The sequence below is a fragment of the Nuphar pumila genome, chromosome 5 (assembly GCF_984573655.1).
Source record: "Nuphar pumila chromosome 5, dmNupPumi1.hap1.1, whole genome shotgun sequence".
Taxonomy (NCBI): Eukaryota; Viridiplantae; Streptophyta; class Magnoliopsida; order Nymphaeales; family Nymphaeaceae; genus Nuphar; species Nuphar pumila.
In genome coordinates this window covers 137,914,192-138,058,370 of record NC_143253.1, presented here as the reverse complement: position 1 = coordinate 138,058,370, position 144,179 = coordinate 137,914,192, and the positions used below count along the sequence as shown (strand labels likewise).

The following is a 144,179-nucleotide window of genomic DNA, read 5'->3' as shown; positions in this document are numbered from 1 at the left end:
TCTTTGGAATTTCTTTGGAAATAATGAGTGTCCTAGTGGTTTCCATGATATGTCTATGCTTTCTTTCGGCTAAGCCGTTTTGTTGAGGAGTCCTAGGACACGATCTTTGATGACAAATCCCATTTACTTCTAAATAGTTTTGAAATTCATTTGATAAATATTCTCCACCCGAATCGGATCTAAGAGTAGAGATATTACTTGAAAATTGATTTTTAACTATCATATGAAATTTTTTAAAAAACTCAAAGACTTCGGATTTTAGATTGAGAAAGTAGATCCATACATACCTAGTATAGTCATCGATGAAAGTGACATAATAGGAGTACCCTCCTTTAGACATGACGGGGGAAGGACCCCAAACGTCCGAATGGACTAACTCAAAAGGTCTTTTGGATACAAAAGTCCGGTTTGGAAAAGGAGTAGATTTCATTTTGCCAAAAATACAATTCTTGCAAACAAAATGTTTCTCATTACAAAATTTCTTTTCAAATGGAAAGGAGTACATTTTTGAGAAACTTGGATGTCCAAGTCTTTGATGCCAAATATCAATATTTTTATCTTGGACATGGTTACAAAAAGAGTTAATGGGGAGTTTCAAGTTGCTCATGTAATAGAGATCTCCCCTTCTATGGCCTTGCCCAATCAGCTTCCCGGACCGAAGATCCTGTATAGAGCAATCCTTAGTTGAGAAGGAGATTTTACATCCATGATCGCATATTTGAGCAACAGAGAGGAGATTTAAATTAAGTTGAGGTACAACTCTCACGTTTGGCACAAAGAAGTCTTTTGAAAAGTTTAAGGTTCCAAGACTTTTAACTTGTAAAGATGTACCATCGGCAGTTGAAACATAGGAGTTTTTAAAATTATTACATAAATCGGAAAGCTCATTTTCAAGGGGGGTCATATGAAAGGAAGCTCCAGAGTCAAGGATCCAAGACGACATACCTGGAGGAGAGGAGGAAGCTACGGCGGCACCTGAAGTTGATGGAATCTTGAGTAGAGTTTGTAGTGCCTCCGATAGTTGAGCAAGAGAAAAAGAGTCCGTTCCTTTGATTGCTTCCTCTTTCTTTTGAGTAGCTTCTTCAACGGAAGCAACTTTATTTTTTGGTGCTTCATTCAACTTAGGGCAATTAGGTCTTATATGACCCGGTTCTTGACAATGATGGCAAATGGCTTTTCTATAGTTGCCATTATAGTTATTTTGTCTTCCAAAATGTGGAGGTTTGTAGGTTTTCATATGGTTGCCGGGTTTGGATACGGCCAAGACATCATTTCCTCCTTTAATCATGCCAAGACGGGTTTCTTCTTGGCATATTTCGGCTATGGCATCTTCCAAGGGAAGAGGCTTTGATCTATGTAGGAGGGAGGATCTAACTTGTTCATATTCGGGCCTAAGCCCATGTAAAAATTGGAAAAAGTGTTCTTTTTTCATTTGTTCTCTCCTTAATTCCACATCTATACTAGAAACCCATTTCGGTTCTAGTAAGGATAGCTCATCCCATAGAGGGCCAAGAGTGCTAAAGTAATCCCTAACACTCATTTCACCTTGCTTGATAGTCCGGATTTTTTCTTGAAGAAAGAATTGACGAGCAAGGTCTTTTTGTGTAAACATACCTTTCATGAAGAACCATGCTTCATTTGCCATCCTAAATTTGGCAATGTTGGCGCAAATCTTGAGCTCCACATTATTCATGAACCAAGCAAGAATCTTGGCATGCTTACTCTCCCAATCTTCTATTTTAGATTGGTGATCTTCAATGGCCTTTAAGCGGGCATCTCCTTCAAGAGCTTTTTCTTGATCGCCTTCCATCTTAGTTAGTTGGAGTTGTGGTTCCGGAATGGTGCCCATAACGTATCCCCAAAGCTTTTTCCCTTTGAGGTTGTTTTCCATGGCGGCGGCCCACATCATGTAGTTGGAACCATTGAGCTTGAAGGAGAGATCAATCTTTTGTTCTCCTTGCATAACAACCACTTACAAGAGAATATCAAGGAGAGAGAAACAAAAAAACAAATATAGCTACACCACTAGCTATATTAAAAAGAAGAGCATACACAAGGCTTTGATACCATGTAATGAAATATGCGGAAAAGCAAAGAGTGCACTAAGCACTTACAACATCTACTAATGAACAAACAAAGAGGGGCTAATACCCAAACCCACAAGAGGCAACACAACATAAAAATATAAATGCCTCTTATTGAAAGAGAGAGAGCTCTCAAGAGTAAAAAATACAAGAGGGGAACACCCCTATTTATACACAAGAGAAGGAGAGGGAGAGGGCCAAGAGGCCTTAAAAGGAGAGCCACCTAGGGGGCTCCCCATGTAGTCGTTGGGAGCCCCCAACGGTCACTAATGTGACCGTTGGAGGCCCCATCGACTACATGGTGGGGCCCCTTTTGAGTGAGCAAAAAAACAAAAAATAAAAAATACATTTTACAAAAAATAAAGGGAAAAATAAACTAAGAAAAACAAGTACCCCTATCGGGTACTTGTGAAATGACAGAAATACCCCTATCGGGTATTATATATATATATAAATATATATATATATATGAATTACATATATTTTAACACAACCCTCCTCCTTTATCCGGGCTTGGGACCGACAGTGTATAACTAAACAGTTATACACAGGCGGAGTTATTATTTGGAATTCAAAGTAGATTATATTTTTCATGTAAATTTTAATTGTATAATTAGTTTGTTTTATTTTTAAAAAAAAATTGACAAATTATTTATTTTTTTATATATTTCTGAGATTTTAACGATAAAAACTCCAGAAAAATAACAAAAATGAAAATCTCTCTAGAAAATGTAGCTTTGAACTTTTGTCACTACGGTCACTATTTGGTCTGAAGTTGCTTTCATTCATTCTAAAGCACTCGAAGATTGCCCAACCCTCCCCATATGTGGCTCGTTCTTTTGTTTTTTCTCCTGAATTCCCGAACAAAGTTTGAGACCCCGAAATTTTTGTGTCCAAGCGAGGAGAGAAATAAAAATTCATCCACAATCTAGGGTGCCCCCTTTGGTGGCCTCCTTGTATTAATAGGGGTCCCCCTCTAGAACCCACTATTACATCTCACAGTACCCTTGCTTTCTCCTCCTCTACTCGCCCAACAGACCTTCTGATGCAGGGCAGGCGGTACCAGTACCATGTGACCCTGGCACGGCCAGGGGACCCGACCCACCAGTTGGAATGGACGATCGGACCCAGCAGCAGGGTCCGACCCCAGGTGAGTTGACTCGATGCATGAAGATAACGCGCACCTACTCCAGAAAAGGGAAGACCCGGCTCAGCACCGATCCAGTCCCGAATGGAAGCCTTCTCGGGTCCGGGTCTAGGTCCGGACCCGGATCCAGTGACCATCTTTAAAAAGCACGACTTAGGGTTGCGTGAGGCAGTCTTTGGAGAATCACTACAGTTTATTCTTTCTTTTCTCAGCATCCTTGTTTTCCTTTTCCCTTTCATTCGTTCTTTTTCCATTACAGTTCGTTGTTTACATTCTTTATTCAACTTGTTTATCAACAATCTGCCAGAGACATTGAGTATTTAATAAAATCAGTTTCGACTCACCATTTGGGTGAGATTTATTGCTTTTTAAGCCTGTTCAGCATCCGATTATACACAGTCGTGCCTACCCAGCCTTCATCAAGGTTACGCGGGAACTGGAGTGCGCATCGGCAAGCCGTGTCTTCACTGCTCTTATCACAGCCCTTTGAAGGCTGCATCAACGTGGTATCAGAGCCCAGACATCCTCCATCGACAGCCGCATGGCTCAAGAGGCGAGGAACGATCTGGCACACGGCAAGGAACGGGAAGAGGTAAGTACCGAGGACCCTATGATGCGCATGATGGAAATGATGACAAAAATGCAAGAGAATATGCTGCGCATGAACAAAGAAATGGCCGGGATCACCAAGAGGATGGATGGTATGGAGTGTCGACTCGTTGCCATGGAATCGACAGTAGGGTCGACCTCAGCAACAGCACAACCCATGGGTACCACCGTGGGTGATGGTGCAGTGAGCATCGGCACGGCTGCCATGATCGCACCCAACCGAGAAGTGCTACAGCCTGCGATACTGCTGGGGGGCATTGGGGAAGGTTTGTGTGGGACCACCAACCGAGAAGTGCTCCAGCAAGGTACGCCAACAATGAACCCTGGTACGACCGTAGCGCCTCCGACCCTGGAGCCCATTGGAGAGCCTCCCATCAGTGTCGTGCATACGCAGGGTAGGCACCGACCCCCACCACAGGGGCTGCGGGCCAGACCCGACCTGCGTGGCCCAAGTTTGCTGCTGGATCCTCTTGCGGGCACGCCAACGTCAGTTCGGACTGGGATGGGTCTGTCGACCCTCCCAGCGCCTGCGCCCGGGAACATGATTGCAGCCCATTCACGGGCTAAGGGGATTGATCCCCTGTGGATGAATTCGGATCCCTCAGGGTCCAGTCAAGAACCAATGTTAAGTGGATCCAGACCCGATTACCGAGGACCACCCTTTGGGTTCTCAGGAGCGGGTCCAGGTCTGGCAGCCCCATACCCAGCCTACCCAGTTGTGTTTGGTTCGCAGTTCGCTCCGAATCCGACCCAACCCATGAATTTTGAATCCCAAAATGGATCCCATACCGACCCGAATCTGTATCGGACCCGGACGGAACTCCAGCTTGATCTTGAGTTGGGTCAAAACAAGACCCATATTCATATGGACCGTGGATCGAGTTCAAACAAAACCTTTTATCCCCACAACTCGATCCCCGATCCGACCTATCCAAATCTGGGTCCGACGAGTAGTTTACGATTAGGCCCGATCCATATCCAGTCGGGCGAACCATCCCAGTCCTACCCCAACCCAACTAGATACCCAAACCCTAGCCAACCCAATAACCCCTTCCCGATCCAAAACCCAGTACCTCGCCCGACCCTACACCATTATCATAACCCAAACCCTTACTACCCCTTTCCTACCCACTTAGAGCCAAAGACCCAACACAACCCCCCACCTTTAGTAGGACCCCCTTACATACCAGTGCAACAACGACAACCACAGACGGCCCCCACCCGCGGGCAAACCAGGCCGCGACAGTGTCAGCAGGGAGCGGCGCGACCTGAGCGTCGCCCACCCCTCGGTGGAGTTCGTCAGCACCAGCATCCAGGCGAGCAGTACCGCGTAGAGGACAATGAAGCAGCGTGGGACGATGACGCGTTCTGGAACGAGTATCCTGCAGGAATGGTGGAGGCTTGTCAACCGAGAGCAGTGGAGCATCCCTCCACTTATGGGGTGAAACTGGACCTTTCGAAGTTTGCAGGGCGGTTCGACGCGGAGCAGTTCTTCGATTGGTCTTATGCCGTGCAGTTTTTCTTTGACTACCACACCGTAGCCGAGTACCGTCGTGTCTTTCTAGCGTCTACTCGGTTGAGAGGATTAGCACAGACATGGTGGGTGGAGCTGCAGCGATCGAGGGAGCGGTAGGGGCTAGAGCGTGTACAGTCGTGGGAGGAGATGCAGAGATTGATGCAATCAAAATTCGTGCCTTCAGATCACGCTGAGAGAGCCTATAAGGAGTATCTAGCTCTGCGTCAAGGCACTCGTACTGTGGCGGAGTACACTGCCGAGTTCCATCGTCTTTCTCTACGGGTGCAAATCGAGGAAACTGCCCGCCAACAACGAGGTACATTTCTGGTCTCCGTCCTGTTATTTCTGACGACTTTAGTTGTATCACGGTTGAGACATTAGATCAGGCCAGCAGTTATGCCATGAACGTCGAGGAAAAGTTGAAACGAAGGCAGGAATATAGGGCCTCCCGTAGTGAACAGTCCAGTCGACCCAAGTCGAGTTTTCCAACCAGGGGAGCGAGCTCCCCTAGGAAGGAGGATTCGAAGTCTACCCCTAGAGCAGAATTTAGCAAACCTGATCCGTCCGGACCCGCATTCAATACCCGATCTAAAACCAAACCTAGTGAGTCTACCATCCGTTGTTTTAGGTGTCAGGAGCTAGGGCATGTCGCGTCTAGGTGCCCCACTGTGGGCAAGAGCACCCATCTCGTCGAAGGTATTGTGGAGTCAGCATCCGAGAGTGAGAGTGAGTCTTTGGTCGAGGATGAGCGGGAAGTCGTAGAGTTCGACGGCAATGTCGACAATCTATTATCCATCTGTCATGTCTTGACTGCACCCCGTGAGTCGACCCCTGCCGAATGGCTACGGAACAACATCTTTAGAACCCGATGCAACTGTGAGGGTCACGCATGTGATGTTATTATCGACACTGGTGCTTGTGAGAACATGGTGTCCGAGAGTGTTGTGTCTACCCTGAATGTGAGAACCGAGAAATTGTCTCACCCCTACAAGATGACATGGTTCAAGAAAGGAAACGAGGTTCCCATCACCCAGCGTTGTTTAGTCTGATTCTCCATGGGGGAGCACTACCACGACGAGGTGTGGTGTGATTTAGCCCCTATGAGTGCTTGTCACATCCTGTTGGGGCGTCCTTGGCAGTTTGATCGCAAGACCATTCATGATGGCCGTAGGAACACGTATTCGTTCATATTTAAGGGTCATATGATAATCCTTCTCCCCATCAAGGAGACGGGGTTTCCCACGGTAGATAAGCCTGAGCGAGTCCCCCGGCTGGCTGGACTATCCTACCGGTCTTTCTTGAACCAATGTCAGGAGGATGGTTATTGTTATACTGTGGTGGCTAAACCGTCAGTGAGTACGTCGTTACCAGTTCCTACGGACATCAAACCCCTTATTGAAGAGTTTAGTGACATTATGCCAGATGACCTTCCAGATGGTCTTCCTTCCATGCGTGTCGTGCAACATGCTGTTGATTTTGTGCCAGGGTCGAGTCTCCCCAATCTCCCCGCGTATCGTATGAACCCCTCCGAGCATGCGGAGTTGTTGAGGCAAGTCCAGGAGTTACTGCAAAAGGGTTTTATTCGTGAAAGTGTGAGCCCTTGCGCGGTACCCGCCTTGCTCACTCCTAAGAAAGATGGGTCCATGCGCATGTGTGTGGATAGTCGAGCCATAAACCGCATCATTGTCAAATACCGTTTTCCCATCCCTCGTTTGGATGATATGTTTGATATGTTGGCTGGTGCTTCCATTTTCTCCAAAATCGATTTAAAAAGCGGGTATCACCAGATTCGTATCTGAGAGGGGGATGAGTGGAAGACGACATTCAAGACACGTGATGGGTTGTATGAGTGGTTAGTCATGCCATTTTGGCTATCCAATGCCCCAAGTACTTTCATGAATATGATGACCCAAGTGCTACGCCCTTGTATAGGGAAGTTTGTCGTGGTATATTTTGATGATATTTTGATTTATAGTCCATCTTTGTCTGACCATTTGAGTCACCTGCGTCAGGTCTTAAAAATTTTAAGGAGAGAAAAATTGTATGTCAATGCGAAGAAGTGTGAGTTTATGACGTCCAGTGTCATATTCCTAGGCTTTATTGTGTCATCTGATGGAGTTAAGGCAGACCCCGCGAAAGTTCGTGCGATTGTCGATTGGCCTATCTCAAAGACTATTAGAGAGATCTGTAGTTTTCACGGATTAGCCACTTTTTACCGACGTTTCGTGAGAAACTTCAGCACCCTCATGGCCCCCATCACGGAGTGCCTCAAGGGTACTAGTTTTAAATGGACGCCTGCTGCGGGAAAAGCCTTTACTATCATCAAAGAGAAAATGACCAGTGCCCCTGTCTTAGCCCTTCCTGATTTTAGTGCAGTCTTTGAGGTTGAGTGCGATGCCTCCAAGGTGGGAATTGGCGCAGTCTTGAGTCAGAATCGCAGACCTGTTGCCTTCTTTAGTGAGAAGCTGACGCATGCCAGGTGTCAGTATTCCACTTATGATGTTGAGTTTTATGCCGTTGTACAAGCCCTTCGTTATTGGAGACATTATCTCATTTATAAGGAATTTGTCTTGTACACGGACCATGAGGCATTGGAGTATCTGAATAGTCAAAAGAAGTTGAGTGCTCGTCATGCTAAGTGGGTCAGCTTCTTGCAAGAGTACACCTTTTTAATTCGCCATCAATCTGGTACCCCTGAACAAGGTGGCTGACGCTCTTAGCAGGAAGAACAGCCTCCTGATGACCATGTCAGTGCAGGTTGTTGGGTTCGAACAGTGCAAAGAATTATATCCCACGGACCCAGATTTTCAACAAGTCTGGGAGGGGTGCATCTCTTCAGATCGCACCCTCGACCCCCGTTTTAGTATTCATAATGGTTACCTCTTCCGTGGGAACAAATTATGTGTGCCTGATTTCTCCCTTAGGTTTCAGTTGATTTCTGAATTACATGAAGGAGGGTTAGCAGGGCATTTCGGGCATGATAAGACGTTCGCTCTGTTAGATGAACGATACTTTTGGCCCAAAATGCGCAAAGATGTTGTCAAGTTCATCCAAGGGTGTCATGTGTGTCAAGTGTCCAAGGGTCATCGTCAGAACAGTGGTCTGTATACTCCGTTACCCATTCCTGAACGGCCGTGGGAGCACGTATCCATGGATTTTATCATGGGCCTCCCAAGAACGCCACATCGTTTTGATTCAATTTTAGTCGTTGTTGATCGGTTCTCCAAAATGGCTATTTTTGTCCCGTGTAAGCGAACCACCGATGCCTCTTTAGTAGCGTCCTATTATTTCAAGGACGTCGCTCGCTTTCATGGTCTACCCCACATGATCACTTCTGATCGTGACACGCGCTTTATGAGCCACTTTTGGAAATCGTTATGGGCTTTATTGAAGACCAAGCTTCAGTTCATTAGTGCGTACCACCCCCAAACTGATGGCCAAACCGAAGTTGTGAACCGCACCTTAGGAAAATGTTAAAACCTGGGATATAGTCTTGCCTCAAGCCGAGTTTGCGTATAATAGTTCCATCAATAGGCAAGTCTCCTTTTCAAGTGGTTTATGGTCGGTCGCCCACTCATGTCGTCGATCTAGCTCCAGTGTTCAGTCTCACTGACCCCGCCCCAGACGCCTTTGATGCCGTTGAATACATGTGTGATATACATAGGCAAGTCCGGGCCAAACTCATTGAGAGTTACGAAGCGTACAAAGCCTTCGTTGACCAAGGTCGTCGCGACATTCAGTTTCAAGTCGGTTAGCTTGTTTGGGTCTACTTGCGTCCTGAGCGTTTTCCCGTGGGCACTTATAATAAACTGAGTCCTAAGAAATATGGTCCCTTCCAGGTCCTTCGACGTTTAGGTTTGAATGCCTACCTAATAGAACTGCCTCCCGATTGGAACATTTCCCCGATTTTCAATGTGTCTGATCTATATGCTTACTGTGGAGACAACAAGTCGTCGGAGCCGACTTCTTCCCAACCAGGGGAGAATGATGCAGAGCAGGCGGTACCAGTACCATGTGACCCTGGCACGGCCAGGGGACCCGACCCACCAGTTGGAATGGACGATCGGACCCAGCAGCAGGGTCCGACCCCAGGTGAGTTGACTCGATGCAGGAAGATAACATGCACCTACTCCAGAAAAGGGAAGACCCGGCTCAACACCGATCCAGTCCCGAATGGAAGCCTTCTCGGGTCCGGGTCTGGACCCGGATCCAGTGACCATCTTTAAAAAGCACGATTTAGGGCTGCGTGAGGCAGTCTTTGGAGAATCACTACAGTTTATTCTTTCTTTTCTCAGCATCCTTGTTTTCCTTTTCCCTTTCATTCGTTCTTTTTCCATTACAGTTCGTTGTTTACATTCTTTATTCAACTTGTTTATCAGCAATCTGAAAATCAGTTTCGACTCACCATTTGGGTGAGATTTATTGCTTTTTAAGCCTGTTCAGCATCCGATTATACACAGTCGTGCCTGCCCAGCCTTCATCAAGGTTACGTGGGAATTGGAGTGCGCATCGACAAGCCGTGTCTTCACTGCTCTTATCACAGCCCTTTGAAGGCTGCATCACCTTCTATACATCATCCGTAATTACACATTTGGTTTTTCATTCTGTTTTTGTCTTCTTTTATCTTAATCTTGATTGCTGCAATCTTTTTAATTTCATTGATCGCCCGTTATAATGGTCTCCCCTTTGCAAGGCAAGGGTAGTTCGATCTTTTAGGGTCCATGGACAGCGATTCTCTCTCTCTCTACTGAATTTTGGGAGCATGACTTATGTATGCTTGCATTAACTTTTAGCTGGGAGAAATGAATTGGTTGCACAAGCATTTCAATAAGTTCTGTTTCAGGAATAGAGAAATAGTGAAAGTTTGTTTTCTCCTGTTATAATGACTGGGTTTACGCGATTAACACATGTTAATGGGTCTTGAAATCCCTTGAATGCATCACTTGTTATGTCAAGTTTTGTTCATATATTGCATGGTCTATTTATGCACAAGTTATTCAAAGTTCAAAAGAAGAGTTCGCCCTGATAACTGAAGGGTCTTTATTTATCATGTCATGGTATTATCCAAGTGAGAAACTCGGTGTGTCTTCTTTGAAGATGTGCATGTAGTTCATTTACCGAATTCTTCATATACCTACTCATGCAAAGCTGAACTTTTCTACTTTGAATTATTATGCAGTTAAGCCTTTTTATCTTTTTCCTAATCTTGGATGCATCATGTGGCACTATGCTAATTATGTTTTTCTGCTTTTCTTCACATTTTCTAGGAACAAGGACTTGCAAGATATAGTTTCCATACATTTAACACCACCTTTCTCGGTGAGTGGTGCACCCAGCTCGTGATTAAGACTCCATTCTTATTTGTATAACAATCTCAATGTTTCTTGAAATCACATTTGTTCTGAGATTTTTTTCCCTTTTTTTAAAATCTAGCATAAAACTCATGAGTCATACTATGAAACTTTGGGAGAGGGTGATTGAGTCTAGGTTGAGGAAGGTTGTCATGATATCGGAGAATCAATTTGGTTTTATGCCTGGAAGATCAACTATGGAAGCTATACATCTTCTTAGACAACTTATTGAAAGATATAGAGAGAGGAACAAAGATTTGCATATGGTTTTTATTGATTTAGAGAAGGCATACGATAGAGTACCTAGGGACGTTCTCTGGTGGACAATGATGAAGAAAGGTGTTTCTCTCAAGTACATTAGTATAATTAAAGATATGTATGAAGGAGTAGTAACCAATGTCCGCACTTGTGGAGGGGTGACAACCAATTTTCCGATAACGGTTGGGTTACATCAAGGATCTGCTTTAAGCCCTTTCCTATTTGCGATAGTGATGGATGAGCTTACGAGATCAATTCAAGAAAATGTACCGTGGTGTATGTTGTTTGCTGATGATATTGTTTTGATTGATGAGTCTAGAGCTGGGGTTAATGCTAAGTTAGAATTATGGAGACAGACATTGAAAGCTAGAGGTTTTAAGTTGAGTAAGAGTAAGACTGAATATATGGAATGTCGGTTTAGTAAGCAACGAAGTAGTGATGGGAGTGTAGTGAAGCTTGGTGAGCAAGATATACCGGTGAATGATTATTTCAAATATTTGGGATCCATCATTCAAAAGTATGGAGAAATTGATGGAGATGTAAATCATAGGATAAAGGTTGGGTGGATGAAATGGAAAAGTGCTACTGGAGTGCTGTGCGATCGTAGAATGCCATTGCGGTTGAAGGGAAAGTTTTATAGGACGACTATTAGACCCGCTTTACTATATGGTACGGAATGTTGGGCTGCCAAGAGACATCATATTCAAAAAATGAGTGTAGCTGAGATGCGGATGCTTAGATGGATGTGTGGAAATACAATAAAAGATAAGATTCGGAACGAAGAGATACGTAAGAAGGTAGGTGTTGCACCCATTGAGAATAAGATGCGAGAGAATCGTTTACGGTGGTTTGGACATATTCGGCGAAGGCCTAATGATGCTCCAGTTAGAAGGTTGGAGAAATGGGAAAATATATTAGTTAAAAGAGGTAGGGGTAGGCCTAGGAAGACTTGGATGGAGATGATAGGAAAGGATATGAATGCTTTGAACCTCACCGAGGACATGGCGTTGGATAGAAATGATTGGAGGAAAAGGATTCATGTGGAAGACCCAAAATGAATTTCTTTTTTGGTTCATATCGCTGACCCCAATTGTTTTGGGATGAAGGCGTAGTTGTTGTTGTTGTTGTTGTTAAAATCTAGCATATGCAACTGTGTCCATGTTCAGCCAATACCATTGCTCTATGATGTATATGTTGCTCAACATGTTACTTTCATTGAGAACCTATTTTGGAAGGGAACATGAGAGGCATAAAGGAGAAATTAGAAAGAGGTTGAAACTTGACATGGCAGAGAAGCAGATTAACAACATATCGTGGTACCTAGCCTTAACACTATGTATGACGACCCAATGCTATCAGTTATTGCCTTGATGCTTATATTTGATGCCAAATTCATAAAGAACTGAAGAAAATAATTTTTTATCAAAATTATACTGTAGTGCTTAAAAGAGGAGTTATATGACATTTGCAGGAAATATGTTGTCTCTATTCAAACCTTTTTTTGGCATTTTCTCATTTTGCATTGGTGATATCCCATTTTAGGAGTAATCTTCATTGATACTAATTCTTGTCATTTGATTTTCTCAGTCAGATGTCAGATTACATTTTGTTTCTGGTGATGATGTTAGGAAAATGCAACTTAAAGATATCATCAGTGGATTTTTAAGCTGATCATTTCTTCTGATGCATTTCATATTTTTCAGGAGTATTGAAGGAATCAAAGAAATTTCCTGTAAAAAATTGGAGTGATCTAAGTATAAGAGAATGGAAGGTAATTTCTGTTCTTGTATTGAACCCTTCTATTTTTAAAATATTTGGTTATCTACTCAAAACTTGTGGGTGTAGATGCCAGTCAAACCAAGCAAGTCCTTGTGGAGGCTGATGTGGACAAAGCATTGAGAGCAGTTGGTTAGCCCTCTATTCTTTTTACCTTGTTTGTAATTTTAGGGCACATTTTATTTTATTTTGGTTGCTAATGCCGGTGCTCTTACTCTGAACATATTAGTAACTTTGACATTTTGGGTTTCATTCATTTCTATAACCCTTTGTGTTTTGAACAGAACATGTGGTTTTCTTTATATTCATCCACATCTCTTTTGTTCCCACAGGTTCTGGTGGACAGGAACCTGACCTCCTGTTCATATTTGGACCCGCTAGGTGCTATTTAGGGTTTCCTTCCGGGAGAATGAGATATACAGAGATTAAAGTCCAATTTAGCTGAGTTTTGTGCTGGAGTGTTACTACAAGGGAATAAATCAATATCTGTGTTCCTCTTTGTTGTTATCTTTTCTGCAGATGGGCTAGCTATTTATTGATTTTCTAAAAAAGTAGGATATTGCTTGATTTTTCATGACACCTTTTATGATAGAGCATTTCTAAACAAGAGAGCCATTTGATCGCCAATTTATGTCTTGAGCAAGGTCCATCTAGCAACCTGTAAGGATACCACAGGATTCAGCTTTCAAGGCAGAGATTTTGAGCTAATTTGCAAGCAAGCTGCAAGTGCATGGGCTTGGTTATCTCATAGTAACCTGTCCAAGTAGCTCTTTTTACTAGTGATCATTCCTTAACCTAGTTGGGTAATTGGCTTCATGTTGAAAACTGAAGTTTGAGTCTTCAGGGATCTGGTCGTTCAACTGATATCTGAATATTATTTTCATCAAAATTTGGTGTCTTTTTTTAAATACAAGGTCTTTGTGCCATTCCATGACAATTCAGGTTGGCAATTTGTCTCGACACTGATTCTTGAGTCTCTTCTTCAGCTGGAAAACGCTATGGTACCACTTGTCAGGGCTTACTTTTTCAATAAGCCAGTGCGGTGCGATGATCTTCCTTTACCGTCGCAAGCTTTTCGATCGCTCGCTTGTCGCTACGGAAGGTTGGATAACAGAGAATGTAAGAGAGCGAAAGAATAGAAAGAAAGAGAAATTGCAATCACTCGAAAGTAATCACAATGAGGGTGAACAAAAGAAAGCTTTTTATATTTGCATTCATTCACAATTTTTTGCCCGCTGAAATTCATTATAGTTCGGATTTACAGGCCAATTCTCTAAGGTATTCATCAACCTGAACCAAATTTCAAAGGTGTCTCGAAGAAAGTTACAAGTGACCATTTTACATCAAAACTCAACCAAATCAAAACAGATTTTAGATACACAGAAGAGCAGGCTTTTTCCTTCAAATCATGCATATTGAAGAAGTGTGACAACTAGTGGGTCTGCAAAAATCATGAATCCCTTTAGCGACTAACGCTTATAGCGGTGCATTTTGAATGGCATATTGTGTATAAGGTTCACGATCTTGTCTTGCATGAATGGGTTCTCTAAGCAGGGGAGGTCCCAGTTTGCGTGCCATCACAAGCACGTCTAGTGCAGCGTCCTATTTCTTGTACATGCGCGTTGATGCTGCCAACTTTATTTGTTCCATCCATGCATCGAGTGTTGAGAAACTCGGTTTTGATGTCACATAATATGATACACTGTCTTATTTAATTTTGTATGATATGATAATATGTTCTCTTGAAATAATGTTATATTATGACTAAATATGTTTTGCCTTAAATCTAACGAGTATTTGATGCAAGGATATCTCACCCAATAAGGATGGAGACTTCCTGTTCAAGTACAACTATGGTGCAATCATACTCCTTGAAGAAAAAGCTTGATGAGCCATGCTTTCCTAAAGTTCAAATGAAGAAATCGGCTACCTCAAGTTGAAGATTTTTTTCTTCTTTAGAGTCATATGTAACAGAACCTTCAGGAACTTGCATTTTGCATATTACATACTCATTCATACATACTATATCATAAAAGTATACGATAGTTTCAAAAAGCTTTTTTTTTGAAAACCAACAAGTGTACCTTCTTACAACCTTTTATGAAAAAGATATTTTGTCATATAATAATTGTACCTTCTTACAACCTTTTATGAAAAAGATATTTTGTCATATAATAATTGTACCTTCTTACAACCTTTTATGAAAAAGATATTTTGTCATATAATAATTGTACCTTCTTACAACCTTTTATGAAAAAGACATTTTGTCATTATACCTTACACTATATACAAGACAACATAAAATCGGCTACATAAGAAAAACAAATAAAATATGTTTTTGAAAAGACTTAAGTTATCTTCTTTAATGAAATGTTTCTTAATACAAGAAGAAGACAAAAACATAAATCGGCTACACAAAAGAAAAACAAATAAAATATGTTTTTAAAGGACTCTAGTTACTTTTTCTCATAACCATAGAATGTCGACTTACTTGAAGTCATCATTCTCTTTACAAAGCATTAAATGTCTTCTGTAACAAATCCTTTCTAAATATCCTTCCCAAAGAATGTCGACCTTCTTTTTGGGTCCTCATTCTCTCTGGAGACTTTAAAATACACTACATAAAGAACACACTTGACATGACTATGTACAAATAAATATCTCAAAGCACTCATAGTACTTACACTCATTTAAAGTAAAGAAGTACTAATGTACCTCAAATCATTAATTAGAATAAAGACAAAACTACAACCCAACGTTCAAATGTACTATTGTAAATAGACTTTCTTACATAAAAAATGTATTACCTAAAACACTACAACGACTAGTGTACCCTCTATCTTACTCTTCTGGAAAAAGGCATTCTCGATCTTCTCTAAAAGATATTTTTGAAAAGACATAACATTTCATATTTCAAAAAGTTACAATTCCAAAATGTAACGACTACTTTTTATAAGCTATATAAACACGCACACATAAACTATTCAAACAAGAGGAATGAAATAGACGTGTGAGCTTACAAAGAGAAAAATATTCTATTCGTGATTTGAAAAGAGAGCCTTGAAAAAGAAAGAGAAAAAGAAAAAGAAAGAAAAGAGAAAAAGTCAAGTCCAGCTCTTTGACAAAGAGTATCCTCTGAGTGACAAACAGAACATTCTTAGAATCCTTCATTCGTGCATTCATATCATTCTGAAGGTTCTATAGGAAGTATTGTAACTCTGTTTATTCACTGTATTCCTTCTCTGTTGAGAGAAGAAGACCTCTTGGGAAATGGGTGTTGCCCTTCTCTGTTGAGAGAAGAAGACCTCTTGGGAAGAGGGTGTTGCCCTTCTCTATTGAGAGAAGAAGACCTCTTGGGAAGAGGGTGTGCCCCTTCTCTGTTGAGAGAAGAAGACCTCTTGGGAAGAGGGTGTTGTACTATTTATCCGGTAACTCGGATGTTATAGTGGAATCTCAAGTGGTTTGCTTGGGGACTGGATGTAGGTCTGGATATTGACCGAACCAGTATAACTTCTGTGTTTTATGTGTTGTGCCTTATTGCTTAATTATTTTATTTTATCGATCATAATCATATTTCACTATTCACCCCCCCTCTAGTGGAATTTCATCGAGCACTTCTCAAGATTGCGGTTGCTCCAAGTAACCAGCACTAGATGGATGGTCACTATTGCGCAGCAAATCTACAGGCCAAAACTTTGTTTTTTTTGCGGCTGTGCGTCGTAGAAAATGCTTAAGGACAAGGAGTAGATGGGACAGGTTGTGAACAGTTCGAAGTTTGGATTCTTTTATTGGGCCCAACCCACTCACGCATCCGTTGCAGCATTTGATGGATTTTGCCAAAGTCGCCTCTTTATTATTGGCCCAATGTCCACCCGAAATGTTGACGGTCATGATCATTTTATGATGTGCAACATCATATGTCATAGGATACGATCTTGTTCCAGGAGTCGGTGCTTGGAACGCGTCCAGTATAATGAATGGTTTAATGGCAAGTGCGTATCAGGTCAGAGCAACTTCTGATGTTAGAGGTCAACAAGATGCCGTTCATCCATGCGATGAACAGCATCCGATATACATGGTTGGGCTCTGCATCTTTTATATGGATCCCACTTTGTTTTCAGAGCCATTGATGCCTTGAACGGCATCTAGTGTTTGCAAAATGAATGACTGAAAACTTGAAAAGAGTTCAACCATGGTATTTGGGATGCGATTCATTTCTTATAACTGTTTGGATTGATGGCAAACAAGTTCCCCAAAAGTCGGAACTCACTCACCCTGCTGTTTGGACATCCTGTGAACAATTTCTGTGGTGCGTTGGAACTCTCCGCCGAATTGGATATTAGGTGCCCGTCGGCCACCGCACCCACATTAACCAAGTTCTGCAACTGTCAATCTCAATTCGGCACTGTCTACTCCACAAATTCTACCAAAGAGAAGAGAGAGAAAGATTATTTGTTGAAAAAAGGACTATTTGTGGGTTTATGGCTTTTCACCAAACAACTGTGTTAACTGTAATCAAGGCCTTGAGAGAAGATCTAGGTTCGAATCCCACCAGGTGTGAGGGTGCCTTTAGCTGGTGGGTTCGTTCCATAAAGGCTTGTGTCGGTGACCCAAAAAACAAAGAAAGAAAAAGAAAATACCCTCGGATAAGATGCAAAAATGCTGCCCATCCTCTCATTTATCGCCAAAAGCGGTTTCTCTTTTGTGCAGCCTGCTACTGCTACCGCCACCGCCACCGCCACCGTGGATTATCATGGCCATGCCAGTAGCGCAACTGCTGTGGCTGCCTTCTTCCAAGACCCTCTTCTCAAGTAGGCAATTTGGGGAAGTTCCGGCCCCTCGAAAGATCAAAAGGAGGCCATCTGTGGGGATCAAGATCGAGAGCAAGGTGGGCACCAAGGACAAAGAAAGCAGCAGCAGCAGCGAGGTGGGGGCCGTAGGAATCGTAGCGATTGCTTCTGGTCTGATCTCCAATCCTGTAATCGGGTGGTCTTTATACACGCTCAAGACTACTGGATGCGGCCTGCCGCCTGGGCCGGGTGGCTCGATTGGCGCCTTGGAAGGAATCAGTTATCTGGTCGTTATAGGCATCGTTTCTTGGTCCGTTTATAGCAAGGTGAAAACCGGAACAGGCCTGCCTAATGGCCCTTACGGCTTACTTGGGGCTGTTGAAGGTCTTTCCTACCTCGCCTTGTTGGCCATACTTGTTGTTTTCGGACTGCAGTTTGTTGACAAGGGGTTTATACCCGGCCCTCTGCCTGGCGACCAGTGCTACGGCTGATGGCCAAACTTTAGTTGCCTATTCAATTTCTCTGTAAGAGGTAAATCATGTGTAACTTCAAGCAAAAAAAAAAAAAACTCTAATTGAGAATTGAGATGTCGGGTACTGATATATATATATATATATATATATATATATATATATATATATATATATATATATATATATATATATATATATATATATCGTTTTATGGCCCTTGAATTATTGGAACACGTATGCGTCGTGGCTGTAGCCCGGATAGCCACAGCATTGCCATTTTCTCTATTCTCTATTCTCAGTCACGGTTGGCTTTTTTGGATAAGAACATCAAAACATTTCAGGGACTTTTTCGGTGATGCTCTGCAAAGAAAAAGTATATGGTAGGTGTCTGTCATCCACAGGATGATTCACCTGGTTCATAAATTGGGAGCTGTTAACCGGGACCTACTGAGTAAGTCTCAGTTGTCCCAATCTCGACTCAGTCAACCGTAGATGCATACGAGTGACTGGTACTTTTCTCGAGATGCAATTGAAGGGCTCAGCAGTTAACGAGGAAATACAAGGTTTATGTGTTAATCCTCTTCTTATGAGGCGGACGCTGCTAGCATTTATAGGGAGCACAGTGCGGCACCTGGTAGTCCCAACCACGTCAGCCTGACGAATTAAGAAAACTAATACAAATAATCACAGCAAAGAAGGCAAGGTTGCAACTGGATGAGCGGGTGCCATCTCACAAGCACGCACGACCATGATCATATAAACAACAAGAATGCAAGAAAGCATGAACTTTTTATAGAACTACATAGAGAAAGAAGAGGAGAAAGTGACCCGTTACCATAGTATATAGGATTCTTAGGCCAAATGTCATTTAAAAGTACTGAAGAGTGTCAAAGAGGTATCTACATCAAAAGCAAAAAAATGAAAACATGACGGTATGAAAGACACTCCCCGCCTAAATTGGCACCATCCTCGATGCTATCTACTGGTGGTACTCTTCAACCTGCTGCTGAAATTGACAAAGCTGAGTATCTCAACTGGCATCACTGACAATACCTTCCACTTTATAAGATACTTCATCACTTCTCCAAGGTAGCTGCTAACATGGTTCATGATAAACTCAACTTTTTTGGATGTTGAGGCTGATGATGGAGCTCATTATGGGATGAGCGCTCGTTGAGGTAAACTCTAGATGTGATTTTCTTCATATTTATTAAAGGGCTTCAAATTGCACACATGAAAAACTAGGTAAACTTGAAAGCTAGCAGGAAGATCTACCTTGTGCACCAAGTTGTCTATCCTTTGAATGATGATGACATCATACATTGGAATGAGCCCTCAATAGTGTCAATGAAATATTGCTATTCTTTCAGAGTATAGCTTGACTAACACCTTATCTCTGACTCAAAATTCAGCTGATCAGTGGTTTTGATCTGCCCACTTCTTCATTCGCTTGACAGATTTATGTAGAAACATCTTCTTCAACTTAGTTTGATCATGTCAGTTCTTGACAAAATGGTATGCGAAGGGTGCTTTGCCTCAACCTTGAGCCGTTATGTAGTGTGGCGTTTGTGGTTATTGCCTTGTCCCAATCTCAAAGGGGCTATGACTCAAGGATTCACTTTTCTGAAGATTGTAGCAAAACTAAAGAATGTCCATCGACTCTACCCAATTCTTCTGGTTTGCATTAGCAAAGTATCATAGATACTCTTCTAGCATCCCATTGATGTGCTCAGTCTGGCCATCCGTCTACGGATGGAAGTTAGTAAAGAAATGCCTTTCAGATCCCAGTAGACAAAAGACTTTTCTCCAAAACTTACCCGTGAAGCGAGCATTACGATCGCTAATTATGCTTTTTGGGATGCCCCAATACTTGACTACATGCTTCACAAATAGTCAGACAGTGTCTTCAGTTGAACAATTGGTGAGAGCTGGAGCGAAGGTCGCATATTTAGAGAACTGATCAACCACAACGAATATGATGGTATATCTCTCGATCTTCGATAAACTCAAGATAAATTCCACTAATATACTCTCCCAAGATTGGCTCAGAACGGGGAGAGACTCTAGTACTCCTGCGGGTTTCTAATTTATGGTTTTATCCTGCTAGCAGATCAAGCAAGTGTGCACATAGTCATTTACGATATCGTGCATTTGCGACCAATAATAAACTTGCTCTATCAACACAAAATGTTCTCTCTTGTCCTGGATGTCCTGCCCATGCTGAGTCGTGACACTCCTTTAATATCTCTCATCACAAAGATCCTCATTGAGGTACGTATACTCGACTTCCTTTTGTCATCAACAACTCATCTTGTTCCCAAAATCATCTCGTCTTCTTCTCCTTCACTAGGGAAAGGAGATGTTGTGCCATCGGGTCTTCCCATAGACCCTCTCAAATTCTGTCAAGGAGGTTGCTCTGAGGTCTCGCGACCACCGTCTCCTCTTCAACCAAGGTCCCCAACTCAGCCTTCTCACTCAGGGCATCTGCCACTACATTAGTTCTGTTAGGCTTGTACTATAGAATTATATTGAATTCGGCCAAAAACTCTTGCCAACGAGTTTGCTTAAGATTGAGCTTTTCTGTGCTTGGAAGTAGCTTGTGACCACATTATCTGTATAGATGATGAATGATGAACCCAATAGATAGTGTCTCCAAGTGCATAAGTAATAGACAATAGCAGTCATTTCTCTCTCATGCACCATATATCTTCACTCAGCACTATTCAACTTTCAACTTTTATAAGAGATAGGATGTCCATCTTACATCAGCATATCTCCAATGGCAAAATTAAAGGCATCAATGTATACTTTGAATGACTTCTCATGGTTCGACAGTTGCAATACTGACTCTTTAGCCATGGCTTCTTTTAATGCTTCAAACACCTTCTAGTACTCTTCTCGTCATTCTCACTTCTTATCCTTCTCAACAGTTCAGTCAATGGTGTTGCAATAGCAGAATATCCAACTATGAATCGATAGTAATAGTTCGCTAGCCTAAAAAAGGAGAGAAGTTCAAGAGCCTTTGTTGGTATCTCTCAATCCTGAATGGCCTTCACCTTCTAGTGATCCATCCTTACCTGGTCATCTCCAGCTATATGGCCTAAGAAACTGACATCTTTCTGGCTAAAGAGATACTTTTCTCTCTTGACATATAAATCATTGTTCCTCAGGATCTGAAACACTGTACGCAAATATTGTATATGCTCTTACAAATAGTCGCTATAAACAACAATATCATCCAAATACACGATGACAAGTCGAACTAGGAACAAATAGAATATTTGGTTCATTAAAGTAGAGAAAGTTGTTGGCGTGTTTGTCAAGCCAAAGGGCATCACCAAAAACTCAAAGGCATTGTATCGTGTGACATGCGTGGTTTTGGCCTCGTCTTCTTCTGCAATCCTGACTTTCCAATACCCTTATCGCAAGTCCAATTTTGAGAAAACTCAAGTTGCTCCCAACTGATCGAACAAATCAGCAATTAAGGGCAAGGGGTACTTGTTCTTGATAGTCAGCTTGTTGAGGGCCCTATAATCCACACACATCCGCTTGGACCCGTCATGTTTGGTCTGAAACAATATTGGGGCACCAAAGGGTGCCTTTGATGGACGAATGATCCCAGTGTCTAGCATTTTGTCCAATTGCCTCATAAGTTCTTCCAACTCTGGTGGGGTCATTCTATATGGAGCCATGGTAGGAGGCCTTGCCCCGACACCAATTCTATCTTATGATCGACTTCTCTACGAGGTGGCAATCTTCTTGGTAACTCGGGTGGCATCACCTCCCGAAACTTATCTAACACAACAGCTACATGTGGCAGAATATCCTCAAGGGAGCTCCTATCTTCCTCTTCTTGTACTGCTACTAGGAATGTTTGGTCGCCTCATTGGAGGTCGTTCTTGATTTATAAAGTGAAAACCATACGAGTGTTCGATGACAACGACATCGAAGTAGGGATCATGCACGGGAACTCATCGCCCATAAAACTGACAACATCTAGGTGTGGCATTGGTGTCATTTTGCTTGCCCGTAAAAACTCCATGCTTAGGATTACATTAAAATCATCTAGGGAAGCAATCACAAAATTGGTCTTGCCATTCCACTTCTCGATCCTGACTGCTACGCCTTTGGATACTCCCAAGATGAGTTTGAATTCACTGCTTTCATGCGGCTCACTTTTTTGTCCCGCTGCAAGCCTAGCCTTCCTACTTCCTCCTGAGCGATGAAGTTGTGTGTGGCCCCTGTATTGATCATCGCCTTGGCAACTCTTCTGTTGATGGTCACCTCCAAGTACATCAATTCTTTATTCATTGGAGACACTGCACAGGTAGATCCTTCCAATGCATTCACCCTCTACAAGGCCCCCATCTTGATTTATTCTCCTAGGGGTTCCTCTTCACCCTTGATAGCATTAACGACCTTGTTCCTCGTATTTCCTTGGTTTGGATTAGAGCATTGTCATTCAAAGTGATTTCCATTGTAATACCAGCACTAAACATTTTGATGGTACCTCTGATTCTGATTTTGTGGGGTTGGTCTATTTCTCAGGATTCCATCTGTTCGTGCTTGAGTCTTGTCCCTTTGATCCTGAGGGGGTGATCGATACTGATTTCCTCCCTGTCTGGCAGTTGCATTCACTCTATCATCCCTGCGAAATGACTTTGTTTGAGATCCACTATGCGGGGGCATTTCGACAATCTATTCCGCTGCGACCAAAACGCTACTTAGATTAGTCAGCCTTAACTGAGTTAACTCTTGTTGAGCCCAAGGCTTTAGTCCCTTTTTGAAGAAGTAAACATGATCCTTCTCGGCCATATCTTCGATATCAAGTATCGTTGATGAGTAAGCAACCACGTATTCCTGAATGGTCCTTGTATGTCTTAATGCCATCAGCTTGTCACAATCCCTTTCTTTAGCATTGTGTGGGAGAAAATATTCATGCATCTCTTTCTTAAAGTCATCCCACTACTCAATCATCAATTTTTCTTGTTCTATGTTACAGTATTATGTTCACCATACAGCAACAACATCAACCAAGTATCTAGTCGTAGTGTGTATCTGATCAACATCTTCTTCGATATGAGCTTGGTTGAAGAACTGCTCCACATCCCATATCCAATTCTCAAAGATCCTCGCTTCTCTTTTCTCTTTAAACTTTGGCGGCTCGACCGACTTTAGTTTGGGCCTTTCGTGTCGAACCACCACCATGTTCTCCCTTTTTTCAATATTTCCTAAATTTTTGGTGTTACCCACGCCACCAAAAACAATCCTCAATAACCTTTATAAGACTCCATATCTCTCCCAAAGTTCACTCATTTCAGTCTCCTGAGTACTTAACTGATTTGTCATCTCTTGGATTGTGGTCATCAATTCTTTGACCTCGGCCCTTATGCCACCATCTAATTTTTTTGAATTCATCTTGTGCCCTGCCAACCGCATTGGAACATGCTCAGACATTTGTGGTTAACTTTGTCATCCTTTTCTCAACTTTGATCACCTGCTTCTCTACAAGGCTAACCATTTCTTTCAGGTAGGACATTTCCACTTCCTTTATAACAGCTTTTTCCTTTTTTATCCTTTTTCCTTTGTGGGACTTTCCATTTAGTTCACTTAGTTCTGAATTCATACTGAATCGAAACAATGGCCAAGGGTTTCAATAGTTACACCTCTTTCCCTTTTCTAGTTCTCGAATAGGCTTGGGTATCAATTGTCATAGGCTTATAGGGAGCACCTGGCGAATTAAGAAAACTAATACAAATACTCACAGCAAAGAGTGCAAGGTTGCAACAGGATGCGCGGGTTCCATCTCACAAGCACACACGAGCACAATCATATAAGCAGAGAAAATGCAAGAAAGCATGAACTTCTTATAGAAAGCTTAAGAATATATAAAGCGAAAAAAGGAGGAAGGGGCCTGTTGCCATAGTATATGTTGGATTTGGGTTCCCTCCATGTGGAGGACCCGGTCCAAGGAAGGTGAAGAGACACTTCACCATGCGTGTTTTTTTTAAGGCTTGAAAAATGAGGAAAATAGCAAGAAATGAGGGACTAAAATTGAAAAAGAAAGAAAAAGGTGAAAAAAGGGCACAATGGTATGCTTGGGGAGTCCCTTTGGGTTTTTGCTCTTTGAAGAAAAGAGAGAAAGAAATAGAGGGAAAAAGGTTTCTTCCTTTTGTTTTGTGTGGGGCTTCTACAAGATTGTGAGAAAGAGAGTGGGAGAGAATGAGAAAGTAAGAAGAAAAGTTTTGGTTGGTGTTTTTATCTTCTTTTTATTTTCTTCTTGTTTTGTAAAGATTAGGGCAAGAGAAAGAGGGCTTTTGTTGTGGGAAGGTCATCACTATTGATTATGTGATATTTTTTCACTTTCACCTTTTTATTTGCTTTGATGTTTCTCTATTGTGGTGATTTGTGGACTTATTGTGGGTAGGCATTATGTATGCCCCTTTGTAGACATTCTTTATATCACATAGTGGAGTTGTTATTGGGTTGCTCTCAACCCCGTGGTTTTTACCTCTCATTTTGAGAGGGTTTTTCACGTTAAAATTAGTGTGTGTCTATCTCTTATTGTGTTCTTTATTTTCTTTATTATCTCTTTCTCTTGTGAATCAAAATATATATATTTTTATGATATCCCTTGGATGATAAGGGTTTTATTTTGGACCTTGGGTGGAAGGAGTTATTCTATGTGTTATGTGCAAGACATAGAAGTGTTCTTCTTTTAGGTACTTTGTTGTCATCGCCTCCATTTGGAAAGTAATTGCATTCAGTTTGCACTTCTTTTTTCCAACATCAGTGGTATTAGAGCCTTAGGTTCAAGAATGGATATAAGCACAAGTTGAATGATTAGTTTAAATGACATAAATTATAATTTATGGAAGAACAAGATGAAAGATCTTTTGTTTGTTAAGGCTATGCATCTTCCTGTGTTTGCTATTCAAAAACTCGAATCTAAAAGTGATGAAGAATGAGAATTTGAGCATGAGCAAGTGTGTGGTTTTATTCGGCAATTCGTTGATGAGAATGTCTACAATCATATTCAACATGAGAATCATGCAAGGATATTGTGGACAAAGCTTGAAAATTTGTATGCTTCGAAGACCGGCAACAACAAATTGTATTTGCTTAGACGGATGATGCAACTCAAGCATAAAGAAGGGAGCTCTATAGTCGACCACTTGAATGAGTTTTAACGACTTATTAATCAGTTGTCTGGCATAGGTATTAAATTTGAAGATAAAGTTGTAGGGTTTTGGATGCTTGCTACTCTACCGGATTCATGAGAGACATTTAGGGTCTCACTCACCAACTCCGCTCCTAATGATGTTGTTTCTATGGAGCTTGTTAAATTCAGTGTCCTCAATGAAGAGATGAGAAGAAAATCTCAAGGCTATTATCCACAGTCAGAGGCATTTGTCACTGAGAATAGGGGAAGAAGTAAATTTAAGAGTGAGAAGGGTAGAGATAAAAGCCTAAGCAAATCAAGATACAAGAATATAGAGTGTCATCATTGCGGAAAAAAAGGGCACATTAAGAAATATTGTTTTTAGTTGAAGAGAGAGAACAAGAATTGTGAAAAGCAAGAAAAGAAGAAGAATGAGAATGATGATCGTGTCACCGCGACTACTTCGACTGAGTTAGTTGTTGTCTATGATGATGATGTGGTAAACTTGACTAGTCATGATACTAGTTGGGTGATAGACAGAGGCGCCTCTCTCCATGTTACTTCAAATAGAGAGTTCTTTGCTACTTATACTCCAGGTGACTTTGGAGTGTTGAGAATGGGCAATGATAGTTTGTCTAAAGTTGTTGGTGTTGGTGATGTAAATTTGCAAACCACCAATGAAACTATGTTAATACTTAAAGATGTTAGGCATGTGTCAGATGTTCGCTTGAATTTAATTTCAGCCGAAAAGCTTGATGATAAAGGATTTTGTAGTACATTCAATGATGGATAGTGGAAGCTCACTAGAGGCTCATTGGTTATGGCTCATGGAAAGAAGTGCAACAGTTTGTATGTTTTGCAGGCATTGATTTCAAAGAATGTCGTGAATGTGACTGAAAATGAGAAGTTAGTTGAATTGTGGCACAAGAGGTTGAGTCATATGAGCGAAAAGAGCATTGAATGTTTGATAAAGAAGAATCTACTTCTTGAAGTGAAGAAAGAGAAGTTGAAAAGATGTACTCATTGCTTGGTTGGGAAACAAAGGAGAGTAGCTTTCAAGAGTCATCCTCCATCAAGAAAAAAGAAAATTTTAGAATTGGTTCACTCAGATGTATGTGGTCCTTTGAAAGAGAGTTCGCTTGGAGGTGAACTTTATTTTGTAACTTTCATTGATGATCGTTCAAGAAAGTTGTCGGTATATGCTTTGAAGAGAAAAGACCAAGTGTTTGATGCATTCAAGCAATTTCATGCTCTTGTTGTGAGACAGATAGAGAAGAAGTTGAAGTGCATTTAAACTGACAATGGAGGTGAATATTTGGGACCATTTGATGAGTATTGTCAGATACATGGTATAAGGCATCAAAAGACTCCTCCTAAGACCCCTCAGTTGATTGGTGTAGTTGAGAGAATGAATAGAACTATTATTGAAAGAGTTAGATGTTTGTTGTTAGAGGCAAAGTTGTCAAGATCTTTTTGGGGTGAAGCATTATGCACAGTGGATCATGTTGTTAACTTGTCTCCTTATGTTCTTTTAGATGATCATGTTCCTGACAGAGTTTGGTTTAGAAAAAATGTTTCTTATGACCATTTGCGTGTTTTTGGGTGCAAAGCTTTTGTGCATGTTCTTAAAGATGAAAGGACAAAGTTGGAACCAAAGACACGACAGTGTATATTATTGGGATATGGTCAGGATGAGTTTGGGTACAGGTTGTATGATCCTATTGAAAAGAAGTTTGTCAGAAGCAGAGATGTTGTCTTTGTTGAAGACCAAACCATTGAAGACATTGAAAAAGTGGTGAAGAAAAAATCTCAGAGCAGTGACAGCTTGATTGATATGGATCATGTTCCTTTGTCATCTTTTTCAAATTCAGTTGAAGATGACACACATGAGGATGTTGAAGATTCACAACAGAATATTCACAGGTCAGATATGTCTGATGGTGATGATGGTGAGCAGCATGAGACAGGTTCCTCTTCAGTTGCAGAGCCACTTCGCATATCTACTAGAGAGAGACAACTATCCACTAGATATCCTGCACATGAGTATGTCTTGTTGACTGATGGTGGAGAACCTGAGAGCTATGATGAAGCTATGCAGAAAGAGAAGTAGATTGAAGCAATGAAAGATGAGATGCAATCTCTTTATGTTAACCATACTTTTGAGCTTGTACGGTTGCCTAAAGGTAAAAGGGCTTTGAAGAATCGTTGGGTTTTTAGAGTGAAGCGAGATGAGAACTCATCACACTCACAATATAAAGCTAGGTTAGTTGTAAAAGGTTTTAGTCAGAAGAAAGGTGTTAACTTTGAAGAGATCTTATCGCTAGTTGCTAAAATGTCTTCTATCAGAGTTGCTTTGAGCTTGGTAGTAAGTCTTGATTTGGAAGTTAAGCAGATGAATGTGAAGACAACATTTCTCCATGGTGATCTTGAGGAAGAGATATACATGGTGCAACCTGAAGAGTTTGAGAAAAAAGGAAAGGAAGACTATGTCTGCAGATTGAGAAAGAGCTTGTATGGTTTGAAACAAGCTCCTAGACAGTAGTATAAAAAGTTTGAGTCTTTTATGGGGGAGCATGGCTACAAGAAGACTACTTCAAACCATTGTGTTTTTGTGAAGAAATTTTCAAATGATGATTTTGTCATTTTTTTGCTCTATGTTGATGACATGCTCATTGTGGGCAATCATTGTGGGCAAGAACACTTCAAGAATTGCTAACTTAAAGAAAGAGTTGGGTAAATCATTTGCCATGAAGGACTTGGGAGCCACAAGTCAGATTTTGGGCATAAAGATTGTTCGTGATAGAAAGGTAAATAAGTTATAGCTATTACAAGAGAAGTACATTGAGAAAGTACTTCAAAGATTCAACATGAACAAGGCAAAGGCAATGAACACCCCACTTAGAGTATAGTTCAAGCTGAGTGTGAAGCAGAGTCCTTCTACATATAAAGAGAAAGAGGATATGCAAAAGATTCCCTATGCTTCAACAGTTGGCGGTTTAATTTATGCAATGGTGTGTACGAGGCCAGATATAGCTCATGCAGTTTGGGTTGTTAGCAGATTTCTCTCAAATATTGGTAGAGAGCATTGGAATGCTGTGAAATGGATTTTGAGATATCTTTGAGACACAAGCAATTTGTGTCTTTGTTTTGGTGAGCAGAAACCTACTTTAATAGGTTATACAAATTCTGATATGGCAGGTGGTGCTGATTCTAGAAAGACTATATCTGGATATTTGATTACTTCAGCAGGTGGTGCAGTGTCTTGGCAGTCGAGACTTCAGAAATGTGTGGCACTATCGACTACAGAGGCAGAGTTCATTGCAGTGACAGAGGCCAGTAAAGAGTTATTATGGATGAAGAAATTTATGCAAGAACTTGGTTTTACTCAAGAGAAGTATGTTTTGTATTGTGACAGTCAGAGTGTGATTCATCTTGGCAAGAATTCTATTTTTCATGCAAGGTCGAAGCACATTGATGTGAGGTATCATTGGATACGTGATGTATTAGATGCAAAGCTACTTGAGCTTGAGAAGATTCATACAGATGATAATGGTGCAGATATGATGACCAAGGAGTTGCCTCGTGGTAAGCTTGAAGTATGTTGCTCTATCGCTGGTTTGGCGAAGTCCTCCACATAGTCGATGAGGGGGAGATATGTTGGATTTGGGTTCCCTCCATGTGGAGGACCCGGTCCAAGGAAGGTGAAGAGACACTTCACCATGCATGTTTTTTTTAAGGCTTGAAAAAGGAGAAAAATAGCAAGAAGTGAGGGACTAAAATTGAAAAAGTGGAAAAGAAAGAAAAAGGTGAAAAGAGGGCACGATGGTATGCTTGGGGAGTCCCTATGGGTTTTTGCTCTTTGAAGAAAAGAGAGAAAGAAAGAGAGGAAAGAGAGTTTCTTCCTTTTGTTTTGTGTGGGGCTTCCACAAGATTGTGAGAAAGAGAGTCAAAGGGAAGGAGAAAGTAAGAAGAAAAGTTTTGGTTGGTCTTATCTTCTTTTTATTCCCTTCTTCTTTTATAAAGATTAGGGCAAGAGAAAGAGGGTTTTTATTGTGGGAAGGTCATCACTATTGATTAGGTGATATTATTTCACTTTTACCTCTTTATTTGCTTTGATGTTTCTCTATTGTGGTGATTTGTGGGCTTATTGTGGATAGGCATCGTGTATGCTCTTTTGTGACCATTCTTTGTATCACATAGTGGAGTTGTTGGGTTGCTCTCAACCCCATGGTTTTTACCTCTCATTTTGAGAGGGTTTTTCATGTTAAAATTGGTGTGTGTGTCTCTTTTATTGTGTTCTTTATTTTCTTTATTATCTCTTGCTCTTGTGAATCAAAATATATATATTTGTGGTATCTCTTGGATGATAAGAGTTTTATTTTGGAGCTTGGGTGGAAGGAGTTATTTTATGTGTTATGTGCAAGACATAGAAGTGTTTTTCTTTTAGGTACTTTGTTGTCATTACCTTCGTTTGGAAAGTGGTTGCATTTGGTTTGCGCTTCTTTTTTTTCAACAGTATAAAAGGTTCTTAGGCCAAAGGTCACCATCTAATTCAGAAGTAAAAAGGTGAAAATATGACGGGAATAATAACAATGACACGTCAATTTTATCCTAGCTCTGCTAATTTGTATGAAAAAATCTCACCAATCGCCTGCAAGACTTTCATTAATCTGGTAGGGATGACTTGTGGTAGCCACACAGTCTATGGGACGACTTGTATATGTCTCCAAGTTGACAAGAGGTCACGAGTGAGTTAGAACTCCAGACGAGGCGTGCCTTTACCATAAGGTCAAAGCTGAGCGTACTCCCCAATAAGCATGAGAAACCTGGAGGGGTTTTGCCAGTCAGAGATGTACAGTCACTGACGGACAATTTTCCCTCAGCCCATACCCCCACCCCACCCCCCAAAAAAAAAACACCAATTATTGAAAGAAAAGCCCTTGTACTTGAAATATCAGAGTGCCACAATAACCTTGCATCTGTAATCGCCAATCTGAAGGCCAATAACTTGCATATCAAAAAGTGGGGGTCATCATCCCATCTATCCATAACAACTATTGCTGCAAAGATTTGATCCTGTTTGAGGTGCTACTTAATCAAACCTAACCTGAGATGGAGTGTGAGAACGCCGGTGAGAGCGCCGCTGAGCCATCTGAAGGGAAGCAGGTGGAGGAATGGCCTCCACCTCCGGATAGGGGAAAGACAGATGATCCCTGTATCCATGGCGCAGTGGAGCCTGTGCCATGCCAGGGCCGAAGGAATTAGGCCCGTTCATGGGCCCATGTGGTCACTGCAGGCCAACAGCAGTATATGCAATCGGTAGTAGAGGTGGAGAGGGCCGACCAGAGCTCCCCTCGACCACGAGTTTGAATTCCGGCATTGCGCTACGTGCAGCTACTTGAGCCCATGGGTCTCACAGTTATACCAGAAGCTTAACAGACAAACATATGAACTACTGCTTCATGATCGAAGCTCTTAAGGGGCAATGGATGGAGATGAGAGGGATTATCTTTTCGACATTCTGCGATGGTTGGTTCCTCATCACGGCGAGCTCTGCGAAACTTACGCATCATAACACGAAAGGGGGCGTTGAGAGTTGCCGAACGCACCTTGCTAACAAACATGTGGAAACCGGGAGCACCAATGAAGCTGGAGATCCATTTTACGGTTCCAACGTGGGTTAGGCTGCTAGAGCTTTCGGTCGAGCTGTGGTCCCTGGACATCTTCGACGAAAGCGTTGGGAGGCAAGCTTGTGGAGACCGACTTCTTCACCCACAAGAACGGCTGCAATATGCAGGATTGAAAATCGAGGCCCCACTGGGTTTCCGTCCAGCTCCGATCGTAGAAATCACCATACAGAACAGACCCACGACCCAGCAGGAGGTCCTGTACGAATCCAGTATCAGACATTATAGTTTGTGTGGTGCAATTTCGCACTTGTCGGATCGCCGTCATCTCTTGCCAATGACCGAAGAGAATACCCCCACAAGCGTGGACGAAGGTTGGCACCAGGTGAAAATAACCCAAAGAACAACCAACAAGAGGAGGAGGGTCTGAAGGGTTCCCCGAATGCAAACAACATCCGGAAAATCAGAGAACCAGCCGGAACCCGGCGAGTCTTCCCTGGCAGGGAACGTTGCGTGACCAACGAGTGGGTAAACAGGGCACCTTGTGTGAAGCAGGGTCAGGGAAGCAATGTTGCAAGGAGGCTTTGAGGGAAAGAGGGCACATGGTGGAAAAGGATTCGAGCACTCACTTCCAACCTCGAGAGGAAGTAGATTTGAAGGCCCGGTCAGCGCCTAAAGAAGGGCTCAGTGAATTGGAATGTTAGGGGAATGGGGCTATGGGCCCGCAGACTAATTGTGGGGGTTATTAAAGACCATGATGTTGATGTGTTTTTTTTGTTGGAGACCGAAGTAACAGAAGACGCAATTCCTGGTATCGAGAAAGAATTTCTAGGATGGAAAATAGTAGGGAATTTTGAAGCCATAGTACACAGTAGAATTTTGTGTATATGAAACCCGAAGAATGTAACTGTGGAGGTGCTTTTAATCACATATCAACTCATCACTATTCTAGCAGAACAAGGCAAAAATGTGCTTATGGCCACAATAAAGCTTACCAGAGGAAGCATTTGTGGACAGTCTAGAGCAGCATCCGTAGGAAGAGACATGGGTGGTTATAGGTGATTGGAATACTACTAGAGATATTGGTAAACGGGAAAGATCCCAACTGGGGCACTAGGACTCGCAACAATTCAAAGATATGATTAGCCAGTAGGCCTCACAGAAGCTGAACACTCGGGCCCTCGCTTCACATGGCAGAATGGGCAACAAGGGATGTGCTTTCGTGCGGGTTGGTTGGATAGAACCTTGGTAAATGAATGATGGAAAGACACCTTCACTAATAGCATGTTTTGTATCTTGCCTCATACGATCTCAGACCACAACAATCTTCTTGAGCAACCAAGCCAAACACCAAGTGCAATCCTCCTTTAAATTTTTCAAATTCTGGTTCCTCTAAGAAGGGTGTGAAGAAATTGTGAAAACTTGCTGGAAAAAAAGAGTATGTGGATATCCAATGTACAGATTGGTATCAAAGCTAGAAGTAGTTAAAATAGAACTCAAAAAATAAAATAAGAAGAATATAGGCCACATTCCATCAAGAATTAAAACTATTGGGAAAGAATTAGAGAACTGACAAAAGGAATTGGAAGAGGGTTACAAGAGAAAAATCCAACAGAAATTGCTTCTTCAAGATGAGCTCTTAACCTTGTCAAATGGAAGAGGATTTGTGGAAGAAAAATCTAAATGCAGATGACTCAAGGAAGGGGACCGGCATTATTTTCATGCAATGGTCAATAAAAATATCATGAGGAATAACATCCCCTTGATTCTTAGGGAGGATGGGACAGAGACCAGAAACTAAGAAGATATCAAAAGATAGGCCGTCAATTATTTCAGTGTAATCTTCTCTAGGGAGGATATACAAGGAGTGGAACTTAAGGGTTACTCAGAACCAAGAGTGACTAGAGAGGAAATGAACACATGATGGTAAAGATAAGGATGGAGGAGATTCACCAGGCAATGTTTGAATTAGACCCTGACAGTGCTCCAAGGCCATATGGGTTGGGTTTTTTCTTTAAAAAATATTGGAACATTGTGCGAGGGGACCTAAGTAAGTCAATGGTGGATTTTGTCAAAAAAAGGCAAATGCTCGGAAGAATCAACATCACAAATATTGTTATATGATTTCAAAAGTGGAGGGGGCCAACAAGTTTAGTCCGTTTAAGCCCATGAGCTTATGCCATTTTGTTTACAAGGTGATAATGAAAATCATTGTTAATAGGATGGGAGGAGTGATAGAATCATCACCGCAAATCAGACGGCCTTCTTGAAGGGCAGATCCATCCAAGACAACATCCCCCTGGAACATGAATTGGTGGACATTATGGCTTCAAGAAAAAAGAAGTGCTTCATGTTTAAAACTGATTCGGTAAAGGTAAAGGCATATGATCAAATAGGATGGAAATTTCTAGAGAACACCCTCAAGGTGTTTGGCTTTGATGATAGATGGACAGAAGCCATAGTGTTAAGAGTAAGAACCCCCAAGTTTGGGGGTCATAATCAATGGGAAAACCAATGATCTCTTTCCAAGTAGGAGGGGCATAAGACAATGAGATCTCATGTCACCACACCTATTCTTACTAGTAATAGAGAGATTGACCTGATAAATGAATTATGTGAAAAAAGACTTTACAATCATGATCAAAAATTTGAGAAACCAAAAAAATGTTTTAAGTGTTGAAAAAAAACTAATTTTGAAAACACAAAATTATTTAATTTGCTCAAAACTTTATCTAAGTTTCCAACGCCTTTGACATCTAATAATGTACAATTGGCTGTAGAAACAAAAGATTTGAAAGAGTTGATGCTTTGTTCAGATAGAAAGAAGGCATTTGAAGTCATGTGAAACAAAGCACCCGAGTCAAGAATCCAAGAAGACATACTAAGAGGTGACGAGCCTACCGCACCGAAAGTGGATGAGGTAGATGAGTTATTCTTCATGAATTGTTGGAGAGATTATGTTAATTAAGTAATGAATTTTTTAAGGTCTCCATCTCTCTTTGACTCTTTATTGGCTTTGGACAATTTTTCTCCAACGAAAGTTATCTTTCTTTTAAGCTTGGAATAATCAGGTTTGACATGTCCTGGCTCATTACAAAAATGACACAATTTTTCTTGCCCCTCCATTGTTAGGCCTTCCAAAATGAGAAGGCTTATTTGTCTTCAAGTTATTTCCCATCTTGAAATGGTATGAACTTCATCAACCTCCTTGCTCATGGACAAACAATTCTCTTCTTGGCATAGTTCGGCAAAGCTTCATTTAGAGGAGATGGGGATGTCTTATATGAAGTAGAGATGTCCGAACTTGCTTGAATTTCAAATGAAGACCATGAAGGAAGAAAATGTCAGATATTAAGTTGATAGAGAAATTTAGAGCTAAGCTGGAATAATGGAATGCAAGCTATTAGCAATAGCAACAAGAATTGTGCTAATTAAGTCTGTGTTAAGCTCACTCTCTATATATTGGATGAGTTACTTTCGTCTCCCTCAAACAATCATCAATAAAATGGAGAGAATAATATGCAACTTCTTTTGAAACGATGGTGAGAATCTTAGACACACTCATCTCATGAGTTGGAACAAGTATGTAAGCCTAAAATGAAAGGGGGTTTTGAGATGAAAAAATCTAGAAGAGACCAATAGAGTCACACTGTCCAAATTAGCGTGGAAAATGTCACAATGAAGCCGCTCCATGGACCTCCATAGTGAATATTAAATACATGCAAAGGAATTCTTGTGAGTTCCTAAGAAAGTCTAAGCAGTGTGTCATGGAGGTATGAGAGTTGGAAGTGGATCAATGATTTTGCTGGAAGGGGTTTGATGGGTTGTTGGGGAAGGAAGACAAACAGAATTCCGGTTCGACCCTTGGATGAAGGACGGTCCCTCATTCAACAATTACCGACCAACTCCCAACACATCTTATATAACAACCTCTGTGGGATCCATATAAATGAAGCCGTTGACACAAACAACTCCTCGAGCATGAAAATTTGTGATCTCAGGGTTTAACTACCTCCGCCGATTGCGAGCAAGGTTGAAAAGCAAACTTGGCAACCAGGGGTTAGAGACGAGATCCTATGAAAATCGGTGGATGAGTTCTCTATGAGGAATGCTTGGGACCAAAGAGGGCAGAGAAAAAGTATCTTAAAGAAGGTCTGGCACAAAAAGGCTCGCACCAAAGCGGCCATTACTCTCTGACTAGCCATTGAAGGTAAGTTAACTTAAAACCAGCTAAAAAGGTTCGGCTTCCATATGCCAAGCAGATGCGCATTTTGCAAGAGACAAGGGAGATGAGGTCCACTTGTCCTGATGATGCCCGTGGGTAACTCGTGTGTGGAAATGGGTGGCCAATATATTCGGAAAGTATTGGAGACCAGGGACAAGTGTGAAGGGAGATTTAATAAGGTGGTCGGGAGAAGGTTCAAACAACAACAACAACAACAACAACAACAACTACGCCTTCATCCCAAAACAATTGGGGTCAGCGATATGAACCAAAAAAGAAATTCATTTTGGGTCTTCCACAAGAATCCTTTTCCTCCAATCATTTCTATCCAACGCCATGTCCTCGGGAGAAGGTTCAAAGAAAAAAAAAAAAAAAACTCAATCTAGCTGGGGAATCACCTTCCATGTCATGATGGAATGATTTGGGGAAAACGAAATGAGCTCATTTTCGAGCCCCCAAACAAAACTCGGATGCAGGCAATGCAAGATATCATTCACGTGGTAGGGGAGCATATAATGGCCATTCTCAAAACTGTCCTTGGTGGCTTCTAGATGGAGGAATTTTGCGGGCATGGGACCCACCTCTGACAGGATGGACAAAAATCAACATTAACAACATATATGGAGTATCGGGTTCACGGCCCGCAGTCGTGATGGGAGTATCATGAGAGCAGGGTGTTTCAAAAAGGAAAGATGGAAGACCATGAATGGAGGGATTGGATGGATGTCATTAGAGCGTCGGGCATTGTGGGGAAGATAATTATTTAGTCAGGTAGAGCGGACAAGGACAGTGAAGTTATGAGTTGTTTGGAAGGGAGGGGACCCACCAAGAATGTCCTTACCTCCCTTATTGATAAACTGTATAATTATGACAGATTACAGATAATTATGAACTGGTAGGGGTCGGACTAACCCCAGCTTGACTTGACTTATGTTATTTCTCGTCACTACAAGTTCCACGTACGTGGGAACATGACACCATAGTTAACAATAAACAAAATGGACATGAGGCGATGCGTGAAGCAGTAGTAGCAAGCCCGTGTTAAAAAGTAGCATGAAGCGATGGCGGGATACGGTTACGAAGAGATTATACAAGTGCATGAAAAAATGAAAAGGAAACACATAAAGCACTATGAAGCATGGGTAAAAGAAAATAAAAAATCACACGAACATAAATATAAAACACTATAAAAACAACATGCAAACTTGTTATAAAAAAAAAGTATAATTTTCTAATGAAAAGTGTAGGAAGTGAGTTGAAAGTGACAATAAATAAGAGGAAAACTTTACGCGAAAGCCGGTAACTATGTGACATACTGCTGGCATCACGTCCGTCCTAGCATCACTAGATCAAGTTAGTAGTTATACAGACACCACTAGCTCAAGCAAATAGCTTCCAGACCCACCTAGAAGCATTGCGACTAGCCACTTATAAGCGTTCCAATAAGACGGATATAGACAATTTGAATTCTTATAAGCAACATTGATCGGAAACTCACAAATTTTCCCCAAAATCGCTTGAACAAATAACTCAATGCTGCATTAATGTTTTCACTCTATAGAGAACAAAACGACCACCTAAAAAAAAGGAAAAACAAAGAGACATGTAGAAATGGTTCAGAAAATGTATTTACACTAATCCTGAACCCCCTAATCTTCGACAATCTGAATATCTCCCATCATGATACGATTGCTAACCACGTTGAAACCTAAAATGGAAGGACTCATAATTTTCTTACATTTCTTCGCCTTCTTCTTCCCTCCCTTCACAGATCCATCCAACCCAGGGCTTGGATCTGCATCACCTGCCAAACTCACCATACTGTTAGTATTTACATCTTCAAAGAAGGATCCAGCTTCCTTGTGGTCATTCCGGTTCCTAAATGCAATATCAATAACTTGAGGGGATAGCAGCTCCTTATAGTTGATGAACTTATCAATGAACACATGGTATGGATCAAGAGAACCAAGGTTTGCAATCAGAAGGGACCGAGCCTCTGAAGTAGACTGCTTCAAGCAAAATTCCAGAAAACTAGTATCTATTTATGGCATAAGTTAAAAGGGAAAAACAGACAAATAAAAACCATAGAAACTCACATCAATATTTGAACATATGATACTGTATATAACACCACAAATATGGAGTAGATACGTAGCGCTGTAGATATGGCACACACACACATACCTTATTCTGATATGCTATGTTGTTCTCATGTTTATATTTTTAAACAACAGAGCACATCTAATACCCTCACCCCCCACTGTCACCCGGGGAAAAAAACAATTAAATGACTTGAGGTTTTACTTTTGTAGCTTTAGGGTGTGTTTGATACGTGGGACACACCCGTGCAGGGACCAACCGGTCCCTGCCCGAGCACTGTCCGTTTGGTACACAGGGCACACGGCATTCAGAACAGGACAAAGTGTGTCCTGTGCAGACACTTTATAAAGCGTTGCACAGGACGCAGCAGTCGCACCCCCAGGGGTGTGATTGGCAAGTCCAGTACAAACGCCATGTGTTCTGCCCATGTGATGTTTGTCCTGCGATGCAAACACAGCCTTAATTTCTATCATTCAAGAATATACATCACCAGTTTTCCAGTTCTGTCTTTGTAGTAACACCTTTTTATCACAATCAAATTCACAAAACTATTTCTTTATTGTAAACCCATCTGCATATACATAAATATAGTTTTTGAAGTTTTTTCTTGCATTTTTAAACAAAAGCATCTTAACAAAGAAATCCCTTGGACTGCACAGGAGAGCTGCATGGGTTAATAGATCCTACTAAATATTGAAGTAGAAAAGCGATGAATGAGCAGGTCCCTTTTCAATGGAAGCAGGAACATAAGAGAGAGAGAGAGAAGTGCATTCAAGGTCATAAAAAATGTCATGTAGGAATTATAGAAAGAACTCATAACTAGGGACCCCAGAAAGAAAAGGAAATAGAAAAAGGGATTATTGAGTAAAAGGATACCCTTTGTACCAGTAAGCCTGAGTGATTCATTTTCACACCACTCCCTGAAGCCCATGGCCTCTGCAGAAACAGAGATAGAAAAGAAAAATGAAAAGAAAATAAGCAATATCAGATTTATTTTTGGCCCAGATAAATATGACTTTCTCTGTATGCATAGTCATTGACTCTTTCTTGCCTTTCAAAATTGACTGAGCAGAACCAGAAGTAGGTGATGACTGTAATGTGCTGCTGGAGGATTTCTGGCGATTCAATGACCCTGCAGGAGCTCCTTTGCTTTTTGATCCCCAGCTACTGGCAAGGACTGGAAACTCTGACCTGAAAATTCAAACAAGCATATCATCTATAATGCAAGTTTGATGTGATAGGGGCATAACATAAGGCAAACCATATATATATATATATGAGAACTGAACATATTAGGCCCACTTTTCTCGTTCTGCCCCATTAGGCCATATAGTTTAAGTGTTTTATGATAGATCTGAACCGTTAGATGTGTTTAGCACTATGTCACATGGGTGCGGGTGCGACACGGGTGCGGCGCAATTTTAAAAATTTTGGACACGGGGACTCGGCTATATATATATATATATATATATATATATATATCCTGTGTGCATATATGTGGATATTGTCCTCTAAAGTTTGGCACCAGCATGAGTGTTTTTATAAACTTTGCAAATTGTACTTTTGCCCTTGCAGAAAGGGGGGTCTGGGGCTTATGTTTAAGACTCATGCTATGTATATATTTTAAAAAAATATATATAAAAAAATCAATTTTTTTGTTTTTTATCATAAAAATAGACAAAATTAGACTCAATCAACGTTGACCGAGTCCAAAACAAGGACAGACTCAGCCTCGACTCGTTGACCAAGTCCGACTCGGCGTTGACCGAGTCCGGGCCGTGTCCGAAGCCGCACCCGTGTTGGGGCGTGTCGACTCGGGTGCGGCGCCTCCCTAGCCGAGTCTGTGTGACATAGGTTTAGCATGCTCGATTTAGTGGGAATCGACCCTCGGATCATGTTTTTTTGACGAAAAAATGTGATTTTATGAGCTAGGAAAAACTGATGCATTCATAGCCATTGATTTTGGATCACCGAAAAATCCTGTATACAGGTCGGATTCCGGTGATCCAAAAGCCGGTTCCCACTAAACAAAACCTATAGATCACTTCTATGGTGTTAGATGTGAGAAAAATCACAAACGCATACGATTTTTGAAGGGGCCTAATGGGTCAGAACGAGAAAAAGGGCAGCACCAGCGCATTATTATATATATAAGGCTTCTCTTTGATACTATGGTAGTACCATACTGTCCAGCTATCTAGAAGCCACATTGAATGTTTTATGGATCTTTCTGATCGCTGTAGATTTTTTTAATAAACATTGTGCCATATTAAAAGATTTTGATCTTTAGGTTTATAGAGGAACCTAAAAAGTAATGGCCTACAATTCACCAAAATTTCACCCCAAAAAGAAAACCATAACTATTACAACTAAAGCATGGTTTACGATAAACAAACCATGACAAACACACCTACAAGGCTGACTGAGTAAACATTACCTGCAACTTTGACTTAATACTGGATAACGGTACCATCAATAATACCAAAGATGATCCACGCACATGGTCAGCACATTAACATGTACTATCTAGTAGATCTCACCAGATTTAACATTTTTTTATATGCTTTGTGGACAAGCCATACAGATATATGTTTTAGATTGTGTTTCCCAGAAGTTTCAAAAGTCAACAGCCCACGATGCACCAAAATTTCATGATAAAAAGAAACAGACTTTTACATCAAAACTTGATCCAATATACAGCTATGGAGTCAGACTGGGAAAATATAGCTTGCACCTATGATTCTCCACTATATACATGGTAGAAATGGCTTGACCACTTTTATATGATTAGAAGCAGAAATTTTAATTCTGTGAACATACATCCATCAAACCAGTAAGTATGCATGTTTATGAGTGCAATTTACACATAAGTTAGAAGTCCAAAACTAGGTTTTGACTTGAAGCCATTGGAACAAAGAAAAATTGAATATTTGCATTTTATTACTTTTGAAGTCAATTTATGTTGTTGATGCATGTAAAATCATGGAGTTTACATTTTAAATAAAAGCTTGTGATATCCCAAAAGAAATACAAGGCTTTATGGTGGCTATTCATGTCCCAGGAATATAAAATAGTACCCCTTAGTAGAAGGGGATTGCTTTCAAAGATACAGTATGTGATCTCATGAAATAAGATGATAATGATTTCCAGTTGTTGATGATAAAAAATTATATAAATGCATGACAGAAAGATATCTGACACAAATAAAGCAGACTCAATACCAACTGAAATGCAAAATGGTTCTGTAAGAAAAAGAAAGATAACACAACGTGATAGATTAATAGAACAATAAAAATAAAGACATCCAAGCTGGAGAGATTACGCTTTTAACATGGAAATTCCCTAAGAGAAAAGAAAAGAAGAATTACATGAACTTCAACATCCTCATACACAGCAATGAGACTGAGGTTCCAAATAATAGAATTTTCAAATGACTCAAAACTTCCAACATGTTGAATTGGCTAACGATCCTTTTCAGCAACTGTCGCAATTACATTAAATGATGAAAACTGTGCCTGATATGAGAGGGGGGGGGGGGGGGGGGGGGAGCAAGACAAAAACGGCATCCAATTTCTGGATACACTTGAGGACATGCAAAGCCGCATGCTTTCCCATGAGAACGAAGGATCCATTGTCCTCAACGATATTCAGCATTTCAGGAATGTCAACAATGGATATGATACAAAATTTCTTATAGCAAGAATAACGGAATAACCTAGAGGACAAACACCATTAAAGTACAACCAAGATGTCTGATATCTTTCAGAAGAAAGCCAAAAGAATATCGAAATTGATTAGCAGGCCCCGAGTCCTCTTACACTTCCACTTCCAAATGGAATTAAAGTGAATTTTGAGAAGGCCATTTTTGTCACGGGCCAATTTCCTTCAATAGGCCAGTGCGGCACGACGGTCCTTCCTTACCGCCGCAAGCCTAACTTGTCAGCTCGCTTGCCAATCGTGGAAGCTTGTAATCAAAGTACAAGAGAGAATAGAGAGAGAAGAATTGCAATCACAAGAAGCAATCACGAGGGTGAACAAAAGAAAGCTCAACGCATTTAATTCATTCACAATTTTGCCCGCAAGCTATTTCAGTTCAAGTATACGGGCTGCCCCTTCGGGGTATTGATTCACCAGAACCGGGCAGCTTACATCAAACTCAACAAAAGCAAAACAGACTCTAAGCACAACTTTACAATGTAAGTCGCAAGGGAACATGTTCCCCTTTTCAAATCATGCATCGTCCTCGACACCATCGGTTTCATGATAAACCCTAACTTCAGCCGGGTAGCGGCTGTTCATTTGGAATGCAGGCTCTCACGTTGGTTCCGTTGGTTCCGTTGTTTCCTCCCACTACACTAGGTATTTTTTCACTTCGCCCAAGTAGTTGACCTTGTGACGAAGGATCTTACTGAGGTACTTCTCGGCCCGTTGTGCTGCCGAGGCCCTCTGCATGATGAGAGCACGTTGTGGCAGGCTGCATTCCAGATCTCCATCGTCTGAATGAAACTGTTTGAGGTTGCACACGTGGAACACCGGATGCACCTTGAAGTCTGGGGGCAACTTCAACTTGTACGCCAGCTTGCCCACCTTCTTTGTGGTGGTGAAGGGTCCTTCATACTTTCTGAGCAGTTCGTGGTGCCGCCCGCGGAAGATGCTTGTGCGACCTGGATATAACTTCACCAACACTTGGTCCCCAACTTGGAACCCAACGGGCCGACGATGCTTATCCACCCACTTCTTCATTCTCTTTACCGTCTTGTGTAAGAATGCCTTCGTCAACTCATTCTCCTTGTGTCAGTCGCGAACAAACTGATAGGCAAAGGATGGCCTTCCCTTTTCTTGTGTGGTAAGAGTGTGTGAGGTCAGTGGTTGTTGCCCCGTGGCTATCTCAAACGGGTCGTGGCCTGAAGACTCGCTCTTTTGCATATTATAACAAAATTGTGCCACGTCAAAGAGTTTCACCCAATTTTTTTTATTGGTACTAACAAAGTACCTAAGGTACTCCCCAAGTATCTCATTGATACGCTCTGTCTGCCCATCTGTCTGCGGATGGAAGCTTGTTAAAAATAGCAAATCAGAGCCAAGTAGCTGAAATACTTCACGCAAGAACTTGCTCGTGAAACGAGCATCGTGATCACTCACAATTATCTTTGGTATGCCCCAATGCTTCACCACATGCTTTACAAACAACTTTGCAGGGCACTCCTTAGAAACTGAGGTGAAGGTGACATACTTTGAGAAACAATCCACAACAACCAAAATAGAACTGAGGCCCTCTACCTTTGGCAGACTAACAATGAAATCTATGGAGATGCTATCCCAAGGACGTTCTGAAATTGGTAGAGGCTCAAAGAGACCGACAACCTTCGGGTTTGTCCCCTTATCTTGCTGGCAGATGGGGCATGTCTGCACATACCCCTCAATGTTGTCCCTCATCTTCGGCCAATAGTAGCCGCGCTCAAGGAGTGCTAAGGTCCGCTCCTGACCAGGATGGTCGGCCCATAGTATATCATGGCACTGCTTAAGCAATTCTCGACGGAGACTTCCCCACCGCGGCATGAAGACGCGTCCCCCTTTTGTCACGAGGAGGTCATCCTGTAGCCAAAATCGCTGAGTCTTTCCTACCTGCGCCAGAGAGACAAGGTGTTGCGTTGTCGGATCTTGTTGCGTACCTTCACGGATGCAGCTCAGCAATACGCCCTCTAAATGCACTTCAAAAGGCTCCGTGCGCGCAGCTGCAAGTTCAGTCCTGCGGCTCAGGGCATCCGCAACATCGTTGGTCTTTCCAACCTTGTACTCCAAGACAAAGTCGAACTCAGCCAAAAACATCTATCATTGAACTTGTTTAGGCGTCACCTTCTTTTGTGTCTGAAAATAGCTTGTGGTCACATTGTCCGTCTTGACGACGAACTCGGCACCCAAGAGGTAGTGCCGCCGGGTCATGAGGCAATACACGATGGCGGTCATCTTACGTTCATGCATCATGTAATGCCTCTCTGCATCTTTCAGCTTACGACTCTCATATGTAATCAGATGACCCTCCTGCATAATAACTCCGCCAATGGCAATGTCTGAGGCGTCTATGTGGACCTCAAAGGGTTTTGAGTGATCAGGCAGTCGCAACACTGGCTCCCTCACTAAGGTTTTCTTCAAGCCATTAAAGGCATTTTGGCACGCTTCTGTCCAGAGCCATACCCGATTCTTCTTTAACAAATCTGTGAGGGGCGCAGCAATGAGGGAATAGCCTTCGATGAAACGCTGATAGTAGTTTGCCAAACAAAGAAATAACCACAACTCTAGCACTTTGCTTGGTGGAACCCATTCCTGGATGACCTTTATCTTCTGCCCATCCATACGTAGCACACCACGCCCTACAACGTGGCCAAGGAAGCTGATTTCCTCCTGCCCGAAGAGACACTTCTCTCATTTGACACAGAGGTCATTCTCCTTCAGCACCTGAAACACTGTTCGCAAGTGCCCGGCATGTTCCTCCATGTTGTTGTTGTAGATCATGATATCATCCAGGAAGACTACCACGAACTTGTCTAAGTAAGGGTAGAAGATTTGGTTCATTAAAGTCGTGAACGTGGTTGAAGCATTTGTCAACCCGAATGGTATTACTAAGAATTCGTAAGCACCATAACGGGTGACGCAAGTTGTCTTTGGCTCATCACCTTCAGCAATCCTCACCTGCCAGTAACCCGATCGCAGATCTAGTTTGGAAAAGATACGAGCACTGTCTATTTGATCGAATAAGTCCGCTATCAGTGGCAATGGGTACTTGTTATTCACTGTGACCTTGTTCAAAGCACGGTAATTCACACATAACCGTTTGGAGCCATCATGTTTCATCTGAAATAGGACCGGGATGCCAAATGAGGCTTTCGATGGACGAACGATGCCTGCGTCCAACATCTCGTCTAGCTACCTGCGCAGCTCTTTCAGTTCAGTTGGCCCCATATGGTATGAAACCATTGCGAGAGGCTTCGCTCCCAAGGTCAACTCAATCTTATGGTCGACCTCACGTCTTGGCGGAAGACGCTTCGACAATTTCGGAGGCATCACCCCCCGAAACTCCTCCAACAGTGGGGCTAGGGCCGGTGGCACTGCTGCTTGCACCTTCCCTTCTTCTGCGCACACAACAACTAAGAATGTCTGCTCCCCATGCTTGACACCCTTCTTCAACTGTATCGTCGATAACATTGAAGACTTGCCTTTCTGCGTAAGGCACTACACTATGTGGGACAGGTTTGGCCCCATAATCGTCAACGTGTTAAACTTTGGCAGCATCATAACATTCTGGCTTCGCAGAAACTCCATACCGAAAATCATCTTAAAATCGTCCAGGGGCACCACAGAAAAGTTGGTTCTACCAGCCCAACTCCCCACTTGGATAGCCACATCTCTTTCTTCACCAAGGATGGGCTTGGCCTCAGAGTTCACTGTTTTGATGGTCCTCTGCTTTGGCCCGGGCTTCAAGCCCAACCGCTCTGCCTCTTTCTGCGAGACAAATTTGTGTGCGGCCCCGGAGTCTATCATAGCTAAAGTGTACTTTCTATTCGTAATGACTTCGAGATACATTAGTTCTTTGCTAACATGCATGTTCTCAACTGCGCAACTTCTAGCTGCATTGATCGACCGCATGGCTCCCATCCGCGGTTGCATAGTCTCAGTATCGCTGCATTTTGCCTGCACAGCATTGGCATGCCTGTCATCCTTCACGAGGCGCTTTGGGCACTGCCTAGCGATATGCCTATCTTCACAGAACCAGCATGTCACAACCACACCCTTATTGTTGTTGTTATACTTTGGGTAGTTTTGTTTCTTGCCGGATTGATGGCGTGTCGACGCCTCACTTTTGTTGTCGTGTCACTCGTCCTTCTTGCTTTTGTGGTTAGGCTTCTTTCCGACTTTGGTTGATGGAGTGAAAGGTTGGCGCTGAGTGTCAACTAAGCGCTCGACCGCCACATATGCATCTTCCAAAATACGAGGGTTGTTCATTTTCACTTTAGAATGTGCCCATGGCTGAAGTCCCACAATGAACCAATTGAGCTTGTCTTCTAGCATGTTAGGCACCTCCAGCATAAGCTTCTGAAACGTTCTGACAGTCTTGCAACGAACCAGTATGTTTAAGCTCACCAACCATCTGGTACGCCTGTCTCTGCGCATTCTTCGACATGAAGTAGTTGTGCAACTCTATTTTGAAGTCGTCAAAGGTGTCTATCACACATTGACCCCTCTTCATATCACTGCGCTTCCGCCTCCACCAAGCGATAGCATCTCCATCGAGTAGAGTTGTTGCAGCTTTAATCCTAAGATCTTCAACGATCACATTCTGAATATCCAAGTAGTCTTCTACTTGGAACAAGAAATTTTCAATGGCTTTGCTGTCACGAGAACCGTTGAATTTTGTGGGTCTTGGCACATCAATCCTTAATGGCCTCTCACAATTTCCGCCATTCAGGGTCACCGTCCATTGTAATGTGTGGTTCTTCAACTGAAACTCCCCTACTTCAGTCTGCAAGTCGATCACTGTTGTCGTCAACGAAGTGACCTATTCCACCAATAAGATCACTTGCTCTTACAGGCTCACCACCACATCATTCAGTCCACCGAATGATTCAACTGCACGGAAAATCGCTTCTTCATGCGAAGTCACATATTCCACCAACCTGTTGACAGTTGCAGACATCTCCTCTTGGCCCCGAGGTAAACTCATCTCCTCAGCTTCGGCAACTGCATTGCCTTTGGTGTTGTGCAAGTTTTGATAAGGCGCCACGATGTCTTGCTCACAAATCGCAGTCTGTCGGCGTGTCTGTCGACACCGACTCCGGAGTCCCTTCCCCAGCACGAGAACGGGCTCTGATACCACTTGTCACGGGCCTATTTTCTTCAATAGGCCAGCGCGACGCGACGATCCTTCCTTACCGTCGCAAGCTTACTTGTCAGCTCGCTTGCCAGTCGCGAAAGCTTGTAATCAGAGTGCAAGAGCAAGAGAATAGAGAGAGAAGAATTGCAATCACAAGAAGCAATCACAACGAGGGTGAACAAAAGAAAGCTCAACGCATTTAATTCATTCACAATTTTGCCTGCAGGCTATTATAATTCAAGTATACGGGCTGCCCCTTCGGGGTATTGATTCACCTGAACCAGGCAGCCTACGTCAGACTCAACAAAAGCAAAACAGACTCTAAGCGCAACTTTACAATATAAGTCGCAAGGGAACAAAAATTCATTCAGCATGCATACTAATACAACTATAATTTGTAACTTCAACTGAGAGCAAAGTTCCGTGATTGCAGTAACACTTTTAAGTTATGCAGCTATGATCACTGCAATTGAATTGCAACAGCTTTCAGTGATATCCCACCACATGCTTATTAATTGTCTTTATAAAGTGCTTATCTGTGTCAGGCATTAAGCACAAACTTTCTGTAAGAAAGAGAGGATTTATTGCACAAAAACTTACCAAAGTGAAACTTGTACATGATCAGTTGGATGCTACTAGACGTGGGATTAGAAATGGGAACAAGCCAATATTCTGAAAAAGGAATGATATGCAACCACCTATGGCTTGCCCCTTCCTGTTATGACACAAATCTCTCTATCTAAAATATAAAGCAAAAGCACATGCTAGTTCAAAGTTTGATGCAGATATATTGTTTTCAAAGAAGCCATGAAAGTATAGAAGCTAGAGTGGAAGGTCGGATTTGAAAAAAAAAAGGAAATTTTCAAAAAAGCACCTAAGTTAAGACTTATGAGTGATAATAAAAAAAGCACCTATATTTTTGAGATTTTTAAAATCACACCTAAAGATTTTGTTGGTTAATTAAAAAAGTCTAGTGTCTTCAACCGTTCAACCTATGGTTGAATACATAGTTGGCAAACCCATGACTCGGGTCGCCCGACCCTTGACTCGCGGGTCGACTCAGTAACTCAGACTGGTTAGGACCAATTTTTTGTTTAGTATTTTTTTAAATAATACTTTAAATATTGTCGCGAGCCTTGCAGAGAGAGAGAGAGAGAGAGAGAGCATTGGCTCGCCTCTCAATGCTGAATCAGACAATTCAAGTTAGTTTCAAGCCAGCCGGTTCTGACCTGATTCACCGGGACGAACTGGTAGCGTATTGGTTCTTTACAAGATGAACCGACATGTCTACCGGTTTGTTCCGCAATGAACCGGATTTAATCTCCTCTGAGAGGCTCTCTCTCTCTCTCTCTCTCTCTCTCTCTCTCTCTCTCTCTCTCTCTCTCTCTCTCTCTCTCTCTCTCTGCGAGGCTCGCCTCTAACAAAGAGCATCGGATCACCTCTCAGAGGAGATTAATGACTTATTTTTTATGTTTTTGTATTCTTTGTGTATGCCCATTAGTGCCTCTTGTGTTTAGTCCCTTTATGGACTTGTGTTTGTGAACATTTAGGCTTCTTATAGCCATTGTATGCAGTTGAATACTTGTATATTGCCTTTGGCATTTGCATTGTCCCTAGTAGAACTTGTTCATGCGTTTGTGTTCATTATGATTTGCTTTTCACTATATTTCGGTACATGGTATCAGAGCCAAGGAAATTTTCTTGGTATTTTATCTTTTTGGGCTCGTCGAGTTGACCCAATGACTCAGTTGACTCGGCCTACATTGCCCAGTCACCGGGTCAAAAAACATGTTGAACTCGTTTTTTACAAAACCCGGCCGAGTCATGGGCTGACTCGGCCGAGTCATGGGCAAGTCATGCATATATATATATATATATATATTGGTAAAATACTACAAAATATATAGTATATACATATATTTACATATTTTATATAAAATATAAAGTTAAAATGACCTGATCGAGTCACCGAGTTAACCCGGCTGAGTCACAAGTCATTCAAGGACGAGTCGAGTGATGAGTCACCGGGTTTTAAAACATTGTCTTTGGGTTTTGGGACGCTTTGGTTCAAATTCGTTCTTCGTGAAGAAATTATGATCGATGTATGGCTTGGATTTAAGAGAGATCTTGACTCGATATGTATTTGAAACATTTAAATATATACGGTTATTTTTACTTGAGTTGTTTATCTCATGCATTATGCATGAGAAAACACTCATTTTTTTATCTTTGAAAAACTATGTTATTTTTTAAAAGGCTCTTTTTAAAATTTTCTTGTTTGATGAATATTAACTAGCAAATGATTGAGTTTTTTGAATTCTCTTGCGGGATATGGAGATATTTGTTAAAAACTTTAAAATGTTTTTCAAATTTATTGTTGGATTTAATTGCATTCATATTTGTGCTAATTTAAAAAAAAATAGTAAATATTTTCACAAGGCTTATATTATTTTGTGAAATAATATTTATGCATCCGTGTTCTTCTATGAGATCTAGTTTGAATCTTAGATGCTCTATTTGAACACTTTGTGGTTATAAATGTCAAAACATGTCCTTATGTATGACTTCAAATTCATGTCTTTTTGTTTTGAGGGTTGTGAGTAGGGGTGGCAATCGGGTCGGGTTGGCGAGTCAGCATACCTCAACACGAACCCGACCCATTTATTAAACGGGTCGGTTGTGGCAAACACAAACCCGACCCGACACGATTAACCTGTTTAATAAACGGGTCGGGTAAACGGGTTGGCGGGTCGGGTTCGGGTAAACGGGTTGACCCCCCCCCCCCCCCCCCCCCGCCTAACCCGTTTATTAAACGGGTTGGCGGGTTGGCATACCCCTAACACGAACCCGACCCGTTTAATAAACGGGTTAGGCGGGTCGACCCGTTTACGACACGAACCCGTTTAAGCCAAACCCGAACCCGGCTAAGAAGCGGGTTAGCGGGTCGTGTCAGATTTTGCCACCCCTAGTTGTGAGCTTTTGTTGAGGCTAATCCTTGAGAGCATGGCTTAGAATCTTGTGGAATTTCTATGGATGCATATTGCATACTTTTAAATTATCTTTTGTGTAAAGTTCTTAGTAGCCTTATTTGATAATATATATTATTATAAGTTTTTTTTGTATATGCATGAGAATATTTTCATGCGTGAGCACTTCATAAGATTTCGATATGCTCTCTTTCATATTGTTACCTTGGTTAGATTTGTCATACATGCTCCTGTATTGTATCTTGATATGCATTAGATCTATAGGATCATATTGTTTTTTGGATATTATAATGTTTTTCTTTATACATGTTTTGTTCGCTTGGCCCTTTAATGGCCTTTGTAATTGTACCCATTTGTGGCTTGTGTTCTTGTCTCTTGGAAAGTATTTATTATGAGTGCACTTATTGCACTTGAATGAATTGTGTCCTAGGTGCTTAGTGTATAATAATCATTAATAAAGATATTTATTAAAAAAGTTTTTTTTGTGAGGGCTCTCTTTGTAGACCTTAATGTGATTGGTGTCTTGTGATTGTATTATTTCTTGGACTTGTGGCTCTTTAGTGAACATTATCTTACAAGTTTTTTACATTGTGTTACCTCACATGGAATTTAAGTATTATGCTTTTTGCATAGTTGGTATTAATAAAATATTAATTTATGAATTATGAGAGCCTTATTTGTGTATGCCCTTTGTGGGTGTTGTAAGTGTTCCCTTTGTGGTTCACTTTTATACTTGTCTATTTTGTATCTATTAGTAGACATGCTTGTTCGAAATTGAAGACTCTCATTGGCAGACATTTTATCTTGTCATATGATTGCATGTAGTGCATGTTTTTACTAAAACTTGTTTGAGGATTCAAACTCCTGTTACTTCTCTTGATTTGAAACTATTGTCAAATCGATTATTGTTTCCTTGGAATGTGTCTTTCAAGGTTTTCCTATAGTCCATCACTTTTCTATTCGATACATGCATTATTATTATTTGGCCTTTTCGAGGTGAGTTATGTGCACTTTGGTATTGTGGAACCAAAGATGATTGTTTGGGTGAGTTATGTGTGCACCCCTATTTTTCTGTGAGTTTATGAGTGTTGTGTTGGTGTTTGTTTTGGCTCTGAGAGACGTTTTGCTCGTATCAATCGTTATTAGTGATGACCCTATTGTTATTTGTTGGTGACCATATTGGTCCTTATTGATTAAATCTCATATTATTGCAAAATTTATTGCTTTGATTTGAATATTTTTTCAAATCTTATTGCTTATCGACATCAATTTGTCTTTATTACAGTATTTTTGTCTATCTTGTTTTCTTCACTCTTTCCTCTTATTTGAGTAATTTTTCTTTGGATAAAAGATTTTGTTTTATTTGTGTGGTGTGTTATGTGCACCCAATAAAACTGATATTATTGTTTGCAATTTTACAACCATTTATGGGAGGGATGTGCACCTCTTGTGGTTGTAGCTGGCAGTTATTGTCAGTTTAGATAGTTGGTATTGTTGGTGCATGGTGTAACGCCTCGGATTTCCAAAATAAAACTTTGACCAAAATTTTATGAAATTCTTTTTTTTTATTCTTTGCATCGAAATTTAGAAAAGGTTTTAGCAGCGAAAATATATGATAGTTAGTCGTCGGTTTTAGAAGATATAGAGCAAGTCACAGGTACATGGTCAATCACTCATTGTCCACCAAAATATTTCATCTAAGCAAACCAAAACGAGTTATTTATTACAAACAATACTACTTGGTAAGGCAGTACTAGATAAAACTGGGTTTGTAAACGAAATGTCCAACACAGTCTAGAGAAACTCTGAATCTTGATGTTGCCCTGCTCCGTATCGCCCATAAAACAGGGTCAGAACCATTTCTGGTCTGGTAGAAAAATATTTCAATTCTAACAAGTACAATATTTTGAAGACATGAAAAGTCACCTCAGGATCGCAGTTGAAAACATTGTAACTCAAGTCTCCACGACTTAACGTATCGTTATTCCATGAATCAAAGCAGAAGCTCATCGAGCTTAGCTTAGCCATGCAAATACAATTTGGGTCCCTTACCTGGTCGGTCCAACAGTGTAACAATATGAATACCTTACACAAGGTGATACATAAGTAACACTAATGCATATTCATTCATTCATTGTTGCACCTATAGCTAATGTATTGTTTCGATATTATCCGTTCACCCCCTGGTAAGCGAAAGAAGCTTAACTTCGGCATCAAACGAAGCTATCTAGGTGTTTATTATGCTATCTATTTTTGTATGTCCAGAGGCCTGAGTGACTCTATCCATGGTGGGGCGACAATTTTCATACCGGGATAAGCCTCATTAGGTCATTTCGGATGCATCCTTCTATTGCAGTAGAAGGATTAAATCCCTAGATCTTAAGGATAACCCGGTCTCCTAACCTTCGAGTGACCAGGAGACCAACTAAACTTTTTGGTTCATAATATAATGTGTCACTCGAGGTGGTATCATTGTCTGCCTCAATGAGCATAAAATCCTAAAGGGGTTCGACGGCAAAATCTTTCTTATTAGGACGTTGAGTGCCACATAGGCAATCACGAAGAAAATATGAACCCAACCCCAATCAGTTTTTTGAAGCACGGGCTGGTTCCTGTGTGGTCAAGGACTACCTTTATGTTTTGTTTATATGCATGCAAACATCGCTCTTGGCATATACGACTTTCATGAGCGCTTAACTCCTTGCGGGTGGATAACCAAGTCTAGCACAATGGCACTCACGAGTGTTATTGTTGTTGTTAAAATGTAAAACTGTACATATATGTATATATAATAATATTATATTATTATATATATATAAATACATTTTTAATTTCTTTCTTTTCTGTATTTTTTTTCCTTTATTTTTATTTTTTGTCTTTATGTCATCTAGTTCAGTTTGAACTAGAATGACTGTTGCTAGTCAAGTCCTGTCCAGACTTGACTAGCAATAGAGCTGTTGGACTGACACATTCCAACAGCTCTAAATAGAGCTGTTGGACTGTGCCCAACAGCTCTATTGAGTCCTCTTTCAGCTGTGTATATAAAGGGGTGCAGCCCCTCTTGTATTTTACCCCAATGCTTCTTAAGCAATTGGTTTTTCATATCAATAAAGAATACATTTTTATTTTTATTTTGTTTTCAGTTATACCCTTTTTAAGGGTTATGCTTTAGTGTCATTCTTGACACTTGCTCTTGTTAATCAAAGCACGTGTTTCGAAGATCCCCATTTCATTTCATGGTATCAAAGCCGCGGAAGTACTAAATCTTGAGGAAAAGCTGCCTCGGTTTCCGTGCCCGTTTGCAAAAGTGTTCGCCACTTGAAGAGAAGTGTTTTATCACTTCATTGGAGAAGATTTCACATCTTGTTGTATTGTTTTTTTTTTTTCTTTCTCATTTTCCTTCTTGTTTCTCTTCTATCCCTATTCTTTCTCTCCTTGTAATCGATGGATGACAATGATAAAGTCACCATCATGCCTATGAAACTAAGCGATACGAACTATGTAACATGGGCTTCAATCATGAAGCACCATATATGGGGAAAAGGCTTATGGGGGATTGTGGATGGTTCCGATTCGGAACCTAAGCTATCTCTTACTAAAAAGGAGGGAGATAAAGAGGTCCCTCTATCGGAAGAAGAGAAAATCAAGGCTATTGCCTCATACGAGAAGAAATGGAAAGAATGGAGAATATCTCATGCGAAGATAATGTCATGGCTTATCAATAGCGTTGACATTAAAAAATGCTCAAGTCTTGCCAAATTTGATCATGCCGATAAGGCATAGAAATACCTTAAGAATATGTATTCCCTTAAAGATATTGCACACGTGTGCAACCTCCAAGAAAAAGTTCGAATGATGACACAAGGAGACAAAACTATTCGTGAATATTACAATGGGTTGTCCGAACTTTGGGAAGAACTTTCCCTTTTAGAACCAAAGTGGCATTGTGCCGAAGACATCGAGCTTCGTCAGAAACAACTCGATGCTGAACATTTTTACCAGTTTATCACTAGATTAAGGCCGGAATTTGAAACTACTAAATCGGCCCTACTTCATCGGGGAAAAATTCCTTCTATTGTTGAAACTATTGAAGAGTTAACAATGGAAGAAAATCGTCTCCGGAAAGGTTCTTTAAAAATTGAAGATGATTCCGTTTTAGCCGTGTCTAGACCAGGGAATCATGTTCAATCATATAGGCCTCCTCACTTTAACCGACAAAATGGTGACTATGATAAGAAGAAAGTTATTTGTCATCACTGTCATGAACCGGGACACTACAGGCCACAATGTCCCAAACTTAAGGAGCTGAGAGAAAAAAGAGCTGCAATTGCTGGATCGGAGCCTAAAGATCAGGATGCACCAGTTTCCCTGGCCCAACTAATGGAGATTCTTCAGCCTCTCATCAAAGGTGCCTCTTCCTCATCTGAAGCTTCAACCGGCGCAGCAGCCTCATCTTTTTCTGATTTAGGTAAAATTTCTTGGCTTCTTGACTCTGGTGCATCTTTTCATATGACCCCAAATAATCAAAGTCTATCCAAATGTGTTAAAAATAAAACAAGTGTGTCAAAGGTCTTTACTGCTGATGGGACTTCTCTTGAAATAGAAGGAATAGGAAATTTTGAAAAAATTTATAAAACAAAAAATTTTTTTATTCCAGAAATTAGACATGTTCCCAAATTAAATTTAAATCTTTTATCTGTATCTCAAATTTCTGATTATGGGTGTAATATTTCTTTTTCTTCTCATGGTTGTTGGGTACAGGATCGCCAGTCAGGCAAGCTGATTGGGGAAGGCCATAGAGAAGGAGGACTCTATTACATGGATTTTTTGGAAATGCCGAAGAAAGTTTTTTGTTATAATATTCAAAAAATAGAGTTGGAACTGTGGCATAAGAGACTTGGTCACCCACATATAGCCAAAATCCAACATTTTCCAAATCTAGGAAAATTTTGTAACTCTGAATCATTTGATTGTAAAGATTGTATTCTCGGCAAAATGAAAAGATTACCATTTCAGAACAGAACCTTTTTCTCTTCAAGACCACTTGAATTAATACACTCGGATGTTTGGGGTCCTGCACCAGTAATTTCTAAAGGAGGATTTGTTTACTATGTTATTTTTGTCGATGATTTCTCCCGACATACGTGGATGTACTTTCTCAAACATAAGTCTGAAGTATTTTCATACTTTCAAACTTTTCATAATATGGTTAAAAACAAATTTCAAAATGATATTACTATTTTTCGCACAGATTCAGGGGGAGAGTTTTTATCCACAGATTTTCAAAATTATCTTAAATTGCATGACATCACACATCAAAGATCTTGTCCTTATACACCTCAACAAAATGGACTGGCAGAACGAAAACATCGCCATATTATAGAAACCACTAGAACTTTATTAATAGCAAATCAAGTCCCTAAAGACTTTTGGGCAGAAGCTGCCTTAACTGCCACCTATCTCATTAATAGGATGCCATCTTCTTCGTTACAAAATATCACTCCCATTGAAAAACTTATGAACATTTCTCCAGACTACTCTAGATTAAGAATATTTGGGTGCAAATGTTTCATATTTACTAACAAAAATGATAAACTTTCCCCTCGTGCGATTCCCTGTGCCTTTTTAGGATATGCTGAAAACCAGAAAGGTTATAGATGTTTTGACTTCAAAAATAATAAACTATATGTGTCTAGAAATGTTTTCTTTCTTGAAAAGGAGAGCTTCTTTGATTTTAGAAAATTAAAAGACGTCACTGAGTACTCCTTTTTGCTAGATCTAACATCAACATCTGATGAATATGACCTTGATTGTAACTTTGATGATGATCAAAGAATTATTGATCTTAATGTTGAAAATGAAGAAGTTCATAGAGATACTAGTATTCAATATTCCAGGCGACAAGAGTCTAATACTCCATGTGCACTTGAGAAATATTCTAACATTCCAACTAGACAATCATCCCGAATCTCGAGGCCTCCAGAAAAGTTTGTATCATACGAGTCTTTCTCACCCACATATAAGGCAGTTATTGCATTAATTCACTCATATGAAGAACCATCCACATATTTTCAAGCAAAAAATGATATCAAATGGATAGAAGCCATGAAAGCTGAATTAGATGCACTTGAAAAGGCTTCTACATGGAATATTCAAGATCTTCCTCCAGGGAAGAAAACTATAGGATGTCGATGGGTTTATAAAATTAAAACCAAGAGTGATGGTACTCTTGAAAGATATAAAGCCCGTTTAGTAGCCAAAGGTTATGCCCAAGAATATGGGATTGATTATGAAGAAACCTTTGCTCCGGTGGCTCGTATGACTACTGTCCGAACCTTAATTGCCTTAGCTTCTATCAAAAAATGGTCTATTTTTCAAATGGATGTCAAAAATGCTTTTTTAAATGGAAAGCTAGTTGAAGAAGTATATATGAAACCCCCTCCTGGTCTAAGTATTCCTAAGGGTAAAGTCCTTCGCTTAGAAAAAGCTCTTTATGGACTTAAACAAGCACCAAAAGCTTGGTATGATAGGTTTAGTCGTGTTATGATTGATATTGGTTTTCAATTCTGTTTAACTGACACTGCTTTGTTTATTAAGAATTCTGATGCAGGGATCATTGTGTTTCTTCTCTATGTGGATGATATGATCATCACCGGAAGCGATAAACAGGGAGTTGAAACAATCAAAACACTTCTTAAATCTCATTTTGAAATGACTGATTTGGGCTTGTTGAGATATTTTTTAGGCATTGAAGTTGCTTATTCTCCTAGAGGATATTTATTATCTCAGACTAAATTTGCTTTTGATATTGTTTTCAGGTCTGGTATTACTGATGATAAGAAAGTTGACACTCCAGAAGTTGTTAATGTTAAAATGAAGATTGATGATGGAGAACTTCTTGCAGACCCTACTCCTTACAGACAGCTTGTCGGGGCACTTTCCTATCTATCCATTACCAGACCAGATATAGCACATGTTGTTCATACAGCAAGTCAATTTCAACATGCTCCTACTTCTGTTCATATGGGAGCAGTCATGCGTATTATCAGATACATCAAGTCCTCTCTTTCACGAGGACTTTTCTTATCTTCCTCCTCTTCTCTTGATTTAATTGCATATACTGATGCTGATTGGGGAGGTGATCCCAATAACAGACACTCAACCACTGGCTTTTGTGTCTTTTTAGGGGAATCATTAATCTCGTGGAGGTGTAAAAAGCAGCAGAAGGTATCTCTCTCATCCACCGAAGCTGAATACAGAGCCATGGCAACCACGACCATGGAAGTAGTTTGGCTCCGACGACTGCTTGCTGACATGGGAGTTGAAGCAACAAAGGCTTCACAAATGTGTTGTGACAACAAAAGTGCGATCTACATTGCCAGTAACAAAACATTCCACGAACGCACCAAACACATCGAAATGGATTGTCACTACGTCAGAGAGGAATATCTACACGGGATAATTGATCTGCCATATGTCACTTCAGAATATCAGTTAGCAGACTTCTTTACAAAGCCTCTCGCTGCTCCCCGATTTCACTTTCTCTTAGACAAACTTTCGCTCATTGTACCGTAAGTTTGAGGGGAGTGTTAAAATGTAAAACTGTACATATATGTATATATAATAATATTATATTATTATATATATATAAATACATTTTTAATTTCTTTCTTTTCTGTATTTTTTTTCCTTTATTTTTATTTTTTGTCTTTATGTCATCTAGTTCAGTTTGAACTAGAATGACTGTTGCTAGTCAAGTCCTGTCCAGACTTGACTAGCAATAGAGCTGTTGGACTGACACAGTCCAACAGCTCTTAATAGAGCTGTTGGACTGACACATTCCAACAGCTCTAAATAGAGCTGTTGGACTGTGCCCAACAGCTCTATTGAGTCCTCTTTCAGCTGTGTATATAAAGGGGTGCAGCCCCTCTTGTATTTTACCCCAATGCTTCTTAAGCAATTGGTTTTTCATATCAATAAAGAATACATTTTTATTTTTTTTTTGTTTCCAGTTATACCCTTTTTAAGGGTTATGCTTTAGTGTCATTCTTGACACTTGCTCTTGTTAATCAAAGCACGTGTTTCGAAGATCCCCATTTCATTTCAGTTGTACTGGGTTTTACAGAGACATGCATAAACAAGGATCACTTTAGATTGATTGATCAACGTATTTAGTTGCATTGGCCTAAAACAAGGCGTAACAGCTAATCTTGTGTAGCGTCCCTTACGAGTATGGTGCTCTTGAAAACGAAAATGGAACAAGCCATCCAAGAAGGGTTCCAACAACAAGGGCATTATTATGTCATTCATACTAGCTTAGGTGAGTATCTTGTCAGAAATTTCAGCAACATCTCCCCTATTTAATGAAAAAATCGCTATGTTCGTTTTTAGATAGATGTGCACCGTTGTGCGTACTTTGTAACTTTCATGGTTTATTAGAAACCTAAGCCTTAGTTGGGTCTTACACTTAGATGATTACGTAAATACGATTTTACACAAATCTGAAACTTTTCCAATAAGGGTTTTTCGCCAAACAATATTTTTAACGAGGCAAAGCATTTGGAATCGCTTTGGACGATAGGGATCGGTCACCATTTGTATGCTTATTATAGCGCAACTATATTTAGTAAAAACAAGAGCTTGTGCACATAACAATGCGATGACAAAGTAAAGTGTGTAAAACAAGACCCGGTGAATGAAACCACGCATTGAGATAAGTAAAGTGTGTGAGCAAGGTCCGGTAAATAAAATCACGCATCAGACTAAGTAAATTTCGTAAAGCAAGAGCCCATGTGCACATAACAGCTTGACGACAAAGGCCCGGTGAATGAAACCACGCATCGGAACTAAGTAAATTGCATAAAACAATGTATATGTATGTTTTTACATATATATAGTAAATAGAGTAGTTGCAAGGATATGCGCGTAGACACTGAAGCAAGCTTGTAGTGCCCTAGAAGGCGTAAACCAAGGACTAAGACCTCATGGCACTTAGTTCACCATAAATATCGAGCGATAGTCACAAAGGTACAAGCGTAAACACCGAAGCAAACTTGTGGTGTGGTGCCCTAAAGGGCGTAAACCAAGAATTAGGACCAGACATTATTTTAGAAAGGTGTACGATAAGGAAAATCCCACCGTACACGAAAGTTAATCCACCAAATAACTTGAAAGAGAGAGGATGGCGTGCAAACATACCAAAATTTGGCAGTGGTGGCTTAGTGCAATGTTAGAGGTGCTCCTAGGTCGTGGCCAGCACGTCCTTATATATGGTACGGTCACAACCAAAAGTGTATTGTGCGAAACTTGTCGACGCGGTGAAACAACGAGGTATAGGCCAAAAATGGATTGAACTTAGTTGAGGTCCAACTAGGTTCGAACCTACCTCAAGTAAGCTAGACTAGGTCATATGGTTTGAACTTAGTTAAGGAAAAGATAGAGGAGGTCAAGCTGTCAGGGCCAAGGGATCTTGACTTAACTAGGTTCAGTCTAGGTCAGGTGGGTCCAAGCTCACCTCAAGTGGGCTCAGTCTAGGTCAAGTGGGTTTGACCTAGGTTAAATCCAAAAACAAAGGAAGAGAGAGAAATGCTAACATGCTAAGTCAAGTGGACTTGACCCAGGTGGACTTAGGCTAGGCTAGACAGGTCAACGCTCATCTCAAGTGGGCTTGGTCTAGGCTAGAACCAAGAGAAAGAAAGAGGAGAGAGGGAAGAGAGAGGATATAGAGAGAAAGTACAAAGAGGGGAGGATGATTTTTCTAAAGGGAGTCTCCTATTTATAGGCAAAACTTTGGATTTTGGATGTGTATAGGTTGGATCAGATTCATCTAGCCCATCTGATCCAAATTCAAACTTAAGGCTAAAGTAACATAATGGCATCCATATCCCTCAGGGACTCACTTGATATTTTCATGAGATATTTATGTGAGCCCTGCTAAACAAGGAGTCTTCACGATGAGCTGTGCAGGAAGAGAAGAAACAAAATAATGAAAGAGGCGTCTCCAGGAAGAAAAGACGTCAGAGAACAGTTGCGTCTATCAATGCATTAATAATATATTGATTACACAATTTTAGGGTATAAAAATACCCTTTACTATCGTAAATTACATTACATACTAACTGGATCTTGACCCGGTTCAGTACATGGATCGGGTCGGGTCCTGTACATACATAAATTAAGTCCAAGACCCAATGACAACTTCTTTTCAGCCTCCCTCAAGTTGTGCATGGTCCTGGACCATGAACAACTTGCCTTTTAGAAACCAAAATTTGTCCTTTGTCAGCCCTTTGGTGAAGATATCAGCAACTTGCTTTTCAGTTCGCATAAACATGGGCTCAATCTCCTTTTCTTCAACTTTTTGCCTAACAAAATGTTAATCTATCTCAATATGCTTTGCTCGACTATGATGAATGGGATTGAAAGACATATTGATGGCACTTTGATTGTCACACAGTAGCAGTGACCGAACAATTGGTTTTCCCATTTCCGTTAGGAGATGCCTTATCCATGTGGCTTCAGCAGTGGCAGCCATCGATCTGTATCCAGCCTCAGTACTTGACCTAGCAACCGCCTTTTGTTTTCTACTGCTCCAAGATACCATGTTCGATCCAATGATGCTGCAATAACCAGATACTGATCGTCGTTCATCTGGATCACTCGCCCAATCAGCATCAGCATAAATGATGATCTCATGGCCGCCGCCTGGATCTAATCTACTTTTCTTGTATACCAGCCCATCACCAATTGTACCCTTCAGATAACGAAGTATTCGTTTGACTGCCTCCATATGTGACCTATGAGGTTCATGCATAAATTGAGACACCTGATTAACCGAATACACTATATCGGGTCTAGTAAAAGTCAGGTATTGTAGCATGTCAACTATGCTACGATACTTAGTGGGGTCTCCATATATATCCCCTTCTTTAGAACTCAGTTTCTGATGAATGGCACTTGGAGTTGCTAATGGCTTACAATCTGTCATGCCTGCCCTATTGAGAATGCCCAGCGTGTATTTGTGCTTAGTAAGGGTGAGTGTATCACGTCTTTTATCAACTTCCACCCCAAGAAAATACCGCAGCTCCCCCCCAGATCTTTCATTTTGAATCTCTGACTTAATAACTTCTTTATCTCCTCAATGTGACTTTTGCAGTTCCCTGTGATGATGATATCATCTACATATATCAATAGTAGAGTAGTGACATCTCGTTCATTGTAAATGAATAACGAGTGATCCAGAAAGGACCGAGAAAAGCCATGCCTTGGTATCTCTAGTGAAAAACTCTCGAACCAAGAACGAGAAGCTTGTTTTAATCCATAGAGTGCCCTTTTTAGTTTGCATACATACTGCTTGGCGTCTCGTTCTGCATACCCAGTGGGTTGTTCCATGTAGACTTCCTCTTTTAAAACCCCGTGCAAAAAAGCATTTTTTACATCTAACTGGCTCAATGTCCATCTATGTACAATGGCTAGACTCAACACAATACGAATGGTTCCCATCTTAACCACAGGGTTGAAAGTTTCATCGAAGTTTTGTCCTTGTTCTTGTGTGAATCCCTTGGCAACAAGTCTAGCTTTATACCTTTCGATGCTTCCATCTGGTTTATACTTTATCTTGTATACCCATTTTGATCCAATGGCATTTCTATTTAGTGGTCTAGGCACAATCTCCCATGTCCCACATTCATGCAAAGCTTCCATTTCTTCATTCATTGCTTCGACCCATCTTCTAGAACTTGCAGCTTGATAGAGCATGAGAGGCTCATTCTCTTTATTTATGGATGTCAAGAACAACTGGAAATCCAATGAAAAATTTTTATAGCTTACCCACCTGTCAAGCGGATGTCGAATCCGTGAGGATCTTCTGATATCCGTCATTTGTAGAGCAGGGTCAGAAGGACCCATATCTGTACAAGGAATGAATGAGGGCTCTTTCTCTCGCCGGGTGTATACAACACCCTTATACCTTGTTGGCTCCAAGTCTTGTGTGACAATCTCTTCTCTTTGAGTTGCATTTGTTAATTCTTCATTCTTCATATGTCTCCTTTTGACTACAGTTTGTTGGGCAATCTTCCTTAGCACTGGAGAATAGTTCTGAATTTAACCATGGGTAGCATACCTCAACACTGGGACTTGAGTTAACAACATGGAGACTTGAATGAGGCGTCTGATCATCAAAATTCATTTCATCAAAAACTATATTTCTCGATATTTTGACGCGTTTACTCAATGGGTCATAACACCTACACCCCTTGTAGTCTTCAGTGTATCCCATAAACCTGCACTTTAAGGCTTTGTCTTGAAACTTATGTCTCAATGAGCTATCAATGTGAACATAGCAAATAGACCCAAACACACGTAATTCATGGTAATCGGGTTGTATGCCAAATAGAGAAAAATATGGTGACTTATTTTCTAAAATGGGCATGGGCAGTCGGTTTATCACATGAACTGTGGAGTGAAAAGCTTCAGTCCATAGTGCTATAGGAAGATGGATCCTGTGCATCATGCTCATTGCACTCTCAACAATATGTCGATGCTTCCTCTCAGCAATCCCATTTTGTTGAGTTGTATGTGGGCAAGACACTCTCCTCTTTATCCCATTATGTTGAAGAAAACTAACAAAATCACTAGAGACGAATTCACCTCCTCCATCACATTGGAAATTGAGAATGTTGATAGAGAAATGGTTTTGAACAAAGGAATGAAATTTCTGAAACAATCCAAAAACTTCTGATTTGTGCTTCATGAAAAATATCCAAGTATAACGTGAATAACTATCAACAAAAATGAGATAATATTTACTGCCAGAAAGAGAAGCAATTGGGGCAGGACCCCAGACATTAGAACATATGACCTCAAAGGGACTTGAAGCTCTCTTATTAATGGAATTGAATGGCAAAACACGACTCTTACATAAATGACAACTAGAACACTTTATATCAATGACTTCTGAACTCAGACTGGACTTAGGAATGAGATTATTCGAGACAAGTTTTTCAATAAAATGACGACCACAATGACCCAGACGACGATGCCAAAGTCTTGGCTTATTACATTCAGAAATGGCGAACACAAATTCAGAAGGAGCGAGAAATTAATGTTGGTGAGGCTTCAAGGATGAATAGTCAGAATGAACAGAGGAAGGATCTTCTTGAAAGATGTACATGTTGCCCCATCTTTTTCCCTCAGCGAATGTCTTCCTCGTGCGAAGATCCTTAACATAAACAGAAGAGGGAGTGAATTCAACTGAAGCATTAATATCGTCAACAAGTTTTGAGACAGAAACAATGTTCTTCTGAATATTAGGAGCATGAATAACATTTGGAAGATTAAGAGAGGACTTGGACATGGGTATAATGGCATTTCCAATATGTGAGATGGAATGATGAGACCCATCTCCCGTGACTATGCTATTCTTACCAACATAAGGAGTGAGATTCAAGAGTTTACCCGCATCACCCGTGACATGAGTCGCTGCTCCAGAGTCGACATACCAAGTGTCATTATCATTTTGCTTCATATTCAAGGCTGCCAACAGCAACTCTTTTACTTCTCCATCCCTCCTAGCCTCTGCTTGTGGAGCTTTTCCTTTGTTTTGAGAATTGAACCAACAATTTGCTTTAATATGCCCTTTATTACATAGAAAACAGGTGGGAACGGGCCTTTGTCCTTGTATATTGGGCGTGGGAAGTATACCACGACCTCCAAAGTTTCTCCCTTGACTTCCCTTTCCTCGAAAGAAATTTCCTCTACCTCTACCATAAGTCATTCATGTGGCCAACACATCTTGAGTTCATGAATGTCCATGAATGTCTTCAGAAGATCCTTTCAGAGTCATTTCATATTGCAATAGTTTGGCACGAAGATCTTCAAATTTTGGAAGTTCTGGTAAACATAATAAAGCCGTCGTCATAGCATGATAATCTGGCCCCAATCCACTCAAAGTTTGTTGTACCTTATCCTTTTCACTGACGAGACACCCCACAATAGCCAGCTGATTTGTGATGCCTTTCATTTTGTTCAGGTATTCCATAATAGACATGGAAGATCTGCGAATATGTCTGAACTAGCTTGTCCCACAGTTCTTTGGCCGAACAATCATCAGGAATGGCTACAAGAACCTCTTGTGAGAGAGTTGAAGTGATGTATGCCACTAACGATTGATCCCTTTTCATCCAAGCAACATACTCTGGATTCTTGAGCAAAACAATAGATTGCACCTCTTTATCGTCCGTCTTTTCCTGCGAAGTGAACTCTGGAGGAGGTGGATCTGATCCATCCAGATGACCGGAGAGGTCCTGACTCCTTATAAACGGAACAATCTGTCTTTTCCAGGTTAAGAAGTTGGAATGATTCAGTTTTTCAGAGACTAGTTGACCAAGAAAGCTAGAGGAGAGGCCTGACTGCGGATGGGGGGAATCCATTTGAGAAGAAAGTGAGTTGTGACAGAAATCAACCCAGAGATACGAAAGAAAAAAAAATTATGACAGAGGGTAAAGGTTTGACAAGAAATGAGATGATATTCATGTTAAAATATATGTAATACCTATATTTATATATATATATATAATATAGTTCTCATTCACTACCCGATAAGGGGTAGTTTTGTAATCTCACCCAATAGGGGCATTTTAGACTTTTTCCTTTTCTTCTTTTTTCCTTTTTCTTTTTCTATTTTTTCCTTTTTCTTTTTTGTCTTTTTTTTATTTCTTTTTGTGCATTTAATGCACAGCCATTGGGGGCCCCAACAAAGAGTCGTTGGGCCCCCAACGGTCACAATTGTGACCGTTGGGAGCCCAACGACTCCTTGTTGGGACTCCCAATGGTCCCTCTCTCTTGCTTTTCTCTAACTCTCCCTCACTCCTCTCTTGCCTATAAATAAGTGGGGTCTCCCCCTTTGTAATGGGTGGCTTCTTCAAGCCCTTTTGTGCATTTATAAGATTTTATGCTTTCTAGCCATTATTGGCTTTTGTGTATGTCCTCTTTTGGACTTGTTCTTTGATTTCTATGTGTGAATGTCCATTGTAGGACATACATTTCTTTTCCGCATATTTCATTACATGGTATCAGAGCCTTGGTTGTGCTCTTGATTCATATTGCTAGTTGTCTTGTTTTATCTCTCTTTGTTTGTCCTCCATTCTTGATTATATAATGGAAGGAGAACAAAAGATTGATCTCTCCTTCAAGCTCAATGGTACTAACTACATGATGTGGGCCGCCGCCATGGAGAACAACCTCAAAAGTAAAAAGCTTTGGGGATACGTTATGGGCACCATTAGGGAACCTCAACTTCAACTTACGAAAATTGATGGTGATCAAGAAAAAGCTCTAGAAGGAAATGCTCGCATGAAAGCTATTGAAGATCACCAATCCAAGGTAGAAGATTGGGAAAGTAAGCATGCAAAAATTCTTGCATGGTTCATGAACAACGTGGAGTTAAAGATTTGCGCCAACATTGCTAAATTCCGCCTAGCAAATGAAGCATGGTTCTTTATGAAAGGTATGTATACCCAAAAAGACCTTGCTCGTCAATTCTTCATCCAAGAAAAAATTCGTACCATTAAGCAAGGTGAAATGAGTGTAAGAGATTACTATAGCACTCTTGGCCCTTTGTGGGATGAGCTATCCCTTCTTGAACCCAAATGGGTATCAAGTGAAGATGTTGAAATGAGGAGAGAACAAATGGAGAAAGAACATTTTTTCCAATTTTTACATGGGCTTAGGCCCGAATATGAACAAGTTAGGTCCTCCCTCCTTCATAGATCCAAACCACTTCCATTGGAAGATGCCATAGCCGAAATATGCCAAGAAGAAACACGTCTTGGCATGATTAAAGGAGGAGATGAAGTTCTTGCCGTGTCTAAACCCGACAATCATATGAAAGCATATAAGCCTCCACACTTTGGGAGGCAAAATAACTATAATGGCAATTATAGGAAAGCCATTTGCCATCATTGTCAAGAACCGGGTCATATAAGACCTAATTGTCCAAAGATAAATGAACCTCCAAAAGGTAAAGTTGCTATTATTGAAGAAATCCCACAAAAGAAGGAGGAGACAATGAAAGGGAAAGAGTCCTTCTCCCTTGCTCAACTATCCGAAGCACTACAAATTCTACTCAAGTCGCCATCAACTTCGGGAGCCGCCATTGCCTCTTCTTCTCCTCCAGGTACGCCTTCTTGGATCCTTGACTCTGGAGCATCTTTTCATATGACCCCTATTGAAAATGGACTATCCAATGTATGTAGCAACTCCAAAAATTCCTTTGTTTCCACCGCCGATGGTACCTCTTTACAAGTTAAAAGTTTTTGAACCTTAGATTTTTCAAAAGATTTTTTTGTGCCAAATGTAAGAGTAGTACCTCAACTTAATTTAAATCTTTTATCGGTTTCCCAAATATGTGATCATGGATGTGAAATCTCCTTCTCAACCAAGGATTGTTCTATACAGGATCTCCAGTCCGGGAAGCGGATTGGGCAAGGCCATAGGAGGGGAGATCTCTACTACATGACCCACTTGAAACTTCCTACTAACTTATTTTGTAATCATGTCCAAGATAAAAATATAGAAACATGGCATCAAAGACTTGGACATCCAAGCTTCTCAAAAATGTACTCCTTTCCCTTTGGAAAGAAATTTTGTAATGAGAAACATTTTGTTTGCAAGAGTTGTATTTTTGGAAAAATGAAATCCACCCCATTTCCAAAGAGAACATTTGTGTCAAAAAGACCCTTTGAATTAGTTCATTCGGATGTTTGGGGTCCTTCTCCGGTCATATCAAAAGGAGGATACTCATATTATGTTACTTTCATTGATGATTTCACTCGATATGTGTGGATCTATTTTCTCAATCTAAAATCCGAAGTTTTTAACTTCTTTAAAAAATTTCATATGATTGTCAAAAATCAATTTTCAACTAATATCTCCATTCTTCGATCCGACTTCGGTGGAGAATATCTATCAAATGAATTTCAAGAATATTTGGAAACCAATGGAATTTGTCATCAAAGGTCATGTCCTAGGACTCCCCAACAAAACGGTCTAGCCGAAAGAAAGCATAGACACATCTTGGAAACCACTAGGACTCTTCTTATTTCCAAAGAAATTCCAAAATGCTATTGGGCCGAAGCCGCCTTAACCTCCACTTATTTGATAAATAGAATGATATTCTCATCCCTACAAAATATATCTCCATATGAAAAACTTTTTGAAAGAACACCCGATTTTAATAGGTTAAGAATTTTTGGGTGTAAGTGCTTTGTCCTTACACATAAAAGAGATAAGTTATCTCCCAAGGCTATCGAATGTGTGTTCTTAGGATACGGAGAAAATCAAAAGGGTTTTAGGTGCTTCGATCCCAAAAGCAACAAACTATATGTATCCAAAGATGTAACATTTTTAGAAAATGAGAACGGTTTTGAGAAAAATAAAGATATTGATGAAAGCGAATATGCTTTCTTATTTGATCTTCTCTCTCAAGAAGATGTAACTCCTCACGAAGAGGATGTTCCTAATGATTTAGAGGATACTCCTCTTAGTAATGTTGAAAATGCAAGTAATGATGTTGAAAATAGGTCCATTCAAACCTATGCTAGGCGTGGTCAAGAAACTCCCATTAGCGCTTTAGAAAAATATTCTCAAAATTCCAACATAGAAGAAACCTCTTTAAGGAGATCTAGCCGGATCTCCAATCCTCCTAATAGGTTTGTTTCCTATGAGTCCCTAACACCTAAATATAGGGCATGCCTAATTGCATTACACTCTTATCATGAACCATCACACTATAATGAAGCCAAAAACATTCCTCCATGGGTTGAAGCCATGAAACTTGAACTTAGTGCCCTTGAAAAGGCTAAAACTTGGGAAATAACCTCATTACTCACTGGAAAGAAGTCTATTGGATGTAGATGGGTCTTCAAAATTAAAACTAAAAGTGATGGGTCATTAGAACGTTATAAAGCTAGGTTGGTAGCCAAAGGATATGCTCAAGAGTACGGAATAGACTATGAAGAAACCTTTGCTCCCGTAGCTAGAATGACTAGTGTTAGGACTCTTATTGCGGTTGCATCCGTTAAAAAATGGCCTATCTATCAATTGGATGTTAAGAACGCATTTCTTAATGGCGAACTAAGTGAAGAGGTCTATATGGATCCTCCACCAGGAGTATCTATTGGTGAAAACAAAATTCTTAAACTAAAAAAGGCACTATATGGGTTAAAACAAGCTCCGAAAGCTTGGCATGACAGATTTAGTACTGTAATGACTAGCTTAAATTTTCGTTCATGTTATACTGACACTGCGTTATTTGTGAAAAGTGCAGGGTCCTCTGTAGTTATTCTACTAATATATGTTGATGATATGATCATCACTGGAAGTGATGAGCAAGGAATCCATGATATTAAGAAAATTTTAAAAGAAAATTTTGACATGTCTGACCTTGGTTTCTTAAGATATTTTCTAGGTATTGAAGTTGCATATTCACCTCGAGGGTACATCCTCTCTCAGATGAAACTTGCTGCTGACATCTGTGCCAAGTCTGGAATTTCGGATGATAAGAAGACAGAAACCCCTGAGGTTATCAATGCAAAGCTGAGACTGGAAGATGGGACACTTCTTGAGAATCCTACTCCCTACCGTCAACTCGTTGGGTCTCTGACATACTTATCTATCACTCGGCCAGACATAGCTCATGCAGTTCACTCCGTCAGTCAGTTTCAACATGCACCTACAACTGTGCACATGAGTGCAGTCTTAAGAATTGTCAGATATATTAAAAACACCATAACTAAGGGAGTTTTTCTTTCCTCTTCATCATCCCTTGATTTAATTGCTTATACAGATGCTGATTGGGGAGGAAATCCCAATGATAGAGTCTCAACCACTGGTTTTTGTGTTTTCCTAGGTGACTATGATTTCTTGGAGATGCAAGAAGCAGCATAAAGTATCATTGTCCTCAACTGAAGCGGAATATCGTGCAATGGCCACTACAACCATGGAGCTTGTGTGGCTTAGAAGTCTCCTCTGTGATATGGGCATCGTCATCTCAATTCCTTCGAAGATATGTTGCGATAACAAGAGTGCTATCTATATTGCAAGAAACCACACCTTCCACGAGCGTACTAAACACATTGAGATGGATTGCCACTATGTTCGAGATGAATACCTAAAAGGAACCATAGCACTGCCCTATGTCACATCCGAGTACCAGTTGGCGGACTTTTTCACCAAAGCTCTTGCTGCTCCTCGTTTCATGTTTCTTCTCAACAAGCTTTCCGTTGTATCCCCGTAAAGCTTGAGGGAGGGTGTTAAAATATATGTAATACCTATATTTATATATATATATATAATATAGTTCTCATTCACTACCCGATAAGGGGTAGTTTTGTAATCTCGCCCAATAGGGGCATTTTAGACTTTTTCCTTTTCTTCTTTTTTCCTTTTTCTTTTTTGTCTTTTTTTTATTTCTTTTTGTGCATTTAATGCACAGCCATTGGGGGCCCCAACAAAGAGTCGTTGGGCCCCCAACGGTCACAATTGTGACCGTTGGGAGCCCAACGACTCCTTGTTGGGACTCCCAATGGTCCCTCTCTCTTGCTTTTCTCTAACTCTCCCTCACTCCTCTCTTGCCTATAAATAAGTGGGGTCTCCCCCTTTGTAATGGGTGGCTTCTTCAAGCCCTTTTGTGCATTTATAAGATTTTATGCTTTCTAGCCATTATTGGCTTTTGTGTATGTCCTCTTTTGGACTTGTTCTTTGATTTCTATGTGTGAATGTCCATTGTAGGACATACATTTCTTTTCCGCATATTTCATTACAATTCAGATAGAAACCAAAATAGAGGATCGAATATACTGTTTCAGAACTGTGTAAGACACACAGTAGATCTGAAATAATGTTCAGTTATGTGAGGCAAACAATAAAAAGCTAATGTGGATAGAGGAAACGAAAAAGAACAAATAACCAGCAGGAATAAAGAATGAAGAAATAGAAAGAGAAGCTCGGCTTAAATAATGTTCAGTTATGTGAGGCAAACAATAAAAAAAAAAGCTAATGTGGACAGGGGAAACGAAAAAGAACAAATAACCAGCACGAATAAAGAATGAAGAAATAGAAAGAGAAGCTCGGCTTTTGCGTGATACAGGAGAAAGAGAATCAGATTCACGTGCCTAAACTAATCACGTGGAGAGTTAGGAAGTAAAACACGAGGAGAAGGACCAGGTTTATGTGATTAGGCAGATCGCGTAAAAAGGGAAGACTCGACTTTGACCTTTGCGCAAAAGGGAAAATGATTAGAAACAGAATCCAGTAGGTGATAACAGTTAGCAGACTGAATATGATTCAGATCTGCGATGGAAGGGGTGGAAGAGAAATAATAACTTGACCAGAAAGATGAAAAAGATGAAAAGAAGAATAACATGTCGTCGAGAAGAGGAAGTCGACTGTTCACGTTGACAAAAATGAAGTGAGAGCAGCTCTTCACACCCAGAAGTCACGTGGCTATGATACCATGCTAAACAAGGAGTCTTCACGATGAGCTGTGCAGGAAGAGAAGAAACAAAATAATGAAAGAGGCGTCTCCAGGAAGAAAAGACGTCAGAGAGCAGCTGTGTCTATCAATGCATTAATAATATATTGATTACACAATTTTAGGGTACAAAAATACCCTTTAGTAGTATCGTAAATTACATTACATACTAACTGGATCTTGACCCGGTTCAGTACATGGATCGGGTCGGGTCCTGTATATACATAAATTAAGTCCAAGACCGAATGACAACTTCTTTTCAAGCCCCACCACATTTTTGTGAACCCCGTGCATTTTCGGGGTTTCGTTAATACTTTTCGCAAAAAAAAGTTAGTATATCATTCTCTTCATCTCGACAAGACGAAAAGAATTGGCTCTACAAAATTCTCCAATTTTGCCCAAGGAGTGAGATATGGCTCTATGACTATTTGTGTGTATATCCCTTAGGATATATACATCCTAAGTATAATTGGCTCTGCGAAATTCTTTTGTTTCGCATTCCAGGTTAATACAATAAATTTACATAAAACTACCTCTTATTTTTATTCAGAATTTTACTGAAAATTTGTGGATCTTACATATGGTCACTGGTTTGGTTATTGATGACATTTGTGTTTGATCACTTTTCCTACGCGCTGATATACTCGAATGTTGAGGATTTTGAGTTAGAGGTCAAAGAGGTGATTGTTTGTGGTGAGCAAACTAGTGTTGAGATTTACAAATATCATTTATTTTGTTATGATTTGTTGTATATGGCATATTTAAAATCTCTCCATGTGTTTTTTAATTTTTTCCACTATTCGTTTTCCCTTGTATGGAAAATGGTTATTCATTGAAAAATTTTCATGCATTTAGTGTGAATTCTCTCCTTAATAAAATTATTATTTTTTATGTGTGTCTGCTTGGTCCTTAGTGGATTTCTATGTCACACGGAATCTTTAAAAGGGTCGTCGCACCTACATCGATGCAACACGATGCAAGTGTGGGTGCGGCACCCGATGCACTCAAATACCCCTGGGTGTGATCAACCCGCACCCGAGGTTATATTTGACCAAAATAGATTTTGTCAACTTTAATTGAGTCTATTTTGGTCCAAATTTAAAAACAAAAAAATGGGTTGGGGGATTTAGGGAACAATCGTGTCACCCCCCTCCTCCTCCTCGACTCTGACTCCTCCCCCTCCTCGACTCTTGTTTCGACGATGGTGACGGCAACGACAAAGGGCCCCCCTCCCCAACTCCTCTCCTCCTCTTCCAACAATGGCAACGGCGACGAAGACGACTTAGGTATGTCTCTCTCTCTCTTTGTTCCTCCTCTTCTTCCTCCACCACTTTCTCATCTCTTTCTTCTTCTTCTCCTCCTCCTTGTCTTTCTTCTTTTTCCTTCTCCTCTATTTTTTCTTTTTCTTCTCATCCTCCCTCCGCCTCCTCCTCTCTTTTTTCTTCCTTCCCATCCTCATCTCTTTCTTATTCTTCCTACTCATCCCCTAGTTGGCGCAAGGGCTGAACCCAGGCCTATTGGGTTAGGCTCCTGGGTTCGGTTCTGCTAAACCTAAGCATGGGCCCTGGTTTAGTAGAACCTAAACCCAAACCTAGGTTCAGCAGAACCGAACACAAGCCAACAGATGGTTGTTTTTATTTTATTAGTGTTAACTTAAAACAATTACAAATTATATTTATATATACCGGCTCCGCACCCTCGCAACCAAGTTTTTTTAAAGTACTGCATCATTGCATCCGCACCCGCATCAACACCTGCACCTATGTGACATAGGTGGCTTTTATGCTTGAACCCATATTTGGGTTGTGTCAGTGACTCTTTTGCCTCTTGTGTATGAACCCTATTGGCTTATCATGCATTATTATATGCATTAAATATGCTTTAATTGCATGTTGCATATATATGTTGAAGATATTTAGATTTGTTTCATGTGGGTTATCTTGCATTTTTTGATTAATTTAATTAATTCTTCTTTTTTGTGAGCTCCTTTGAGTTCTTATATTTAATATACTTGTGTTTTGATTGATGAGTTATATCTTATTTGAAATACTCAAGCCCTTGGGACTTATTGCATAATTGTTTATATTTTATTGAAATTTTATGTCTAATCTACGTCCATTATTTATGTTTTCTTGAAAAATATACTGTTTTTATGGTTATGATTATCTAAACGAGAAATTCTTTAAAATTGTTTTGAAGTATATTCTCTGTGTCTATTTTAATGGCTATTGCACCTCGCTTGAATTATTGCTAACGTTTCTAAAATTTTTAAATCATTGCTTAAAGTGTTTATCTTACTCGCTTTCAGAATTGTTCAGTTTATAGTCCCTTTATGTTTTGTTGTTCAGTTTATAGTCCCTTTATGTTTTGTTGGCGTACTTAACCATCCTCTCTGATATATATATATATATATATATATATATATATATATATATATATATATATATATATATATATATATATATATATATATATCTTCTACTTTAATGTGTTATTCAAAATCATTGTCACTGGTATCGCCGATATATTGAAAATATCGCAACATTATCGGCTATTTCAAGGTAGCCAATAATATCGGGAATATATCACGATATTTTCTAAATATAGCAGACAAAATATCAGGATATTATTGTGTTATTTTTTGGAAAAAACTCTTTTTTATTTTAAGTTTGCATTTCCTATTTTTTATTCTTTTGTATTTCAAAACATTTAAAACATGTTTCCTTATATTTTTGAAAGAAAAATAATGTAAAACTTATTATTTTCTTAGTTTTTTTGTTGTTATTTATATTTTTCCAATTTTTTAAACTCCCGAGATTTATCCACTTTTGAAAATCTCTTTGAGAAATACCCAAGCTGAGAAATTACCTTTAATGATACAAGTGACTATGTTCAAAATATATTTGTTTTGAAGCTACATACATATAATCTATAACCATTTTTTAACTATTATGTTAAAATGTTTCCTCTTTAAACTATTTAGTTAGGATATCTTCCTGTGTAGTTGAAACCTTTGTTTTTTGTTCTCTTTGCACGTTATTAAAGATGATATGAGTTAAGAAAGAAATTTTGTTTTTGATGTATCATATCATGAAGATGGAGATAGTCGATGAAGGCATTTAGTGAAAATTATCAACGAAGACTTGGATCATCCCCGCTTTCACTTCTTGTCAAATTATCCAATCATAAGTTTGACGGGGGAGTGTTAAGTTGTAATATATATATAGATATAGATATAGATATATATATATATATAGATATATATAGATATAGATATATATATAGATATATATAATTTACATTGTACATATACATATATATTCATATATATATGTATATATATATATGTATATATATTTAGTATTTATGATGTTGTAATAGAAAATACCCATTAGGGGTATTTCAGTCTTTTTACAGTATTGTAATAGGCTGTGCCCATTAGGGGCAAAATTGTTTTTTGTATTTTTCTCTTTTATTTTTATAACTTAGCAATTATGTTTAGGGTTGAGGGCATTTAAGTAAAAGGCCCATAGATTTGTTGGGACCTCCCCCGCGGCTCTATCTCTAGATGTTGGAGAGGTCCCAATGGCTCTATATTGCTTGTGTTGTGTATAAATAGGGGTGTTCCCCCTCTTGTAAATTGATGCTTTTACTAAGCATTCTATCTCAATAAATGACTTATTTTTTATGTTTTTTGTATTCTTTGTGTATGCCCATTAGTGCCTCTTGTGTTCTTTATGTGTTTGCCATTGATTGGCTTGTTATTAGTTCCTTTATGGACTTGTGCTTGTTCACATTTAGGCTTCGTGTAGCCATTGCATGCACTTGAATGCTTGTATGTTGCCTTTGGCATTTGTATTGTCCCGTGTAGGACTTGTTCTTGTGCTTGTGCACATTATGATTTGCTTTCCTCTTTATCTCATTACAACTTCTTCTTTCATCTATATGCCACCACCACCCCCAACAGCTCATTCTTTTTCTTGCCATTGCTCATGCATATTACATTCTCTCACGTCTCCCACAACCACCCATCATTCTCCATTTTATTCTTCTTTTTACCTTCTATGATGCCCACATTTGTTTTTTCCATTCTTTTATTATATAAACATAGTAGCGATTAAGGGACTTCAATAACAGGCAGAGTGGAGAGAGACTAGGTGGCAGCCATTGCTTGCTGCAACAAGAGCACTGGGTAGAGAGAGAGAGAGAGATTTTGAATAAAACAGGGTGAAAATATAAATTTGACATCTTAACCATAGCTGAGATAATATTAACCCAAGGTAATCTACTAACCAGTCTGTTTTTTATTACTAGAAGAAAGGTTAGGATTGTTTTCAACAATCTGAAATCCTTAGGTGTGCTTTTTAATTATTACCCATTGTTTAGGTGCTATTTTAAAAATTTCCCAAAAAAATATATTGAACCATCATGTGTGCATCTAAATCCAGTTTCTAAATAAAGGTGCATTCTTTTCTAATGGTTTTTCATAAACACAGTTCTTTTCATTTATTTGCTGGGTATAGAAGTGCATATGCAAGATATACACAATCTTAAAGGCTTCAAACGCATGCACCCACTTATGTATACATGCATATAGAAATGGGAGCGATTAACTTCCACGGACTTCCATAAAGCAACAAGTTTGCCACAAATTTATACCTTAATAAATATTTAAAAAGAAAAAACTCATTGGTTTTGATGGAATAATGTCATCACCATGAGCACTTTAATGATTATATAAATGAAACACATTTTAAAAAGATTTGTGCGTCCCCAAAAGACAACTAATAGATGTGTTATTTAATTTATAAATTTACCGAAATATCCATGTTGATGACATCAAAATCACCAAATCATTTTCAAATTTGTTAAGGGTATAAGTTTTGGTGAACGACTGAACGTGCTCACATCTGACAGCACCCCGTATATGACACATGAACTGTTACACATGAAGTGTAACATATAACATCTAAAAACAAGTCTAATGTAGAATCTGAAGTTTATTGCTGACTACTATCTTGGCAACCGGACAGTAACCAATAGTTTGTGGAGCTAGGCCTCATCATCTACTTGGAAGGGTGATGGGAAGATGAACTAGACCTTGACACCAGGGAGTATGAAAAAACGGTTTGTCATTCAAAAAAATAAGAAACCTAGTAGAGATCATGAAAGAAGATTGGGTGCAGCTCACTTTCATAAACAAGTATCACACCCAGTGTACAGTTTGGTTGGTTAAACAAGCTAAAGCTTGAACCTGGCCCAGAGAGATTGTTTAAAATCCATTATCAGAATAAGCAACTATATGGTTTGTGCTCCATGTCAAACAGAAACAATGCACATTATCATTCCAAAAATTAGGGAAGTGAACTTACTGCTTAGCTTCTTGTTTTGACTGCTCCAAGGGACCCCAAAACAGATCATCTTCAACCCATGATCTTGAATGAGCAGAAGCAACTGAATTGATTGGGATAGGTGATGCTTCTTTTGATGGTGACAATCCAGATATTTGAAATGACGAACTACTATGTCGAGCATTCCTATTTGCTTGGACTTTTGGTGCGGAAATTTGAATTTGGTGCTGAGCAGAAACGGTGTTTTTCTCTTGCTCTTTCTGGATTTCTCTTAACGATGTGGGTTTGCAGATTTTTTCTGCATCATTACACCAGGCAGGAGCAGGAGCAGGAGCAGAGTTCGTCTGATCCCCCTTCCATAGAACAAAATCCCCTAATGAAGGGCCAGATGGTGGAGCAGGCAAGACTTCCTTTTCTTGTTGCATTTGGCGTGAACTTTTACCTTTGTCATTCGGAATGGATGCAATAGGTGGATCAGGAGCAACAGCAGAAGATAGTGTCTTTGTGCCTGTGCCCTTGGATTTTGTTGCCTTTTTACGATTCTTCTTGGTATCCTTTGCCTCAACAAAGTCATTGATATTGTTAGAATAAGTTACTTCTTCAAGCTGTGTTAGTGGCAAACCAGAGCCTCTTTCAACATGATTAGAAATATCTAGTTCTCTCTCAGCAGTCTTGGCCAAGACTTCTTCAGCTAACAAGTCATGTAACTGGCTTTTCTTGCTCTTAGAATGTGAAGCAGCCATAGAGTTCCCCATGGCTCCCTCTTGTTTATTGTCTCTAGTTATTTTAGCATCTGAGTTACCAAGAACACCAGCCCAGGCTGTAACTGATGAAAAACTTGAAGGATTTGCAGATGTTGCAACTTCAAGAACCTTTTCAGCTAAAGCCCTTTGTTGTTCCTCTTGCTGAATTTCTAGCAGGGACTTTGGCTTCAGGCCAGGTGCAGGTTTCCAAGAGCAATGGCTAGAATATGTCTGAATATCACCTTTCACAGGTTCCGCTTCTCTTGTAGTATCCTTAACCCCAACAGACTCCGCAGAATCTCCCCAGCCATTACCTGGGGATTGATGGATAGGAGTAGCATCTGCTTGAAGTGACCCATGTTTTGCATCTAACATCTCTTTTGAGGACATTGAAATGTTCCCCATGCTCATCCCCTCAACATCTTGCTTCAGTTGCTGGGAAGGAATTGCCTTAGATGGCCCCTTTCCTTGATCTAAAGAGGACTGCACTTTCAAATTCTTTTGCTTTCTGGATTTCTTTTCCAAAGCTTTCTTCACCTCACGCCCTTCTGCACTTTTGATTTCTTTAGCAGGAGCATCAGCACGAGATTTGTCTTTTGTCAAGTTTGACTCTTTAACAGCGTCAAGTGGTAAGGTTTCCTTCTCATTGCCTTTTTCAGAAAAAGAACCCTCACTCCTGTCGATCACGTCAGAAGTGGGAAGTGATGTAGCATCCTGTGAAGACGCAGAGTTTAGCCCAGCAATGCTTTCATCAACTTTAGACACATAATCTGATTGAAGATTTTGAGACTGTTCCACAGCAGAAAGGGATCTAGCTAAAACTTGATCATTCTTTTGAAGTAACAATTCATCTGGTAACTTTTTCATTGCCTCAAATGCCTGTGATGTGATCATAACAGGAGAGGTATCGTCCACAGCCAGTGATGGTACAGATGCAGATTTCTGGCTAGCTTGTGCAAAGGTACCTTGACCTCCCAAAAGCAAAATATCCCCACAAAGATGATGTGGTAAGGGCACAGGTGAAACATCGGAATTAACAGAGTTAACCTCCAAAGATATTTGTGATGGCAAACCTGAAAACCTGGCAATACATTCATCAAGTGAAGTACTGAAGTTCTCAGTGACACGAGTTTCTTGTGAAGCGGGTATGCTCTGAACAATAGTTTGTTGAATCTGCGAATTAACAGGAAATGGTTCCTGAAGTTGCTGGAGCATCCGATTATCTATAGAGGCATATCCTGGTGAAACAGCCGCAAAATGTTGGCCATATGACAATTCACCAAACTGCGGCTCACTTTGATGCTCTGACAGGACCTGAAGAAGTTGCTGCTGCTGCAGCAACAACTTTTGATGTTGCTCTTGCTTCTGTTGTTGAGAAAGTAATATAAGCTTATCCAAAAGCGATAAATGGTTAGGCAATGCTACCTGATGATTTATCTGAAGTTGGGAGAGCACATATTGTTGCTGCAATGTACTTAACATCTGTGGATCCTGAGAAATCCCAGAAGAAAGAAGCTTTTCCTGTGAGGCCATACTGGAAGGATGACCTACAAGTTGAGTGGCCACATGTGAAAAAGATGACAAATGCTGAGGAGGCACCGTCTGCTGCTGAAAAACATAACTGGGTTGTGAACTGAAATTCTGCATATAATGCACGTCCACCTTATCTTGAAGAACATCCAGTCCACTTGGAAGATTATTAACACCTGATCTAGTATCAGGGTAATTTAACCATGGGGCAGCCCCACTATTGACAGCAGAAGCTGAGGTTTTTTCAGCAGTCCCTTGTAGGACAGACAATATGTCCACAAACTGTGAGTTATTAGGCATCTGAACAGATCCGTCTGATACCCGAGGAAGCAGGTTTGAGTGTGAACTAGAAGAATTTCCCAAAACCTCTGTCTTCCGCATCACAGGAATTGTATCATCTCCAGACCAGTAAGGGAATCTACCTGGAAGAGGCCCCTGACGATCTGATGCCATTCTCTGAGACAATAGATAGTTCACATCAGTTCCACCTTCAGCTCCAATGGCCTGCAGAACTCCAGTGTTACTTCCAAGGTACCCTTGAGAGCCTACAAGAAAAAACAAAGCACAGCATTAAAACATTTCCATTCCATGAATATCATAAGACGCTCTTGTACATGAACCTCTGTGGCTTTAATAGATATAAGTGATCCACAGGAACAAACCTTCTGGTGGGGTGAATGTTTCTCTTGAATTTTTCATGCTTCCAGACATTAATGACTCCAAAAATCTATTCTCCGTTTCAGTTATCAACTCATATCTGTTTCTTTGCTCATTTTTCTTCCCAATTGTGGCATCAACAATCTCACTTTGTTTCTGTACACCAAATCCCGGAGGTGGCCCTACCTGCGTTCGTAGGTGTGGCATGATGTCTCCAAGTGATGAGAATGGGACATCGGCCAGAGAATTGGCCAAACGAACTTCTAGATCCAAATCAAAGTATCCTGCTTCAAACCATCCTATCAAATCACTCCCTGTAAATGGACCTTGAATCTCACCTTGAGGATCTTTATAATAAAGGGACAGATCCTCTGGAGGAATTTGCAGACGTGGTTTTTGAACAGCTGTCCTCTCTTTGAAAAGAAAAGCTTCTTCCCTACCAAGCATCATACCCGCTTCCCTTCTGTCAAAAAGGTCAGGTGTGACATTTCGGCTAATATCTGGTTGAGGATCCTCCATGGATTGAGTGTTCCACTTATGATTGTAATGTGATAATGGGACAGATGGATCATTTCCCCATTCAGAATCTTGATCCTTCCTTCGCTGTGGCCAGTCCATCTCAGATGTTTTTGGCCTACCATCATCCGTCCAATCTCTCCGTTCATTAAAAGGTCCACGTGAGTGATCTCCAGTTGAATGAGTCCTCCGTGGCATGCCTGTATTCACAAAATTATTTTCCTGCATGCTTGTATCTCCGTGGCTTACTTCATCTGGCTTCCTAGGAGCAGCACCTTCAGACCTGGAAACTGCAAGACTAAAGAAGCTTTATATGAAAAAGGAAAAGGAAACAACATTGTGTTAAGATGGATATATATATATATATAGTTTAATATAATATATATATATATATACACACATATAGTTGTATATATAAATTATAATATAGTCAACTTAGGTTGACTGTTTCTAGCGGTTGGAAAGGGTCCCACCGCTAGATTTCTAGCCGTTGGGTACTCCCCTTTTCTCTCTTCTCTACCTTCTTCTCTATAAATAAGTAAGTGTGTGCATGAGTGAATGATGGGTAGTTCTAGATATTTTTTAGTGTTCTTGAGTGCATTTTGTAGTGAGGTTTTTATGTATTTATTTTTTACGTATTTTATTGTTCATTATGAATGAATTCATTTTTGAAGAATTAAGCATGATTCTTGTTTTCTTATTAAAAATTGTAAAAATTATCATGGGATGTATTGTTGAGCATATGATTGCACTACATTCATTCTAAGATTTCATCTTCTTTATTGGATTTTTTATTTGAAACTTTGTCTTTTCAAATCGGTTCTTTTTATGAACTCACCTATTTGGAAAATGATTTCCGTGAGTATTTATTGCCTTCTTATGGCATTTGTTGTGTTCATCACAAAATTTTATATGATTCATCATTTCTCTTGGCCTTGTTATTTTTTATTTAGAGATGTTGGGGTGAGTTGTGTGCACCTAGTTTTATGTCAGTTTAGATTGTCAACTTATAGTTTAGCTCTAACTGACACTTGTTTGATCTCTGGATCCGAGTGTGTTGTATAACTCATTTGTTGTATGGTCATTGTTATTATAGATGATTGTAACTCTATTTATCGGTGATGACTATCTATTTTTTAAACCATGGTGTTTCGAAAGATGGTTAAAATTGATAATTTTACTGATAACATTAGTGTGTTTTCATTACAAGCTTTCTTACCTTTTGTGTTTTCTACTATTATGCCTCTTATCTAAGTGTCATTATATGTATACAAGATATGCTTATTCACACCTCCCTGTGTGATTTTAACCCATTGTTGTTTTTATACTCTTGATCTAGTTGTTGATGCACTTAGTATTATTATACGTAGACAAGAGATGTTTCCTCACACTTTTGTGTGTGATTTTAGCCCATTATTGGCATTATATTCTTGATCTAATCACTGATACACTTGTTTTGTACTATCATTATATGTAAACAAGAGATGTTTATTAACGCCTTCATGTGTGATTTTAGCCCATCATTGGCATTATATTCTTGTTCTAGTCGTTAATACACTTGTTTTCAAGTGTCATTATATGTAAGCAAGAGATGTTTATACACACCTTCGTGTGTGTCTTTGGCCTTTTAGTGGCATGATGATTATGCTCCTGTTCCAATCGCTGATACACTTGATGTTTGAGATTTGAAGGCTTAGGAGGTGTGGCGGTCAAACTAGTATTTTAATTTGCAAAATTCATCCATTATGATGTATTAGATTTTTAAAATCTCTTCGTAATTTTTCTAAACTCATTTGCTCTTTTATGAGAAATGGTTGTTGAAATCAGAGTTACCAGTCGAGGAAGCGAGAGCGGGAAGCGATATGGGAAGCAGGAGCGAGAAGCGAGGCACTTTCAAAATTTTAGGAAGCGGGAAGCGTGGGATGACTTAGAAGAAAATTACGAACTGTCTCGAAAGCGACCTAGGAAGCGAACCGGAAGCGAGGTGGAAGCGAAAAAAAATAAAAAAATGGAGAAGCGTGGGGGAAGCACGCTTCCCATTTTTGGGAAGCACACTTCCCAAAAAAAGTGTGTTTCCCTGCACGTTTCGGAAGCACGATGTTTTACGCTTCCGAAACGCGCTTTGGAGAAGCGTGCTTCCCCATGCGCTTAGGCGCTTCCGGTAACTCTGGTTGAAATATTTTTATGCATTTTGCATTGTATATGCTTTAGTTGCATGAGTTATTCCATGATTAATTGTTTTGCAAAATTTGCTTAAGGTTACGTTTTTCAAATATATATTCAATAAATATATATATATATATATATATTTTTTTTTTTACTTGTGTTGCCTTTTGTTGGCTCTTTGTATTATCTCATAGTGGACTTGTGCTTATGCACTTTTATATTTGTATTGTACATTCATGTCTTTGTGTTGTCCATGCTTAGACTTGTATGTGTTTTTGGACTTCGTTTTTGTAATTTTGCATATTTCATTACATGCTTTTTTAAGTATTTCATTAGTGATATCTCTTATGTGTATGCCCATAGTAGCTATTGTGTGTATTTCACACTTGGTATTATCTTTTGAAAAACTAATGTTTCTTTAACACTCATCTTTTATGTCTTTCATTGTATAAAATTGTCTTGTGATTTTAACTCTTTTGTGTGTTCTTTCTTTAGTATTAATGTCCTTTTGATGATAGATGTATATGTGCATGATTTTCAAAAAATAACTTTATCATTGTTTGCATCTCACTTAATATTATTCTACTATAGTCGAATTTGTCAATGACTGTCATGTTTGAAGTTAATGACTATTCAAAATCAATTCTTATTTTAAATGATTTTGAAAATGTTAAATTGACTTATTAAATGTTTTATACATATTTTATGTTTGTGTGCTTGGCCATCCTCTCTCCATAATATATATATATATATATATATATATAAGTTGTCACATGGGTGTGGGTGCAAGTGCGGTGATGCGGCACTTTAAAAAAACTTGGGTGCGGGAGGGTATATATATAAAATTATATATATATATATATATAACTTTTAAGTTTTAACAATTAACAACCGTAACACTAATGAAATAAAAACAATTATCATAAATTTGGTAAAAAGTAGCTGATGAAAGAGATTGAGTTGAGAGAGAGAGAGGCAGTAACAGATGAAAAAGGGGAACATAGAGAGAGAGGTAGCCGACAGATTGAGAGACGAGTGGAGAGAGAGAGTGAGAGAGAGATTGGAGGGAATGAGAGAGAGAATGTGTACCTTGGAGATGGAGAGGAGGCGTCGCCGGACGGTGGGAGATCGTAGGCGTCGAGGTTGGGAGACAGGTCGCAGACTCGCAACATCGGGGTCGGGAGACAGAGGAGAGGGCAAAAATGTTTTGCCCTAATCCTCCTCAGCCCATTTCATCAGGCTCTTTTCTTTTTTTTAAAGTACAAAATTTGGACATATATGACCTTGGGTGCATTGACCGCACACCTAGGGTCGGGTTGACCGCACTCGGTGTCGCATGGTGGGACCTTAGTTTTAGGATCCATTTTAGAAGGCAAAAGACCTTGGTCTTGGTCTCTAAAATCCTCTAGCGCGGAAGTTTGGTCTTCTAGAGCTTTCTTCTTTAGCTCCTCTTTCTTTTTCGCTCTAGTTTGAGGCGCCACTAATATAGTGTGTACTTGTGATTCTTTCACTACTTTTCACTACACTATTACAAGGCTCAAGACGGGTTTCGTTTAGCCTTAAGCTAGGTTACAAGCTTAGCTTAGGAGTTACAAGAGTTGCTCTTAATCTAGCTCACAAGATCAGGCCACAACCGGCCTTGGCTACAATCAGCCACACAGTTCACCAGTTCACGGATGTCTCACAGGACAGCTTACACAGTGTTGCACACTATAGCCGGGGGAGGTTCTCCGCCCGTATGGCAGAGACACAGCTTGGCAAGAGCCGGGTGCATAGCGCATAGGAGTGGGCAGGCTGTCGCACAGCAGAGAAGCACTACACAAGCCAGTGATGTTTTGTTGGCGCATCGGTGATTGAGGAAGGCGTGTAAGGAAACGACTTTGAATATATTAGGTTCAATAATGAACCAATACACATGCACATGAAGTGCGAATATACCCACTAAAGGAGAAAACACAAGCACATAATGTGCTAACACATAAACCCACAAAGGGGCAAAAATGCCTATAAGGCATAAGTTAATATTATTGAAGAGAGGAAGGGTGTAACACCCATAACATGGAGCAAAAGCTCCTCCAAAGGAGTTAATGAAGTAGAAGAGGGAAACCCCTATTTATAACACAAGAGAGGAGCCACATAGGGGGCTCCCAAAAGAGTCGTTGGGAGCCCCTAACGGTCACATTTGTGACCGTTGGGGGCTCCCCCAACGACTCTTTGGGGAGCCTCCCTAGGTGGCGTAAACCACAAAAAAGAATAAAAGAAAAAAATAAAAATAAAAATAAAATTACAAACACATTCCAAATGGAATATGAGTAAAAAGGAGAAATGACTAAACTACCCCTATGCCTAATAATAGAGAAATATATATTTTATATATATAATTAGGAAGATATATCTGCATATATACCATATATGTATATGTATCATCCTTTATATATATAAAATATATATAAGATTACAAAGATTGAATGATACATTTTAACACCCCCCTCAAACTTTGCGTGGGGGAACGAAAAGATTGAAGAATGCAAGAGGAAGAATCTCAAGGCTTCAAGAGCCTTCAGTCCGAATGCCATTGAAATTTGCAAATGTCTTCCTCCAAAGTCTTTAACGATGAGCATCTTTCATGATCTATCCAAGGTACTTCTTTTCCTCTGATCTTCAAGATCCTGTGGAACAAATCAAGAAGAGGTCCACGTAAAAGATATATTTGCACTTTAATCAAGTGAAATATTCCAAATAAGATGAATTAACTAAAAAAATCATATCATATAATTCATCCAAAAGTAATGGTGCAAAAAGATAAGATATGCATAATTCATCACAGGATTTGATGGAACAAGATAATTACTTATGTATGCAAAATGATTTTAGAAAACCAATTTTTCATAATCATATACCATGTTGAAGAGGAAACAAATTACATAATGGTCCAACATTGGTGACCATGTAAAATAGGGAGCGGAAACAAATTACAAGAATGCATAATGCATTCATAAAGTCCAACATTGGACAAACATAACCTCATAACGAGGAATAACATAATGGTCCACAAGGGACACCACAAGAAGCCTACGAAGAGACAGTAAGTTGCACATAATTTATTGAATGAGGGTCAAAAGGCCATAATGAGCATATGCATATAATATCATGAAATGAATCAACACCTAAAAGAGTCATTAATGATCATGCTCCAATCATACTTTAGTCAAGTAATATTATATGAACCGATAAGATAGAAAGACAAGTGTTTATTGATTTTAGCAAGTCCTTTGAAAGCGATTTCAAGAAGGAAATGCTCAAAAGAGTGTATAAAACACAAGAGTTCAAAAGGTTTTAAGTCCACTTAAGAGGCAAAATAACGAGAGTTATTTGAGTAGAGAACCTTACACATTTAGGAACATCTCACTCAAATGATTGCAATTACAAAAACTCATTCTGCATATCAAATATGAAAGGTGACCAAAAAATCAATTTGATTTTAAAATATACATATTAATGATATGATTCACTTGAATTTTTAAAAGACAAAATATGAATGAAATTTCACAAATTTCAACAATAATTTATCTATTACAAGCAACTACCTCATTAGTCCTCCAAAACCCACAAATCAAGTGTGTAAGCTACTAGATCAAGAACATAAAAATAATGTCATTAAAGGCCAAGGACACACACAACGGTATGTAAAAGAACTTCTTGTCTACATGTAATAATACTTGAAATGAGTGCATCAACGATAAAAACAAGAGAATACACGCCAACATGGACCAAAAGCATCTCTTGTCTACGTAAAAATACACTCAAGACCAAGTATGTTCAGCTACTAGAACAAGAGTATCAAGCCAACCATGGGCTTAAAACACAATACATCTCTTGTCTACATAAAATGGCACTTGAAATGAGTGAAAGAAGCCAACAATGGGCATACATCTCAGCGACTAGAACAAGGACACAAATGCCAACATGGACTAAAATCACACACAATGGTGTGAATCAACGTGCCTTGTCTACATATAATAACACTCAAGACAAGTGTGTTCAGCTACTAGACCAAGAGAACAAAGCCAACAAAGGGCTACCAACACACAATGGTGTAATAATATGTCTTGTCTACATATGATGACACTTAGATAAGAGGCATAAGAGGAGAAGACTTTTGAGGCAATAAAACTTGTAATGACAAACATATAAATAAAACCTTGGACAATATTTTGAAAATAAATATGTACACATACGCACAACAGGAACACTTGTGCACAAAAGCATGTAAAAGTATCTTTAACAAGATATTATAATTGATGGAACGATATAAATGTAAGAACATACACATACCAAGAACACTTGGAACACTTGTGCACAAAAGCACAAAACACGAAATCACAAATGTGCAAATGCACTCATAAGATTCATAAGCAATAAAAGGTTGGGCAATAATCCCCAACACCCTTGAATTAAATATACCTTAAACATTTAAGGTTCCAAGACACCATATATCCATCACATTTATATATAAATAAGAGCATCCATAAGATCAATGGCCAAAAGAAAATGAGTGACACACTCATAATTAGAGATCATATAACAAATCATTCTAGAGTCCCAAGGTGCCCATAACTCACCTCAACAACCATCTTTAATATGGTAATTGGACAATCTAAAATGACATAACACAAGGTGCCCTTAACTCACCTCAACAATCATCTCTAACATAACAATAAGGCCATATAAAAAGGATTGATGCATCATATAACTTGTGATGGATAAAAATAAATGTCATAAAAAGGCAATGAACACTTAGGGAAATCATTTTCCAAATATGTGTTTTTACAAAAAGGGTCGATTCAAAGGTCCAACATAATTAATCACAACAATATGCCTTATAATAATTTTGCATAAATACGAAATTATGTTCAATCATGATCATTATCAAAAGACTTAATAAACACAACATGAAATATTTAAGCAATGTCATGTGGGAGGACGAATTTGGAATAATCCAAGAATCAAATCAAGCCTTTATAAATTGCAATTATATGCATACCAAGATGTAGAATGGTAATAATCTTAAATGAGCAAATTTAGGACAACATGTAACAAGATATTGCAGAAGCACTTATAATGATAAAAGAAACAATCTCACAAGTCCACTAAGGGACAAAACAAGCCCTAAGGAAGGCAATATATATCATCTCTTTATTGAAAAGAGAGTACCATGTGAAAATGTCTATGAATAGACAATACGCATACAAACATGAATACTTTATAAAAGAAGTGTACGAAGACACTCTCACAACACTTGAACAAAATACGCAAAAAGCATAATAATAGCAAACATGCAATAATGCATGGATTTTATAAAATGAGCAAATGCTTGAGACTCTCAAGCTTTCACAAAGATGATAATATTTAAAAAATCTCATAAAAAACCAATATTAAAAAGAAGCTTATAACAATCATGAAATCTTCTCAAAGAGTATATACTCATAAGAAGATTCACAAGGATCAAAAGGTCTCTCAAAGAGAGAACCAACAAACAAAATTCTCAAATGAGGGTACATACGAAAGGAAGAGGGAAAACTTTATTAAAGTGAAGAAAATCCCCAAAGAGAATACTAGGATTGCGTTATGGCATAAATCTATAAACAAAAATTCATAATATTATATGACTTAATAGATTATAACCAATGGCATGAATATGTTTTAAATAAACACAACATGAAATATTTAAAACATATGTAATAAGTATGCAACATTAATGAAGACCATAAATCTTATAATAAAACATATTCTTGAAATTGAATTGAAGAATGAAAAGAGAATAACCATATTTTATGAGATCATTTTTAAAAACTTAATTCAACCGTAATTATAAAAATGTCTTCTTAATCAAACATTGCTCGTATGAAAAATAGCTCATTAGGTAGGAAAATAAAACATCATTTTTCAAAGACACATGTTATTATGAAAAAACCTCATATAGGACATTTTAGAGGGTAAACACATACCTTTAATATGAAATAATTATGATGAGAGTATGTGAGCAATGCTACATCTCTCGCAAACATTTTACTTCTAACATAACTTTCTTTAAAAAAAACTTATTTTTCAAGAAAAGACATACGAAAGAGAATAATATAAAAAGTTCAATGGAATTGTTAAGAATCCAAACTCATGATGACATGGAGAACACATATGCAAAAAAAAAAACATATCTCATTCTTTATAATGCTCAATACTTAAAGAAATATAATGCATACCAAATATTTTTGAGAAGCAAAAGAGAGAAACACATATGCAAAAACATATCTAATTCTTCATAATGCATAATACTTAAAGAAATATAATGCATACCAAATAATTTTAAGAAGCAAAAGAGAGAAACGAGAACTTCACCATTCTTCTTTAAAATTTATTGAATAGCGCGCTTCCCAATGCAACAAAGAGCAACTCGATCCCAACCTTGCTCTGATACCATGTAAGGAAACAACTTTGAATATATTAGGTTCAATAATGAACCAATACACATGCACATGAAGTGCGAATATACCCACTAAAGGAGAAAACACAAACACATAATGTGCTAACACATAAACCCACAAAGGGGCAAAAATGCCTATAAGGCATAAGTTAATATTATTGAAGAGAGGAAGGGTGTAACACCCATTACATGGAGCAAAAGCTCCTCCAATGGAGTTAATGAAGTACAAGGGGGAGACCCCTATTTATAACACAAGAGAGGAGCCACATAGGGGGCTCCCAAAGGAGTCGTTGGGAGCCCCCAACGGTCACATTTGTGACCGTTGGGGGCTCCCCAACGACTCTTTGGAGAGCCTCCCTAGGTGGCGCAAACCACAAAAAAGAATAAAACAAAAAAAGAAAAAGAAAAATAAAATTACAAACACATTCCAAATGGAATATGCGTAAAAAGGGGAAATGACTAAACTACCCCGATGCCTAATAATAGAGAAATATATATTTTATATATATAATTAGGAAGATACATATGCATATATACCATATATGTATATGTATCATCCTTTATATATATATATAAAATATATATAAGATTACAAAGATTGAATGATACATTTTAACAAGGCGCACAGTTGAAGTGAGCGTGCAGATGAGGCCGCGAAGCTGCGGTGCACGGGTAGGGAGGTAGCACATGGTGTGATGAGCGAGCGTTGCGGCCTGTGCGGCGCAATAAGCAGTGCGCGTTCGCTACGGGTGAAGGTGACGCTCTGGTGTTGCGCGGAATGCATAGCGCGTGAAGCGTATGGTGATCGGGCGCTGCTCATCGTTGGAGTGGCAAGTGATGTTGAGTGAGCGTTGCGGAGATGCGGTGAAGCGGCTAGGCTACGTGGATAAGTGTGCAACTAAGTGCGCAGCACAGATGTTCTAACGCACAGGCAGAATGCGTCAAACACAAAGGATCAACACGATCCTGGGCGTATGGAAATCCTCCATGGCTGCGGCACAAGTTGTTGAAGGCGATCAGCCTTCACAGCTCCTGGCGGTAGAAGATCTCTGACCGATAAGCCTCCCTACGCCTGGGAATGATTGAGAAAGGCCTCTTGTTGCGGCAAAAGTGTTCCTCGTGTGCGATAGCCGAAGTTGATCGTCCGGAAAGGCGTAGCACAATAAAGATAGCAAGTAGTGAACGATCGTGTTGAATCAAGCATAAACAAAGTTGTGAGAAGTCGAGCACTCACCGATTGTTCGGAATGAGAGTTGCGCTCTTGACATCTTCACTTCAACGTGGTGTAGAAGATAATCCGCAAATCGCCGAATGTGCGATGAATTAGATCTAGGCTTGAAACACTTGATCCAACTCGAATTCCAACTCAATTAGCTTGAAACTAATCAAAATTGGTCCAAGGAAATATGCTCAGCATAAGTCCCGAAAAATCCTCGATTAGGAGATCTGAATGCCTTAAGGCACCAAAGAGAGAAACTCTCTTCCCAAAGACCGAAGTCCCAAAATTCTATTCAATATTTCAAAAGATACAAATTGAATGACAATGGTGCCTATTTATAGGCCACTACAAAACCATAAACTAGCTTAAGCAAAACCACCAGTTGTTTTATCTCAACTGCCTCTAGTGGTCCAATGCGCACAAGGCTCCCATACATTGAATATGCCTTGTTGAAGTGGCACATAGGCGCCCATGCACTGAACTTGGCCGGCTAAAGTGGCGCAACTGACTTGCGCATTTGGACAGGTTGTTAGGCCCTGCTGTCAGCCTGCTGAAGTGGCAATGCGCTGATGTGCATCATGCGCTGGCCGCATGCCCTGTACAAGAAATCCCACGCTGGCAAGTGAAGCCTTCAGCTGTATGAGTTGCGCCTTGCGTGGCTGCGTTGACCGATACAACCGCATACCCATCTATTGTTATAGCAACTGAATGTTCTCATTGTGGGTTGTGGTTGGCTGAGTCCCTGTGACATAGTATATAAGTAAAGTTATTTCTTGTTAGATTGATCTTGTTTAGCTCTCTTTATAGGTTCTTCAAATATTGGCGGTATGGATTGTTCTAAAGGCATTTTGAGAATATCAAGAATTGATGATATTGAAGATCTTTTATGTAATGAAGCATATGATTGAGCACCCCTTGAAGAGGCACCAAATGGAAGAACATGATGAAGTATATGAATACATTTTTTATAATGGGTTTCTTATTTTGTAATTTCAAACTTATAGTGGGTCGCAGTAAGTTTGAGGGGGTGTTAAGATGGATGTATTTTTTTATGTATATATATATATATGTATGTATGTATGTATATAAATACGTATGTATTTATATACATACATACATACATATATATATATATATGTATGTATGTATGTATATAAATACGTATGTATTTATATACATATATATAATATATAATATATACATATAGTTGTATATATAATATATATACTATAGTCAACTTAGGTTGACTAAGTCAACTAAGGTTGACTAAGTCAACTAAGGTTGACTAAGTCAACTAAGGTTGACTGTTTCTAGCTGGTGGAAAGGGTACAACAGCTAGATTTCTAGTCGTTGGACCCTCTTCAACAGCTAAAAAAGGTGCTCCCCTTTTCTCTCTTCTCTACCTTCTTCTCTATAAACAAGTGAGTGTGTGCATGAGTAAGTTTTGAGAGAGTGACAGATAGATCTAGATATTTGTGAGTGTTCTTCAGTGCATTTTGTAGTGAGGTTTTTATGTATTTCATTGTTCATTATGAATTAAATCATTTATTCACAAAATTTGTATTAGTTTGTATCTTGTTAGTATTCAAATGCATTTCGATTTGGCATTTGGATTACGATTTGGAATGTCTTGGGTTTCGCACCATTTCGTGACATCATGTACTTTAACTTCAAAGCACATAAAAAGCAGTTTAAAATTTTGAAAAAACAATTAGCTAGAACAACATCCAAAATGCATTCAATAACTACAACACCTTCCACGCTAAATTTATTGTTCTGGAAAGAATGGCGGCTCTGAGTTGAATCAGATTTGCAGTCACCCCCATATGAATGCATGTTCCTTTCCATAATGTGGATCTCAGGGTAATTCATATGGTTTCCCTTCAAGTTGCCAGTGGTTTCCTCTCTATAATCTTCAAGGGCTGCAGGAAGATCCTCCCTGCTTCCTGCCAAAACACAAATCATAAACAACTTCAACAATCAACTAAATGGCACCTCTGCCATGTTCAAAGTATCATAAAAAAGTGAAGTACCAATTCTGGTTCTCCTAGACTGTGCATCCATAGAGTGCCTCCCAACAGAACCATCCTTCGAGACTGGAGGTACGCCACTACTTGTTATGTTTCCTTTCTCTATTCCATTTAAAATTGACTGCCAAATGAAGGAATTAAATAAATATCAGCTAGAATATGATAAACTTGGTAAAATAAACTACCTCTTCTTCAGGAGTAGGAGAAGAAAAAGCAAGAGGCTCCAGAGGTTCAAAGTGTGTGAGACCAGAAACTTCTGCCCCATCTGGTTTTTTATATGTTTTCACATCCATCATCCTGTATATATCAAGCAATCTAGTTCTTGTGTACTTCAGAGAAAAAGCATCCCCATGGACAACCTCATTCTTCTCCTGTGCAACAATGCCAGGTAAAGAGGTATTACTTGCACCCTGGTAAACCCTTCCTCGACCAGCACCAAAACTAAAAGGAACATTGTCTCCCTGGCCCCTACCAGATCCAAACATTGGAACCTGCTTGGTTGGAGTGAGTGTAGGATGATGAGAAGGTTCGCCCCTCCCTCGGTTTTGTGAAGCATGCCATGAACGTGAATACTGGTCCAAATCCTTATCAGCTTCCTTTCCATGACCACTTATGATGGGCATTCCTTTATCGCGAGAACCCTCAACATCTCTGCCACTATCTGACCACTTGTCACGCCAACTACCTGATTCCTTATCATCTGGCCCCCAACGTGTGTTCCATTTTCTCTCACGATGTTGCTCGTACATAGTGTCTCTGCTACCTGTATCACCCCAACGCTCTGATGGAAGCCTCCCCGTTTCTCTAATGTTTCTATTAGCTGAATTCTCAGCCCATCTTTCAAGCTTGCGAGGGTCACCATCCTTCCTACGATCCTTGCGAATAGTGGAGTTATTATCTCTTTGTTCATCTCGCCATCGATCAAGGCGTCCAGATTCCATGTCATTCAGAGGTGTCCGCCAGACACCCCTTCTCTTTTCAACATCATGAGGCTCTTCACCATTCCCTGGTGTTCTTTTTGGAACATCCATGCGGCCGGTGCAGCTAGGATAAATGCTCGTATTAGAGTCCTATTAAACGCCAATGCATCAATACAAAAGGAAGTGGAGAGAATCAAGAAAATGAACCAGTATCCAGGTCAGAATAGTTGGTCAGATTTGTCAGACCCCTGGTCGAGTATTAAGCATGTCACCACTAGAAGACCAACAATCTTTTAACTATGATAAGCATATGATAAAGCACCATAACCACATGATAACTGCAGATAAACCTAATTTTTCACTCACCCCCGATGCTATGCCTAACATGTTCTCCCCAGGCTTGGAGAGAAACCATTGTGGTGAAAGAGGAACGGAATTCTCAGACCCTGGATTATCTGCAAAGTTACCATATAAAACTTGAATAAGTTCTCCATGTATACTTGAATAGCTTTGCACACTGCCCTTAAAATTAAAAGCCAGTAGTAAAAAGGATTAGAAACTTGACGTTTTGCAATGTTTTCATAAACAATCCAAGTTAGCAAAAGTTTAGTTTGTTAGTTATCACAGGCAAGTAACTTACAACTAGATCATCCAATATTTTGTGTGTGTGTGTGAGAGAGAGAGAGAGAGAGCATGTCTGTATGTGTTGTTGCAACATATCCCCTCTAGTTCTTTCAGTGTGAATTTTTAATAGCTACCTGAGAAAACCCTTTCTTGTAATGTCAAATAAAAACTAGAAAACAAGATTCCGCCGTGTGTTCATTGTCCAAACATTTATAACTTTTCAATTGTCAAGAAGAAGAAATTGGAAGTGTCCAAAATGAAACAGTATCGAAGCTTGCAATTTAAACATTATAAGCAAAGAGGTAAACATGCCTAAAAGGACAGTTAACACCCATGATGATTGGTCAGAATAACCGAAAACTCCATCTAAAAGTGTTAGAAAGTATAAGAAAAAAGTAACGAAGGAAGGAAAAAAATAAATAAACAAATCCAAACCGCAATAAAGATGGAAATTTTGTCCTGAGAAGAAGAGGATGAGGGGTGTAGAAGACGAACTACCCGAAAGGTTGAAAGTAACGCCGAGAACCACTGAACAGGATTCCGAGAGAGAAAGAGCCCTCTACTCCTGTTCAAGCATCAGGAGAAGTAGGGAATCCGCTCCAAAGAAACCGAGGGGAATAAAAGAAAAAGAAAAACGAAAAGAATTGGAAGCGATAGGAGTAGGAGAAGGGAAGGGCAGCGGGAAACGTAACCCACACCGCAGAGAGAGAGAGAGAAGAGGCCACCTTTGGGCATGGGTTGCGGAGGCTGAAGGGACAGTTGCTGGCGACTTTCGGCGGCATTGCTACTGTCGGCGGCGGCCATGGCGGACAGAGAGAGGGGGGGAGGGCTCTTTTGCGCAAGGGCGACGAAAACACACCGGGGAGAGACACACACACACACAATCTCTCTCTCTCTCTGACCGCCATGGCTGGGTACGACCCTTTTTAACCGTTTCGCCTGTCACCAAGATACGGGTACGACCCGATGCATGACACACAATTCGTGACGCGAGCTCGTTGATTTTTTTTTTTTTTTTTGAGGAATAAGACAAGCAATTTTTTCAATATTTTAATCGATTAACACATATTTCTTGATATTAAAATGTATTTTATTGAAAGTTTTGATACGTGTCATCATCGTCTGATGTGTGTGTCTACCACGAACCTTGTCTCGTACCGGACTCTTGGTTCATCGCACTTGCGCACGTTGTTTGGGTTGGGGACTCACACCCTCTCGCTGTTTTGCTTTGCTTTGACCCTAAGGCATGTGCTTCTTTTCGGTTTTTGGTATTTTTGAAGGCTATAGAGACTCTGAGAGCGCGCTCTTAGAGATACGAAAGCTGGGGGGCTCCGACTTTACCTCCGCTTTTTATTGGATGACATTTTTTGTTTTAGTTTTCAGAGAGTATTGTGATAGCATTAAGGCCGTTGACTCCTTAGCCAAACAATGTTAAATATTTAGTATGCAAGATTAAAACACTGTCAACGATTTAACCCTAAACTGCCCAAATAATAATAAATCGATTTCAAAATTGGGTTCGAGTTCAGATTATGTGGGGGCCCTGAAGACATGGAATCCCAAACTCTACCAGTACAATTTTAAAAATGTATTTAGGACCATATATTCTCACATAAAAATGCATACTGAGTGTACACGTGTCGGCTAGGTCCAGTCAGATATCCAGACATATCAGATCGTTCTCTGACGGTAATCCATCAAAGCTCGCCCTAATGCCGTTCATCCAGATGAGTGGCATCACATATGAACTACTTATCAGCCGTTCATCTAGGGCATCAATGGTTCTGAAAGAAAAACGTGGGACCCATCTAGAAGATTCAGAGTCCATCCATGGTATTTGGGATACGGTTAAAGGCAACAAAGCTCTGACCTGATACACACTCCAGCAAAATATGCGGGTCAGCATTTTCATTTCACATCCAGATATTTGGGTTCGAGTAGAGGTGAGCATCTGACACAAACCTGACCGATTGACAGACAGATATTTGGGTTCGAGTAGAGCTGAGCATCCAGATACTTGATCCCCCCTTCTCTTCTACCGCTTATGATTGATTTTTAAGCAAGTCAAACCTTATTCATGGACTTGTTTTTGTGGGTTGATACAAGGGTTTAAGGTACAAAACTATTTCTGATATTTTTTTTATTTTTTTTTTGTAAATGAGACCTGCAAGGAAGGGCTTTTTTAATAAAAAAAATGAGTTTTGAATGACGTGATTGTAACATGTAAGTTTTTTGAGGACTTCAAAAATCAACAGCCCACAATGCTCTTATATTTTACAATTCAAAACATCATACTTTTAGATCAAAATCACTAAATCCAAGGTTTGATTCTTAACAAACAAACCATGCTGTTTATGCTATAAAATTAAGTCAATAAAGCTTGAACTTATGATTTCCAGCTCAATACTTTGATGCCTTCAATAGCACCAAATATCATCCATTCAAGGAACTCGCCTTGTCCAAATCTCTTGACTGTGGCAGGCTTGGCTTGAGGGAGTTTCGAAGCCACCTTTCTGATCCCTTAAATTAAAAGCCCATGCCATTTATCATGACAAACTGTATAGATCAACTTTGGTCCATCCTTCGTCCGGTGGAACCCCTCTCCTTTCATATAGCCATCTCCATTTTGTGAAATGTTGAAAGCCTTGGCAGATTCTCATGGCATGAAATCTATCTTAGTTTAACGTGTCAGCCACAATATCTGATTCCCTGCTCAACTAAGTTTCTATTTCAAACTTCCCCGCCCAGATCTTGCACACGATAATTTGGAGGGTCGCTCTTACCATACTTGGTCTATATGCATTTATCTTTGAATGAGCATGAAGCTTCATGTCCAACTGCAACCTAGGAATCTTCTCTTGGCCAAACAGGTGAATAGTTTTCCTCCAAACATTGACAATTATGTAGCAGGTGTTGAGTCATGTCTTCTGCAACTTACATAACAACTTCAATCGATCCTCTTGATGAATATTATGGCTTTGGTTCATGACCAACTCCTGCACCTTTGCTTACACTTGCACATCAACATCTGAAAACCAAGGGTTAACAAGAACACGTTAGTTTTGGATCTCATTTATTGAGCACATCTTCAACTTTACGGTTTGAAGGGTTTCAAGTTCCAAGTTTGTAAGGTTCCTTTCCAACAAGCATATGAGAGAATACCAACGGGGGCTGCGCATGGTTGGTAGGAGCTGTCAGTGAACGTCTCCTTGTTGATGGGACGTTGCAGGTTTAAAACCCGGTGGTACGTTGAATAATAACTGGTGATGGTCTGCCTAACCCCAGCTTGCCTTTCAAAAAAAAAAAGCATATGAGACAATGTTTTCCCACCCACCGGTGGAATCAAAACTCAATGGTTGTATCCCCTTATTCTATAGTACTCATACTTTGCATTATGTCATGTTCGCGTGTAGAAAACTTTACCCAAGGCTAATTGTGTCACAAGTTTACCTTTGATGCGTCTGCCCATCTCAACCCACCCGCGGACGCCATCACGCTCCCCTCGGACCAGTTGCAGCCCCTTCCTTTGTTGCAGCGTATTTGGACCCCTCGCCACTCATGAGCCGCTATCAGCCCATGTGTGCAGCAGCCTGTGTGCTGCCCATTCTGACCTCAGACAGGCGCACAGGCTGTGCGCCCTTCAGACAGCCCCCATGTTTCAGACAGCCCCGCACGCGGCCTATGTTGTTCAGACAGCAGCGTGTGTTTATTGTGTGTGCCGCCACACTAAGGCACCATGTGCTCGCTTAAAATGTGTGGCAGCAGTTGCTTCATGTGCGCCGCATGCACCTCTGCAACGCGGCATTGCCATGCCGCACGCGCCCCTGCAATGCGCATGAGCAGTTATTGCAGCATCGTTCTAGGCACAATGTGCCCCGTGCAACGCACGTGGGAACGATTGTCGCACCGCGTGTGCCATGCACGCGGGAACGGTCAGCAGTTGCAGGAGGTCTAGGGGCTTTCTTCTTTCCCCCTTCACCAAATGAGGTTTACAAAATCGGGTTGATTGTAATGTGGTTCGTGCTTTCAAAGTTCTTCTATCAACCGTGTTTGAGTGCTCCACCGTTGGTAAGCACTCTAAATGATGGAGTCTCCTTAATTGCATCTACTTGGAGAACCTCCCTCTTGTTCGGCGAACTACTATGGCATCTCTTTGCAACAGCACAAAGACAACATGTCGTGCACACATGTGATGCAGACCCGACTGAAAGTCCAACCACCGAGGCAGGCGAGACTAGTCGAAGCGCATGGCAGAGGAACCGCAGCAGAGTCGGCATTAGTGTAGGGCAGAGCAGCCACCGCACGGGCAGCGTGGGTGCACTAGGAGTGTAGTTGGCAGGGCAGTGGTGCATGTTTATAGCACATGTGTGACAGCAACCAGAATTGTTTCACGGGTGGCACGTTGTCAGACAATGGAATAGGGTCATCCGCCATGGGTTTTGAAGTGTGGGTTGCTCGAGCTTGGCGCCACTTCAAGAAGTCAACACTATAAATAGTTGAGTTTTGCAAAGTTTGAGCATCATGTAATTTGGAATTTGTGGAATGAAATTGAATTGTTTTTTGCTCCTACATTAGGAGATCGTTCTCTTGAAGAGGATTCGGCTTCTTGAGATATTTTTTAATTTCTTAAGAGGATCTCACTTTCATCTTCTATCCTTGCATCTTCACCATAGAGTTTGCATATCGGTTTCTCAAAGGACACATCGATGCCTTACTAAAGTTGTCATAGAATTGTTCTACAGCTGGTCGATCGACGTCTTGCTTCCGACAAATCTAAGAGCAACAAGCAAGCTCTAGATCGTCATTTCAATGTTGTTCTTATAACCTATGCTTTTACTTTTAATGTTGTTCATTTGCTTAGTTTTTAAAAAATAACATGTGCATATTCATACTTGTGATTCAAAATAAACTCTAACATGCATCTATTGTCATTTCTTTGAAATCCACATAACCACATTTATCTATATTAGTGTCAAATTTTTTTTCGTGGGGCTAAAAAATTCTCTAAAAATATTAGATTATGTAAAGCATTCATACAAGATCAAACTCATTTCTTAAAAGCTCATTTTTTATGAGTTTTCATCAGTGTGCATGTACAAAGACAGAAACAGATTTGGGTGTGCAAACTACACCCTCCCCTATGCTTGAATGACACTGTCCACAGTGGCACTCCCCCATGTTTGCATGAAACTATATGAATGCACATGAGAACAACATAAATTGGAGGAAAGTAGTAGAAGTCACCTAATCTACACTATGTAATCTTACCTGATGTTGCATGTATTGGATTTGCAGAGATTCCACCTGTCTCAATGTATATAACTCATAAAAAATGCACACAATACAATGCATATATGATCTAACATTCATGCTCATGAGCAAAGAAAATGACAGAAAAATAGCAAAACTACTAATATCACAACACTAATATGGGTTGCCTCCCATAGAGTGCTAAATATTACGTCTTCAATCAGACGAATCTCTGGTGACTTTTCATCATCCATGAGATCAATGGACGCGAAGTCATGCTCAATCGGGAGGTCTAAGAAAAATAATAGCATCGATGACCTTGCCCACAACATTACCTCCAACTCTATCCCTCTAGATCCTGACAACGCTGCGTGGTATATATGTTTGTTCACCTAACCTTATAGCAATCAATCTCAGGCTATCCCCCTCGAGTGATTTATCATCATCCTCATGAGGTGGATCACTCAACATCCATATTGGCTCTGCTTCCACCAGGTCCTAAACAAAATCGACCTGGAAAGAGGCATCTGCTCCTGCAGGGGCCATTGCTGCATTAAATATATTCAACCTCATATTATTGTTACCAAACAAGACATCCATTGCACTAGTGCGGTAATTGATGTACGTGTTGGCAGTAGCTAGGAAGGGGTGACCTAAAATAATAGGCATATGTCTCACATCATTCACTCCCTCCATATCCAAAATAATGAAGTCAACAAAGAAGTAAAAGTCCTCCACCTTGACCAGAACATCCTCAAGAATCCCTCATGGGACCTTGATCCATCGGTCTGCCAGCTGCAGGGTCAAAGGTGTCGACTTTATCTCTTTTAACCCAAATGCGTCATAAAAAAAACTTGACAGAATGTTCACACTTGCTCCGAGGTCGAGCAAAGCATGCTCAACCATAATGTCTCCTATAACGCATGAAATAATAGGAGTCCTTAGGTCCTTGAGCTTTGGTAGAGTTTTGTGCTGGAGCACTACATTCACCTGCTCAGTCAAATAAATCTTCTTCGACACAATAAACTGCAACTTTCATTTTTGCGTACAAAGCTCCTTTAAGAACTTTGCATATGCAAAGACCTGCTGGATGGCGTCAAGCAGGAAGAAGTTTATCTGAACGTGCTTGAAAATCTCAAGCATCTTCACCTCCTACTTGCCAAACGACTTCGGCTTCTCTATCGCCTCAGGAAAGGGGACTTTGGGTATATAGGACTTGGAAGGCTTAAACAGGGGAGCCCTCTCAATTTTCTGAGGTATGACAGTAGAGACCGGCTGCTCAATACTAGATCTTTCACTTTCTTCTGCAGCCTTCCTCGATTGGTATTGTTGCCCACTTCTAAGGGTTATAACTGCTTGAGCATGCTCTTGATGGACACCTGTCATGTGCAGGCCATGCATCGGCTCCTTACCCTCAGGGTTAACCATCGATTGACTAAGAAGTGTCACCTCACTTCGCCTGCTAAGCGCCTCGATGAGATGTCTCATCTGTGTCTCTAATTTGGCAATGGACTGCATGTAGGCGCTTATATTCGCCTTGATATAAGAGAAGGTTTGCAACATCTTGTCCTCGAAGGACTGACTAAATGTAGGCTCTTGGGGTGGAAGCTGACTAAATGAAGGTTGGGCGGAAGAGAAACTAGAACGCTAGAAACCAAGCACATAACTGCCTTGCCTGGGTGGGTTTTGAAAAGGTATAGAGGGATGTTGTGGATTACTTTACGAGAAATTAGGATGTTTTTGCCAACCTGGGTTATAAGTATTTGAATATGAGTTGGGCACGGGTTTAGCGAAACCTTGCACCATCTGGGTTTGTTTCTGGACAAACTCTAGGTAATATGGCATCGCAGAATAATCAAATATATGGTGTGCTGGGCTAGCACACACCTGCATGGCTGGTGAGGGATTTGACAACAACTGATCCAATTTTTGGGTCAGCATGTCAACCTTGTTTTGCAACTCAAGGTGTGTCCATATCTCGTAAATGTCAGCCTTCTTCGCTCTATCTTGTGTAGGTACAATCCTCTCAGATCGTGAGGCTGAAGCGTGGTGCACCGAATTCTCATTCAGGGTCTCACACAGGGCCCACGTCTCATCCTCACTCTTCAGCATGAAAGTGCTCCCACAGGCAACATCAACCATTTGACGGTTCTTCTCGGTCATCCCGTCATAAAAATATTGCATCAGTTGCCAACGGAACACCTGGTGGTGGGGATACTTTTGGAGAAGATCTTCCATCCTCTCCCACGTCTTATAAAATATTTCTTCCTCAATTTGTGAAAAGCTAGTGATGACTTTTCGATATTGGTTCATCTTACCAATCGAGAAATATTTCTTGAGGAACTCTTATTGCATGTGTTCCCAAGTAGTAATCTGAACTGTATCTAAAGCCTTCAGCCAGTACTTGACATTGTCCTTGAGAGAAAGAGAACAACATCAACCTTAATGCGTCATCTTCGAAATTGTTGATCCGCATTATAGATCAAATCTCGATGAACTCATTGAGATGATGGTAGGGGTCTTCGTTGCTCAGGCCATAAAAAGATGATAAAATTTAGATTATGCTGGCATTAATCTCAAAATGTGGGGCTCTTACAATGGGTCTAGCGATGCAGAAGGTGAGAGTATATTCATTAGGTATAAAATATTCCCTCAGGGGCTGGGTCATCTGTTGATCCTTAGCCATGGGGTCGGATCGACGAGCTCTCTTAATAAGGGACTCAGGATCCTCAACTAATTCAGCAAGCTTGGGGTCAAGCGAGTGTCACCCTTGCATGCACCTGAGGGTAGACCGGTGCAACAACCATCCTAAGTAAAAGGCTTTCTACCTACCTAACGTGCAGTGTGGTCAAACCATAGCAAACCACAAAGCAAGTAAAGAGAAAAATAAAACTAGAAAGCAGAAAATAAACAAACACCACATACTTGCACCCAACAGATATTTTATGAAAAGTAAGCTATAAGCACGGTACCAATCATGCGCAGTCACCTCCTAAGGGTAGCCTAGTAGGTGGGTCGTGCAAGAAAGGTAAGTTGGTATCTATGGTGTGCAAACACGTGGTTCTAAACCTAAATGTTGAAAAAGAAACTAAGCAATCCTAAATAATTAGCAGTCATAAACAAAGAACAAAAAGTAAACTAGCAACCTAAATAAACATGAACACTCAGTGGCAATAAAGTGAATACTCGTATTTAATCATCGTTCTTCAGCAACGGTGCCAAAAATTTGATACAACTTTTTCAATAAGGTATTTTAAAAATATACTTTCAATAAAAATGTTTGTGCAAACCGTGCATCAGATAATAAAAACTGGATTACACTAGTGGTGAAATCTAGGTCAAACTCAGGGAACAAGAAAAATACTTTGTATTTCATAGAAAAGCTAAACTACTCTTTATTGTCTTGAAAATAAAAATAATTAATTAAATACAAGAGTACGGCCCTCTGTGGAGGGTTTAAACAAATAAAAATAAATGCCTTATTATAAACCTAAATCAAATAATTAAATAATAAAAATCCTAATCTAAAATAAAGGAGAAAAACATCCTTATATACTTGAGCTTCTTGTCCCTTGATTTCTTCTTCTACCTGCTAGTTGATTTCTTGATCTTTGGATCTCTGAGGGCTCCCTGAGGGGTTCAAATGACCTTTTGATGGAACATTTTGGGGACCTCAGAGGGCTCTTTAGGGGTATTTTTGAGGGCTCACCACACGTCTGAATGCTTTCCTGCAAGAATAAACAAACTAAACACAAAGATACGACGAAAAACTATAAAAAACATTAAGGGTTAGTTTTATAAAAAATCATAAAAATACTAAATAAACTATGAAATAACACTACACTAAAATACAAAATAACATAACTTATTCTATAACTAACTAAGAACAACATGAATCAACTAACTAAAAGACAAATTAACATAACTAATTAACTAACTAACAAGAAACAGGTTATGGAATTAACTAATGCAAATAACAAGAAATAAACTAAACTAATTAACTAATAAAAGAAAATATGAACTATAAAATAAATTAAGTTAATTTAACTTACATGCTATACTAACCGAATTCTAAAAAGGAATTTAATCAACTAATTAAGCAAGCAATCAACAATTTAACTAATTAACCAATATCGATAATTTAATGTAATAATGAAAATCGGCTAATGTAATTCAAATAATTTAAATTAACTAATTAATTTCTAATTAATCTATTGACATAAACTGAACTTAATTAAATTTAATTGATGTAAAAAAATCAGATTTAACATGGAAGTAAAACTAACTAATTGCTAGAATTTAAATCTACCTAAATCGGCTAATGTAATTTCTAAGGAAAAACGATAATCAACAAATAATAACTAAATTAAAATCTAAGTGCTAGGAATCTAAATTATGGAAATTTAAATGAACTAAACTAATTGCTGAATATAAGAAATAATTCTATTCTAATTTGCTGAAAGAAGAAGAATAAATAATTAACTATCTATTCTACTTTATCGAACAAGAAATCTATCTATTCTACGGTTAAGAAAACTAACATTGCATCAATCAATGAAACTAAATTAACATGTTAAGACAACTAATTAAGAGATAAACAACTAACTAATTTGTTAATATTAACCAAAAAATATCAGCTTTAATTAACCAAAAAAGGAAAAATATAATGAAAATGTAGAGACTATGAAAAATGTTATTTAATAAAAGTGATTCTATTAAGTTATTTCTAATTAAATTGATTCTTAAATTAAACTAATTAACTAGAAGCACAACGAGAAATGTGAATACAAAAATCAAAAATTAAGATAAACCTACGATTATCTACTTGCACGCAATCTAAGAAAAATATTTATTTTATTATTGTCTATTTTTTCTTTTTCGAAAATAAGAAACAATGAATGATATGATATGCTGAAATTAAACCAAGCAATATGCCATGAAAATAATGTAAAACTAACTACAATGCATGCTATGAAACTAAACTATGAAAAAAGGGGATGAAGAAAAAATTGTTTTTACTTGTGCAACCAAATGAACTCTGTTCTCTCACTCCGACAGAGGAGATGCGAGAAACTGATGATGATGACGTTTAGAAGAAAGAGTGAAAAACATAAGAAACAAGAAGAATGAGGTAAGCAACCAGTCGATCAAACAAAAGGGATAAAGAAAGAAGGAGAGGGAGAGAGAGGGGTGCAAGCTATAGAGAGAAAAACATTTTCTCTTCCTCAAACAAGACTATTTATAGTCTTCTAATTAGGTTTTAAAAAATTATTTCAAAAACAGTCCAATAAATTTTTAATATTTCCAGAAGGCATCTCTTTTAAAAAGTAATTTCTAAAAACTTAATTATTCTCCCCTAATTACTCCAACAAGGCTCAAATTTGCTCAAATTTTAATTTTGATAAAAACATGAAAACCTTCGCAAATAAGCATTTTTAATCAATTATTATACATGATCATGCATAAAAAATGTATGAATTTACGCATAAAACTATACATGATCACCTTTATATCAGAAAAAGCCTCAAGGAGCTTCTCCTAAAATGACTGACTCGTTGTGGGCTCCTGAGGAGAAGGTAGGCTCAACTGAGGAGGCTGTTAGAAAATGGATCTTGGGTAACTTTATTGAAAGTTACCTGGTCGGACCTGTGGGTGGGACTTGTGGATTTCTCTATGAGATGTTGGGGTAGTTTCACCAACCTTGCTTATAAGTGAGTGTATATGGGTCATTGTTATCATCGCAAATTTTTTTCCTCCCTCTGCGAGAGAGAAGAAATGATTCTGCGAGTCAAACTAGACCAAAGTTTTGAAAATTGGTTTTGAAAATTACTCGCCTCTGTTTTGAAAAATTGTGGGAAAATTCCGTGGAATGGGATCCGCCTGTTGGTACGAGGTTCAACCGTTCCTGGCGCCTTTACCAGGGGTAATCGAACCAAGGATCAAATGTATGCTTTGACTAAGTTAAATTATCCAAATTATGCTCTATTTTTCTAGAATGCACAGAGAATCAAGCATGTGCTATGGAATTTTCAAAAAAATGCAAGTTTGAGAAAATATGATGTTTGCCTTGGAAAATTGAGATGTATTTGGAAAATGATTAGAAAAGTGCTTGAAAATGGAATTCCTGGGAAAGTCTTTGAATTTCATTGGAAATCCTGGGAAAGTCTTCTGAACATTGTGGTTCTGAAAATAGTGCAGCATAATTTAATCATAACTTTCAATGGACTTCTAAAAAATTCACAACTTTTGATTTGTTGGAAAGCTAATACAATCTCGCTTAAGTTTTCTGTTTTGAGTTTTTCCAAACTTAGTCGACAAAGGGGTCAAAAACCTTCTCCAAGTTGACGGTCTGGTCATTGGATAGGTATCAGGTGTCTTGTCTATCCATCCCTCTAAGACCATCATATTTCGGTCATCACATATCCAAAATCTATGATTTCAGATCCGCTGTAAAGTTGCGCTCATTATGTATCTTTTTTGTGTTTGCATTATCTGTCCAAACAGAGTGTTCCGATCTCGAATCAAAAGGCATTTGAGTCTTGTTCAGACTCTCCTGTTATATCTTTTAGCTTCCACGCGTGGAGATCCATTTGAATCTCATATTGTGGATCGACTCTATCGTCGGATCCGCATCACCCACAATGGCAAGCTCAGCCCCCATCTCTCTCTAGACTTCCTAAGTTTCTCTGTGCCCCCTTCCTCTAATAGTCTAACCCCATAACAACACAGTCGTCCAACACACCACACACAAAGTTGCGACAACGCACACGAGGTCTACTCTCTCTCTCTCTCTTTTGTGTTTAGGACATAAATGCGTAATTGATGATGTAAGAATTAGGGTTTCAATTGGCATTCAGGTTTAGTTTTTTTGTATTTTTTTTCAATTAGCATTTAGGTTTTTATTGAGATGAATATTAATTAGTTATTTTTTATCATTTTAAACAGCATTATACATGATCCACATGCTTGATTTTAGTTAAAAATTTGAGAGTTTTATTATTTTTTGTTTCAATTAGTTTATGTATGAAAACTATGAATGATATTTGCTAGGATTGAGTTTTTTATTTAGTTTTATTTTTTAAATAGAATGAATATTTAATTAGCTTTTAGAGTTTTGTGTTTTTTTAATAGCATTTAGATTTTAATTTTGTTTTTAAATAAGATGAATACTTAATGTAGGTATTTTTGTATTTTTTAATTGACATTAAACACGATTCTACATGCTTGAATGACATAAGTGAATAATTGATGATATAAGAATTAGGGTTTCGATTAGCATTTAAGTTTAGGATTTTATGTTTTTTCTCAATTAACATTTAGGATTTTAATGAGATGGATATTATTTAGTTATTTGATACAAGTTTAGTTGTTTGGTACTTCGATTTCTTGCTAATAAATGACTAGACATAGCTTAGTTGTAACTTAGCATAATGCTATTTGATTTATTTAATGATTTGAGAAGAAATCATGTTATTTTTTACTAATAATATATTAATTTTATACAAAATTAAAAGTTAAACAAAACCCAAACGAATCAACGTTTTGACCTGTCCGAGTCACGAGTCACTAATGGATGAGCCGATTCTCGAGTCATTGGGTTTTTGAATCATAATTATTAAATAAAATTTTTTATTACCAAAAACATGTTATTTAGTTTCGACCAAAGTTTCTCAAATTTTTTTTTTGCACTTGCTACTATAATTTATTGTCATAAAAATTATTGTTGTTTACTGTGCATTTGTGCTCACCTTAACTTAAATTGTTAATTCTGCCTCCTTCAGGTAACATAAAGCATATGAAGTATCTCTAGCCATTGGGATTTGTCAACAATTACATATAGTCTACCGCAAAGCCTACGGTGCTCAACTATTGAACTGAGTAACGATAGGCTTAGCACGGCCTCTTCATCTACTCCATCAAACTTCCCACCGCACCCTTCACTGTGTGGGCCATCCCAAGTCCAACATTTGTTTGGACCGTACTCAAATGCTACGTTTCAAATGTCCATCGTTTGATGACAATCTGTGAACAATTATGGATAATGAGTCAAATTACTTTATTTTGGATCATATGATCGGATCGGTCCACCATTTTACATGTTTTAACAAATTTAAAGTAAAGCCTTCCCCTCTCTTCTCGATGCCACGTCATGCACTCTGGAGCAAAACACCAAAATGCCTCCCTTTCGGTCTCAGATCCTGCTGTTCTCCGAATTTACAGCGGCGCTACCCTTCTGCACCTCCCCCAACTGCAGCTCGGCGGCGGCAAGAGCAGGCTCCTCCTCCTTCCTCCTGAAGAGATTTTCGGCCTCCTCCAGCGTCTTCCCCTTGGTCTCAGGCAAGAAGGTGTAGAAGAAGACCCAGCCTGCTGCTGCGACACCGGCGTAGAGGAAGAAGGCACCGCCGATGGTGATGGCCTTGGAGAGTGAGAGGAACGTCATGGCGATGGCCCCGCTCGTCGTCCGGTTGACCACCACGCCCAGGCTGGCGCCCTGGGCCCGCAGCCTCAGCGGGAATATCTCCGACGTGTACACCCACGTGATGGGCCCCATCCCTATGGAGAATACCGCCACGTATCCTAGGATCGACGCGAAGGCCAGCCCTATGGCCCACTCGACCTTGCCAGGGTGGTTGGCGATCACCGTGAGCCCCGACCCAAGCCCGCAGAGCGCCATGATCATCCCGGCCACGCTCGTCAGCAGCAGCGGCCTCCGCCCTACTCGGTCCAGCGTGAAGGTGGCCACCAGGATGAAGAGCGTCTTGGTGAAACCCACGGCCACGGTGGCCAGCAGTGACTTCGACTTGTTGAACCCAGCCTTCTCAAACACGCGGGGGCTGTACAACACCACTGAGTCGATCCCCGAGGCCTGCTGGAAGAAGTGGATACCGACGGCCGCCAGCAGGATCTGGCGGACGTGGGGAGACGGCCGGAGGAGGAGCTCCTTCCACACGCCCTCACCGTGGTGCTGCTTCGGTACCGACACCACCACGTCGCCCTCCTCCACGACCCCGGCCACCGACTTGATGTCCGCCAGCCGGACCTCCGCCTCCTCCGGCGTGTCGGAGGTCCGCTCCAGCACCCGCTTCGCGTCGGCGATCCTGCCCTGCATGACCAGCCACCGCGGCGACTCGGGCATTGCGAGGACGCCGACGGCGATGAAGACGGAAGGGACGGCTCCGACGCCCAGCATGAGCCGCCAGCCGAGACGGAGGGGCAGCTTGGAGAAGGCATAGTTGGAGACGTAACCGAGAAGGATCCCCAAGTTGATGAAGACCTCCGGGAACGAGGTGAGGAAACCCCGGGTGGAGGCTGGCGACAACTCGGCGGTGTAGACTGGGGCGATCATCAGGGCGTAGCCGACGCCAATGCCGGCGATGAACCGGCCCACCATGAGCCAGGCGTAGGAGGGGGAGAACCCCATCACCACCGCCCCCACGAAGAAGATGACCCCGGCAAGCACGATCGTGAAACGCCGGCCAATCCAGTCGGACGTCCGCCCAGCGGCCAATGCTCCTATCAGCGAGAAGACGTTGAGGATTCCGGCAATTATCTCCACTTGGACGTCCGTGATCTTGAGATCCTTCTTGATGAATATTATCGCTCCGCTCATCACACCAATATCTGGAGAAAAAAATAGATAACTGTCATGTAGCTGGTCATCATTAAGTAACCGCAAGGAGAAGAAGACCGCCATTTCCAACTTGGTTTTCTTTAATTTTTGTCAGGTATTTTTTTTTCTTATTGGACTTGGTACCATTCACCAACACAACGTAGCCAAGTGTCCGTTTGAGAGGTCGATATAATCCTGCTTCTCGTCTGTTTATAATGTAGAATGTACAGATTTTTCAACCATGAGAGTTCTTTCTTTCCTTTCTATTTAATGACAAACTCATCTTTTTCCGTTCCACTTTAGCCGGACCTCCTTTATGTCATATATCTTGTACAGATTCCGTCTTTCTTCAAAACAAATGGAAAGGTCATTTTCTATACATCTCTAGCTCCTCACTCTAGAGTCGATTGGCACCCACAGATCTAACTATCCACTTCTAAGTGGATAGGAACATTGGGACAAAAAACGATCGAAAGAGGTAGGTAAACGTATCAAAGAAACACTTATTCATTACTACAGCCGCTTGAAAGCACCACAATGGTATCTACTATCTACCTATGAGAGGGCAAAAAAAAAAAAAACGTCACCTCTACAAACTCAAAAATTCCAGGTTACTGAAAACATGATGTCTGAAACAAAGAACTTTCTTGTTTCTTTTAACTGATTTAAAGTGAAAAAAGGAAAAAATAAGAGAACGAAACATAGCCCATTAAAGAATTGAACTTCTCTGATTTTCTTTTTTCCATCCCAAGTAGGAAAGGCAACGCCTTTATGTGCATCCGGTGTGGAAAAAGCACTCCAGAACTTCATCAAAGTAAAAGCAAAACAGAAAAGAGACAAAGAGAAGAGAAAAACAAGAAAAAAGGAAGTGCTTTGATGAAGAAATTACCATAACCCAAGAGAACGGAAGTCATGGAAGCGAGAAAAGCGCAAGCATAGGCATAGAAATTTATCTGGCGCTTTCTAGAAGGCTGAGCTGCCGGTGCTGCAGCTTCCGCCATTTCTCCGTCTTCCTCTGTCTGGATCTGCAGAGCTCACAAGGAGTAGGAGAAGAAGAGGAAATAGTGCAAACTCCTGCAGCATAAGAATCACATACGCATTACATAAATAGACGCAATTTGTTTATTTTCCTCACCACATGTTCCTGGAGGGGATTAATTTTAGTGAAATACCCTTTACGCCCTTTACGACATCCTCAATGGACCATGGCAGATCCATCAAACAGTAAAACTCGTCAGGGACTATATGCCCAATTACGGATAAAATGTTAGTTTAGTCATTTTGGTTTTGGGAGTTGGTCAATGTGATTCACGAGGTCAGTCTTGGTAAGTAAGCAAGCTGGGAGCAAAGAAAAGAAGCCATTATTTTTTAATTTTATTTTGAAAGGCAAGATGGGGTTTGGCAGAATCCTGCCAGTTATACAACTATACCATTGGGTTTTTAACAGGTGAGGCCGGTTAAACTTACTTTTTTAAAGGATCAATTTTATGAGTTGTGCTTTAAGTTGTCTAAACAAAAAAGAAGGCAAGGAAAAATGAAAAGAGTTGAAAGGACGACTGACCTACTGTTGTTTTAAGGTAGGAGGGAGACAATCAATATTGTCAGCCTGCGTGAAATGAATAAATGTGTAAAAAGGAGAAACTCAATCTCTTAGGCAAAACATGAACCACAGTGAAGAATAAAATCCACTCACTATATGCTTTACTTATTTCATTAACGATAATAACACTTATTTATAAAATCTACTTAAGAGTCTTAAAAAATGTAAAAAACAAAAAATAAGAATTCAGATCCTGAGGGTCCTCCACTCCTTGCTTGACTGAGTCTCTTGGGCGAATTTGAATCCAGAATAACTTTTCAAGGTGGAATATGAAACAATTCATAACAATCAACCCTTCTCAAACTTGCCTTGTCCTCCAAGGAAGGGCTCTCTGAAAACTACTGCCGCAACCGATCCTTGTTACTTTCGAGGTCAAACACTAGGTGCGTGAGAATCTCACATGCCCTGACAGGATTGGGTCTTAGGACATGCAAGTTTTGGGTCTGGTCTTGGTTTGAATATAAATTGAGTGGGGTTAAGGCTTGGGTTAATTTTGGACCCCAAATTGAGTTGGATCCTAAAGAAGTAAGTGGATGGTTTTGAATAGAATTTGATTAGACTTGGTAAGTAGTTAGATGGGTATAGGTAGGATCGGTTTGGTTTAAATAGATTTTTTGGTTACTTGAGTCATTGTGGGTCTGATTTGGACTTGAAAGAAAGGTCTAGGATTAAATTGGAAACTGGTTCTAGCTAACATAACCAAGTTCTATATGTGAATCAAGGGGGGTTAGAGGCTTTTGGGGTGAACCAGGTAGTGATAACCAGTTTTACAGTAATGTGGTTCCCACCCACTCATCGTGAGTGGGTCTCTCATGACGAAGAAGGAGAGGTGGGATGGAGTTAGGGTTAGGAATCCCCACTACACCCACATCTCATGGCAGGCCTCTAGAGGAGGTAGCCAACAACAACCACGACTGATGCCAACCAGGGAAGGCCGATGGTGGCTCATCGATCATTCCCCAATCGATGGTTAGGTCACCAATCGGTTGTTGGCCGAGCTGCTCAAATGAGAGAGAGAGAGGGTCAGTCATTTTCTCCATCGTCAGCCTGGCGCATGCTTGGTGTGGCTCCTGTCGGCAGGAGGGGGCTCTGCAAGACTGCTTCGTCTGACAAATTTTCTCCCGATAGTGCCCCAATTGGTAGCCAGGCTGATGCTATCTTGTTCAGGCAACCCTTCTGGATGGCCGAAAGAGAGGAACAAGGTGAGGGAGATAGGGAAATCAAGGAGGGGAGAGGTCGTAGGAGGGTTCTCCACCAACAACGGTGGATCCCACTGGCTAGACCTATCTGGTGGGTTGGAGACGGATCGATCAGACAAATCCGACCAACAAGCGTATGCTGGACGAGCCTGCATCGACAATCAACCCCTAGCCCCCCCCCCCAAAAAAAGAGGACGAAGAAGGGGAGGGGGCCCCACAACTTGCCCATTTTCACTTCCCCTTGTCGGTTGCACAAGACACGCCGATGCTGACGACACACTACAAGAAATCTGTGGATTAGCAACGGCCGCATTTTGTCGCTAATCCGTCGTCAATCCCTCGTTGTAGAGTTTAGCGATGAATTAGTGATAAAATAGCGACTGATAACTTTCATCATAAATTTCTAGTCGCTAATTAGCGTCAGAACGTATCTGTCGCTACTTTCATCGCTAAATTATGAGGAATTAGCAAATGCTATTATTCGTTGCAAGGTCGTCGTTAATCTGCAGAGATTTGGGTTTGTGACAGATATGAATCCGTCGCTAATTCTGTCGCTATTATAGCGACAGAATTGCGATGAATTATAATCCATCGTAAAAAATATCGATCAATTCAATTTTGTGATGGATAAATATTTGTCCTTTAGTGACGGATAATATATGTCGCTAATCCGTCGTAAAAAATAAAAAAAATTAAACAAATTATTTAAAATATAAATATCGAGAAAAAAATACACGTCATACAATTTATATATCTTGTGAATAAAAAACAAAGTACACATAAAAAATACATATACAAAGCAACTACAAACAATTTATCGATCCACTATAATCCTTACCAAGTTTTAATTATTTACAAGTGAACAATTACAAAGAGTTTCTTTTGAAACAACAAGAAGGTACATCAAATTCAACACATGAATCTAATCATCGCTAAGATTTTGTGCGTCACCTTCTTCATTGTCTCGATATGCCCCTTTATCCATGCCTCCATCAGCTCCTCTACGCTGATTATCTCCAGCATCCTACAAGAGAAAAGAAAGGTTAGTATTGATAAGCAAAATATAATAAAATAAATTATATGCAATGCACCTAAGCTAAGGCAATCAAAGTAACATGAGTGAATTACACATAGTCTAGCTAGCAATAAAGTGAAGGGTATTAACAGAATTCAGATGTGTTCTAAGGCTGACAGGAAAAAAATCATAATGATTCAATCATGCAAATATGTGTTCTAAGGTTGTCAAAAAACTCTCATAGTGATTCAATCATGCATATATGTGTTCTGAGGTAGTGAAAAAACTTTCATAGTGATGAAATCATGCTTATATGTGTCCTAATGTAGTAAAAAAACTTTAATAGTGATGAAATCATGCATATACGTGTTATAAGGGAGTCAAACTTTCATAGTGATGAAATCATGCTCATATGTGATGAAATCACGCATATACTAGCTTGAAATCTAACAACATGAAACAAATGACATGAAACATTTCACACCTGACAGACACCTGCAGACGAAGTTCTCTTGTCCCGAAAAAAGCTGCACAACTCATTACAGACAACGTCGGAAATTGCTTTATATAAATAGTCATGCATTGTGTCCTTAACAAGTTGGCAGACACCATCTCAAAAATTAGGCGGGTCAGTCGGATGCTTGGAGTTGATGCTGACGAAAGAACTCTGAGAGACATGACTGGAGGAGGCAATGACTAGTGATGTGTTCATATTACTCTCAAACCCAAACACACGATCCTTTTTGGGTTCACTTGTTTCAGTCACCCATGCTGAAGGATCAAAAGGCGAATGTTGAGTGGAGTCATTTCCATATCGCTCTACCATCTGTTGCTCGTATAACTTCTACAAAGTATTGATTACAATATGGATTAATAATTAATAATATTTATGATAACTTGTATATTATAATGTTTATTAATATAATAAATACATATCATTGTCGTTCTCTCCTTCTCTGATACAAACTCTCCCGTTGTCTTACATTTATGTGTTTCAACAAACACATCCTTGTATGGCATAATGCCTCTTTTTTCTGTTTCCTGCGAAGTTAAATGATAAAAAATTATTTAACAGGTATGCAATAACACTTATAAAATTGACAATATCTATATTGATGAGTTACCATTTTCTTCAGGTGGCTCTCAAAAGTCCTACATCCACCTATGTGTAGATGGGCATCGGGCATATTCGCTCAGTTTTGTGCAGCCTTTGCTGAGTGGTTTCAAAATTCATGCCCTGCCCACTTGTCGCACATTGCATCCCAAACATCTGACCTGATAGTAGGAGTGCCATGACCCTTCCACTGCAGTGGATCATCTATCCCGTCAGATGTTTTTCTTGCTGCAGTCTTCATATTGTGCAACATGTCTACAAATCACAACCACCTTCTGCCACACCTTCCTCGTGTCCCGCTCCTCCATCGTAGTCGCGAAGCGATTTAAAGCCTACAAATAATTTTAGAAAGTTAGTAGACATGACTATAATAAAAAATTAAATATGAAACACATTAATAATGAGAAACAATTGTATACCATGAATGAAGACCACAATCTGTCCAACACCTTCTTTGGGTACTCTTTTCATTAAGCGACCGGTCCTGGTAGATGTTGAACTAGTGAATGCCTAATCTCTCGTATTACTTCTTGTAGCTCGAACCTCACACTGCACATGAATTGGTACACATTAACTATCAATATACAATATTTATAAGATACATATAGGATAAGTGAAAATGAAATACTTATGGTCGATTATCGATATACATAATTTGAATGAGTCATCGTGTGTCAGACTAAAAAGACCCTGCATCCAGGGTTGTCTCGTGACTTGTATGAACAACTGGTGTAGGTGGGTCATGTGCATGCGAAACATTATTTATAGAAAAATGAATTAGAAATTCACACAATGCGCATTTAAACTAATCAAGTATACAATTAGTTAAATGGTATACCTATTGAAGCAGCCCGTGAAGATGAAGGCTGAGATTGGTTATCACTGGGTGCTCGACCACTGTAACCTCCATAAACCATATTCTAACAAATAAAAAATGTCATGCAATACATTCAAACATTGCAATACCTTCAAATCATTGCAATACATTTCAATACATTCAAATAATTCAAATCATTCACATCAAATATTGCAATACATTCAAATCATTCAAACACGTTATAATATATTCAAATCATAACTTTATACGTATCGAAGATACATAATCAAAGAATAAAAAACGTCATGCAATACATTCAAACATTACAACACCTTCAAATCATTCAAACCATTGCAATACATTTTAATACATTCAAATCATTCACATCAAATATTGCAATACATTAAAACATAAGATATTCAAATCAAATAAAAAATAACTTCATGCAAGACATTCAAATATTGCAATACATTCAAATCATTGCAATACATTCAAATCATAACTCTATACTTATCAAAGATACATAATCAAATCGAAAATAACTTCATGAAATACATTCAAACATTACAATACATTCAAGTCATTGCAATACATTTCAATACATTCAAATAATTCAAATCATTCACATCAAATAGAGGTATGTATTATAAGATGTATTTCACTAGCTCGAGAATGCTTCCTCATCACTTGTTTGACTTTCATATTCTTCTTTTTCCTCCTCCTCCTCTTCGTCATCTTCTTCTTATTCTTCATTGGCCGCCCATCTACTTGGTATATCATTTGGATAACATTCTTTCATGCATGTGCCATCGGACAATGGAGATATGACATGTATACCATATGCAACATCGTGACCATAAGAGAAGTCATACATATCATCTGATTGATAGTAATCACTCTCTTCAGTTAACTTGTCTTCCTGTAACTGATCATACTCAGGGTATAGTTTAGACTTCACCTTGCAAACTGCCCACCATTCATTTCTATCTGACTTCCTTATACTCGGATATGAAGTATAGTAAACTTGTTGAGCTTGCGAGGCTAATATAAATGGTTCATATATTCCAAACCTTGATTTATGATTCACCTCCACAATGCCTGAGGCTTTGTTGATTCTTATTGCTGTAGGATCAAACCAATGATACTTGAATAAAGTTACCCTATTATTTATGCCTAAGTCAACTTCATTATTTCTTCTATAACACAGTAATAGTCATGTTCATTTTCACCGTAGCTGTTACCCTTGACGCACACACCACTATTCATCGTTAACTTATTTACACCATAGTCTTTTGTATGGATTCGATAACCATTTATGATGTACCTGTTGTAACATTGCATAACTTTGGTCAAACCATTTTGTAAATCACATATTCCTTGATCGTTAACATCACCATAGCGGACCTACAAGCATAAACAATGACTGTGATCACGACCAATTAAGTAACTTATTATTGTTTACATGGAAAGAATGTATGTCATCGTCCTTACCAACTCTTTCAATCATGCCACAAACTTATTTTCATGTTTTTTTTGTACTTCTGCATCAATGAGATGTGAAAGTTCTCTTCGCATCTTCAGATCAAATCATCTACACTTAACAAATACTTATATTACCGAACCATGTACGCACGTATAGAACTTAGTGTTACATATTAAGTATACTTACTCGATATATGGGTCGATTGTTGAGAATTTAAAAGGATATATATTTGTGTTGCGTCTTGCTCTCGATCTTTTAAGAGTCTTGACCGGTAACTGCCAAAGGCATGCCCAAGTGATTGAAATATCGATAGTTTGTCAGCTACAGTAAATTATTCTCTATCATCATTACAAGGTGGGCATGTATAATGTGTTAAAATGTGAGCTTCAAAGTACATAGATGAGAAAATTGAAATCTCTTCTAAAGTGTATACCTCACAAATAACACTCTCTACTCTTGCTTTATTCCGAACATTTTTTTTGAGGTCAAACATGCATCTGTCAAAAATCTACATCTCGGATTACAATAAATTTCTCAAAAGCATTGAAGAGAAAAATATAAAAAAACATATATCTTTCAAATGGGTACATCCATCGATATTGCACAGGACCACCAACCCTTAGTTCATATGACAAATGTATGATCACATGTTTCATAACATCGAAAAATGTTGGCAAAAATATCTTCTCTAAGGGACAAATAGTAGTGATGACAGAATCCTTGTAATTCTTACCTCAGATACTACGACTTTTGATGTGCACAATGTTCTAAAAAATCTACTCAACTCGGATAATACCCCTCATATAGGTTTGTCTAACATATCATGGAATGCTAGGAGTATCAACCGTTGTATAATGACATAACAATCATGACTCTTTAACCCATATAATTGTCCCTTATCTATCTTTATAGCTCGAGCAATGTTAGAGACGTATCCATCTAGAAATCTCAACTGTCTCAACCATTGACATACCTATTTTATTTGATCTAGTCCAAGCACATACATTGCCTTTGGTTTCAGTACTTTGCCATTGTACTCTTTGAGTTCCAATTCTGGTCTCTTATATATTACTTTTAAATCCATACGGGCCTTCAGATTATCTTTCATTTTTCCTTTGACATTCATTACTGTATTGAACACATTATCAAACACATTTTTCTCCACATGCATTACATCCAAACTATGTTGTATCAATAATAAGGTTGGCCAATATGGTAGTTCCCAAAATATAGTTTTTTTTTCAATTGTGATCCTTCCCAAATCCAAGGAAGGGCATCGGGTTATGGGCATCTATCAGTCCATATGAAAAGTATCACAATCTTCTTAAAATCTCCATGTCAGACTCTTCACAATGGAGCACAGATAGTCAAAACATGATTGACTCAAATTAAACTCCGACTTCAGATTCAATAGTGAACAAACTGCAGACAAGATAGTGTGACTCTCGCAACCATTCCAAAGTGGCTCATCAACATCTCTAAGTAAATCATAAAATCTACTAGCTGCATCGTTTGATATTTCTTCCTCTACCCTAGTTGGTACATCACTAGGACCCATAGCAGAATTCAGTTCTGGTCCTGCGGCATCAAATATCAAATCCACATATGAATTATCGTGCACCACATCCACCTGTGCATCAAAATTGTTTCTAAATTCTTCACCATGAAACTTTCAATTCTGATAATCATTCACAAAACCCTTCTTGTATAGGTGATGTTTAACGCCATGAGGTTCTACAAATTGATTATTTTTACACATGGTGCAGGGGCACCTGATTCGACCTGTGGGATCCACTATACTGATACTTGCCATTGCAAATTCAATAAATCTGTCAACACCATCCATATATTCAAGCGATACCTCATTGTCAACTATCCTACGATACATCCATTTACAGTTTGAAGTCATTTTGTCCTATGATGTTATGGATATTATTCTAACCAGTCAAAAGAGAATCATCAGAATGCTATGATGAAGAAAATATCAAATTTATCATGCATTTATGGTAGATGTAATGATTTGATATATATATCACACACACACACACACACACACATATATATATATATATATATATATATATAATGTCATACAATCACAAGAACTATGATGCATGCATTGATAACTTAATATTTTCATGTGCAAAACCATTCATTTGAAGCATGGATAACTTATCATTCATTTTCATGTGCAAACTCATTCATAACACGATACATTCATTTGAAACATGTTTTCATGATATAATTTCACATAAAAGTCATAATCAAATTGAAAGTAACTTCATGCAAGCATGGATACAATCACATCAAACATTATAATATATTCAAATCATTCATATCAAAACAATGTCAAACATGTACCTGTAGCAAACACAATCTAATATCCCGCTAACTACTACCATGACTAGCATGAAATCCGAACTGCAAAAATAAGAACACTTATATTTTCATAGATTAAAATTATGCTCAGCATGATCTTCGAACTTCATCAAAGCAGTTCTAAATATCCACAACTAAGTGAGTGTGTGAACAGAAAAGTGTTACATCCAAGAAATTAAATAACCTGTAATGCACATGCATGACTTACTCACCACGGGTATTTACCCGATTTGCATTGCTTTTGTCACTTACTTACCATGGGTTGCGGGGCACAAGCGGGATCCGTTGAGAAATCTACAAAAGACACTGTGTTAAAATGAAGTTTATTACCCGATGACAAGGAGGATGACGCTCCCTATCAGAAACGAGCCCGGACAGGAAGACACAACCCTCTGTTGAAAGTGAGATAGGCAGGGGCGCTGCCCCTGCTGGCAGTAAGGTCAAGGCAGGGAGTGAAACCCTCTGTCGAAACATTCACAAGAGGCAGGGGGTGGGACCCCAAAGGGAAGCATCTAGAGGTAGGGGTGAGCCCCCTGTCGGGAATCAATCATGAGGCAGAGGGGTCTTGCCCCCTGTCGAGGCAAAATTTCTTGGTAGGGGAATCCGCCCCCTGCCAGGCAAAATTTCTCGGCAGGAGGATTCATCCCCTGCCCGACAAAAAAAGACAAGGGGCATGGCGGCTTGGCCTCCTGTCAAAATTATCGAGGGCAGGGGCAAAGCCCCCTGTCTTGTCAGAGATCGGGGCCAGAGGAGGGTCTGACAGAGGCGATCAGAGCCTCTGCTAGCTCCCGCCGACTACAGAGGGGTGGGGAGGGCCCAACAGACGCTGTCGGGCCTCTGCTGGCCCTTCGACAACCGTAGGGGGAAGGGAGAGGCTACAACATTAGAGAAAGGGGGAGGGTTATCTGCAGACGGGGCTCGCCAGAAAACACAGAGGGGGAGCAACGAGAGAGAGAACGAGAGAGGAAAGAGAGAGGAGGTCACCGGGAGGTCGATGGGTGGTGGGCGGGCGACGGGAGGTCGCCGGGCGGTGGGTGGGCGACGAGAGCCGACGAGCGGCGAGCGGGCAACTGATGAAACAGAAAGGGAAAATGGGCTCGCATTAGGGATTTACGGGAAATTTAGCAACGGATTCATGATGGCAAAATTTCATCTCAAACTCCATCGCAAATGTGCGATGGAGTAGCGACAGAAAATTTCTGCTGCTGAGCCGTTGTGAAGTTGCGACAGAGTTTGAGACAGAATTGTTCAATCGCAAATCCATCACTAATTCATGACAGATGCTCGACATAATTTTTTCTGTCGCTAATTCCGTAAATAATTCAAATGTTAGCGACATATAGTTTTCTCTAGCTAATCCGTCGCAAATTTGGAACGAAAAAAATCTGTCACAATTTTTCGTCTCTAATTAGAGTTTTTCTTGTAGTGACAGAGGCAGAGAGGGCTCCAACGATGGTGGAGGTTGAACCGGTGGCAGGAGAGCAGCGGTTGATGGTGAAGGTGGTGTTAAGAGCCCTCTTCTGCCATTGGAGGCTGTATCGGTGGTAGCCTCATTGGTCTGATCGTTGATGGTATCGTTGGGTAGGCCGTATTGGCGGTGACATTGTTGGTTCGACGGATGGTGCTATCACTGGGTAGGCCAAAAACGTGAAGTATAAAGTGAATAATAGAATTTTTTCAATAAATTACACTAATTTTATTCATGAATAATAACACTTATTTATAGAATCTAACTAACACTACAAGAAAATAGGTTGTTAGCGACGGACGTTAGCGACGGAAAGATTCCGTCGCTAGTTAGCGACGGATTGGCGAGCGACAAATATTCGTCGCTATTATCACTGAATCTTAAGAAAGTAGCGACGGAAGATAGTCCGTCGCCTAGTCCGTCGCTAATTAGCGACGGATGTTGCGACAGATTGTTTTGTCGGTACGATCGCACCATTTACCGACGACGTTAGCGACGGAAACTAGTCCGTCGCTAACTAGCGACGGATGTGGCGACAGAATATAATCCGTCGCTATTTTCGTGAATTTGATTTTACGTTGGCTTAGCGACGGAATTAATCCGTCGCTAAGCCGTCGCTAACTTTCGAATAACCCTAATCCCAACCAGGTTTTCCTTTTCTTCTTTCGCTGCTCCTGCGCCGGTCCCGCTCCCGCCGTTCGCCGGTCCCGCTCCCGCCGTTCGCCGGTCCCGCCGTTCGCCGGTCCCGCCGTTCGCCGGTCCCACCGTCCGCCGGTCCCACCGTCCGCTGGTCCCACCGTTCGCCGCCCGGAGAAAGGTAACGCCCTCCCCCTCCCGTTTCCGGCAAGGGGTTAACCCCCTGCCGGAAAACGCAGGGGGTTAACCCCCTGCCGGAAACGGCAGGGGGTTAACCCCCTGCGTGCCGTTTCCGGCAGGGGGTTAACCCCCTCCCGGTTCACACAGGGGGTTAACCCCCTCCCGGTTCACACAGGGGGTTAACCCCCTGCCGTTTCCGGCAGGGGGTTAACCCCCGTTTTCACACAGGGGGTTAACCCCCTACCGTTTCTGGCAGGGGGTTAACCCCCTCCCGGTTCACATAGGGGGTTAACCCCCTGCCGTTTCCGGCAGGGGGTTAACCCCCATTTTCATGCAGAGGGTTAACCCCCTGCCGTTTCTGGCAGGGGGTTAACCTCCTCCCGGTTCACACAGGGGGTTAACCCCCTGTCGTTTCCGGCAGGGGGTTAACCCCCGTTTTGACGTAAGGGGTTAACCCCCTGCCGTTTTCGGCAGGGGGTTAACCCCCTTCCGGTTCACGCAGGGGGTTAACCCCCATTTTCACGCAGGGGGTTAACCCCCTGCCATTTCCGGCAGGGGGTTAACCCCCTCCCGGTTCACAGGGGGTTAACCCCCTCCCGTTTCCGGCAGGGGGTTAACCCCCTCCCGGTTCACAGGGGGTTAACCCCCTCCCGTTTCCGGCAGGGGGTTAACCCCCTTCCGGAAAACGGAGGGGGTTAACCCCCGCGTTTTTCGGCAGAGGGTTAACCCCCGCGTTTTCCGGAAGGGGGTTAACCCCCTGCATTTTTCGGCAGAGGACCCTTGCCCCTTGCCTTTCCGGTAGGGGGTCGACCCGGGCAGGGGGTCGACCCCCTGTCGGAACAGCAGGGGAGTCGACCCCTTGTCAGAACAGTTTTTTTTCCGTGGTGACTTCATTTTAAAAAATTGTTTTTTTGTGCAGATTTCTCAACGGAACCAACTCGTGCTCGGCCACCTGTGGTAAGTAAATGACAAAAACAATGCAAATCGGGTAAATACCCGTGGTGAGTAAGTGATGCAAACGTATCACATGTTATTTAATTTATTGAATGCAGCACTTTATTGTTCACACACTCACTTAGTTGTTGATATCTAGGACTGCTTTGTTGGAGTTTGGAGATCATGCTGAGCATGATTTTAATGTAGAAATATGGAAGTGTTCTTATTTTTGGAGTACGGAGTCCATGCTAAGCATGGTAGTAGTTAGTGAGATATTGAAGTGTGTTTGCTGCAGGTACATGTTTGCCATTTATTTGATATGAATGATTATGATGTATTGCAATATTTGATGTAATTGTATCCATGCTTGCATGTAGTTACTTTCAATTTGATTTTGACTTCCATGTTAAATTTTATAATAAAAGCATGCTTCAAATGATTGTATCATGTCATTAATAGTTTGCACATGAAAATATTAAGTTATCAATGCATGCATCAAAATTCTTGTTATTGTTTGACATAGTATATTGCATGATAAATTTGATATTTTCTTCATCGTCGCATTCTGATTGTTTTTTTCTTAATTCGTTAGGATACTATTCGTAACATCATACGACAGAATGACTGCAAACCGTGAATGGATGTACCGTAGGATAGTGGACAATGAGTTATCGCATGAATATATGGATGGTGTCGATAGTTTTATTGAATTTGCAACGGCGAGTGTCAGTACGGTAGATCCCACAGGTCGGATTAGGTGTCCCTGCAAGATTTGTAAGAATAATCGATTTGTCTGTTAGAAAAGATATTTACGCCAGCATTTTTCGATGTTATGGAACATTTGATCATACATCTGCCATATGAACTAAGGGTTGGTGGCCCTGTGCAATATCGATGGATGTACCCATTTGAAAGGTATATGTTTTTTTATATTTGTCTCTTTAATGACAGATATTTAAAATTTGAAATGTATATTCTTGTCAGATGCATGTTCGACCTAAAAAAAAGGTTCGTAATAAAGCAAGAGTAGAAGGCTCTATTTGTGAGGCGTACACTTTAGAAGAGATTTCAAATTTCTCATCTATGTACTTCGAACCTCATATTTCAACACGTTACACATGCCCGCCCCGTAACGATGATGGAGAACAAGTAACTGTAGCTGACAAGCTGTCGATATTTCAACGACTTGGGCATGCATTTGGTAGTTGCCGATCAAGGCTATTGACAGATCGAGAGCAAGATGCAACACACATCTATATTCTTTTTAATTGTTCAGCGATCGACCCATACATCGAGTAAGTATATGTATATGCAACTCAATTATAAATCCTTTTATGTTCTATATGTGGATACATGGCTCGGTAATATAAGTATTTGTGGTTTGCAGACGATTTGATCTGGAGTTGCAAAGCAAAGTTTCACATCTCACTAATGCAGAAGTACAAAAAGAACGTGAAACTAAGTTTGTGGAGTGGTTGAAACAGTTGGTAAAGAAGCTAACATAAATTTTGTACTTATAAACAACACTAAGTTACTTAATTGATCGTGATCACAATAATTGTTTATGTCTGTGCGTAGGTTCGCCATGGTGATGTTAAAGATCAAGGAATATGTGATTTAGAAAATGGTCCGACCAAAGTTGTGCAATGCTACAACGGGTATATCGTAAATGGTTATCGATTCCATACAAAAGACTACGGTATAAACAAATCAACGATAAATAGTGGCGTGTGTGTCAAGGGTAGCAGCTACGGTGAAAATGAACATGATTACTACGGTGTTATAGAGGAAATAATGGAGTTGACTTACTTAGGCATGAATAACAGGGTTACGGTATTCAAGTGTCATTGGTTTGATCCAACTGCAACAAGACTCGACAAAGCTTCAGGCATTGTGGAGGTGAATCATAAATCCAGGTTTGGAACATATGAACCATTCATATTAGCCTCGCAAGCTCAACAAGTTTATTATACTTCATATCCGAGTATAAAAAAGTCAGAAAGAAATGAATGGTGGGCAGTTTGCAAGGTGAAATCCAAACTATACCCCGAGTATGATCAGTTACAAGAAGATGAGTTAGCTGAAGACAGTGATTACTATCAATCAGATGATGTCTGTGACTTCGCTTATGGTCACGATGTTGCGCATGATATGCATGTCAGATCTCCATTGGCTGATGAAACATTCATAGAGGAATGTGATCCAAATGATGTACCAAGTGGATGGGCAAACAATGAAGAAGAAGAAGAAGAAGAAGAAGAAGAAGAAGAAGAAAGTCAAACTAGTGACGAGGAAGAATTCTCAAGCTAGTGAAAAAAATCTTATACTACAAACCTCTATTTAAATGCATTGTAATACTTGATGTGAGTTGTATTGCAATACTTGGTGTGAATGATTAAAAATTTTATTTCAATGTATTGTAATACTTGATACGAATGATTCGAATGCATTGTAATTTATCTGAATGTATTATAATTTATGCAATTAACGAATGATTTGAATTAGTGCAATACTTGATGTCAATGATTTGAATTATTTGAATGCATTGCAATGCTTGATGTGAATGACTTGAATGCATTGTAATACTTGATGTGAATTATTTGAATGTATTGTATGACATATGTTATTTGTTAGAATATGGTTCGTGGAGGTTATAGTGGTCGCTCATCCAGTAGTAGCCAGGCTCAACCTTCATCTTCACGGGCTCCTGTGATAGGTATATCATATAACTAATTAGATGCTTGATTAGTTCAAATGCACATTCTGAGAACTTGGTGTGTATTTTTTTACAGATGATGTTGCGCCTGTATACGACCCACCTACACCAGTTGATCGCACAAGTCAACAGCCAACACAGGAAACAGGGTCTTCACAGGCTGGCACAAGAAGACTCATTCGAATAGTGTATATCGATAATCGACCGTAAGTATTTTGTTTTCAATTATTGCATATCTTTTAAATATTTTATATTGATATTTACTGTGTAACAATTCATGTGCAGCACGAGGTTTGAGCCACAAGAAGTAGTACGGGAGATTAGGAATTCACTTCTTCAACATCTACCAGGACCAGTTGCTCAATGGAAAGAGTACCCAAAGGAGGTATTAGACAGATTGTGGTCCTCATTCATGGTATACAGTTGTTCCTCATAGTTAATGTGTTTCATATTTAATTTATTTAAGCAATGTCTACTAACTTTCTGAAAATATTTGTAGGCTTCGAATCGCTTTGCAACTACGGTGGAAGAAAATGATGCAAGGAAGGTGTGGCAGAAGGTGGCTGCCAATCGATTTGCAGACATGCTGCACACTATGAAGACTGCAGCAAAAAAAGCATCTGGCGTAGTAGATGATCCATTACTGTGGAAGGGCCATGGTCCTATTACTATCAGGAGAGATTACTGGGATGAAATGTGCGATATGTGGGCGGGAGATGCATTTAAAAATCGCTCTGCGAAGGCTTCACAAAATCGATCGAAGATGCCCGAAGCCCATCTACACACAGGTGGATCTAAGACATTTGGGAGCCACCTAAAGAAAATGGTAACTCATCAATATATAATATTAATTTTATAAGTATAGTTGCAAATTTGTGTACTAAATCTTTTGTCATTTAACTTCGCAGGAAGCAGAAAAAGGAGGCAGTGTACCATATAAGGATGTGTTTGTAGAAACACATAAACGGAAGACCACGGGAGTCTTCGTATCAGAGAAGGCGAGAACGACAACGGTATGTATTAATTCTATTAATAATCATTGCAATATATATGCAAGTCATCATAATGTTATCATTAATTATTAATGAATACTTTAAACATTATTTTGTAGGAGGCATATGAGCAACAAATGGTAGAGCGATATGGTGAAGACGCTACTCAGCATCCATCATTTGATCCTACAGCATGGGTGACTGCAGCAGGTGAACCCAAAAAAGGTCGCGTGTTCGGGTTTGGGAGTAATATGAACACTTCACCAGTTATTGGTTCTTCCAGTTACGGCTCACCAACTTCTTGCGCCGACATAAGCTCCAAGCAGCCGACTATTCTTTCCGGTGATGATGTACGCGAGATCATTAATGAATCACTGAATAACTACTTCCAATACACCGTCGCCCCCTTTCTCCGAAATGAGATCAAGGCCGCTGTTCAGGATAGGGGATCTTCGATTCCAGGTCCCTCTCAGGTATAATCACATATATAGTTTTTTTGACTATCTTAAAGACATCTGAGCATGGTAGAATCACATATAGAGTTTTTCTAGATGCCTTAGAACACATATGAACATGCTATAATCACATATTCAATTTTTTTACTGCCTTAGCACACATATGAGCATGATAGAATCACATATATATATATTTAACTTTTTGTCTGTCTTAGAGCACATATGAGCATGATAGAATCACATATAAAGTTTTTTTGATTGCATTAGAACACATAAGCATGCTATAATCACATATTCAGTTTTTTTACTGCCTAAGAACACATATGAGCATATTATAATCACATATTCTGTTTTTTGACTGCCTTAGCACACATATGAACATGCTATAATAACATATAGAGTTTTTTAACTGCCTTAGAACACATATGAACATGTTATATATCATTTATGATAGAATCACATATAAAATTTTTGGCTTTGCCTGCCTTAGAGCACATATGAGCATGCTATATTCACATATTCAATTTTTTTACTGCCTTAGCACACATACGAGCATGATCGAATCACATATATAGTTTTTTGCTTGCCTTAAAGCACATCTGAGCATGGTAGAATCACATATAGAGTTTTTTTATATGCCTTAGAACACATATGAACATGCTATAATCACATATTCAATTTTTTGACTGCCTTAGCACACATATGAGCATGATAGAATCACATATAGAGTTTTTTTATTGCCTTAGATCACACATGAGCACATGATAGAATCACATATAGTGTGTAATTTATTTCATTATATTTTGTTTATCAATACTGACTGTTCTTTTCTTGTGTAGGCTGCTAGCGATAATCAGGGTAGTGGAGCTGAAGGGACAGATAAAGACAATGAACAAGAAGACGCACAAAATCTTGGCGATGATTAGAGGACTGTGTTGAAGAAGTTCTATTTTTTTTATTTTTCCTAATTGTAATTGTTGAATTGTAAATAATTAAACTTCTTAGTTTTAAGGTGGAACGATTAATTATTATAGATACTTGTTATATGAATTTTTTTGTGTGGTTTGTTTTTTATTTACAGGAAATATAAATTGTACAGGAAATATAAATTGTACAGTTCTCCGTAATTAATTTTTAAATAAATTTTTTTTGATTTTTTTTCGTTTTTGCGACGGATTAGCGACGGATGATTCCGTCGCTATTCATATTAATCTAGCGACGGCTTAGCGACGGAATTAAATCCGTCGCCACGCCGTGGTCGCCGTTTAGTACCGGCGGATTGGCGACGGAATATAGCGCTCGTTATTCCGTCGCAATTAGCGACGGACTTGGCGACGGAATAATTCCGTCGCCAGTTAGCGTCGAAATATTCGCGACGTAAGCATACTGTCGCCGCGTTGTCGCTAATCCGTCGCTAACATGGTTAGCGACGGATTAGCGACGAAAGGTGGTCGTCGCTAATCTACTGCTCTGTTGTAGTGTAAGAGTCTTAAAAAAAGTAAAATATCAAAAATAAGTATCGAGATAGGAAATGAGAGGGAAGGTAAAATATACCTATCCAATATACGGGAATAGAAAGAAGGACTGATCTGCTGAGTACCACCCTCGCTGCCAAAGACAGAGATTTCCCATTCCACATCTCTAATTTAGCCTTGAATTTTGAAACGAGAGGCTCACATAAGTTTTTGCTCAATCGCCCTTTAAAAACTAGCACACCTAGGTAGGTGAGGGACCGTTTCTTGATCTACCATCTACTCCATCTTGAGATCAAAGAAACTTTGCTATATGACAGATTGCAGAGAACAAAAATAGTTTTTTCTTTGTTGACTTGTAGTCCTGAGGCCGCCTTAAAGGTTCCAATACACTTCAAAAAGTTTTTTATAGAAGAAAACAATGTCATCTGCATATAAGGAATGGTGGCATTCAAATTTTTTTACTTTCACGGGGATGACGAGCCCTTTATCAATCGAAAGATTGAGGCATTGTGTCAGACGCTCCATGACTATCAAGAATAGATATGGCGACATGTATGATGCCCCTGCGGTCTCAAAAAAGCTTAGAGGCTTAGTGATGTGTGCCCCAGATACTCAAGGGAGGTTGCTGTCCTGGCTGCCACTAGTCCTCACCTGGACCTTGCCACTGCTCCCAAACAATACCCTAATGTTGAGAGAACAGGTCCCAGTCCCAAGCGTCCTCCACCCAAAGGCAGTTGATCTGCTCCACCTTCAGTGCCGAAGGGAGTTTCCACCACTAACTGGCCCAAGCCAGTCTCGTTCATTCAAAAGCTAGCTAGAACGACAAACTGGCTCAAGTCAGTCAAGTCCAGACCAGAACATCCACGCCAGTTCTCCTTTTCCTAAGCCGGCGAAACCCAACCAGTTGCCACCACTAACAGCTCAGTCCGGATATAACCAACTCCAGGACAACCAGACCTGTCCGCATCTGACCCCTACAGAAGCCTGGCGAATATCACTACAACACCTGTCCCCATTAGGCTCACTGCGAGACAATGTTGTCACATCCCTTCTGCCACTGCAAGGAGGGGCAGAGCACGAGGCAGTCGGCTTTCGCCACACTCCCTTGGCTATCAGAGCAGTCCCATCCTCGCAGGGGACTGAGCCTGACGCGACAGACGCCAAGCCTGGGTACAGGCCTCTGCTGCCTGATGTGTCGGTCGACCATGGGCCCGCGCCAACTAAGCCTCCTGCAAACGGCAACCGCCCTCTACCCAAGTATGCCGAGCCATCTGGGACTGACAGCATGCCTCCCGCTCTGCAACGAGTAGAGGTCCCAAGGGTCAGCGAATCTTCCCGCCGATCTGAACCACATAACCGAGCCCACCCCGACCGGTTCCATTCTTTACCCCCTCTGAGGCCTGGGTGGCTCATCCTGAAAACTGGGCCACCCAACGGAGTCGGACCCATGTGGTCTCCTTCTGTCCGAGTCCCCTCTGGCCTGACAGATGATAGAGCGCCCAACCCATCATCACCCGCCACCTCTCCTCCTCGAACCCCACCCCACCCTGGACCACTTGAACCTTCTGCAAGTCCTTTTCCCTTTTCCCCAGTTTTCCTCGAATGCTCCCACAGTCGCACTCGATCTTGCTCCACCCCCATGGCTCCTTTAGGCCTCCCAAAGTGGCGACGTGGAGAAGATGTCTGACAGCTCTGCTACAGGAGATGACGGGTACCACCTTCCCTCTACGGCCGAACGTCTGCGTGTGTGAGCCCCGCCTATCGTCGCTTTGTTGCTCTTTCTTCTCAGAAGCATGGCTTCCTTTTGTCTATGTCTGGGGTTTATATATCCCTTTGTGTTTTGCTTAAAGGCATCAAAGAAAATCAATCTAAGTTATTTGCCTTTTTTCTGTGTTACCCTTGCCCTCAGGTGGGTAGTCTTATCCGGACCCAAGGCTTTGCCCAGGTCTGCCGGCCGGAGATTCCACAGGAACTCCAAAGGCCTTCGGTTCCCGCTCGTCGGTAAACAAGAGCCGAGTCGCTCGAAGGGCCGTGTTCTGTCTGCGCCAAAAGTGTGTATTCATGATGTGCATGCCTTAGACTCCAAAGGCTCCCGACGAATCTCCCTCACTCGGGCTCCTCCCCCCTCCTTTTGGCTGATGATCCTGGAGGCCTTCGATCACAACTGAACCTCCTCCACCGTAAGCTTTCCCACTAACCGATCACTACAAGAAAAATGATAATTAGCGATGAACATTTGAGACGGATTTTTTCCGTCACAAATTTATGACAGATTAGCGAGAGAAAACTATCCATTGCTAACATTCAAAATATTTACAAAATTAGCGACAAAAAGTTTTCTCTAGCTAATTCCATCGCTAATGAGCGACAAATTAGCGACGAATTTTTTTTGTCGCCAAACACTACAAGAAAAATGCTAATTAGTGACGAAATATTTCCATCATGAATCTATCGCTAATTAGCGAGGGAATTTTTTTGTCGCAAATCCATCGCTAATTAGCGATGAAAAAATCCGTCGCTACTTTTCGATTTAAACCGACCCATCTAAGGCGTGAAATTTTCCCTCTCTCCCCGTACGAAATTTAAACCGATTACTTCATGGAGGACCTCCTTGACTTCTCGAACGATGATGACTTCATGGCGGAGGAACGCGAGGAAGAAGAGGAGTCGGAGTCGCCCGTCGGCGTTGGAGGACCAGGTCAGCCCGACCTCTCCGGTCTGGTAAGTGGTTTTCTTTTCTGAGTGTGGCTTTCCGTTCTGGCCTAACGATTCTGTTGGGGGTTCTGGTTTCAGGTCGACGGACAAGCGAGAAAACCAAGTTGGGAGAGTGCCGAAGAGCGCGTCGGTTTGGAGGTGCAACCACTGTGTTGTGCAGAACACCCCATAGTGGCGGGTCGGGCCGGACAAGCGGGGAACCAGGTCGAGAGGGCATCGAAGAGTGCACATGAGAGTGCACTGGTTCAGAGGTGCACTCTCCTGCGTTGTGCAGAAGACCCCGCAATGGCGGGTCGGGTTAGAAAAGCAGGGAACCAGGTCAAGAGAGTGTGCCGGAGAGCGCGCTGGTTCTGTGCAAAAGACCCCGGAGTGGCGGGCCGGGTCGTTCGGGTGCAACACATGTGTGGTGCGGTACAAGTCCGCCCTATTGCTGCCGGAATACCTCTCGACAGGGAGCATTTTTTTTTTAATTTAGTGATGGATTAGCGACGGATAATATCCATCGTTAATTTAAAATAGCGATGGACTCGCAACAGAGATTATCCGTCGCTAATTGAAAATAGTGACAGACTCGTGACATATCATGTTCGTCGCTAATCTGTCGCAAATTAGCGACGAAAGTAGCGATAAATCATTTCTGTCGCCAATTAGTGATGAGAAATATGCGACAGACGCTATCCGTTGCTAAGTTGTTTAGCGATGGATTAACGACGGATAGCGTCCGTCGCTAATCCATGTTTTTCTTGTAGTGGATGGCACCAAGTCCCTGATGCCAAGTCAATCGACGTCCAAGGACGACCGACAGCACCTCCGGAGGATGAGCTACGTGGAATCGTGCGCAGCAACCCGGGCGAAGGTGTGAGGTTCCACTGTGGTCCCCGACCCCTGCTGAGATGAAGATTCCTTCCGAGGATCTGGAACCTCGAGCGCAGCCTCGAGAGGTAATCCCTATACCCATGGTTTGCTGCGATAGGCCGACTATCTCCCTCCTCTTCATTCTTTCGGGGAACTACGGGTAACCCCGGGCCTAAGGCCCGCCATTAGCAACCAGAGACAGCCCTGTTGGCTGGCGCTCCGGAGGCTCACCCTTGATGACTTTATAGAGTACGACAAACTCCCCTTCGGCATCCTAGATGAATGGTCGATTGTCTGAATGACGGAATTGCAGTGACATACTCAGAAGCTCACCGATCATTATTACGTTAAGGGATATTATTCGGGTGTAATCGGGAATCATTTAGCTGGGGCTTCTGTCCGGTGGGGGCGAGTTGTAATCTAATGGTTGGTATGAACATTAACCGCACATGGACGCCCACGCTCCGTGAGTTGGGCAGGCCCGTTTCCAAAGATTCCTAAGGATTCCACCGCCAGCCGAAGAGCTCCTGGGAGGCTTGCGGCGAAGGTCGCATCACTTAGCCATTAATTACCATCGCATAGAAAGTAGATCTCACACATTCCATGACCCTTTCTATCCATAACTTATGGAAACCAAAAAACTGAAGAGAGACCGCTAAAAATTCCAGTTCCACTCTGTCATATGCCTTCACAAGTCCACCAACTCATGGTCTAGCTAGCAACACACTGTCATGTATGCTCCTTCCCTTTAAGAAAGTTTGCTGATTTTTGTCGATTACACCATCCATCCTATGATTTTGTATACAAAATTGTATAACCTTTTTTGTTCTTTAAACTTCTTGCTCTTTTATCTATATAAGTTAACCAACATATTACCAACAGGGGCAGTAAGTGCGCGTCACCTTATGTTGAGGACGTTGCAAGTTCAAAACCCAATGATACGGGTCTGCCCAACCACAGCTAGACTATACAAAAAACAGTAAACGAACATATTGAAGGCAAATAAAAACAATAATAATAATAAAAAAATTAAGGGAGGAAGACAACAAATCAAAACCTACCTTATTCATAGTACATACAAACCCGAGTTGGTATTTAAAATCAAGAGTATATTCTAATTGTTTGTGAGTGAAATAATAGCATTCACGGATTAGCCTAAGATCGTTTTACTTATTGTCATTGTTGTACATATATAAACAAATGTCAGGTGCATCTGTACTGATGCCAAAAAGACAGGTGTTATTTTGAAAATTTTCAAAAAACTCTCTCTCTCTCTCTCTTACCCGGTTAGGGCAATCAAAATCGTAGGAAATTTATAGCATGCTTTTTTTGGGATTTTCAAAACTGATGAGAGATGTCCCGATTTCAAAAGTCAAGGGACTCATTGATGTCATTTGTTGGTTTGCGGGTACCGGTAGCTCTCGGAATCTTTTGTCTTCTTGCTATGCATGTAGGGGAGAGAGGGTCTGGGAGACTTGCGAGTCAAGAACGATGGTTGCACTCCCATCCCCTTCTATTTTCTCACTTTTGTTTTTCTCTTTGAGATGCACTTGTCCAAAGACTTTTCTTTATGTCGGGCTGTTCTGCCATCAATAATCGTTCTTTACATCATCATCAGACTTTTCCCACTTGTACTCCTACATCTTCATCATACAAGAAAAACTTTAACGGCATTTGATTTTTTTTTTTTTTTTTACATTTTCACGTGTAATTATTGGTGCTGTTACATTTCATATTATTATACGTTTGTAAAGATTTGAGTTGTCTTTTAGAGCGCAAAAGGTTAACGCGGGTCTGTTTAATTACCCATTTTCACTGTACACCGTTGTGTTGTTACATGCTTGGTAACTAACTATGGGTGGATCCATTCAAACATTGTTAGAGTTTTAATATCACACAATCAAAACGTCAATTAGTCCAACCCACGTAGATAGAATTTCAGGTGATGACGGGTTAGAACATAAAATATGAATAATAATAATAATGGCCTTCCTGGGCGACTCTTTGACCATCCCAAAAGCCAAAAGCTTTCTTCGTAATATTTTTGACTCGTAGTAGCATTCTTAGTAGGGACGGCAGTGGACTTGGGGAAAGCGGGGCCCCACCCCGTTTGGACCGGGGATGAAGGGTATGAAATGGGGATGGAGGGGGGACGAAGGTTAAAATCCATCCCCGTTCCGGGATGGAGGCGGGGATGGACGTACCCTTTTCCCCGCCCCGTCCCTGCCACTTTTCTCAGCCTCATCCCGGGGATGGAGGACATGAAATGGGGATGAAGGCGGGGCTGGAGGTTAAAATCCATCCCCGCTGGAGATGGAGGTTCTAATCTTGAGGCGGGGCGGGGGTGGAGACCTTGTCCCCCGCCCCGCCCCCACTCCACTCCACTGCATCCCTAATTCATAGTGGAATGAGCTTAAAATAGAGAGAAGGAACATTTCGTGTGTTGCATAGAGGTGGAAAAAAAGAAGAAGCTTAAAATATAATTGACGCTGTCTTCCACGCCAAATAAGCCAAATGAACTGCTGTCATGCCCTTGAAATAAGCGAATCCCGGTAAAAATGAATTAAATAGTGTTACTTATTTATCTGGTGATGGCTGTTTCTATGTTATAATACAGGTATCACCAACTACCAAGAATTAATGTGTGCGAAGAAGCGTTCTCTGCGTTGAGCAAAGCATTGATGCTTCCATGGGCCACCGACCGTCCATGCATGATCACGTTTCCACAGTCGGTGTTAGCTTATAGGTTTTAGATGCTTGCCTCTAGGGCATAGCAAAAAATTCTTTATAATGCAGATTGTTGCCCACAGAATTTGGTAATTCAAATGCATACCTCATTTATTTTATATGAAAGCGTACCCGTGGTTAGTATACTAATTTGGTCTTTTCTTATTTTCAATCAAAATCATGATTTTTACTGTTCACAAAATCAATTTTACCTTTATTTACGCAAAGACTAATTATGATAAAATTAATGGGAAAATATAATTTTATTTAATGATTGATTAGTTTTGAATTTATTGACTATTAAGTGTGGTTAATTAAGTATTTATCTTCAACAAGATTTCAACCTCTCACAAGACTAATCAAAACACTATCAAACTTTCGGCTAAGCACATTCGTTATGACATTTGTTTTTCTCGGACGATAAAATAAAATAAATTCATAAATTTTGATGAATTCTAACCAACATCATTGCCTCATGTTCAACTCTTTATGCGAGAATAAGTACTTGAGGCTCTTATGGTCAGTGAAAACTTTAAAGTATTCTCTATACAAATGGTGTTGCCAAAGCATCAACATAAACATTATAGCTATTAACTTCAAGTCATGGATCAGATAGTTCTGCTCATGAATCTTAAAATGATATGTCTTGTGTCACTTTCAAATGTCATTCTTGGATAGCATGCCCCCTGTCACTATAAATGAGATATTCTCTTAGTTTCTACAAACATATCTATCTCGTGTGGACCTAGAAACATCTCCTACAGACCTATACCTCGTCAAACCCTTCAGGGTTAGGCCTTTCCTGCATAAGTATTTAGAGGCTATGCTCTACTGTCTAAACGACTATTTTTAAGTGATCTGCACTTCTGGACAAGTCATGAAGTGCCCCTAGCATTTCATTGCATCTATGTTCCCATGACATCTATTCACAAGCAATATTTTTTAAGTTTTGAATGTGCATACTAAACTATCATACAACATATGCTATAAAGTAAAAAACTTAAAAAATACTTAGAGTTAAAATTACTTACAGTGCGATGTCGATGCTGGACAGATCATGAACCATTTTCTATCAATACTTTAATACCAAAGTTGAAATGCTACAAAATTTTCAACTTAAAATAAGTAAAAATTTTCAACCAATTTTTTTTTAATATAATCCAACTCTAATGAGAGGATCAATACATAATGAAAATAGTTTTGATTTTTGAATTGAATAACCTTATGCAGGTTAAAGAAACTAACAACTCTACACTAGACTAGATCTAATTTATATTCGGACTTGGATTCAGGTCCGCACACTAAAGATTTCATCAAGAATCAGACTCTACAGGAATTGAAATAAAAGCATTATCATTCCAACTTAAATCATAATGTAACATTAATCATTTGAATAAAAATATGTCCATACATATGAGTAAAAAATCATCTAAGTCTAACTAAGATACCAAAAGGACAAAACATCCTAGGATTGATAGAAGAACATAAACATAGTCTACTAGCTTCGCCCTTGCATCACGTCATCATACTGCAAATCAAGCATCACCTGTAATCTCCATGAAATAGGGTCAGACTTATGAAAGTCGATAAGTTTATACCACTAACATTAAAATTGCATATGCTAGAACATTCACCACGAACATGATATCACAGTTCAACAATTAACATAATCATGACATAATTAAAGCAGAATAAAAAGCAAACATCTCAGCATTAATGCAAATACCAATATGGAACTCATTATTAGAGAACAAATAACATTTATTGTATCAATGCTTGTCTTGTTTTCTTAATTAACATCCTCGGGTACATGGGTATAATTCTTGTATCTGATGAGGTCATGACGAGTGTTTATTACACTACAGGAATCATTTTCCCAAAGTACCTAACAGACCGGATATCCATAGTGGGCGACCTTTAGTCGAGAGAATTCTCGCAAAGGCATAACGTTTAGTAAGAATGCATCAAGGACTAACTGTTGTAGTAGGGGTATATCATGTAGGATACTTGGATATCTACGGCCTCCCTAACTCCGAGTGACTGAAGACTAAAAGGGATATTATTGCTCTCATAAGCATTCAGTAAGGCATGTAGGTCAATCTACATGTATTGGTGTCACTCAAGGTTGTACCATCTACCTTCTCCAAGATAGATCATCAGTGTAAATGAGTTATAAGATTTTTCTTAATCTATACTTTGTCTAACCCTACCCCCTTAGGTTTGACTTATAATTCATATAATTCACATGAATGTATATCTATCAAAATAAAAAAGTTCGTACATATTCTTATAATAGTATGATACTTACTACAATTTAGTAAGTATAAAACTTTACTTACTGGTGAAAGAATATCGATAGAAATACGGATTCTTGGACTCTTTAATTACCTAAACTGAATCTAAACTGCTCTGATACTAACTATGTGATGCCTCTAAAGTTTAGAGATACTTTTTATAATCTCTTTTAGAAAACACAACGAAAGTCTCATTTTTTTTTTAAAATTTGAACCTAGGATAACCTTTGGCACACCACATATTTAAAGTAAAAATCATTCATTCATTTAAAGTAACCAAAATAATTTCATTCATTTCATTGAATGAAATTCAGTGTTTCGCAACCAAAATAATAATAGACTCGCAAATGCGGCTCAGTTCATTCCAAAAATATCCTTGAGTCCCCGTGTACTGTGTTATCTATTCGCATACTCTGTAAGCCTGAAAAATATTTTAAAAATAGTATGAGACAACTTAATGTCTCGTATGATTCTCCATACCTTTACTCGGTTTCTAGTATGTAATGTACATAAAGCAAATAGAACTTTTTTAATCAACATGTCATCATTTATATGACATTATATCTTAACATGTAATTGGGGCATAACAATTATGCTTATAACATGACTTATCTATGTGACATGAAATAATTTATATCTTTTCATTTAAATTACTTTTAAAATTACATAACATGCTTACAACCATCACAATTTAAATAATCATCCAGATTTAACTCCTGAGAATGAGGAGACGATGAAGCTTATGGAGATCCTATTCAATACCAAAGCTTAATTGGGGCATTTCAGTATTTGACTATCATTCAACCAGAGCTATCTTTTTTTATAAATTATGTCAGCCAGTTTATGCATACGCCATCAGTGGGACATTTTCAAGCAGTTAAAAGGATTTTGCGATATATGAAAGGTATCAAAGATTTTGGTCTTCAAATATTGTTTAGTCATACCTTAGATCTTTATGCTTTTTCAAATGCAGATTGGGTTGGATGCACCATTACTCGAAGATCTATTATTTTTTCACCTTTTTGAGAGAAAATTGCATTTTTTGAAGTGTGAAAAAACAAAATACAGTTGTCATGGCATCTACTGTAGCAGAATTGACATAGATTTCATATATTTTTCGTGAAGTTAAGCAAAGCTTGAATAATCGTCCCATTCTGCATTGTGACAATCTAAGTGCACTCGCAATAACTATTAATCCAGTGTTTTCATAATTGATCTAAACATGTTCAGATGAATTATCATTATGTTTGAGAAGAGGTAGCTCAAGGAATCCTAATTACAAAATTGGTGAAGCAGCAACTTGCAGACATTTTTACCAAACCATTGGAAGGGTACCATTTTAACCTATGAAAGGCAATCTTGCTTCTGTTCATTGCTCAGTTTGAGGGGGTTTCATCGAATTCAATGCTCAATTGGAGAAACTCGAGAAGACGGTGATGATACCAAAGAGTACCATGTGGTGATCGACATCCAAACCAAGTGGAGTCCTTTCACTTACCAAGAACAGTGATACCAAGGAGTCAGCATCCAAATCAAGTGATATCCTTTTATTTTCCAAGGATTCAAATTAAATTATTGTAAATATCCATGATTTGTACTCGGTGGAACCTCCTGTATATATATGTGGTGGCTGAATGGGAAATGTAAGTTCAAACTTTCAAGCCGTGGATGTAGGTTCTGAAGAACGTAAGAGCTGTCTCCTTTCTATTGCTCTTTCTTCTTTCTTTCAATCGTCAGTTCGGTTTAGGAATTAATCAAACAGCTCATTTAATCACTCAGCTAATCATCTGATAGAAAAATCCCGACTCTCAAGTATCAAGACAACACTTGTTCTCATCAGTACCACCGTCCTCTGCTTTGCAGCTTGCAGAAATGAATGAAAAACAGAGCAGAAACAACGAAATCCTACCATCTCCCGACTCAGCACTTCAAAAATTTTGCTTGTGGTGCACACCATAACTGCTGTGTGCCAAAAAAAATCAAAAAATTTAATGTCAACAACATTGTATTATCAGGATAATGCCTTGTTTGGTTTACAAAAAACGTCTAGTAAGCGAAGTAGACCACACCGTACAGCACCATCATACACCACATCCCTTGTTCAACGGCTGCCTATTGTGCCCTGCACCATGGTTCCCATTAGAAGCCACCAGTGACATGAAGCAAATCGGGTCCACGGTCATGAAAAAAAAACTAAGTTATGTTACTCTTATGTACCAAACAAAATTGTATATATTCAACGAAAATAATAATAATCAATCACCCCAAGTCTGATCTCCCCATCTACAAAGCTCCCCCATCTATAAATAGATGAGATTTTCTAATTTTAATTCAACTAGACTTCCTAATCTGATAACCCTCTAAAAGATGAAACTTATCATAACCTAATAAAATCTGCATAATCTAATATATAATTCAATATCTATTATAAATAAACCAAATATTAAAATGATCCAAATACAAAAGATTCAAATGATAAAGAAAATTCAAAATATAAATTGGATTTAAATGGATTTTTATGGACCTGGGTTTTCTGCTTCGCTCCTGCATCATTCTTCCCAGGTTGGAGAAGACTTGCCTTCAAGTATAGATATCTTTTACATTTTTTCAATCCCACTCCACCTTATAGGTTATGGGCCCACAATATAAAAATGGACATCATTGCGCGTTCACAATTTGAGTAGTCTGAACAGTTCTGGTATGTGTCTAGAAGCTCAAAATATTATCTCTAAACCATCCATAGTCATATGAATCCAGATATTGTTGTTGTCTAAAATCAAGGAGTTGGGCCAAATCCGTAGACTAAACATAGAGACTAGGCTCATAGTATCCAAAACCAAGCCACCTTGGAACAAAACCAGTAAAAACTCGGCTGGATCCTGCCCCAAAATTCCCAAAACCCAGGTTTTTGTCCGTAAACCGAGTTAAAACCCAATTTTGATTCTGAACCGGTTTGGTTGGTTCCTCTCTTACAAGGAATTCTACCTGTGGAAGGGAACCACAGGTGGGTTTCCTGTGGAAAACGTGGCAGGCAGTGGCCCTCGTCGACCATCACTGGTACGAGTTGACCCCGCCAACCTGCCCTGTTTTGCGGACACCTGTCAGACGGTGGCTAGCTGGCAATGGGGGGATCCCACCATCGATGCCTTCACCGGGGGCCAGATTTTTTAAGAGCCACCATCGACCACCCCCACCAGTTGGGAGGGGTCTAGTCGACCAAATTTAGTTGGTCAATTTTTGGCCGACACTAGCCTTACACGGTCAGTTGGATCTTCCATTTAAGAAAAGGGTGGGGAGGAGGAACCTCTAACTCCCCGACTGGACAAAGGAATGCCTGTCGACCTTGCGCATCCGATGCTAGGTCGGGTTGCCACCCTCCCTCTCTAGGGCATGGAAATGGGGTGCTTGACATGCTTGGTCCACCACACTTTCGTTGTACACCAATGAGGGCTCCTAGCGGTTGGTGACCAACTTGGTAGCTAGACTTTTTTGATGGTGGATCGATGAGATAATCTCTGCCGACAGTGGGGCTTTGCTTCAATGCTTTCTTTGATGAACAGTCCAAGAACACCTCATCGGCTTTTGGACAATGAGATCCATCAACACGACTTTCTTCTCAGGCTTTTGGATTGGGCATACGTTTGTTAATAAACTCGATCAAGCACTGCTCCATCTTAAAGAGTCGTTGGTCAAGTATCGCAAGTATTTAGTTTGTATACGTTACCGTCATCCTCAGGCTTTGCATATCAGCATTCAGATTGGTCACTTCTGCAAGAAGGCCCATCACTGTATCCTTCGCTTCGACCATGATTTCTATTATGTTTTTCGCTTATACCACTTTAATGCAAATCAAGTGCATGATTCGTGAAGTAAAACTACGTTACGTTACACATACACAAAAAAATTGAGAAAAAATAGAAAATACCAAAAAATTACATAAATTCAATGAAAATAATAATAATCAATCACACAACTAAGACCTCTCTATCTATAGAGTTCCTCTATAAATAGGTGAGATTTTTTAATTTTAATTCAAGTAGACTTCTTAATCTGATAACCTTCTAAAAAATAAAACTTATCCTAATATAATAAAATCTGAATATTAGATTTAATACATAATCCAATATCTAGTACAAAATGAACCAAATACTAAAATGATCTAAATACAAATATTCAAATGATAAGGAAAATCTAAAATATAAATCGGATCCAAATGAATCTTTATAGACTCAGATCTTTTATTCTGCTCCTTCATCAAGATATCAATATCTGTAATACAACCAAATTTACACCCAGCCCCAATGGTGATCAGCTTGCTCTTGTGGTGCATTTTGGCTTTGCTTGCTTTATTGCATGAGAGTATCTTATTAACAAGCCATGTGACCGGATCCTGTCATACACCAATTGAAATATGATACTGTTTTACCTTCAACGATGCCCATCACATTATCAAATCTGAGGCACAATATGAGTTTTCCAAGGACAAATGGCGCTTTTTTTGGGCATATAACAAAATCCTATCATATGAAGTCATGACATGATGGGTTCTAGCAGTGTACTAGCGCAAGATGACATAACATGTGATGATGCGTTAATTACTTGTAATGATAATATATTTTTATTGCATAAATGCATCATTTATAGGTTTAGAACCTTCACTTAGATGCATTTAGATGTCATTGAACTATGGTTCAATTTTCGTTCGAAGCGAACTTAAAACGAGAGAGATATCACATTTACAGTGTAGCGGTTCAGACCTCGGGGCGAAATGGGTCAAACTGGATCCAAATGGCCAATCTGGGTCATGGATCAATGCAAATCACACCAAATCCAAACCATTTCAGACCCAAACCCATTTTTGCAACATTTTGCTAAAACCCCCTCCAGAAAAGGTGCCTAGCCAATAAGTGCATTTTAATCCTTTTTCTGGAATTTCCAAAAAAGGGTGCTTTGTCTATAAAAATGAAGAAGAAACCCTAGAAGGGTGTCTCTGCCTTGGAATTTATGCCCCTACAACCCGATTCTCCTTCTAGCCCCTTCTTCCTCAGCCGTCCAATCGCCCCCTCCTTCTTCTTCCTCCCTTTGAGTTTGCTGAAATTTCTACAAACTCCATTGGAGCTGCCATTGTCGCCCCTTCATTTCTCTTCTTTTCCATAACTTTCCTTCTTCTCTCCTTGCTGGAACTAATGGTCTATGCTCTTTTGCAGGTAGTAGCAGCAATGTGGAGTGCACCGGCTGTGGAAGGGGTGTTGTCTGTCCCTTCGCAGCCAGTCGACCCTATCTCCATCTGGCTCTCTTCACCATTGTCCAGCACGCCACATTTGGGGTACCTCCATTCTGCCCCTTCCAGCGAGTAGCAACAAAGAAAACAGTTCCAGCACCATTGAGGGCTCTTTAGGCGCAACTCTAAGGCAGATTCCGCTCACCCTCTATCTCCCCATTCGTCGGACAACTCCAATGTGCGGTATGTCTTCCCTTTCCCCTTGCTTTTAGATAAAACCCAATATGCATGTATATTGATTTTCATTTTCTGCGTTTTCTGTTTGAGTACAGCCTTAGGGTAAGTTGTTGGTGTGTTGACCCACACTATAGATCGAGTTAGGTTGATTGTTCCAATTCTGTTTTTGGTTTTCTTTATGCAGAGGATTGAATTTTGTTTCAATGCTTAAACCGGCTAGATCAATTCTAGCCGGCTGGAGCCACTATGTTTTAATTCTTTCATTCAGCGTATATGCCTAATTAGCATAGCTTAGTTATCTTTTTTTTAGACGTTAATGTACGTTTTTAAGTCTGTAAGCATGTCATGGTGCATTTAACTTCTGTTTTGATTTGAGATGCACACAAATACCCAAAACCGGGTTGGGGATTCTACCCGATTTAGGTGTTCGGTGCACTCAAGGTAGGATTCCTATTTTATTTTGAATTTTAGTTCAGTAAAATAACATGTATTAGTTGTTGATTTTATGTGTTAGTATTAGGTTTAGCTGTTTTAACTGGTAATTAGTAGGTTAGTTTAGCGTGATGTAAATTTAGGTTGCTCAATTTCATTTTTGCATGATTTAGGTGTGGTTTTACTTTAAGAAGTTTAGGCAATTGTCGAGGGAGTGTAGGTCTTGGTACTTTGAGGGCTTCTACAGGTTTCAATGTTGTATCTCGTGCTATTCCAGTTTACCTTGAATTTTGTAGGCAGCTGTAGGTCATGCCCACTTGTTTAAATAATAGCTTAGCCATGAGGCCAAAGATCGAGTAGCCTTTGTCTACTGGATTTAAGCCATTTTACAAAGGTAATAATTAGATTGCTTTTTCTGAATGTTAGTAGTATTACATTAGTCATTTAGTTGTTGTTGATAAGTTAGTTCAAAACAGAGCATTAGTACTTTACAGATTTCTATTTAGGTAATTCGTTTAGTTTTATGATAACATCAAGTATTATTGTTTCCATGGAAGGTGGCTGGGGGGGGTTGTCCATTAGATTAGGTTTGTGTAATTTCCGTATTTTCTCAGTTTTTCCAGCATGAGTAGATGATAATTAGTACTGTATATGGTGTTAATTAGTTGGATGATGCATTAGAATTAATTAGTTTCCCTTCCATAATTAGCCAAGTTAGGTATTGTGCTTAATTAGAGATACTCGGTTGAAGCTTGTAGTTTAGTAGTAGATTTAGTTATTTTTTCTGCTAACCTGTAAATAGATTCAATATCAATTTAGATTTATTTGCTGAACGAAGTTTACAAATGATTTTAGTTGTGTGTTAGCAATTAATTAGGTTTACTTGTACTTAGGTAATATTACTATTTGCATAGTAAGCTAGGTTTGTTAATTTCCTGTGTAGGTTCATGTTCCATCATGGTTTTATGTATTAGTTAGGTAGTATTTAGTCTTATATAGATCATAGATAGATTAAAATAGCTCTCTACTGAATTCTAGGTCTTCGTCGCAACGTTTCCCGACTTCTACGTCAAGACCGGCTAGAACCGCATGTCTAGTCGGGTTTGTTATCTTGCGAGTATAGGATTCATTGTTATACTTAATAATTTCTGTAACAAATAATTTCATTAGGTTTAAAATTAGTGAGTATGCATTTTAGTTCAATAATTAGCATTTTAGGGTTTATTTTCGCATAGTTTGTGCCCTGTGCATCAGTCAATTTTCTCGATAGGCCTATTGTGTGTTTCTAGCTATTTTTGTGACGCTTATATCTTGAGTTCTCAGAGTGATACCAGAAATCCGTAAGTTTCATTGAATTTCTGATTCTGACAGGAATACAATAGAACAAAAATCACTCTAATCGGACTCCGTTTGAGCCATCCACTGTTCATTTTCTATAAGTCTATCAGAAATTAGGGTTTAGGGTTGCGTAGGGGTATAGTTGTCTTTTTCTAGTTCACGTAGTTGTTCTAACTTTGTTTTTAGTATTTTATCAAGTTTCTAATACTAGTTCTGAGTTGATTGATGTGTTAGAATAATTAGTTTAGGGAGTTAACTCGGGTAATTGCTCATTTACGTATAAATTAGATTATTAGCTAACTTTAGTATTAACATAGACTTAGTTATTTTTAAAATCACTGAGTTAGTTTAACTAACTTCATTTTTGTGTTTTGCAGGTGATACAAAGTTGCATCTCCTAGCATACTTCGTAAAGCTTTGGATTCATCTCGTCATTTTCTCTTTTCTTTTATAACTTGTTCAATTTAGTTTTCATTGTATTATCCTCTGTAATTGAACAAGTTCAATATCAATAAAATGCAAAGTTTAGATTTAATTTGAGCGTATCACGTTCCCTGTGGATCGATCCGTACTCACCACAAAAGTGGGAAGTCAATTTTATTACTTGATTGGTGATTTTTCAAAACGCTTTCAACGATAAAATAATGTTTTAAAATAACACGTACAAAAATCCGATCAAGTTTTTGGCGCCGTTGCCGGAGAACGGTGTATATACTCTTTTAATTCTAAGTTTGCAATTAGTTGATATTTGCTTTATTTTCTAGTAAATAGGATTAGTTAGTAAATATAGGATTAACGTAGTAAGTACATATAGGATTCACGTTCTGCGTATTTAGGATTCACATACTTGCATGCTTCTGCAGCGATTAAACAAGTGAGTTCTAGATAACTTAGCGAGAATGCCTATCTCTGTACTTAAGCATACTTAGAATATATTTAATTTTGTAGTTGAATTTTTTTTAAGCATGTTTAGCACAGTTTAATTGCATTTAGTTTTAATTATTGTTCTTGTTCTTGTTCTTGTTATTGCTTACTGTTTCTGTTTTTCTTTTTATTTGCATAGTTAGGACACTAAATAGTTTAGGTTACGTTGCACACATGTAAACATAGTTCCAGTGTATGCAAGGGCACAGGAATTTGGGTGTCCCACTTCAACTTTTCGTTGAGGATCCAGAGAGAATTTTACATTCTCCTCGAAACTGAACTGAAATGGGGGACCAAGAACCCGAAGCTTCTACGCGCCCTCTTAGAGAGTACTTCCTACCCATGGAGTACACCCAGGCGTCTTGCATTCAGAGACTCGATGTAGGGGCACCACACTATGAGATTAAGTCCAGCGGGATTCAGATGCTCCCATCTTTCTATGGCCTTAGTCACGAGGATACCTATACGCACGTCGATGAGTTCCTCGAAATCTGTTCCACAGTGAAGATTCAAAATTTTGAGGGCGATGCTATGAAATTGATCCTCTTCACATACTCATTGAAGGACAAAGCCAAGTATTGGCTGAAATCCTTAGACACAATAGTGATAAGGTCATGGGATTAGCTTCAACAGGAATTTATAAAGAAGTACTTTTCCATCGATAGGACAAATCAATTCAGATGAGCCATCACCAGTTTCTCAGAACTAGATGGCGAGCAATTTCATAAAACGTGGGAAAGGATGAAGGACCTGCTTAGAAAATGCCCTCACCACCAGGTGCCGAGATGGCAACTGGTGTAGTGCTTCTACAATGGATTGTCTGACATGAATCGTCAGATGATCGATGCTTCATGTGGGGGTACATTCATGTTGAAGAGCGAGGATGAGGCCTGACACTTATTTAATACTCTGGTTGAGAACTCATTGCACCATACCTCTACCACTCGCTCTGAGAGAGCCACAGTCACACCCAGCATTTCCAAGAAAGGTGGCGTTCTTGAGATTGATTTGACTATTGCGCTGCAAAGCAAAGTGGATATGTGTTATCATCGCAAAATTTTACTTTTTGCAAGTCAAACTGACCTTTGAAAAAGTTTTTGAAAATAACTAGCCTATGTTTTAAAATGCAGGATAATTCCGAAGAATGAGACTCGCCTGTCGGTACGAGGTTCAACCGTTCTTAGCGCCTCTACTAGGGGTAATCGAATCAAGGATCAAAAGTGTGCTTAGCTTTGCTCAACTTGTCTAAATCATGTTCTATTTCCTAAATGCACAAAGAATCAGACATGTGCTATGAATTTTCTAAAAATGTAGATTTAAAAATATGATGTTTGCTTTGAGATTTGAAATATTTGGAGAATTCTTGAAAAAGATGTCACTTGGGAAATTGTGAATCATGGTGAAAGAATATTTTTGAGGAAAATGAAAATCGATTTCCAAAGAATCCAAGTGTTTTGTGAAAATGGATTTCTAAGGAATTTCAAATAACTTTAGAAAAACTTGATTTCTCTGAATTTGAACTTTGAAATTGAATATATAACTTGAAAAATCGAATTTTGAACTTTTAAAATACTTGAAATACCATTTGAAAGCTCAGAGTTTTGAGAAAATCAATTTTTGAAAAAGACTTAGAAAATTTTGAGAAAATTGATTTCTCTGAATTGAAATTGAAATTTGAATTAAGAAAATGATGCAAATTGAATGAATGGATATGGATTTGAAAGATATTTCTTTGAGGAATTGAGAAAATCCTTTTGAGTTTTGAAAAATGCAGTGCATTTTAAAGTTAGCCTAAGAGTGTAGGCTGAATGTGGCTAATACGAAGATCACAAATCTGAGTCTCATTCGTATTCTGACTAAGACCATAAATGCGAATTCCACCGAGTTTGTCAACTCCCTAAGAGCTTGTGCATGTGCCATTCGTGTAGACCATGGTGGATTTGTAAAAAATATGCATGAATGATGCATTCATCAGATATTAAAATTTGCAGAATTAAACTATATGCAATGCAAATCCTAATCTAAGCAGAAATTGAAATTCTTATTCCAAAGTTTACATTTAATTTACATCACTAACTGAATTTAAATACATAAAAATAAAGTCTTCAATGTCCCTGCAAAACTAGAAAACTTGTTAGTGAAGATATGTTGGCTTTTCTAGATTTATCCAGTAATATCTGGAAAGTACTGGATTTCTCTAGATATAAGCTTTTTTTCATGATTCTCTGAGATAAACATAATGAAATATGAAATAAAGTTGAAGAAATAATAGAAATGGGATTTGAAAATTCGAAATTGGGAACAAAATGACCAAAATGCCCTCGATAGCAAGACTATGGCCATGAAATGAGGGTTTTCAGAAAGATATTTTGT

At 39.8% G+C, this 144,179-nt stretch overlaps 4 protein-coding genes across 5 annotated transcripts; 2 read left to right on the top strand and 2 right to left on the bottom strand.

Moving 5' to 3' along the window:
* The first annotated feature begins 17,418 nt into the window (after positions 1 to 17,418).
* On the top strand, positions 17,419 to 18,038 carry LOC149838979 (uncharacterized). The gene has a single exon (XM_090006913.1). The coding sequence runs from the start codon at positions 17,495 to 17,497 to the stop codon at positions 18,020 to 18,022; it is 528 nt and encodes a 175-aa protein (XP_089863039.1). The 5' UTR covers positions 17,419 to 17,494; the 3' UTR covers positions 18,023 to 18,038.
* An 18,432-nt stretch (positions 18,039 to 36,470) lies between these two features.
* On the bottom strand, positions 36,471 to 92,631 carry LOC149838978 (protein ESSENTIAL FOR POTEXVIRUS ACCUMULATION 1-like). Of its 2 annotated transcripts, XM_090006911.1 has the most exons (10): positions 92,464 to 92,631; positions 91,481 to 91,569; positions 90,380 to 91,264; positions 90,198 to 90,315; positions 89,919 to 90,110; positions 77,788 to 78,588; positions 74,874 to 77,670; positions 38,170 to 38,309; positions 37,995 to 38,054; positions 36,471 to 37,056 (listed from the first exon to the last, which is right to left on the bottom strand). In XM_090006911.1, the coding sequence occupies exons 1-10, from the start codon at positions 92,540 to 92,542 to the stop codon at positions 36,668 to 36,670; spliced, it is 5,550 nt and encodes a 1,849-aa protein (XP_089863037.1). In that variant the 5' UTR covers positions 92,543 to 92,631; the 3' UTR covers positions 36,471 to 36,667. The 2 variants fall into 2 exon arrangements, with proteins under 2 accessions (XP_089863037.1, XP_089863038.1); XM_090006912.1 differs by lacking the exon at positions 92,464 to 92,631 and having other exon boundaries at positions 90,380 to 91,238; positions 91,481 to 91,515.
* Positions 92,632 to 105,023: 12,392 nt separating this feature from the next.
* Positions 105,024 to 107,676, bottom strand: LOC149838977 (polyol transporter 5-like). The gene is made up of 2 exons (XM_090006907.1): positions 107,488 to 107,676; positions 105,024 to 106,609 (listed from the first exon to the last, which is right to left on the bottom strand). Exons 1-2 carry the CDS (start codon positions 107,597 to 107,599, stop codon positions 105,180 to 105,182), a joined length of 1,542 nt encoding a protein of 513 aa, XP_089863033.1. The 5' UTR covers positions 107,600 to 107,676; the 3' UTR covers positions 105,024 to 105,179.
* Positions 107,677 to 123,329: 15,653 nt separating this feature from the next.
* Positions 123,330 to 124,731, top strand: LOC149838976 (uncharacterized). The gene is made up of 2 exons (XM_090007884.1): positions 123,330 to 123,606; positions 124,428 to 124,731. Exons 1-2 carry the CDS (start codon positions 123,385 to 123,387, stop codon positions 124,512 to 124,514), a joined length of 309 nt encoding a protein of 102 aa, XP_089864010.1. The 5' UTR covers positions 123,330 to 123,384; the 3' UTR covers positions 124,515 to 124,731.
* The last annotated feature ends 19,448 nt before the right edge of the window (positions 124,732 to 144,179 follow it).

Coding starts and splice junctions, on each gene's coding strand:
- LOC149838979 (XM_090006913.1), top strand. CDS start 17,495: ATGGCCATGCCAGTAGCGCAACTGCTGTGGCTGCCTTCTTCCAAGACC.
- LOC149838978 (XM_090006911.1), bottom strand. CDS start 92,542: ATGGCCGCCGCCGACAGTAGCAATGCCGCCGAAAGTCGCCAGCAACTG. Junction 90,111..90,197: donor GTCTAGGAGAACCAGAATTG/GTACTTCACTTT, acceptor GTGTTTTGGCAG/GAAGCAGGGAGGATCTTCCT. Junction 37,057..37,994: donor CAGGCTTACTGGTACAAAGG/GTATCCTTTTAC, acceptor TGCCATAAATAG/ATACTAGTTTTCTGGAATTT.
- LOC149838977 (XM_090006907.1), bottom strand. CDS start 107,599: ATGGCGGAAGCTGCAGCACCGGCAGCTCAGCCTTCTAGAAAGCGCCAG. Junction 106,610..107,487: donor TTCCGTTCTCTTGGGTTATG/GTAATTTCTTCA, acceptor TTTTTTCTCCAG/ATATTGGTGTGATGAGCGGA.
- LOC149838976 (XM_090007884.1), top strand. CDS start 123,385: ATGAACACTTCACCAGTTATTGGTTCTTCCAGTTACGGCTCACCAACT. Junction 123,607..124,427: donor CGATTCCAGGTCCCTCTCAG/GTATAATCACAT, acceptor TTTCTTGTGTAG/GCTGCTAGCGATAATCAGGG.